The 118,265-nt window shown below is 48.2% G+C and overlaps 1 protein-coding gene across 2 annotated transcripts; it reads left to right on the forward strand.

Moving 5' to 3' along the window:
* Positions 1-246: 246 nt before the first annotated feature.
* Positions 247-62,639, forward strand: PLPP3 (phospholipid phosphatase 3). 2 transcript variants are annotated; one of them, XM_063343249.1, is made up of 6 exons: positions 247-361; positions 40,511-40,668; positions 45,858-46,141; positions 46,887-46,944; positions 55,185-55,361; positions 60,736-62,639. In XM_063343249.1, the coding sequence occupies exons 1-6, from the start codon at positions 346-348 to the stop codon at positions 60,859-60,861; spliced, it is 819 nt and encodes a 272-aa protein (XP_063199319.1). In that variant the 5' UTR covers positions 247-345; the 3' UTR covers positions 60,862-62,639. The 2 variants fall into 2 exon arrangements, with proteins under 2 accessions (XP_063199319.1, XP_063199318.1); XM_063343248.1 differs by lacking the exon at positions 247-361 and adding an exon at positions 14,535-15,227 and having other exon boundaries at positions 60,736-62,638.
* Positions 62,640-118,265: the final 55,626 nt, after the last annotated feature.

Raw genomic sequence — 118,265 nt, forward strand, 5'->3', positions numbered from 1 at the left:
GAGCTGGTTTGCTCCTGATGCACAGTGATTCATGAGCTGTCACGCAGCAGAGGCAGATCCAGCCTGGCTCTGACAACGTGCGTGACCTGAGCGGTCTGCCAACGCAGCGGTGCCACCAGGCAGGGTGACACAAAAAGGACCAGGAGGGGAAGCTGGACTGCAGCTCCAGGAGGGGTCAGCCCCTTGCATCACTGCGTAGCAGCGGCAGCAGGGACAAATCAAATGAGCTGAGGCTGCTGGCATGGGCTGACATGGGCGTCATTCCGTGCTGGCTCCCGCGTGGCCTCAGCCAGCACCCAAGGGAGAGAGGGCATCGCTTAGGGGTCTGCAGGCCGCCTTGGGACCATGCTCAAAGGGAGAGGTAAGTCTGGAGGGCAGCTCTAACAACCTTAAGCTCTTCTCCTGTGCCCTCAGGCTGGGGATTTCATCCATGCCCTTTGGAGACCGTGTTTACATTCAGATATAGCTGGTGAGACTGGCTCTGTCCTTGCCCTGTTATTCTCCTGCCCAGCATGGCTGTACAGCCCCACTTCTCAGAGTGCAAAGGGCAGCAAGCTGTGGTGTTTCTTTCTGACAGGTTTTGCTTCATTTTGTCGTAAAATAACACCTAATGAATTTAAGCCAACCTTTACTATGACAGGTCTAAACCAAAATGAAGTCCCGCTACCGTTCCGTACAGGTTCACCTTATGTTAAACTTTGGCAGTTGTCCCAAGCGCAGGCTCTGCTGTTCCTGATGTGTTCAATGAAGTTGGGCAACATCTACCAGCGTCTCCAGCTGGGCAGGAGCTCTTTTATCCCTCAGATGGGGGCTTATAAGAAAGAGGGGGAAGGACTTTTTGGCAGGGGCTGTAGTGACAGGACAAGGAGTAATGGTTTAAACTAAAAGAGGGTACCTTCAGACTGGATAGAAGGAAGAAATTTTTTACGGTGATGGTAGTAAAACGCTGGCCCAGGTGGCCCAGAGAGGTGGTAGATGCCCCATCCCTGGAAACATTCCAGGTCTGGTTGGACAGGGTTCTGAGCAACCTGTTCTAGTTGAAGATGTCCCTGCTCATTGCGGGGGGGTTGGACTAGATGGCCTTTAGATGTCGCTTCAGAACTAAGCTATTCTACGATAGCCATGTATTTTTGGGCCACGTTTAACTTCTTTCTGTCCTGCAGAATAGCAGTGGTGAAACGAGGGAGGAAAGGGTACGCATGGGACTATTTGTAGTATGTTGAAGAAGTCAGGTAGAGCGTAAATAGCATCTTTGATCAAACTTTGAGCTCAGGAAGCCCAACACAACACCCTCCTCTGGGTGGAAGGATGTGGCAGCCCCCTGCCTTGCGTCCTGCTGGCTGTTTGTCCATGCAGCACACTCTCCAGCTATTCTTTCTCACCTCAGGCCGGAGGTGATGGCAGTTGTTTCGCAGGCAGCACCATCCAATGGGTTTTTTTAAATACACGGCAGGGATGGGCCTCATCTGACTAAGATCAGTTGAGTAGGTATGTTCTTCCCACATTAAAGCCAATTAACTTTGGATGGGTATGAGTGAGAGCAACATTTAGCCCAGTTTGTCTTCTCTGTGAATGGGTTCATGTTGGCTGGGTTTGAGCCTCCCGTCTTTCCTCGAGGCAGAGGTTCCCGTACGCATGAAGGCCGGGCTTACACGGAGCCATTAGAGCAGGGGAAGGGCTTTGATCTCAAAATTGCACCATTTGAAATGGCAGATGAAAAAGGGGAATTAATAAAACAGCAAGCGAGCCTGCAAGTGAGTCATTTTAGCTTCTCCCAGAGCAGGCGCGGTCCCAGCCCCTCTGAAGTGGGAGCACGACTCCAGCAGGAGCCACGCATTACCCCCAGGGTACTGGGTGCAATGCTCCTCATGGCCTTGTTGCAGCAGGAGCAAGGACACGCCGCCTTTGGGAGGGGGAGATGCCAGTGGAGGCAGAGGAAAGCAGGATTAGCGGCGGATGGGAGCGCGGCACGGCCCTCGGAGAGCGGTGGCCGTGGGCAGCTGGGAGCCAGAGCAGGAGGCTTTGGAGGAGCAGCTCTGCACAGACTCCCCCGCTTTCGCCCCAAGCCGGGTGCGTGCTGTAGAGCCGCTTCACCGTGGCGCGGTGCCCAGGCAAATTCGGCTCGCTTCGCGCTGCAACCCTGCTCTGCAGCTTCCAAACCAGACCTGACTTGCACCCTGCCAGCTCCGAGCAGGAGCAGAGCAGCCGGAGCCTGGCGAATAGACGTGCCCTGAGGATATGTCTGCATTGCAGTGCGGAGGTGAGACCTGGGCTGGGTGAGACAGACCTGAGCTAGCCTCCTGGGAGCCGTGGGGCTGTGGGGGCAGGTGGGGTGTGTGTCCCTGGGCTCTGGGAAGGGGGTGTGGAGGAGGAGGGAGGTTTCCAGCCTCAGTGAGTCTCGTGATACTTTTGGGGACTGAGGCTGGGTGGTGGAAAGACCTTATGGGCTGGTGGGATGGCTGTTCCCTAGAGATCACGCGGGGAAATCATGACCAGCAGCACTGGGAAGTGGAAAAAGTGGTACCGCTGGAGTTTGGGTAAAATACATCGCCATCTTCCTTAGGATACACGAATCTTGGTGTTTGACTGAGGATCCTCAGCCCTGTACCCTGGCACTGGGACAAGCCCCAACCCTTCAATTGGGTGGTTCATCTCTTGGTGACCAAAACCATCCGTGCAGGGTGTGCGAGGAGACAAGGGGTGCGGCATTCACTGGGTGCCCAGCTGTGGGGCAGGGGTGCATGGGCATGTGTGGTGGGCCGATTCAAGCACCTGTGGCTGCAGGTTGTGCTAAATGCTCTCAGCTCCGTACGCATGAGGACATATAGCAAGAAAGGAGTAAACACAGTAGAAACAAGTAAAACTAGCTTCTGGTGAGAAGAATGCAAAGAGGTTGGTTGAAAGAAGTTGCAACGCATATGAAATTTTAGGGTTATTTTTCCTTTTGTATTCCTTATATTCTGGTTGCAAGTCATATTTCTGTATTTCTTAAGTGCCAGGCTCTTTTCTACCTGTTTTCCTTCTACCCGCTCTGCACCTCATGTAATCCATAAGGAAAGTTCTCGTGTTTGAATTCACCATGTTGGCTCATGAAAATCTACCCAAGCTTTCCCTCAAAAGCAGGAGGACAGCCCTGCATGGGGATCCATGCTGCCCACTGAAGAGGTGGCTGTCTCCTTATGAGCCATTTTGGTTCACTTTACAGTCAAAAGACGAGAAACAGGCACTTCCTACCTTTTGGTAGCCCTCTCATAAATCTGGTAGCCTGGCACTTCAAGGAAACATTTTCTTTCCACTGATTGGAAAAAGATTTTTAGATGGCTCCAGCAGATGTTGTCCTCTGAAGGAGCCCCACATCCTGAGTCTGCACGGCTGTATCTTTGCTTATTCCTGAGATTATACAGTATTACAGAGACAATAAAAAAGAGGTAGAGACGGAAATGGTCAGAAGAAGCTTTATCAACCCAAATCACAGGTGGTTTTCAGCAAGGTCTTGGGAAATACGGTCTGCTGTGAGCAAGCAGCTTAAAGCCAGAAGGGTGGCCGCAGCCCCTGGAAGAGGAGCGGAGGAGATCTCCCTCCCCAGCAGCTCCTGGCCCCGGCGAGGCTCCTCCGCTCTCGGCACTGAGCACTAGATGGCATCCAAGGGGGGAATTTGCGTTTCCAAATCCAGTCCTGGGCTCTGAAATGATAATTGCAACTGGATCCAAAAATGAAAATCCCATCTGGATGGGGGGGGGAAAAAAACCCAAAGGGCCAAGAAGGTGGACTTTTTCCAGCTCCTGTTGCCATCCCATTGGGGTACAGCTCACCCCAAGGTCTGCTCCACCGTCTCAGCTGAGTGCTGGGCCACAGGGGCAGGAAAATAGCGCAAAGGGATGAAGAGCAAAGGCATCGCGCACAAGTCGAGGTGTATTAAAGCCTGTGTGGCTGCGTTCACCCACATCCTCTTCTTTTTCCCTGAACGCCGCCGGCCTCGTGGGTGTTTGGATGCGCAGCACGCTGCATACGTTGCTGCCTGTTCACGTGCCATCCCTTCGTGTCCCCTAAGGTGTGCAGCCTGGGGACAACTACAGGTGACTGGAAATGCAGCTGCTCTGAGCTGGAAAGCATTTCCTAATGAGGGAATTACCTTTGCTTCATCCACCTTGTTTTCTAAATAAGCCAAGCTGTCCCTAGGTCATTAATGGTCTCTGGAAGAAAGCAGAAACACCAGAAGAGATGGCTCTTGCTCGGGTGATTTTTTTTTTTATTTTTTTTCCTCCTCTTTACCTTGAAGGTCTCTTTTTGCTGGCGTGGGATGAGGAGGGGGGAGTGTTCAGCATCTCTCCCTATCCCATGTCTGTGCCCTCCTGGGATGGGAGCGTTCAACTTCAGCCCCAGGCAGGGTTAGACCCCCAGCGTGGGTATCAAAATATTTGCTTTTATCTCCTCTCAAATAAGCAGTGACCATGAACGAGCTCCTCGGGAGATGTAGCCGCGCTTGGCGCCGTGGCTCAGCCCCAGTTTGGTACGTGGGGCCAGGAGCCAGCACCCAAGCTGGGGCTCGAAGGGGGTGATGTGTACGGCACGGAGGTGCGCGCAAAGGCACGAGGAGCCAGATGGGATGCCAAAAATGAGTAAGTGGCTGTGGGTGGCTGCCTGGGGCTGCAGGAGCCATGGGAGGGACACGATGCTCCCTCCCTGCCTTGTTTGCATGCTGCAGGTGACCTTGAGTTTAACAACTTAATGAGCGCTGTGCAATTACCGGCGTCGTTTGCATGTGCCCTGTCCCTGCTTAGGAGGATACCGAGTTCCAGGTCCCGGTGCGTGCTGGAGGTGACTCTCCTGAGCCTTTTCTCTCTCTCTCTCTCTAGATGAGCAAAGGGGTCTCGAGGCTGGAACATCCCCTCCGGCACCGCACGGGCTGCCCGCGGAGCCCCGCTGCCCTGCCCGCGCAGGCAGCCCGCAGCAGGCAGGAGCTGCCCTGACCTTATCAGAGAGCAAGTATCTGCAGCACCCCGCCTCGCCGCCCCCGCAGCCCCGCCAGGGAGAAAGGATGGGGGCAGGCGCTCGACTTCCCCGCTTGCTCAATCACAGGCATTCACTCCTGGCCGTAAATTTGTCTTTGCGGTTCGCGTGACAGGCGGGGAAGGAGCTCTCGGGGTTCGATGGTTGCTTCACTGCCTGGAGGTCCGGCACCAAAATGGGCTGGGTCTCATCACCACCCAGAAACCATTTTCCCTCTGAAACATGCTCTTTTTTTTTTTTTTTCTTTTCTCTCTGGTGTTTTTCTGGTCTGACTACAGCTTCAGGCAGGGATGCAGGAGAGCTTTATGGAGGTTTGGTTGGAGTTTGAAACAGCTTTCTTCCCAAAAGTGTATGTACTTACAAGAAATAGCTTCAACCCAAGCCCTGGGTAGCCCAGCGTTACTACAGACGGCTGTTTGTGTGCCCGTTTCTTTTACCTGCAATTATGGGGAAATTGCCATCGTGTAAGCAGCAGGCTGTATGAATAGCTTTATTATTTATTATTATTAGACCTAGATGTGTGTTTTTCTTGCGATCATATCTGCACAAGAAGGCACAGTAATAATAGCCTTTTGGACTGGCCAGGTTTAATTTCAATGGACTGTAAAACTTCTGAAGCAAGGTGCTGTTTATTGCTTTTTTTTTTTTCTTTTTAAAAAAATCAATGGTATTGAGCGGACAGACGCAGCAGAGAGACCTCTGCGTTGCCCAGGCTGAGTTCTTGTAAGGGCAGGCGGTCATGTTGTACTCGCTCTCCTTGCCTGGCATCGGCAAGAGGGTCTCTCGTTACAGCCCGGTACCGAGCTATTTCAGGAAGCAGGATTCCCCTTTTACGGAATTATTTTTCATGTAAGTTTAAGTACTGAGCTCATTTGCACTTTTTTTTTTCTGTTTTGGTCTGTTCTACCTCTTGCCTTTAGGTAGGGTGTGTAATACAGAGAGCACCAGCTTCTCCGCTTCCAACAGCAGGGCGCTGTCTCAGTGTGGGAAAACGTGACCAAGAATGGGTCAAGAAATAGGAAAATAACATGTTTTCTCTTTGAGGACCATTATCAGGAGCTTTTCATCAAAGTCCAGTAGGAAAGAGTAAAATCAAGGCTGGGTTCCTTAACGCACATTGTGACCTACAGGTATTTTTGGGGCCGATTATCGGGCGCTTGAGCCCATGCGGACACAGAGCCGCCCAGGTTGGCACCTCTGGAAAGAAGAGGAAAACAAAACCGAATCGAAACGGCGCCTTCTCAGACCTGTGCGATTTGTGCTCTTGGCATTGGGTTCGTCACCCCACGGTTGGAATTTTCCTTCGCTTTCCGAGCAGCTTGGCGGTGGCTTCGCCGAGAGCAGAGGGGCTGTAAACGTGGGTGTGTGGCTGGGGAAAGGCAGGCAGCAGAGGACAGCTAAAACGAGAACTCAAAACGCATCACTTTGTGGGGGGTTTTTTTTTTTCCTTTCGTTCTTGAATCTTGATATTTCAAAACAATCCCGAGGTTTTGAAACAGAAGGGGTTTGCTATTTACTGTTTGGGGTTGGCAGTACTGCGTAAGGGAGATAAAGGGGCCCGTGACGGAGCGCATGAGCTATTTGTGATCTGTTGTGCAACAGCTGTCAGTGAACCTGTCTCTTTGTGTGTTTAAAGTGTATTTCCTGACATTTACTGGCAATTTTAAAGGGATTGCTATTTCATAATCCCTGGTTCAGGGCAAACTTGCAGATTTTGAAGATCGGAAGAGCCCGTTAATGCCACGGTCTGAGTCTCTGGATAGCTCAAGCCACCGAACTTCATCCTCTCCTGTATCGAGCCCAATACTTTGTGTTCAGCTACAGCGTGTCTTCTATAAAAGCATGATATGAAGGTGGAAAGATCAACCGCTAACCCACTGATTTGTTCCAAGATCCAATCATTATCGCTATTTAAAATGAAACGGGTAATTTACTTCTCGCTTTTCTTCGGCTGCCTTTGGCTAGAAGAAGAATTTATGCCCAAACATTCGTATAAAAGCAAATATTTTTTATTTTTTTTTTAGCCTTTTCAAAATAAAGCAAAAGACAGGCTAGATATGTATTGCACTGAATCTGCATGGCTTTACAGAGGAAATAGCATCCTTCTAGTGGTTTGATGCAGTGGTTTGCAGGGCAGCTCGCATGCATTTGTAGAGTCATTTGGGCTGTATTAAGGTCAATATCATAACTCAGACATCGTTTCTTTCAGTGGCTTTTCTTCTTCATAGGCAATTCTTCAGCCTTTTGAAATCCAAAGTCCCAAGCAAAATTAAACTGGCACAGAAAAGCGAAGCGGGAAGGGAGGGTTGTGCGCTTAAGGGGGAAAACAAAAGGCATTTAACTGGAAATTTGTGTGTGACCAATGGGAGTGGGCCTGGCTTTGACCCCTTCTGGCTATTAAAAGGCTATATTGCAAGATAATTTGGGAAAATATTGCAGCTAAACAGAGGGTGTGAACCAAATGGTTCATACCGAGTCAGTAATTTAAGTGCTGCAGTTTTGTAATATGCTACTAACCCAAACCGTGGATCCCACCACTCCTGAGTTTTGGGGCCTGGCTCTTATCACAGTAGCAAACCGCCTGTGTGAAAGCAGACAAACAAGGGAGAAAAGCCTTTCCAGAGCTATAAACCCATCTTCTGTTGTAAGGAGCCGGATCGTTTTTGGCAAGACTCTCAAAGAAAACGGCATCGAGATCCTCCCGATGAATAGGAACGTTAATATATTAGGTACGTATTATGTAAATCCATACTTCAGTGGAGCGCTAGATCAGATAAAAGGGAGCAAAGAGCAGGCTGTGAAGGCTGTTGGTGAGATTTCTCTGGGGGTGCTGTGCCCCTTGAAGGCTGGGTGCAGGACTTGCAGCCCATGGGGACGTTGAGGTCCTGCAGCCTCCTCCTGCTCCTGTGCTGCTCGAGGGGCTGCTGCAGCATCACCATCTCAGTTTCGGAGATGGAGGTTGTGGAACAACCTTGCTCAGGCCACGGCACTGCAGCCTTATCCCTGAAAAACCTCTTTTCTCCCCGTTTTTGTTGCGAGGGGTTCCTTTGCAGCTTCAGTACAGGTGGAGGAAAGCTCCTCCATGGTAGAACTGGGCTGCACGGTCCCTCTGCTCCCCCCTGGGCATTGCACGACACAGAGGGATGGCCGCAAACCCAAATTGTGTGCTGAAGCAAATAACTGGGGAGGGGCCAGCTTGGCCCTTGCAAACACATTTTGAGTACTTCAGGATCGCTGACAATGAATTATCGAGAGAGAGACTTGAGAGCAGATAAGGCCGGGGACTTGTGCATTGTATACAAATACACGGCCTGACCCTCGCATCTCATGTGAGGTGGCAGCGGGAGGGATGTTGGAGCTCTTCCCCGGTGCATAGAATCACAGAATGGTTCGGGTTGGAAGGGACCTTAAAGATCATCTAGTTCCACCCCCCTGCCCTGGGCAGGGACACCTCCCACCAGACCAGGCTACTCCAAGCCCCGTCCTGCCTGGCCTTGAACCCCTCCAGGGATGGGGCAGCCACAGCTTCTCTGGGCATCCACAACTTCTCTGGGCATCTCCATTTCCATGTCGTATAACTGTGCAAGACAGGATTGACAGAGGGACCCCCACGTGTTGTGCCACGTGCTTCACTTTTTCCTTTGTGCTGCTTCATCTCTTGCCAAGCCCCCACCTTTGCCTCATATATATTTTCCTTAAGTTGCATTCCAGAAGCCTCTCCCCGCTCCCCCATTTAGGCACCCGGACCCCTCCAGTACCGACCCATCAGAGCAGTGTCTTGGCTCGTGTTCAGAAGATGCAAGCCCCCCCTTGCCGCCTTCAAGATGCTGCCCCAGGGTGTCGGTGGCCAGCCACGCACCTACCCCATCGTTACCTGTCGTTAGGGGCTTCACACTTTGTAGGCGATGCCAAAAGCTATCGGGCGGCCCACTAAATGGTTTGGTCTAGACATGGAAAAAGATTATTTTTTTTGGTGGTTCGTTCCCCCCCCACCCCGTCCCCCGACTTTTCATTTGGATGCTGAGCACTTTCAACCACGCTATTGAGATGGTTCGCAAAACCAATTCAGGCTGAAAAAATTTAGGTGTACCTGTTTACATTATAAACCACAAATGTTTGTATCCTGCAACAAACATCTGGGAAGTGTCCAGACCAGACATTACAAATGTGTTAACTACCCCGAGTTAACCGGTAATCAGTTCGGGGCTAAAAACTCGAGTGTGGACCTTTCCTCTGAGACTGCTGTTTATAACGGGGCTTTCATTTAGATCCTGACCTAGAAGCGTAATTAAACCATGGCACATTCTTGACTTTCAAACAAACTTCTGGGAGCTCGCCAGCGCAGAGCACAGACTCGGATTTTACCGAGGTTTGAACGAGCGGCCGTGTACCACCTCTTTCATTAACTGTTGTTGACGGTGAAAATGCCTGCCCGGTAGAAATTGTGAATTATACAGACAGCCCTTTAAGGCTCTGCTAATAAACACATGAAAGGATTTGAGGGAACTATATGAAAATACTGGTCTATTGAAATCCTTTTTAACGTCACCAGTTGGGGAGAAGGTGTATTATTCAGGGCTGGAATTTCTAATAATTAACGCGCGTCTTTTGTAGTTAAGGCGCTGGTTTTGATTTTTTTGCAATCCGAATTTGCTCCGATTTCTCCATCAGTACTGGGCTGTATCACCAGGCGATGGGAAACCATGGCCATGGTTGGAACTGCTTTGGTGGAGCTAAGGGTTTTGGTTTTTTTCCGAGCAAATGCTAAGGAAGGGCAGTAGATGGTGCTGTTATTCTCTTTTTTGAGGACAGGGACGGCAGACTGAAGACAGAAGCACGACTAAGACTATACACAAGGTGTTACCAGTCCCCAATGCCCCCAAATCATAAATCGGGTTCCTTCAAATCGTGGGATTTGGCCTTCAGAAAATCTTCAGATTAAATCAAAAGGCGTCTTTTTCTACAGCTTGTGTGTTTTGATCTTTCAGATGAGATTTGGAGGTCACACTTTCGAGCTTTTTGTCATAATCATGTCATTTGAAATTTATCTTTTTTTTTTTTTTTTTTTTGATCTTTGCAATAATGCGAAGTGGAATCCTCTAATCATGTCAGGAGCCAGCAAGATTTAGGGGAACTAAATTAAATTAAGGAGAAACACCAGGATTGTGAAACTTGGCAGTGGTCCAGAAGCTGGTTTCAAAACAGACTGAACTTGAAGGTTGTTGGCAAATCGAATGCATCTGACCCTGGAGTGATTTGGGACGCCAGGAACGGGCCTGTGACCACAGAGCTTCCTACCCCATGGGTCACCAAGGCGTGTGCTTGAGGGATGACCCTCTTGGCCTGCATCACTCTGGATACCCAATTTCCTGAACAGCGGCAGACGCTGTGTCAGGATGACATTTATCAGCTAATTTTTTTGAATTACCTTAAGATTTATGAGGCCAGGAATCTCGGAGAGGGCAGAATTGGGCCCCCTTCGCCCCACTTTTATTTGCCTCTCTCCACAATGACAGGTCTAAGTCCAGCCTTAGCAAATATTTCTTAACGGGGCAGCATGATAGCGCAGGTTGGACAACCCGGCGCCGGTGAAGGTGGCCGGGGCATGAAAGCAGGCAGGGGACATGGCAGCTCTCCTGCCCTTCACCTCCTCCTGCCTTGGGTGGGGTGGGCTTGGCAATGCCCGCAGCTCCCTCCTGCGACTCCCAGCCCCTCGCCTGGTGTTTTCTCCAGCAGCAGCTGATGGTGCTAAAAATAGGCTGGAAGAAGGTAGTGGTGGTTCAGCTTTGGACTTCCCAGCAGTTTACTGGTATTCTGGCCTCGTGACTCCAGTTTAGGCCACCTGATGCTCAGCACGTAACTTTGCTCCGATTTCCCCGTTCGGTGGGGAACGATCTCAGATAACATACGGATAACAATCAGCGGACTGAACACAGCTCACTTTCTTATTTTAGGATTGCTATGGACATGGTCATTAATGGCTCGAAGAAACACAATAGGCAGGGCCTGGTCCTTCCCCGCTGCATGTCCCCTCTCCAGAAGAGCTGCTGCCAAATCCTCCCTGTGATGGAAAAGCGAAGTTGTTCCTATCTAAAACCCCTCTGTAGGTCTGAGGGTGCAGCGGGGGTTTGGTGCCCGGGTGTGCATCGACGTGAGTGTGCAACCACGCAGTTGGTGTCTCTAAAGTGAGACATGAAACTGTTCTTCGATGTCAGTCACTTTTGCAGCGCATCGGGAAGAGCAGGAGAGATTCTCCAACTCTTGGAAGCAGAGCAGCCCGGAGCGCGGGGGCCACATCCAGCCCCGGGAGCGGGGGGGGGTCCGTGCCGACGAAGGGCAGTGCCGCTTGCCGGGCTGTCGCTGCGCCCCAGCGGTAATGCTGGACTAATGAAACACGTCGTAGGGACTAATTAAAGTTGTGCCGGGCCAAGGGGAGTGGGATGGGGTAAGCGGGAGTGTGAGGGCAGGCTACAGACCTGCTCCCCACGCCAACAAATAGTTATTTTACATTAAATAACGTGTGGGATAAACTACTTCCATGAGCCTCAGAGCAGAAACCGGAGCTGCCTCCCTTCCCTTCTCTCTCCCCAAGCCCACCCTGTGCACCAGATGGAAACACAAGCTCTTGAAAGACTCTTCTTTCCCCAAACCAGACCCTACTGTCCTCGTCGGACACACTCTTCTACGGATGAAGGAGAAAAAGTAAAAACAGGAACTATTTTACTTTCTTTTTTTTTTTTTTTTTGACAGAAGCCATCCCCTTTGGCCTGGTTCATGACACTGGTCATGCTGAGCGAGGAAGAGCTGCTCTCAGTTTTAAATGATTGCCATGTAACGAGCAGGTTTCCATCTAGCCGTGTCCCGCAGATAAGGAGCAAGGAGCAGCATCCAATTCCTGCCCCTTTTCCAATTCCAGGGGTAGTCTCAAAGAGCTTATTCTCTTCAAATGATGGAATGAATAAGCCACAATTCCTGTTTTAATATTGTTGGGTTCTGAAATATCCCTGTTAATGTTTAAATCTGGGCAAGAACAAGGGTTACTGCAAATGCTTTATCTTCCCATCAGTGCTGCATCCCGTGTGCACCAGGGGCCTGGTCCAGCTGGGGTGGGAAGGTGGTGAAAACGATGTGGGATCAGTCGGTCTGCAAAAATGCGGGGCAAAATTCCCTAGTAGAGTAAATTCAATGGGTTCAGTTAATCTATATAAAGAAAAACCTCAGTCCATAAGTGGGAATTTAGAGTCTGACTGAAAGGCAAAGCTGAGCCCTAAAAGGATAGCTGTTGCCTGGCGTATTCAATAATTGCATTTATGAATAAACAATTAATTATTACCAATGAATCTTTTGCATATTATTATTGACAAAGGCACAGAAGCTGCTTTTTGGTGCTGCTGACTTACCCATTGTCAAGTGTGAACTGAGCAATTGTAGTGCCTGCTCCCTTAAGAAATTGTCCAAGATTCAGACTTTTTTTTTGTGCCCCCATGGCTTGCATCAATTAACAGTACAATCTTTTTGTTATGAAAATGAAAACATTAGTAGCCTGAGGGGGGTCTTGTAAATGCAACTATCAAACTATAATTTCAATTTCCCTTTAAGTAGAAGAAAGCCTCTTTTTTTGTTGTTTGTTTGCTGTCACAGACAGGTCTCTCTTTTATTTTTTATTTTTATTTATTTTTATCTTTCCTCGCCTTAAACTCCAAATTGAATTTAACCCAGGGAATTTGAGTGAGGCTCATTTTCAATCAGCAGATTTGGGGATGCGGGGAGGCTGAAGGCAGCTGCCGAAAGCCCTGGGCTCCTCTCGGGAGAGCCAGGCTCCGCGGGGAAGGGTGGACGGAGGGTGGATGCTCGGCTCCGCAGCGGAGGGGTGAGCTGGGGCTGGGCATCATGCCCGCAGCTGCCACGGGGCTGGCCCCCAGGGCTGGGGGGGGGAATTCCCACGTGAGAATTCTTTCCACTCGCTTCAGGCATCCGAGGAGCCTAAATTAGGCACCCACACCTCTGCCACGGTCAGGGGAAAGAGAGAGAGACCTTGAGATGTGTCCTCCAGAGGCAACTTGGCCCCCCCGGTTGGGTGACCATAACCGTGGGGGACCATTGTGGGCCAAAACTGGTGGTTTTGTGCTCAGTGCCATGTGGCGATACGGGGCAAAAGAGGGCTGTGTCCTCAAAAGTAAGGTTGGAGATGGCACCTGAGTGCGCGTCACTGAGGCGTAATGGAAGAATTAGAGGAGAGTCCAAGGCCTGTTTTCCCCTTTCTTTTTACACCGCACATATAAAAGTAAAATATGAAAACAGCCACTTTGCTTTCTTCCTCCCAGGCTGGCCCCAATATGCCCAGGTATGTGTCTAAACAGATTCCTGGAAAACCTGCCCTTGCTGAGGCACAATCTCCAGCGCTCAGGTTGTAGTCTGCAGCTCCACGAAAAGCAGAAGGGAAACGTGTCCTTGCTGAGGGGGGTCCTGCCCGCCCACCCTGCCTCCGGAGGGCACCAAGGGAAACACCACCACGTTCCCTGCCAGGGAAACACCAAGGGATGCGGCAGGATATGTGCCTCGGCGCAGGAGTCGGCCTGGCGGTGGTTTGCCAGCACACAGACGGAAGGCTGAGGTCAGATACAAGACCAAAAAACCAGAAGAAAAGTGGTTAGATGCTGTCCCAAGCAGTTTCCTGGGGTAACACACACTCTTCCCACCACCCGCGCCCCTGGCCGCCCCGCTCGGAGCTGCAAGCATCGCCATCCTGCCAGCCTGGGTTCCTGGGAAACCTTTCGCTTAATTCCTTCGTGATTTTTAATTAGACCAAAGGGGTGATTAACCAACGTAATAATCCCTCATCCAACTCCGAACGCTCTCGTTACACTCATTTTAGGAAGGTGGCGTTGCTGGTGCAGGAGGGTGAAGGTGCGATGGTTTGGTGGCGGTACCCGGCGGGTGGCATGGCCAAACCCATCCTTTGGCCCCGAGCAGGCAGAGCGGGATCCGGCCCCGTTGGGGTCTGCCAGGCGCTGGGGTCTGTGGGTACCACACACACGCGTCCCCTCGAAAAGAGTCTGTCTCAGCACATGGAGCAGAGCTGGAGGGCAGGAAGAAAAACCAGGAGAAAAACGTTTAAAAGTTATTTGTTACTGGTTTGCTCCCCTTCACACCCTTACCACCCTTCGGGAGTCCTCCAGCCCTGCATGGGCTGGTTGTTTTCCTTCCCCCCATCCCTCTCCCGTTGCACTCCTCTCTTCGGTTTGCTAACGCTAGAGGCTCCCTCCTTCTGGTCTGCGAAAAAACTTTTAGTTCCTGACTCTTTTTTTTTTTTTTTTTAACTTCCCTCAGGAAAAAAATGTGGAGTTAATTATCTATGTAAAATGTCAGATGCAGGAAAGGGGCTGTGCTTACTTGGATATCCCATCCGAGGCGAAGTGACTGATTTTTCCCCCCTCCTTCTTTTTTTTTTTTTTTTTTTTTTTTTTTTTTTTTTTTTTTTTTCCTAAGGGGTGGAAAGGACCTCGCGAAATAAAAGTGCAGAAACAAGCCGGTGGCTCCCAGAGCGGCCGGGGCGGGCGCGGCGGGAGCCCCCAGCGCAGCGCGGAGCGGAGCGCGGAGCCCACCTGCCCTCGGGACTCAGCATCGCCCTGTTCCTCGCTCCGCACCTTTACTCCCCCCGCGTACTGAGATCTTGATATACGTATATATAAAATTTTTTTATTATTATTATTTTTTTTTTTAATATCGCTCCCCCCCGGCTTTTCCTCCAGGACTTTTCCACCGCCTTGGGACACCCGCAAAACTTCTCCCTCGCTCCCCCTTTCCCTCCCGCCCTTCCTTTGCTGGTGGTTTGGTTTTTTGTTTTGCTGTTGTTTTTTTTTTATATATATTTTTTATTTTTTGTTTTAAATTTTTGGGGGAAGACCCGCCCGCGTTTCGCCTCCCGTGCCCCACCGGAGAGGCCGGGAGCGGCTCCGGGCGGCGCGGGCAGCACCTCCCCGGCGCACCGCGTGTGTGCCCGGCGGCCCGGCTCGGCTCGGCTCGGCGCGGCACGGCCCGGCTCGGCTCGGCGCGGTTCGGGCGCTCCCCCCCGATAATGCAGAGCTACAAGTACGACAAGGCGATCCCGCCGGAGAGCAAGAATGGGGGCAGCCCGGCGCTGAACAACAACCCGGCCAAGAGCAGCAGCAAGAAAGCCCTGCTCATCTGCCTCGACTTCCTCTGCCTCGTCATGGGTGAGCAGCCGCGGGGCTCCGCGCCCCTTCCCCCCGCTCCCAGATCCCCCCCACCCCGAGCCCCTCCACAGCTTCCCCCCCCCGTTCCCCCCCGGCCCCCCTCCCGGGCTCCCGCTTTGGGAAAGTTTGGCGGAGGGAAGGCGGGCGGGCAGAGCTCGGCCGCGCCGCTTCCCGAACAAAAGCGGAGCGGGGCCGCCGGCCGGGCCGAGGCGAGGCGAGGCGAGCCGGGAAGCGGGGGCCACCGGCCGGGGCGCGTCGGGCTAGGGAGCGGGGCCACCGGCCGAGGCGGGGAGCGCGTCCCGCCGGGGTCACACAGCGGGGCTGGAGGTGTTGGGGGGAGCGGGGCAGCCGTCTCTCCGCACGGAGAGGTGGGCACAACACCCCCCCGATTTACCGATTGTTGTTATTGTTATAGTTAGTTATCGTTTCACCCCGCTGCCGTGCCCTGAGCCGGAGGATGGGGGGGTTTAGGAGGGAGGGGGGGTTAGAAGGGGGGGGGGGAGCAGCCAGGCCGCACGCAGGGGGCACTGTGGGCTCGGGGATGCGCCCCCGGGGGTGTCCCCCGGGCCGGCCCCGCACCCCGGTGACTCCCCGGTAGGGTCCGGGGCCAGCTCCAGGTGGAGGTAGTGCTCTACAAACCCCGCAGTTTGGGTCTGCTTCTGTTTGCGTTAATAACGGCAAAAAAAGAAACTCTTGCCACCCTCGTTACTTTGTGTTGCTCAGATGTCGCGTTTACCGGTGGTTCTGCCTTTCTTCCCTCTCCCCTTCTTGCACCCAGTGCAGGCATCTCGCTAAACTCTTATTTATTTCTTTTTTTTTTTTTTTTTTTTCCTTTTAAAAAGATTGCTTTGAAGTGCTCTCCAGCATCTCGGAGTCACTGGCAGAGGTTTTGGTTTGCCAGCCTGCTTGGCTTTTGGAAATGGTATGGCATGTAAGGAAACTGTCAACAGGCTGTCTCCAAAAGGGTTTTGCATGCCAAAACATCAACCGTTCAATTATGGCTGCGATGCTGAATATTTAATTGACAGACACAGGCAGGGGAAATCAACTGGCTTCCAACAAAGAGATTAATAACACAACAGCACGTGAGTTTAATACTCCAGACACCACAGTCTTTAAAACAATTGTTTCTGCTTAGAGCCCATTTTTTAAAGACTGTCAGTTTGGTTTAATTTTTATGTAGTTTATTGATCATCTGGTGTGTATTACGAGGCACTAATACATTAAGAAGAGAGGCATGGTTTTCTCTTTATATTCCCACAAGAATAGAGGCCAGTGCAGAAAGCTTCATCTTCTTGTATCTGGAAAAAATAAAAATACTTGATATCCCATATATGAAACTAGTATAAGTAGAAACATAACTAGCTTGACTTACCTCACTTATTTAAACAGAAGGTTGGATTCCTAGTAAAACAGCTCCTAGGAGTCAGAACTTTTAAACTTCTATTTACGCAAGTTTTTTTAACTTCAGGCATTCCTGGCATGAGTAAGTGCTCTTTCCACGGGTTAAAGGGTTCTTCTTCCCCTTCTCTAGACTAAGGGTCCTAACTGCAAAAGCAGTTAGTTGACATGTGTTATTCTACTTGCGATAGTTTGGGTAAACAGAACTTATCAAGCGTCACTGGGAGGGTATTGTTAGCGGGGAATAATGTGATACAGCAAAAACTCTGATTGTTGCTTTGTTTCACATTTACTACAGGTGGAAATCAGAAAGTAAACACCAGAGTTGGAGTTGTGTGGGTTGGGTTGTGTTTTGGGGTTTTTTTTTTATTATTATTTAGTGTGAGGAGCATTTAAAAGTAGGAGTGTTTAAAAGTAAGAGCAGGAATTCAACAGCTGAAGGGAAGTTTAGATCTGGCTGATCACCGGCAGGTGAAGAGCGCAGGTGGGATGTGGCAAGGGAGGTGATTACATGATGGATAGCCCACGATGGGTGTTTGGGGATGGGCTTCTCAAATACACCCAGACCAGTAGCGTCGGACCTGCTGGGGGCTGACTGGGCATGGGTTGCTGTGGAAGCCGGCTGCCCCACTCGCAGGAAGCTTGGCTTGCCCTTCTCGCTGCCTTTTGCTGCGGAAGACTAAGAGCTTCTAATTTGCAAGCACTTGATTCCCGATTTTTCCTGACCTTGTCAAAATAAAACCACTCTGAAGGTGAAAAAAAGGTGCTCTAGCTGTAAGCCTGTAAGAGAAAGTTGGACAGATAAAGGTTGATGAGTATTTACACATTCAGAAAAAAAAAGAGTCCTATGTGAGATAATGAGAAGTGGAATTGGGTGAAGTGACTTGTTTCAAGGTGGAGGTACTCAGTAGAGGTCTTCTGCTGGTGCATGTAGGCACATGGCCAATGGCCTCCAGTGCAGTTAAACTGAGTTACGCCTCTTGAGCGGCTGCCCAAAGCCATTCAGAGTAGCAGGGAAACAGAAGGCTTTTTTCTCATTTGAGGACCGCGTTAGGAAATATGAAAACCGGTCATTTGATTTGCAGAGGTCTGTGACGCTGCCTTGGCTTCTGCTGCAGGTACTGCCATAATTCTGACCTGAATCGCTTTTCTATGGGGGGGAAAAATGAAAAGAATGGCTGAAACGTCTTTCAGAAATGACACACATCAGCTCTCTGTGAGGTGGTAGATGTGTACAAACCCTTCTTTGTTTACATACAAATTTAAACAAATTACCCAGAAGACAATTATCTTAAACATCTAAGAAAGTCAGAATACGTAAAGTAGAGCTATCAGGAGTTTCCTTCAGCTTTGATTTGGTGCGAGTCGTTAGAAAGATCCACATTGTCTTTCATCGTTAAGTACAATGGTTATCTTGATAGTAAATGCATACGGGGAAGATTTGTATCTTCATTCCTTGGGCATCATGGGGAGCAAAGCTGTTGAGCTGTTGGCAGAAGTTTGTTGCTGGTGGAGTAGGTTGGATGAAGATCCGCTGAACCAGACCCCCCATTTCTCCTGCATTTCCAACTTGTGCCGGGTTGGCAGGGAGCTGAGTATTTCGGAATACCCCGCTCCTCTGACGAGCGCGCTTGGCACTGACAAATCCCTGGTTTCTTGCATGAGCAAGCGGTTTCATCACCGACACTGTGAACTTCCCCGAAATTTCATGGTGGTGCTTAACTCGGTAAAAGAGGCAGAAAAGAACTGAGCGTGCATTTATTAAAGCAGGTCATCCGAGGGGGGAAAATAACTTTCTCCATCTGCTTCCTCCTCTCGGGAGGGCTCTGTTTAGAGAATTAGGAGATGCTTCCTGAAATTGTTAGGGCCGCAGGCGAGCTTGGTGGTGTGGAAGAGTCTCTGCTGCCCTGTCCTTGTGTCACTGGTCACTGCGACACATCTGAAAATGTGATTGAGGAGATCAGCTGGGGGGGCCTGAAGTTGCCCCCGCTAAGGCGATCGGTGGCCTCACATTGGAGAGCTGCGGGGAACTCTTGAGCAGCAAAATCAGAGGTGTGATGGGAGGACCTCGCTCCCCTTTCATCTGATCATGAGCCCAATCTCAGCCCCATCCCTTTGCCAGGAGTTCCTTGTACCTCCTCCCCGGAGCATAGAGCCATTACTGGGAAGGGGGGGGATCTGGTGTCACCTTGGCTGGGTAAGGTCCCGCTGGGCAGCTTTCCTTGGTGCCGTGGTGTTTTGGTGCCCAGATGCAGCACTGCGTGGAGCTGCTGCAACCAGCCACCGCCTTTCTGTAGGAGGCACAGGCCAGGTGGGGAAAAAACCTCCTGCCCTGACCCTCGAGGCGGCATATTTTGAAGGCTGGCCCCACAGATGTAGCATCTAGGGTTAAATTTACTCCTCTTGGACCTCCTGGTTTTTCCCTTGGCAGGGACTCCTGGTGTTCAGTGAACTCTGAGCAGCCACCTGCGCTTTGCTGATGGGCATTTAGTCGCGCGTTTAATCTCAGCAGAGGGGAAGGCTGTGTCAGCAAGGTCCATAGGGCAGACGAGGGTCTTCGGTAGCTTCTATTTGTGCAGCTTGCGCGAGTGGAACAGTTTCCAAAAAAGTTCTGCTTGCGCTATAAAATAGAGGGATTTCATCTGGCATACCTGCTTCCGAGGCTCGGGGAAATCGGGTTTACGGGAGCACGTGTTTCAGGCTGGTGAGATGTAAACTGCACATAATTTACTGCCCTTCTTACTTTCTGTCTCTAATTTAATTTTCTCTCTTCTGTCAATCCCAGTTAATCTGTACAACACAAGTTTTACTGCCTTTGGGAGGTTTTGAAGCAACAGATGGATAGGCCTCTTACGACCTTAGTATCGCTTCAGCTTTCTCACAAATTTACCATCTCCTCTTATGTAGCCAGCCTGATGCTAAAACGAACTTTGAAAGTAAATATTTACGCTAGCAGGACCTTGACATGTTTATGTAAGTGGGGATATAATCTTATAATTTGGGCTAACAGTTTAGATTACTCTTGACTTTCCTCTTCTGCGTAGAAAACTGTGTCGTCCTCCAGCTTTCAGAAGCAAAAAGGGCTTGAGTTCTGCCAGGGGCCCTGTCGCTCCACCACGAAAATCGGCGCAAACAGGCCTGGGATTGTCATTTAAGTGTAAGGAGTGGGAGGAATTAAAGATGAGGGATGAGGTTAGAGTTATTTGGATGCTGTAAAGTTGAATTTGATGAGCTAAGCATCTTTGCTTTGTTTGGGTTGGGGTTGTTTTTTATTTTTAAGACTATCCTGCCGTGCAGGGCTCACTTGTCGTGTAGGTAACATCTTTCTATGCGCTCCTGAAGAAACTGCTGACCCAACCATTTCTTATTTTCGGCAAAGGACAACGAGATCTGACTGTACTAAACCAGCCAGGCAGTCCCAACGCCTTGGCGTTGTCTTCTCCATGCTGTGTCCTCTCCGTGTTGGGGAGGACTGAGTCCATACCACACGCAAGAAGCTGCGTGGGTGGAGAGTCGTCATCGTGTTTTGAGCATCCCTAGACGGGGTTTGGTCGTTAATGTTTATTTATCGCTTATTTTAATACCTGTAGGATCTCTTGGCGGCAGCGAGCTCTCTGTGAGGTGTCAGGGTCTGTCTTGGGGATGGAAGTGCTTTGGCGAAGGCAGGTTTGCAGAGGTGGCATCTTGGCATGGGGTTGTGTGGTTGTACCCCACCATAACTTGAGAGTAAAGGAGCTTTTTTGAGCCTTGAAAAGTTTCTTATTAAACCAACAGTCAGCATCTAAGCATGATACCCATCCTTAGTTTTGCCCCCTCTCTTGAAAGATCTAAGGAGCCAAAGATGACTGGAAGACAAGACAAGAGGGAAATATTTTGGAGGTGTTTAAAATACAATATTTTTTTTTTGTGTTGGCTTTATGAAAACCAAAAAAGCCTATCAAGAGCAGGTTATTAGTGACAATTATACTCGAGGTGTTAATTGCAGAACAAGGAAATGCTGTACCTATGGCAGACTGAGTCCTCGGGGTTATAAATCTGCTGGCTTTCCTGAGCTGGTGGAATTTGGCCAGCCTGAAGATGTGTCTCCAGGAAAGCAGAATTACGTGCAACTCCTTCATGGCCAGAAGTGCTTTGAATCCTGTGTACCTGCTGCTGAGACAGGCAGGAGATGGGATCACAATTACAGTAGATGACACTCTTTTTTTTTTTTTTTTTTTTAATTGTCTGTTTGTAGTCAGCACAGAAAATAATATAAACATCACTCCCAGATCAAACAGATTATTTTTGTACTCTTTAAATCTCAATTTAATATGCATGCCTTTCTCAGGCTGTTTTGGGCTGACTTTGTTTGTCTAGATACAGGCTGACGGTGTATCCTCCAGATGCGTGTGCCTCCGTATATCGCCCCGAGATGGTTTGCATACCGCAGTTGGGGAACCCGCGCCGCCCGGGCACGGTCTTGCAAACCGGGGCTCCTCTCTAGTGCCTGCGTCTGAGATGGGAAGGATGTTTGCACGCCTCCATCTCTGTCTGAAATGACTTAAAAGGCGGAGTCGGGGGGGGAAAAAGCCCCAGCTCTGCTCCGTAGCTTGCTCTGGCGGAGCAGACCCCATCCTCTCCGTTTCGTTCGTACAATGCTCCCGCTTCATCCACGGTAATCCAGAAGGGACCGTTGTGGTCGCCCAGTCTGCCTGCGCCTGGAACAAGGGCATGACTGTTGAAGGCAGCGTGGGGAAAGGGAGCAGCCTTCAAACCCTCCCATCCCGGCGTCCACGCAGCCGGCGCTGAGAACGGCGGCTTCCCCCGGCCCTGTGCATCCCCCGGGGGGCTGTGTCCTGGGGGAGGGAGCCGCAGGGAACCCCCCATCCCCGGATGCGGCTTTCCCTCCTGTGCAGCAGGGTGCCAGCTGGGGTTTTAGTATCAGTGCTGTCATATTTTTATTTTATTTTTTTTTTTTTTTTGTTTTTCTGTCTTAGGGCCTTGGCTTCTGCAGTTGTGTTGAGGTTTTTTTGATAGGCCAGGTTTCACATTTCAAAAAAAAAAAAAAAAATGACTTGAAAATGAGAATCAAGTGAATGACAAAGCCTCAAAAAAAAAAAGGTAAATTAAAATAATCCAGCACTTATTACTTTGGACTTCATTATTACAAAATTTTTCTGAATACACTTAATGATTATTCTTTTTTTTTTTTAATTTTTTTTCCCACCGGCTGGTGTGGCAGAGCTGGGGGACCCCTGGTAGAGCAGAGGCTGAAGCGCGGCCCTCTGTGCTTCCCCCCCGTGCTAACGTGGCCCTGCCTGCGTGGAGGTCCTGCCTGCCCAGCCTTCGGGTGGGCTTTGCAGATACCTCTGCTGGGGGGAGGTGTCTCACCAAAAGCTGGGAAGAGGCTGCCCCATCTGTCACATCTCCTCGTGGACCAGCGTGGCCCCTTTCTCAGCAGGGCATTCGTATCCCTTTCAAAGCCACCCCATCTATCCATGTTTTTTTGCTTTCTCCCATGGCATCTGCCTTGGAGGAGCCCTACCTGCTCCACAATTTTAGTAGGTGGAAATCTCCTTAGCGCAGATCGGGTGTCTGTGTACGGAGTTGTCTCGGAGCAGCTGTTGGGAAGTTATGCTCGAGAATCCCTTCTTGCCATTTAGCTGCACGCGATGGCTTAGCTGGAACGGTGGGATCATGATCAGCAGAAGCTGCTCCTCAAGTTAGATCTGAGGAGGCAGAATGTCACCAAAAATGAGGAATTTGAAGTGTCTTCCTATAGCTTTTGACGCAAACCATTGGAAAACTTGCCTTAAGCGTAAGTTTATTACCAAGACAAAGTATTAATGAATATGAAACCTTGGTTTGTCCTGGTGGATTTCTAAGTATCAGAAATTCCTATAAACTCCATCCTTTCAAGTTGGTCACGTAAGTGGGCTTGTTTTTCACATGCATTGGATGTTTTGAAGACAGAGAGTTGAAAATCGACTCTCCGCATCAAGTAAACGTTATAAGCGGAACATGTAATTTAACTCTGGAGCTTCTGATGCGCTGAAAATGCCTGTGCTCTTTATGCCCCGTGTTCTTGTTCCAGCGTTGCCTGTAGCTCGCACCCATATATGAGCTTGTCTTATCTGAGCGTGTGGTGCTCTCAGTCAGGAGCTACAGGGCTCGGCCGGGGCTGCCAGCCAAAGCCCAAATGAAGCTGTGGTGACACTGAATCAGTGGAGAATGTTCATAATCCTCTATTACTTCCCCATAATTATTCATCCCTTGCCCAAAAAGACATGAAAGTTGTGTTGACCATAGCGCAGAGAAGCCTGGGAGATGCCTCCAGCCTTTCTGATAAAACATACCAGTGGGCTTAGCCTATGGTGCCTGAGAGACACAGCAAATTGGGGCTGGGTTGGCGTTGCTGGGCTAACCCAGACCTTGCCCTGAACCCTGACGGTCGCTGTGGCATGGAGGTGTCCTTCACCGCTTTGGGAGTTTGCAGATGGCAGGCTGTACCTCTCAGAACTGCTTCAGCTTTGCCGGTTGGAGTAGCTGAGAACAGCGTGGTTCTTCCTTCCGTGGGGTTAAACGGAAAAAGTGAAAGTTACTGGTTAGTGGTTTTGGGCAGCCACCCGTCTTGAAAGAAATGATGCTCCCTCTGAGAGCGCGCTTCTCCCAGCAGCGTCAGGGCTGTGGCCCACTGCTGTGCTATGGAGGTGACAAGCTGCATGGCATCCTGCGATTAGCTTTCACCTGGTCTTACCATAAATGAGTGAGAACGACAGCTTGTTTTTGAAAGCTTTTACAGCAGTGCCCCCGCATCTGAACATGCGTGCACTGGAGACAGGCACTGCGTGTGGATATTAATTGTGTCGCTGTTAATTCAGCGTGTGCTTATGCATAGCTGAGACATCACCGCACGTCTCCAAAAGTCCAACCACTGAATTTGAAAGCCAACGTGCCAAATGGGGCCTGGGCTTCCTGTTTTCTCGGCCCGTTATTTATGACCTCCGTTTTGGGCTGGTGTGATGGACCTTTCTCTAAGCAAGGCTCAGCTGGAGGCTGGCTGGGGCGAGAGCCAGCCCAGCCCCGGTTATCGTTCCCACCGCTGTTCTGACACCGAGGTCTTTGCTCTGGTCTTTGTAGCAGCGCAGTGGCTGTGGCAACCGGTCACACACCCCAAGTATTTTGAGGGCTTCCAAGGCTTTTCTGCGTAGCCCACCGCTCCTTAAAATGTTAGTTTCCAAAGGGAGAATCGAAAATAGAGTGGCAAAATGCCGGTAAGCAGGTCTGGTCAGTGGACACCGGCCGCATTTATGTTCTGAGTGATGCTCACAGGGTAATTTTGGAAGGATGGTGGCAGGCAGCAAAACTCCTTTGAAGTCGATAGCCGTGAATCAGTTTGGTGTTAGCAGGTTTCTGAAGCTGCTCTTTGATCACTGATCTGATGGCCCTTGCTTTTTTGGGGAGCTGCTTCTCCTTTCCATTCCTGGCTTGTAGCCCAGCCGAAGCCCCGGAGGAGTCCTGCGCCGGCATCTGAGCCCTCCTGCCCGGGCACATCGCAGGGGAGGTTTGTGCCTCTGGGAATGTCTAATCTAAGGAGACAGGGAGCACGGAGGAGCATCACCTCCACGCGTGGGCAGGGAGCTGGAGCCCGGGGAGGACACACTCTGAAGGCGGTATTTCCAGTACAGATGTGCCCAGCGCGGGTTTCAGAGCTGCTGAGGTACCCCTAATTCCTGACAATTTCAGTGAAGCTGCAAACTTCAGTGCGTCTGCCAGTCCTGCCAGCCTCCCAAGGTATCCTTTTGAAATCGGACCATCAGTGATGCGCAACCACGGAGGGGAAGTTTGCTGGTCCCTGGGCTCCGGCCAAAGCGTATCCCTGGGACGTGTGCGCACCTGTCCTGGAGCTTTCACCTCGATTCCTGTGAAAGCTTCCCCGGGTGGCTCCGTTCCCATGCTTCTGTGTCCTGCAGAAAAAGGAAATGACCTCGGATCACCCGTTGCAGTGCGAATTGGCTCGTCTGTTCCCAAAATAAGAGCTGAAGTTTTTCTGGTTAAGGATATCGGGGTGGGGAAGGTGCACGGAGACATCTGCCCGTTGATAATACATAACACAAACGGCTCATTCTCAAAGGAAGGGCTTGGAGGGGGCTTTACCCTACTCACACTTACTCATACTACTCACGAAAAAATTCCCTTTGCTGCCTGATGACAAGAGGCTGTGTTTTCAGTAGAGGCCTAGGGCTTTTTTTTCTGTTTTTGGGGGTGTTTTTTTTTTTTAATATATATTCTTGTCAAAGTTTGCAGTATCAATGGCTCTCTCATCAAATAATTCCACATTTTTTCCCCACCCCTAATCCGGGATGGAGGTTTTTTTTCATCTAACGCTCCTCGTTTCTTGACCATCCCCGCCACTTTAGCATGCAGCTGTCATTCCGCCGCAGCCTCCCACAAAGCGGCGGAAAACCAAGGTAACAGCAACATTTTGAGTGAAGGGGATGAAATGTGGAATAGGTTCAGCGTATTTCTTTGTCATTGTTGGAGTCCTATTCAGCCTGGAGCTGAATAGGAGCCTGATTAGCATGTGGAAGCATTTCTAAAGCATTGGGCTGGGAGGGTTGGGTGGTTGGGGCTTTTTTTTATCCCCCCCCCCCCCCCGGCTTTTTTTTTTTTTTTTTTCTCCTTAAAGGAGAAGTTTCGTGGCATTTATTTTTCTGACTGAGCTGGTGTGGGTCTTTATCAAATGTAAAACCCATGGAAAAGTCAAATAGTGTTTGAGAGAAAGCTTGCTTTGATAAATCACTGCATGCATGGGCACGAAGAAGTTTTCCGGTGCCTAAAACTCTGAAGAGCTACTGCAGAATCTAGGGATGCGGCGTGTTTAAAAGAGCCGGACAAGAGGGGTAGCGTTTGGGATGTGGCTATACCATAAGGGCCTATTGCTTTTGCTCTCGCTGAAGTGGTCTGCGACGGTGGGTATTGCTTTACGAACGCAGGATCGGCTCCACAGTCTGAAAATCCACCTGCTTAAATGCTCGGCGTTTTGCTGTCACGGGGAAAGATATAACGCTGAGGTCGATTTTTAAAAAAAAAAAAAAAAAAAAGGCAAAAAAAAAAAGCTAACTGCAAGTGAAAAAACAACCTTTCCCCCCAATGAAATTGCTTTAAGTCCTGGGCCTGAGGCTGGTTTGGGAGAAGAGGGTTGATTTTTTTTTTTTATTTTATTTTATTTTTTTTTTTAATTCCCCTTGATGTTGGTGCACGGTGTGGGGCTGGTGTTCCCACTGGAGTCCCTTGCTGCAAGGTCTGCCGGGTTTTGCTCCGACTAGTAACTGAAATTATTGCCTTGGTGCTATTTGTGCGTCTCGGGTGCTAGGCCAGACCTCCTGCCGTGGGAGCACCGTATCTCCTGCCCTCTCTGTGGGATTTTGGGGTGTTTGCAAACCCCGAGGGAGACAGGGGACCCCGTTGCATGCCGGGGGCTGTATGGATGTAGCACGCTCGTCCCCCTGAGCTTGCGGACGGAGTGGGGAGTGCAGGAAAACGAATTTAATTTCTGGGTGCAGTGAGTGATGGACGTGCCGTTGCGTGGAAAGCTGTGGCAGCAGTTGGAGTCGAACCCTCCTGGTGGTGCATGGGGCCACCAGACCCGGTGCCTGGGTTTCTCTGAGGAGCAGTCATGCCTTGTCTAGTTTTCTTTCAATTAGTCCAATTTAAGAGGGGGGGGGGGGGGGGGGGGGAAAAGTGCCTCTCCAGCTCACTGGTGTGCCTTAATGTAGGCTATTGAAGGCTGATTAAAGCTATTGTTTAATTAAGGAGAACTTAGCTCCTCTGGTCGCAATTCACGATTAAAGGATGGTTTGAAGTAATTCTGCAATACTTTCTGTTCTTTTTTTTCCCCCCTCCATCTCTCCTTTAACGTGAAGAAAGTTCCTAGCGCTGTACGTGCCCCAGCACCGCGGGTTTGAACGCTGTTACGGGACCGCAAACCTGCTGGCGAATCTGGCCGCTGCCAAGGCATCTGAACATTAAAAAGCCCTGCAGAGGGGTGGGAGGGAGTTCAATCTCAGGATACGCTGATTTGGAAAGGGAATCCAAACAAAGAGGCTTTTGAGCAGAGGCTGAGGCTTGGCTTCTCTCAAGGGCAGTTTGGGCTTGGGGAAGCATCCGGGAGGCGGTGAGCGGAGCAGGAGTACATGAGCTGGATGCCGCGCGGTGTAAGGTTTCCCAGCACAGCGCGGTTTTGTGTTACAGGCCGGGGAACTGGCTGCAAGCGCTCCTCTCCTCTCTCTTTCTTTCTTTTTTTTTTTTTTCCTCCTTCTTCTCCTTTTATTTCTGTTGGAAACAAAGGGGAGGTTCAGGCTTTTTATTTTTAATAAAGGAAAAATAGAGGTTCCCATCCCCACCTTCGCTGCAGGTTTGGCGATGCTTCTGGCTGTTGATGCTGGAGGGGGACCCGTCCATGTCTCCGACCTTGAGCAACCCTTTGCTGGGTCCCAAGCTGGCCTTGTAGGGACATTTTATTTTGCTCGGAAAGCGCAGCCTGCTCACAGGCTCTCTCTGGCTGGAGCCTGGGGTGCTGGGCGGTCAGGCACCTCCTAAAGAAGGGTTTGGCTCAGATAAGGAGAAGTGAAATAAGGTGGATGCCGGAGCGTCTCCTTCACAGCGGGAGGGCTGCAGAATGGGGCGTGCATCTGCCGGGAACCCTGTTCCCACAGTAGCCCTTGTGGTGGCACCTCTGAGTGCCACCACGCTCTCGAGAAGGACCAGGAAGCGCCGCGCAGGGAGGAGGTGCTACCAACCATCCATCCCAACCAACCAGTTGGGTTTTTTTATAGGCACCAGATGGTTTTAATAGAGGAAAGCTGAACTTCTTATGACCCTTCCCCACAGACGTTGTTTGTTGTTTTGTAATTGTGGCCAGGACAAAACCATGTCCCAGAACCTGCAGTGAGTGTGAGAGCTTGGTGCCTGGTGCCTTCTTCTCCCACCCCACCATGAGCCCCCCCCGCTTCCCGCTGCCCCCACGCTCCTCTGCCTGCAAATTATCTGGGGGATGCTGCTGGGCATGAAAGACTTGAGGTTTTCCACCGATCCCCGGTTAAAGAGATTAGCAGGAGTACAAATTGGAAGAAACCGAAACATTTAAAAGCAAAGCGCAAGGAAGCAATAAAATGTCAGGCCATGTTTTCCCTTCTGGTTGATTAAAAATTCTCCTGATAAGCAAGAAAGCTTTCATGGCTGGACAAGACCTGTGTCGTGTCAAACACAGTGAAAGGTTTATTAGAAGGATAAAGTGGTGCGAGCGTTGGGTTGTGCTCGCAGCCCTTCTGGCGTTGAGTTATCCCTCAGGCCCGAAGGCGTTTTGCAATGGCGTGGGAGCAAGAAGCATGATGGGGGGAAACCGCATCTCCTATGAAGAGAGGAAAATGTACGGCAATGGGGGTGTTTGGAGGGGAGAGTGGAAGATGTGAGTATCTGCGTGCTAAAAACTGTCAGAAAAATTAATATAGAAACTGTTAGGAAAAGGTGCGCGACAAAGGTAAAGAAAGAAGAGCTAAACCTGTCAAATTACTGCTAGTGAGAGTCTCTGGGTGTTAAATGTATATCCTTAATGCACCTGTGATTTTTGAGGGCATAGTTGTCCCGTGGCTGGTACCTTTGGGAGCAGCGTTACATCAAGGCTGATCATTTCTGTAAATTCCCTCTTCTGCCCCTGTTTACAGTCTCGTTTCTGCCCAGGAGCATCAAACCTCCAGTCAATCTGAAGTGACGGCCATCTCGCGTGCCACTTGTTTCGTGCTGGCTCTGGGGACAGGAGGACGCTGAGGTGGTGCAGACTGGGGAGAGGAGAACTTCAGTGGACTCACCTTAGCTTTTGGAAAGTAGAAAGTCAAGCAGAAGGAGGAAATGAAAGCTGGGTCTCCTGCCTTCCACGGGAAAACCAACAGTGGTGGCAAACCAGCGTGCTTGGAGATCTGTTCCAAGTCAGTGCCAGGATGCTCCACTGGGCCCATGGTTTTCCCCTCAGCTTGAGAAATCCGATTGGGGATCAAACACAAGATGAGAACGAAAAAGCAGGAAAACAAAAGGTTCGCTTCCGTGCTGTTGTGTTTGACTTCCCAAGGTTTCAATTGCCAAGGGCTGCATCGGGAGCCAGCTGGCTGCAAAGGGATGCAGATATCAAGTAAGAGAAGAAGGGCTTGCTTAATTTATTTATTTATTTAGTCTGGGGATCCAATAACTGCTATAGTTCCCTGCAGAAGATGCAGCTATTTGTACATTTTCCCCACCCAAAAGTGAATTATCATTTTTAGGTACCTGCTGCCTCCGCTTCTCCAGCTGCCGTTAAAGCTCTTGCTGTTAATCTTTTACTGCTTATAGGAGTGAGAGAGTGCAAGCACCAGGAAAGGCAAGTATAGAGTGCAAACTGTACCTCAATTTTAGAGGTTTTTCCTCCTTGGAGCAGCAAAGTATGCTTTATACAAAGGGAAAATGCAGTAGGTGGTTCAACTTGCAAGCCCCTGGCCCGTGCGCTGAGGGATACACGTGTCCCTGCAGATGCTGGTGCACAGTGATAGCAGGATCAGGCCCATTGGTGTGTGGCCTGGGAACAGGCTGAACAATCCCAATTTTGCTGCCAAAACCTTACTTATACAATAACGTGAAAAAAGGGGAAAAAAAGGTCAGCTGAAAAAAAGAAAAAATAACATAAATAATAATAATAATAAAGCATAGGATATTTGGCACGCCCGTTGTATAAATCTCGACATTAGCTACCTGTGAATCATCCAGCAGCACGTTAATTGGTACCCCTCGGTAGATGAGGATTTGGCATCGGGTCTGCATGTAATTACGAGCCACACACAGAAGGACACAGGCAGCTAATGAACTCCTGCCAAACTCCAGCTCCGCTTCTGCGGCTTTTGAAGTTCGCTGGTCTTTCAGCGTTTTGTGTAGTAAGCACTGAAAGGCATCAAATCACTCCTTTGACAGCGTTTAGAAAGGGTTGGTTTGTTGAATAACTGAGTCCCTCCAAACTCCCATCGGAGAACTAGAGCATCTATAGGCGCCTTTCTCAGCGGAGCAGTAAATAGGCTGGAAATAGAGGACACCCCCGACGAGCTGCTGAGCTCCTGCCTTGCTGATGGGAGCCAGCGGACTCCGGTTGCCACGATGGGCTGTAAGAATAGAAACTATTTCCATTTAAAAAAAAAAAAAAAAAAAAAAAATCCTTCAAAACAACCCCACTTGATGGTGCAGGCTTTTTCCCAAGCCTCAAAGCATTTAAAAACGGAGGCTGTGCAGCGCGTCGCACGGGTCTGCGGTCGCATCGGTGCGACCAGGGAGGTGATAAAAGGGTTTTTGGAGGGTTTCTGCCCCCTTGGGTTTTCACGATGCCGGATTGGGAAGGTTGTGGTGCTTTTCCGTGGATGCTTTGTTGCTGGGATCGGATTGGAGCCTGAGTCCTTCTCCTCCTCTTTTTGTGTCTGAGGTGACAAAGGGAGTTGTTGTTGAGATTAAAAACAATTTCCATGAAAACCTGCGATTTTCAGGCAAACATACCAGGCAGGTTTCATGGCAGTACCATGGTGAAGAGGAATAATGCAACTTGGCACGAAGCCCTTCCAATAAAAAAAAAAAGGGGGGGGGGGGGAAACGGGACAGTGGAGGAAACAGAAGAGTCTTTGTCAAAATTAACCGCAATAAAGAAAAAGGGACTGCTATTCCCTTGGGCTTCTTTAACCTTTTTTTCCCCAATTTATTCACACGTTCCTTGACAGCAGGGCACAGCATTGTTACAGGGGGGCTGGGAAGGGAAATTGGGAGTTATCCATTTTATTTTTTTTTTGTTTTGTTTTAAAAAGCATGGTACACGTTGTGTCCCTTGAGTTGGCGCGAATAGAGGTTTGGCCATTGCCTGTGCCATTGGGATCCGGTCCGGTTTATACCCTCCCGTTGGGAAACAGGGCTACGAAATGTCACCTGGCTGCAAAACGCAGCCGTCGCAGGGAGGTTTGGGGCTGTGCATGGGAAAGGGGCTGTTGTGACATCAGGTGTCACAAGGTGGATGTGCTTGTGGTGGCTGGCCCCCGTGCCAGCAGAAGAGGGTTGGGGACGTTTTAGGTGTCGCTGCGACACTGCTGCGTCACCTGTATTTGCAGAATAAACAGTTTCTCGGGGGGATAAAAAGCAGCCAGACGTCCGAGGCGGTGTGCAGTGTGGAACTACGCCGTCCCAAAAAAAAATCTCCATTTAGCTTTTGGGGACCCAGATAATCCATAGGGTCTCATCCAGGCACGGATGGGACAGGGTAGGTAAGTCCTTGGGAGCAGCGTGGGGTGGGCATCTCTGTCGCTGCGGGTGATGGATTGCCACCGAAATATCCCACGCTCAGCTGCTTTCCACCAAAGTCACTCAAATTTCTGCGGGCAGCGTGGTGGCAGCACGGCCAAGACAGCAGCCGTCGCGCCTCCGCCTTACCCTGCAAAGTCTCCCCTCCCTGTAATACAAAGCTATTTTAATGAGGAGCATGATTTTCATTTATTTATTATTAATATTACCTGTGTATCGGGTTATATCTCACTTATGTCACGTATTGTTATACATTAGGATGCCACTCTCTAACTTACAATACAGAGGAGGGGGAAAAGAGATGATATTATACCTTTTTAACCCATCGGTGAATAGGCAAAGCCTTGCCGAGCTCTGCTCTAGGGACCACTGAGATCAAACCCCCATCGCTTGAAGGGCCTTTGGATCATTTCCACCTCTGCTCACGTTTTTTTGCCTTTCAGCACTGTGTACCGTGCATTATATCCTGGAAACTCTACCAAATCTCGACTACCGAGGGGGAAAAGTTTCATTTCCAGTTAATCAAGGGAGTTGTGTAATACCATTTTCTCCTGGGGAACTTCCAGAAAAAAGAAAAAGTGGGGGGGAGGGGGAAGGGGGGTATTATATAAAGCAAGTATATTAAGAGGAAATAAATTATGAATTAAAAGTGATTAGTGAACTTTTAAGGAAGAGGTCAGAAGTGCCTTTTGGACTACAAACTTTTTAAGCTTTCAGTGCTTGTATTCGGTTACAGAGTTATAACCCGGCCTTATTTGTGCAGGTGGCTGCTGCTTCAAATCCGAAGAAGGATTTGGCATTTACAATAGGTACATTGACAGAACTGGGTCAGAAAGCTACTCGCGGCAGGCTCCAGAGCTGCGGACACGGGCTTTGCCGCCTCCTGCGCGGGGGCAGTTGCTCCCAGAAATGTGCTTAATTACGGCTGCAATGCCTGGCCGGGATGCTCCGGGAAGGGGGAAAGGAAGCTTGGGAAGTTCAGCAGATGAATTATATATTTATTTATTATTTTTTTTAAGGGACCTGATGTTGACCAGGTGAACTGGCTTTATTTTTGCTTCAAAAGCTTTGCGCCTTTATTGATTTTAAAAATCATAGACTTACAGAATGGTTTGGGTTGGAAGGGACCTTAAAGATCAGGTGATTTAACCCCCCTGCCCTGGGCAGGGACACCTCCCACCAGCCCAGGCTGCTCACAGCCCCGTCCAGCCTGGCCTTGAACCCCTCCAGGGATGGGGCAGCCACAGCTTCTCTGGGCAACCTGGGCCAGGGTCTCACCACCCTCAGAGTGAAAAATTTCTTCCTGATATCTCATCTAAATCTCCCCTCTTCCAGTTTGAAGCCATCACCCCTCATCGTATCCCTGCATGCGGTTGTAAGAAGTCCCTCTCCAGCTTTCTTGTGGACCCCCTTCAGATACTGGAAGGCCGTTATAAGGTCTCCCTAGAGCCTTCTCTTCTCCAGGCTGGCTGAACAACCCCGGCTCCCTCAGCCTGTCCTAACAGGAGATGAGCTCCAGCCCTCTGAGCATCTTTGTTGCCTCCTCTTGACTCGCTCCAACAGGTCCATGTCCTTCTTATGTTGGTGGCCCCAAAGCTGGATGCAGTACTTCAGGTGGGGTTTCACCAGTGTGGAGTAGAGGGGGAAAATAATCAAGAGAACTTTGGCTGCATCACGGTGGCTGCGGTTTTGTATTTCCACTCGGTCGTCTTAGGGTCCGGTGTAACTGCGCAAAGAGAAGGGGCCAAGGCTTGTACTTGATGGTGTTTGGGGGCAGTACGCTGAGATAAGGAGTCTCTGCTTGATATTTTATATATTAAAACAATACCTACAGCCTACAAAAGTCTCCTCTTGAATAGAGGTTGATGGAGTGGGGCAGCTTTGTTATTGTATGGGGAAATATTAGCGTTCCTGCAGCCAATGGGCCAGTGGGATGACATGGAGGAAGGGGAGCTGCAGCTCTGCTCACCCTTACGTTGGTTTGGAAGAAAGCTTCTAGATTTTGCCCAAAGAAATGGAATGTTGGGCCCCCTTCCCACAGCATGAGCGTTGCTGGGGCCGGGCAATGGTCTGAGCCCTTCCTCGAAGGCAGAGCTGGAGGAGTCGTGGCAAGGCAGAGCTCGTTCCAAACCCCACTGACCGGCAGAATAAACCCTGTTCGCTTCGTTTGTAATTGAAAACATAATAGTCGCCACAGTGTGTTTTTCACACGATCCATTTGCCTTGAGTATTGCAGAGTTCACAGGCAGATTTTTAATTTTTTTTTTTTTTTCCCCCCTCCCTCTATTCATCCTAAGTCATCCTAGGTCAGACTTGTCATACCTGTGAGATCTTCCGGAGCGCTTGGATGTATACAGGTGGCTCAAAAGATGCTGACACGTTGGGGTTTTCCTGGTTTAGCGCATTTTATTCCTTGCTTTAGACAATGTGAAATTATGGCTTTGTTTCCCTCGTGTTTGACTGGAGCTGGCTCTGGGTTCCCATTGATAATGTCTCTTATGTTTGCCCTCTCCAACTTTTTCTGGTCGGCCGGTCTGGCTGAAATCCGTTTTACCCCACAAATGCAGAATTTTATATGCATCTAGGTATCGTGGCTTGCATAAGACCTTTTGTTCTTAATAATGCATTTTTTAGGTATTAAAAATATATGTGCATTTAATATAAAGCTCTTTTAATACATCAGCTCATGCCAGACTCCCAGGAGGAACAACTTAACACCCTTCTTGGAATTCCTTTCTCCTCTTTCTTTCTTTGTACGTGGTGTTTACCTCTGGAAATAGGTAACAGGTACCCTCTAAAAGAGCAGTATTTCTCCCAGCAAAGCCAATGGCAGCGTTCCCATTCATCTGGAGCTCTTGGAGCGCGGGGCAGGCACGTTGTGCTCCAGCCGCATGAGGAAGCCTTTCTACCGAGGTTTCGAATCCAGAGGAATTTGCCGTCCGTGAGAATAATTGGACATTTAGTTTAAAGTGTCTGTGACCAAGAGCTTTTTCTCTAATCTTCCCCCGGGATGGTTGGGTCGTTAAACATGCGCCAGGTTGCACGGGGCTGTATTTACCGCAAAGGACGGGTATGTCTCTGGATGATGGCTTTGGGCAGCAGATAGAGATACCTGTCATTCCTGCTGCCTTCTAGAGGTTCCTTTTAGAGGAAGGATTCTCAAATCCTCCTCATATCCTTCTCAAATACCTCTGCAACTTGGGGTCATCGATGTCACAAGGCTGTCCGTGTAGAAAATGAATATTCTTGGCTTTCTTCTTGTTTGCTATTGTGCTAGCAGGCATGTGAAGGCATTTTGCCCAGCGTTCCTGAATAATCAGTTCTTCTTTAAAAAAAAAAAAAAAAAAAAAAAAAAAAATTAAAAAAACCCCAAAAGTAAGAACCCAGAAAACATTATCTATGTCAAAATGAACCTGTGCCTGCTCACTAGGAAGTCTCCTGGACTCTGTAGCAGCTGGTGGGCCTAAAAATGGTGAGGTTTATGTTGAAGTTCATATAATTTGGCTGAAAATATAACTAATAATAATGAAGTGGACTGAAGTGTCAGCCTCTTGAAAGGAAGGACACCGGGCGGATTGACGTAGATAGGCACAAAGGTTAGTGTGAGTTATATGGAAGAACCTACAGAAGTAGAAAATGAACTAATATCTTGAGTTTTGTGGAAATTAACCCATTTCGTCCTAGAACTTTTCCGAACAGGTCAAATCGGAGAAATGCAATATATGCTGATCCTTGTTTATAGATTCTTTAGGGCTCTAAAGCAGGTGCCTGTTCTACAGTAAAGTCTAGGGTTTGTTTGTGTGTTTAGAGAATTGTCTATCCCTATGCGTCTGTGTAGCTGGGAGTAGTGGAACTGTAATAGAGTTGAATGGGAATGTATTTTGCAAACACAGACATTAGATGTGTTGCCAAAATACAGGCAGATGCACAGAGCAGCCTTCTGGACTGCTGGAACCAAAGGGAAGAACCATCAAGGGTGAGCAGGTAATAAAATGCAGAGTTGAAGGTACCTTGTATTTCTGATGTTAGCCTAGTTGTCTCTTGTGACTGTATGGACAACGAGTATCCAGATTCAGTCAGAAACCATTGGGAAGGAGGCCCAACACTGACGCTTTCAAGACCTTTGAAAATCCAAACATAATGGGTTTGGCTACCGCTGGGCTGCGGATCAGATCCCTTGAGATTATTTTTTTTGGTTGCCCAAGTTCCTCCCCCTCCTCCCCCCACCTATTTTTGGTGTTGCTGGTGCGGAATCAGGCCCTGTTGTGATTGTCAGCATATGCCTGATATGATGGAAATATGGAAATACTTCCATTCTTTGTGTTATTAAATGTTATCTATGTGTGTATGTAACATCAAGTAGCTTCAAGAGTTGTTCACTCTTGCAGCCGCTGCCAAGGCTGATCTGCAGTGCTGCGTTTCTTCTCTAAAAGTTGTGAAGCCCACTTTTAAAGCCCAAATAAAAGCCTGCTGTAGGCTAATCTAGTTTTTGTGCCTTTTAAAACATGTACAAATGTTGTAAACCAAATAAGGTTTATGTGTACCCAAGATCAGCTACTAAGTACTTCAAATAGAAAGCCCACCACTTGTAGGTACCCAAATATTTACGGAGTGTGTCTTGAATGAGGAGTTAGATGCCCTGCTCAGCCCTGCCAAATTATTTTATGATCTTTTTCACTTATTAAGATAGATGTCTAATCTACCGAAACCTTTTAAACACGCCCAGGGCCTGGACATTGGCAGCCAAAAGCCGAAGCGCTTGCTAGAAATTACCATTGCTTTGTTGAGATAGCCAGCAACATCGCACTGACCTGCAGGGCTGAAAGAAGAAAGATTCAGTGGGGAAAAAAAACTCAACCTCCATCAAAACCAAACATTTAAAAGGGGGGGGGGGGGGGAAGAAAAAAAAAAAAAGAGAGACCGAGGTGGTGTTTAATTTAGTGCAAAGGTGAAGGTTGGGCTGAGAAGATGAGCGCTGCATGGGTGGGTCACTGCAGAAACACCTCTTCCCCTCCCGCTCCCTCCATGGCTTTTCCGATGGGTGGCCAACGAAAGCTTATGCCCCATTTTAAATTATTATTTTATTCCCCCTGCCACCCCCCTCCATTAAATCCGCACAAGCGTTAGCTTTTCAAAGACTCGGAGATTCAAAGTGCTGTACCCAACACAGAGCCCTTTTTTTCTTCCGCCTTTGATTTATTTTATGCACATTTCAAGCTGGTCAGAGAGGGTTTTGCAAGGGTTTTTGTTTAGGCTTGGTGGTGGGGTTTTAGCTTTCATGCTGCCAGCCTTCCCAGGATTATTGCCTATTAATTGCCGCTTCATAAAGATGCTAACCAAGGAAAGGAATATTTTTACCTTGGTGCTAGATTTCCAAACTTGATCGGCTTTATTAAATAGAAAGACAAATAAATTTAAACCCTGCGCTGAGATATCTTAGTGTAGGACACCAGCGGCTACAGGTCACCGAGTCACTTGGACTTCCTCCCAACAAAAGCAACATCATTTTTCAGTGTCCAGCTCCATGGTGTCCCGCTGTGTCTCGCACAATTCCTTAGTGTCCACACCTGCTCCGTGCCGCTCGGAGAGTGGGGCCGAGCCTGTTTGGATGGGGCAGGATCAGTCCCCAAGAGCTTTCTGTTATGCTCATGGTTTGGAGCCCTGTTTGATCTCCTACAGCATAGTGTAGATAAAAGCATGTGGTTGGGATTTCCTTGTTCTGTTATGAAAGCAAAAAATCCCCTTTATATAAGAAAAAAAAAAAAAACCAACAAAAAAACACCTTTCCCTCACCTTGTGGAGGATATTACAATTCATAAGATAATCTTGGCTCCGTTTACCTTTTTTGCATTGGAATAAGCAAATCCCTTTGTTCTGTTCTTTAGTTTCCGCCGTCTGTGAGCTGGGGATAACGGCATTTCTCTGGTTGCACGGCCCTGTACGGATGTGCCAGGGTTGCCTCCGCGCCTTAGGGTATGGTCCATAGGTTCCCGTGTAATTTCTCAGCACGGAGATACCAGCGTTAAGGAGGACGTGAGGTCCTTCTATGGTGTTACTTAAGATTTTGCGGTAGATCTGTACACGTAGGTGAGGCGTAGCCACAGAGAGAATGGTCAAATATCTCCGTTTTTGGAGAAGACTGACCATGCCCCAAAATCAGTATAATTTTTTTTGCCTGCCGTGTACGTCTATCGCTCACTTCAGTGCAAGTGACTACTCGTTGCTGTTTTCTGCAATATACCTCTTCTATTCTCAATAGTTTTGTAATGCCGTGGGTAGGGATGGGATGCGGTGGAGGGCAAAAAAAACTTAGCACCTGCATGGGGTTCAGCTGTTGAATTTGGAGATGCAAATTAGGGCACAAGCTGAATTTCCTATTAAAATGCTGAATCGGAGAGGCAGACTGGGGCAGAGGAGGCGATGAGGCCGGAGGTACCATCTTCATGGTACAACCCTACGCTCCTTGCCTTCCATTTCCAAGGGTGTGTGGGCTGGAGCCACGCTTCTGGATACCTTTGCCTCCGGCAGATCTCCTAGCGTGAATAACATCTCTGTGGTGTTTTGCTGAGGGATTCCAACGGCATCTCCCTCCGCATTTAACTTTCTGTCTTCTTCCAGACTTCCCTCTGTAGTGTTTTTCTGCAAAAGCCATTCTCTGGCTGCCTTTTGGCACCACTACAGGCTTCTCCGTGCTGGAACCCCCTTGCCAAAAAAAGTGGTGGGTGGTGACCTAGTCACTTTAGACAACCCATCCTCCAAGAAATAACCTGGTGGAAGAAGAACCTTCTTGAGCGTGATTTACCATTTGCCATGGGCTGGGATCTTCTTTTCCTTGAGTAATTACAGCTGAAAGAGCAGCCTCTCACCCAGCCCTCAAAATCAAAGGCATGTTGTGTCTTCTAAGTAATATCCGTTCAGCTATGGAGAGTGTGTTTATGTTTCTCATGTTAAAAAAAAAAAAAAAAAAAGAAGAAGGGGGGGAAAAAAGGGAATCTGAGGTTACTGTTTTGCTGGAAAAATGTCAAGACTTGATTGGCAATATCCCGCTAAACCACAAGTTTGTAGGAGAGAAAACAAAACCATTGGATTTTCTAAACTCTGCGTATGCGCACTTTAAGAAAATGTATACCATATAGGTCAGTTATGCTCTTATTATAGCTGTGGCAAGCGTACATATAATTGAAACGCGGAAATACTACCCCATGCTGTTCAATGAATGAAGGGAAAACAAATCTTTGTTATTCCTGGGTTCACATAGTATATAGGAACACTATTGTCTTTCTCTTTTTTTAGGTTTTTTTTTTTTTTTCAGGCCAGTTTTAGCTTTCAGATGTATTTTATTGTCTGTGGGAACATGTGTTTTACAGACCTGTCATGTGAAAGCTATTAACAGGAGGAACTGGAGAAATAACAATAAGCCACGTAACCGTGGCATGTCTACTCCCCGAGTTCAACTGTTACGCCGCTGCTTCAAGTGCATGTGAAATTGGATCGCGCCGGGCGACGTTAGCTCTTCTCCTGCAATTTTTCATTGGGAAACTTAAGGATTTTTTTTTTTTTTTTTTTTAAGTGGCCTATTAATACTGGAGTGCTGGCATCAGATGTGTGTTTTGGGGCCAAAGCTGGCTAGGCATCAAAATGGTTAAATAGCGGAATGAAGATCGACTGGATTCACACGAGATGTCCGATTTTTATTTACCGAATCTGAGCTGGGCGGCTGGTTCTGAAACCTTTCCTCGCTGGTTCACACATGCAGTGCAAACCATCCTGCCTTGCCAAGCACCGTGGGGCCCAGCGCTTGCGAGTAACCCCTTTCCGGAGTTTTTTTAGAGAGGATCTGAAAAGGGTCCTGAGCGGTGGCCCTGGCCGCCCTTGGGTACCTGAGAGGCTTCGGGCCTGTGTGTGATTGTCCCTGCTGACAGATGATGAAGATTTTCCTATTTCTTAAGACTAACAAAACCCCCTGATAGTCCTGGATTAGGCAAACCTATTAACATATGGGAAGAGGAGCCAAAATGGGTCGTGCAAAGTGAAATAGAGAAGGTGGTTCACGTGGAGATGGGGAACGTTATTTTGATGACGCTTTTTAACTCCCTGGATGGTACCTTTGCTAATCGCATCTAGCAGATTGTCATGTCCATGTACCATGGGCAAATTTCGGTCAAACCCAGCAGCACTTTATTTTTTTATTATATTTTATTTTTGTAATTTTAGAGGGAAAAAACCCTCTGATGTCTTAGACTTCTCGCTGTGCAAACAAACCCACAGATACTTAAGCAAGTTAGTGGTCGACAAATATTCCTTTGTGCTTTCTGTAGGATCTGGGTGCGAGATCAGTTTTCTTGGCCCAAGGACAGCTTGAACCGCTGCGCGTTTGTTTTCCCCTTACCTGGGTTTCGCTCTGCAAGTGGGAGGAGGGTTTCCTCTACCTTGTGGTTTGTGATTTACCCTGAACGCGGGTTTCAGGGAATTTGGGGCCTGTTCTGGTAGGGATGTGCTGCTCTTCTCCGTGATGGGCTTGATAGCAAAGGTGAATGGGGAAACTGAGGCAAAGTGAAGGAGGGTGTCCTCCCAAGGTAAAGTTGTGGCTAAGAAATACCCCAGGTCTCTCCATCCAGGTTTGAGGCAATGCTGTATTTCTCTGAAATACATAGAAGAATATGGAGTTACACACATGTGGCAATTTCTAGGTGTCCCCTCCATAGCGTGTGTCCCAACCCATCACCCTGTGGTTTGGAGCACGTCTGCTCCATGCCTGGTGCAAAGGTCCAGCCGAGCTGTGCAGACACAGATCTCCTGCACAGAACGTTCACAAAGAGCGTTTAAAAACAGATTTGACGTGGCTTTAATGCGGTTGAAGGTGACCAGGCTCTGATGGGAGTTCGGCAGCTCTTGTGGATGGGCTGGTGGGGTGCGTGCTCAGCTTCCCCTTGCATGGATGGGTCAAGGATGAGTGTCCCACAGCTGCTCAAAGCACGTAGTCTTATGGCATTAGTAGGTACAAACATACACATACCTTGTAAATAGAGAGAGGAGGCAACCAAGGAAGGCCTCGGAGGCTTAAAAGTAATGGGGATGGAGTGGAGCTGGGCTGACCAGGTAGGAGAAGCTGTGCTGATACTCGATCCTCCCGTGTTTGTTTGCACAGCTCCGGGCTGCCCAGCCGTGGGGCACTCGGCAGAGCATCGGGCTCTCCCCGGAGAAAAGTGCCAGATTCATTTTCGTGGCTTTTTGCGGAGGGATTGCTTTAGGGGTCCGTTCCTGTAAGTTAATATTTGCAATGCACAAGGCTTAACTGAAACCAGGCAGCGCAGACATCTGATAACCATAACAGAGGAGATGCTTTTTTTTCCCGCAAGAGCAACTTGGAAAAACAAATCCCAATGCTATTCCCTTTGGAAAGATAGCAATAGGAAAAGAAAAGCATTCGGGAACAATGCTGGGTGGTTGGTGAGGGGGTTTCTAGTTGGGTCTCCCTTCTTTTGGTGGGTTAGTTGTATTTGCCTGTATTGCTGATGGGTTTGGTTATTGTCTCCCCTTCTTTCTAGCTGGGTTGCCCTTCCTCATCATCGAAACGAGCACAATCCAGCCCTACCAGCGGGGCTTCTACTGCGACGACGACAGCATCAGGTACCCGCTGAAGACGATGGAGACGATCAATGACGCAGTGCTGTGTGCTGCGGGCATCCTCATCGCCATCCTCGCCGTAAGTACCACCTCCGAAACCTCCTCTCCTGTCCCTTGAGCATCTCCGATGGCTTTTTGTCACCTCTTTAGCCGACGGCACTGACATCCCATCGGCATTGGCGGTTTAATGCTGTCTTGCTGGTATGTCCATGCTGTCTACCGCGGTGCACATCTCCTCTGCGATTACCTGACTTCCGCGTGAGCGTGGAGCAGTAAACATTTGCAAATGAAAGCTTGTAATGAGAGGAATGAGATTACTCTTGAAGCCCGTAAACAGGCCCAAAGCTGTTTGGGCAAGTCTGTGAGCTCCACAAGAGCTTTTTCATCCTCTGGTGTGAGTTTAGAGCAGAAGCAAAAAGACTTGAGTGTCAATAAGGACTTGGCATGGTTTGTCCCTATTCAAATAACTCTTGGTATTTGCCTATTTTATAAGGTTTTTTTAAAAAAAGGATACATCTTTTCAGCTAACCACTGCCTGGAAAAGTTTCACAGGTTAGTATTAGGTTTTTAAGAGATTGTATATTGCAGCCGTGTTAAAAAGACAATTAAAATCTTCCATGGGGAGCTTATTCCCGGAGTTCTCACTGTAAAAAGTAGCTAATGCACCACCTTCCCAATGCCGCCTCATTTCTCTTTTCCTGCCAGCTTTCCTAGAGCTGTGCTAGGAAACAATTGCACGGCGAGAGCTTTATACGTCGGCCAAAAAGCTGAATCCAGCCCATGGAGCTGAACCTCCTTATGCCAGCACGTATCTGGTGCTGGGGCAGAAGGCAAGAGCTTCTTCTGGCTGTTGGTTACACACTCCCAGCTGAAGATGAAATTCCCCTATGAAAAGTACCTATGTTTTCCTTCTCACCTGCTGGCAGCACAGCTCAGGTGCTTTCCCAGAGGTTCTGCCTTCCTCTTGGTCCTTCAGCTGGGAGGGATGGAGATGGAGAGGTCAGGAGTACTTGTTCCCCTCTTGGCTTTCATCTTTCCTCGAAGGAGCAATGTTACGGGCAATAGGTATTTTAGCATGGCATGGTGCCTGCTTTGGTTATACCCCGTCCCCAGCCTTGCTGCTTCCTGCTGTGAATATCTCCATCGTTTCCTCATCTCTCCATCATGTCCTGACCACGTATACTCGCTTTAGCAAAGCAGGTCCCCAAAACTGCCTTGTTCCTCTCCCCGGCTCCCTCCTCAAAATAAGCCCGAAAGGTGCCAGACCCCCAGTTCTATAAACGCGGCAGAATTTTTACCCTGCAGGTGAATAACCCCCGAGTGTGGAAAAGCCATAAAAATGAAATGAAAAAGCCTCTCATTTTCACATTACTGCCTGAGCTATCGGCACGCCGGCTCCATGCGGAGTGGGCTTCTGATCGGTAATGAGGCGGTGGCAAATACAGGAGTTGGAACAGAAACTGGAAACATAATCGGCTGCCGATGTGATCCATCAGCTCTCTACCACGAAATAGCAGGTCAATTAAAAGAGAAAGAAAATCCCCAAAGAATTAGATGTTTCTGCCCTGGTTTCGCTGTGCCCACAACAAATGTAACTTAATAAGGTAAATTCAAAAGCTGGGTTATTTGCTGTCGAGTGAAACAAATGGCTAACGAGGAATTGCAGCAACAGATTTCTTTGCTATGGCAGCGTGCATGGAAAATTCAAGTCAGCCTGACCTCTTTTTTTTTCAGATGTAACCCAGATACCAGAATTACTGTAGCATAATAGGAATTCCTTCCGAATCCACAAAGCACTGACTCCGCTCCTTTCGCTCCCAAGGTTTGCCTTCGGAAGGCAGGACGGCGGTTATGAGGACTTCCAGGGAGCTGGCGGTTTGGGTGGCGTGGCCAAAATTTCACGCCCTTGCTTTACGTGGTGTCACGGGCAATCTAGCCCCGGGTAAAAGGTCCAGGTCATGTTTTAAATGGCTTGAGGACACCCAGAGTGCTTGTTAAGTAAACGGCAGAGGCGAAAAACTTTGCTTCGATCAGGATGTGAGAGGATATGCATTTGGCTTTAATGCCTATATATTTACGGACTTTAGGCAAATTTCTGTGCAGGTGACCCTGGAGAGGTTCGTGTCCCTGGGGTGTGCGCTCTCGCATCTCTCCTGACTGCTCTTCCTGCTGCAAGACAGTTAATTTGATCATCTGGGGCACAGAAGCGTGTTGATGGTCCCCAGGGTGGACAGGGGGAGGTGACACTTTCCTCTTCCTGAGCCTCGTACGGGTACTGCTGCTGTGGTGTCCTGTGTCCTCGCACCCAACGGGTCTTGAAAGCCTATGAAAAATACCTAAGAAAACTGATTTCCTAGATGATCTGAGTTATGTGGCCGGGTTAGGTGGTTGGTTTACAGTTGAAGGTGATGCGCTGCAATGTGATTAGACGCAGAGAACGTTACACAAGAGACATAAGCGATTAGAAAAGCTCTAAAAGCAATTACAGGCTAATTGGATCGCTGGTGATACTTTATGATCATGATAAAATGGGCAGGACAACCAAACGCCTGCAAAAGGCGTCCACAGACAGAAAAGTTTGATGTTGACTTCTCTAGTGACCATCTTTGGTACATGCGTGTGGCAGTCCCCCGGGAGCTGTGCCCACCGTGTAGGTATGGACATGTCCTACATGGATGGCTCACCAGACATGCAAGGCCTTAATATCTTTAAATCTTAATGTCTTTAAAGACTTGCTGTTTGCTTGTTTTTTGTTTTTTTTTTTTTTTCAGGATGTCCTTTCAGCTCGTGCACATCTGTGCTGCATTAGTTTTTCACCGTCCTGCTTTATCTGGGACAGTACTGCCAAAAAACCCAAGTTTACCCGAGTTTTAGCTTCTCATTAAGGTTGAGCCATGGCTTTAACGAAGCGGCGAGGGTTCATGGCTGCCCAGCAGCGTGTTAGTGAGGGAATGAAGTCTCCAATTTACAATCTGCTACATGTGTGCAATTACCCAGACCACCAATGGTGAGAGAAAAATATTAATCCCCAGACTTTTGTTGGTCCCTGTTTAAAACGGTCACATGCCTTTCCCAGGCCAAGAGCCTCGGGTTTACGTGGATTTGTTTGCGAGTTTGGAGTAAGGGCACATCCGCCAGTATCAGATGTCATCCTTAATTCGGCCTGTCTCCCCTCTGCAAAAGCCATGAGTTTTCAGCCTTGTGGCTCCACCTCTTCCAAATTCAGGCTTTTGGAGTTGCAGGTGGTGGCTTTGCCCTCGTGCAGGAGCCCCCGTGACCATCTGGGACACCCTGGAGTTGCCTCCTGCCAGAGGAGCAGGAGGTGCTCCAACCACGCTCTGCTGTTCTCATGCCAGTTGATTTCCTGGCTGCCAGCTTGTGCTGGAAGGTGGTCCAAAAGGGAGATAAACCATAGTCTTTGGAGTTTGAGAGGATTAAAATGATGCTGGAGCCGGTTAGCTGCAGCTCCCTGGACGTCTCTTGGTCACGACCAGACTTCCAAGAGTAAATCTCAGCAGTGACGTGTGAACCCTGAGTGACGGTGCAGCCACCCAAAGTATTTCTGTGCATGATAGCAGAGCGCTTGGCCTTTATTTTTTATTATTATAGTTGTATCTCTTTGATAAAGCCTGCCTAGCTGCAATTCCAGCTGCCTTGGGTCAACCTTTGTTTTTTCAAGCCACGGTACGAGAGAGTTCAAACAATGATACAGCTTCATCTCCTCTTAGTCTAATTGCCATACTTTTCCAGTTTATTAGTTTCCAAAGGTTGTGCCAAGCTTTTAAAAAAGGTAGGCAGGGGAGCCTTGTCTCCTGCAGGCCGCTGGCAGGCTGCCACGCCGGGAGGAATATTGCTGGCTGCTCCAGAAAGGGATTAACATGAAGGCATTTTTCCTGACAGTTAATTTTACATATCACAGCCCTTGTGACTAGAGAGGGGCAGGGACGAGGGGGCGGCTGAAAAAAAAACCAACCCCCAAACCCGCCTCGATTTATTACTCGGGTATAAAAACATTGAGAGTAATGAATAAAATCCTAAAGCTGTAAATCTGGAGCTCAAAACCAAGGTGTGTAACGTGACGGCGAACAATTTAAGCCTTTGCCTCTTTGGGAAAGGTGAGATATTTGGACTTCATTTCACAGCCTGATTTTCATTAACCCGCCTTTTAAGAGTCGGGATTATGAGAAGCCGGGTTCTCGGCTCCCTGACGGTGATTTATGGCGACATTGTCAAACCCCAGCACCCCCGGCACAAGACATACATAATTTGCTGCCACGCAATGGCAAGACCCCTTGAAATGCCCAGAAATAGCTGGTGTTTACGGAGGCTTTGAGCAGCTTGAACTGGGTAGGGTGGTGGCAAATTTTGGGCCAGAATCTGGAAAGTTTGGGGCTTTCTGAGTGTTCCTCCGCTGTGTTCGTGTGTGGTTTTTTTCTTTTAGAGAAGAAGATAAGCAGGCAGTTCGTTTGTTTTCCTCCAAAATCAGTTTGATAAGAGGGTACTGGTTCTGGCCTCTCCTTCCCAAACACACACTAATTCTTTATCTGTTTTATGTTAATTTATTTTTTTCCCCTACTACTCCAGTATAGATCCAGGGCACTATTTCACTTCTGTAAAGATATGCCAACATGCTAAATTTTTCAAGGCCAGGCTTGACGAGGCTCTGAGCAACCTGATCGAGTTGAAGCTGTCCCTGCTTACTGCGGGGGGGTTGGACTAGATGGCCTTTAAAGGTCCCTTCCAACCCAACACATTCTATGATTCTAAAGCAAAATATAGCTTTTTTTTTTTCCTTCTTTCCTTCTTTCCTTCTTTCCTTCTTTCCTTCTTTCCTTCTTTCCTTCTTTCCTTCTTTCCTTCTTTCCTTCTTTCCTTCTTTCCTTCTTTCCTTCTTTCCTTCTTTCCTTCTTTCCTTCTTTCCTTCTTTCCTTCTTTCCTTCTTTCCTTCTTTCCTTCTTTCCTTCTTTCCTTCTTTCCTTCTTTCCTTCTTTCCTTCTTTCCTTCTTTCCTTCTTTCCTTCTTTCCTTCTTTCCTTCTTTCCTTCTTTCCTTCTTTCCTTCTTCCCTTCTTCCCACTTTTCCATAAGCAACATTTTGAGCACTGCAATCTCTTCCTGAGAGGGAGGATGGAGAGATGCTGGGCTGTGGGCTCTCCTCCCATTGCTGTGGAAGCAGGTTCCTTGGTCTCAACCCTGCATTTGCCACCCATCGCTGGTCTTGCACAGCGTCGTTCCTACTCTCTAACCCCTCCGTTGCATTTCCCCCACAGATCATCACGGGAGAGCTCTACCGCATCCACTACCTGAAGGAGAAGTCGCACTCCTTTATCCAGAACCCCTACGTGGCTGCTCTCTACAAGCAGGTGGGCTGCTTCGTTTTCGGCTGCGCCATCAGCCAGTCCTTCACAGACATTGCCAAAGTGTCCGTCGGGCGCTTGCGGCCGCATTTCCTGGAAGTTTGCGATTTGGATTTCTCCACCATCAACTGCGGGAAGGGAGTTTACATCCAAAACTACACCTGCAGGGGAAGCGACAGCAAGGTGCAGGAAGCCAGGTGAGAGCCCGTGGTGTCAAAGCGATGGCTTGCCGCCACCAAAACTGTGTCTTGGGGTTTCTCTGCCAGCAATAGATGATTCAAACGCTGCTTTCTCTGTCGCTCCATCTGCCAGCGACGGGCAGTTTCCCTTGGGAATTGCGGGACTTGGCTGAATAAGATTTCTTTTCCTTTCTCTTTAGTCCTACACTATTGTTTTCCCGAGCGGTTGCTCAATGTGGGAATTCACCCTAAAGCCGAACTCACGGTGAGCGGCTCGGGCCGTCCCATGCGGCGGAGCAGAAGGCTTCTCCTCCAAGGAGGGTCCATGCAGGCAGGGCTCCCGGTGCCTCCTCTCCGAGCTCCATCAAATCCCATCCGATGCTCAATTTCTGACATTTCCGAGGGCACATTTCACGTGCCACAATTAAGCGACCGGAGAAGTTGCTCGCTTCTTATTTCTTTACGGTTTCCTGGTTATTTAAGGCGAGACGATGAGTTATCGGGCTATCCTGGAAATAACTGCTGTCCCACGAGTAGACCAGGAAGGGACGAACAATGCGAGCATCCTGCCCATCCGTTCGCTTTCTGCCTCGCGGGCGAGCGGGGCGGATAACGGGGGTTTTATAACACGAAAGACTGGGGGTTGTGGGTCCCTCTGCTTTGGCACCCTCTCAGTAGCCGCAGGCGAGTCACCATATTACATGTAAAATTATAACACTGAAGATCGTGGTGGCCGGTTCTTAACACCTGCTTTGTTTTGCAGGAAATCCTTCTTCTCCGGGCACGCGTCCTTCTCCCTCTACACCATGCTGTATTTGGTGGTAAGTAACCTCAGCCTTGCTTGAGATGGAGCTGATTTATCCCCTGTCCCCCTTTCCCAAGGCACTTGCCCACATTCGGTAGCAATAACGGCACGATGAGTGTCAGAAATAAAGGGTCGGTTGACAAAAAAGAGCCTGAATAAGTTGATGGTGGAAAGATCCCCTCTCAGCCCCTGCGGTGTTATTTGGGATGGAGACTCCTGGGGTGATAGCTGAGCTGTGCCGCTTTGGGATATAGCCGAGGCTGCGATTAAATCTGAATCCCGCTAAACCTGGGGAGGACCTGTGCGATTTTGTTCGTTGTGGTTTCCGTTGGAGAGAGTTTGGGGCGAGCCAAAATATCGCACGGATGGAGAGGGAAGATGCGCCGTCGCGGCTCCGTCGGGGGGTGAAGGCTGGTTCCCAAATGCGCCAGCGGAGCAGGTGGAGCAGCCTCTGCCCGCCGGGATCCGGAGCGAAGGGCTGGGACTTGTTTTTCTTTTGTCGGTGAGAAATGGCTCTACCCTTCCTGCGCCGGGGCTGGGGCCGGGGGGGCGGCTGCCAAGGTGCTTCCTGCCGGGGGCTGGACCCGCACCCAGCCTTTTGGGGAGGATCCGGATAGTGATTTATGTTTGAGGGTTGGTTCTTTTAAAATTATTAATTTTAAAAAACAAATCGGGAGAAAGGTTTCTGATTCCTTTCAAGGTTTGTGTCCCCCCTCGCCATCTCCTGTAAGCTCAGACTAGCAAGCAAAGAAACAGCCTGGCACTAATCGAAACATTAAACACAAACTTATTTATCTGTGAGCACTGTTTCCCCCATCCCTTTACCCTCTGAAAAGATAAGTTGCTGCTGCTCCCTCCTGCCTTTTCATCCCTGCATTTCCCCTCCCTGTGAGCATTTTCTGTAATTTAATTACTAAGCTTTCCAGGCTGCTGGGGGCAGCATATTAAATTCTTTCCTTGCTTCCCTCCTGTCCCCCCCCCCCCTTTTTTTTTTTTTTTTTTCTCTTGGAAAACTTTTGGATTTATGTAAAGAAGAAGAAAAGAAACGAAAACTTTCTTCTTCTCAGTAAACATTTTGGCCGTTTCCTCCCAGCTGCGTTACAATACAGAGCTGCCCCGGTGACGCTTCGCAGGAGGCTCGGCCATTCCAAAACTTTCTGAGCTGCGTTTGGAAACCATCGCTCCGGCATTTATTTATTTCCAACTTCAGATAAGTCAGACCGGAGATGCTTTCAAGCCTGGCATCTGGAGTCAGTGAAGATGCCAGTGCCTATTAAGTCGGTGGTGGTTTCTCTCCAAATTCTCAGCAAGATTCGGGTTATCCTTCTAGGTATATATTTTTTCTTATTTTTTTATTTTTTTTAGATATGGTGCTCCAGGGCCTTTTTGGAAGCCAAGCCTCATCCTTTACCTCTTTCACAGGATCATGCCCTGGAGCATCCTTCAGGGTAGGGGACCAGCCCGGGGGGCCGTGCCCAGCTGGGCGAGCGCTCGCCCCCTCCCCGTGTTCCCGCCGCACTTACTTTGGCAGTGGCTGCCCAAAGTTGCCAGGGCTTGACCCTGTTTCCAGGTGTTGCTTTGCCAGGTTTTTTCCACGTTTTGCTGGAAAGCCAGCAGTTACGGAGCAAGCGAGAAACGAAACGGTCTGTGGCAACGCAGCAGGAACGCCGGTGGCCGGGGCGGGGGGGGCAGTGGCAGGAGATGCACTGGAGACCCTAAAACTGCTTTGCACCAATTCCTGCCGCCTGATTTTCTTTTTAGCTTTGCAGCAGGCTTCAAAAGTGGTGTTTAGCTCCTGCGTAATGCTTTGGAGCAGAAAGCTCTCTCGGATCTTCTCTTTGCCTGTCCACATATGGGAGCACTCGGGCTATCAGCAGCCTCTGCCTTTCTCCCTGCCTGATCCGGGACAACAGGCTGCTCCGCTTATCCCTCTCCCTGGAGAGGTTTTGACCCCCAGTCCCTTAAGAATTATTTTATTTTTTTCCTTGTCCCAAAACTGGGATAATGTTGGTAGCAAGCTCCATCTGACCGGCTGTTCCAGCTGCCTTGCGCCTTAAAAAGTGAGGGGAAAAATTACCCCAAGTCTTCGGTCATAAATTGAAGGGAGGAAAAAGCAACTTGAGACAAGACAGTGTGACGTGGTGCATATCGGAGGCAAGGAAATGATGATCTTAAGGGCCTTTTCCAACCTAAATCACTTTGCGATTCTAACTTGTCTCGCAGCACCCCGTTCTCCATCACTCCGGCTCCCTGGCCACTGCTAGAGCCTGAACAAGAAATCTCAGAGAAAAAGGGAGACAGAAAATCTGTCATGTTGGAGAGGCTGATAATACCCCAAAAGAATTTAAAAAAAAAAAAAAAAAAGAGGTTATACTAACCCGGAGGGATTTTATTTAATGCAAAAAAAAAAACCCCTACTGTCTTGTCCAACGTGGTGATTGAGTAGATTTTTGGAAGGCTGGTTAAACATGTGGCATCCACCATGCCAACGTCTGCAGGAGGTGGGTTAGGATGGATTTAATCGTTAAATCATCTCAGTCAAAAAAAAAACCCGGTTGTTCTCCGGTTCCTGGGAAGTGCGGGCTGTGCCGCAGCAGGTTGCTGCCCGCGCTTTGGGTGCCGGGAGTTTGCCGGGAGCCTTTGCAGAGTTGGGGTATTTGCGGGGCTGAGCGAGTGCTGCAGAAGCTTGGCTCATCAGCCCACGTCCTGAGTGCGTTCCCTGTTGAACAATACTTCATATTTCGAGGATAAGTCACTTCCCGTCTCTCCTGGCGTTCCCTGGCTTCACTCTTAGAGCCCGTTCTCAATTATAATGTTTTCAAGTTTGTCTCACCTGATGGAGACGGGTGCCAGAAAGCTTTAGTCGGTCTATTAGAAGATACCTGGATTCCCACGCATCCCACGGGGCTTCGCCTGCACCGTGGGCCTGGATTTTCTTGGGCGTTTGGTGGCCAGTGGATAGGTGACCATGGCTTCCCCATCACCTGTAGTATCCCTGTTCCCTGCACAGCATCCATCAAGAATTTGGCCATGCGCACCCAGTAGGAAAATAAGGATAGATGCCAAGCCCCAGAGGGCTTTGGAGGAAAAGTTCCAGGGAAAGGCACTTGCAACACAGTAAAATCTCCTGGGATTTAGTTCTAAACACTGAGACTTCAGGGCTAAGTTTCTCGCAGCCTTCTTGTCACCAAGAATACCCAATTAGCATCAGGCCTTTGTATAAAAAAAAAATTTAAAAGGGGAAATTACGCTTGGGTAATCCTCTTTGTCTTAATTTTCCTTGCTTTGTTACTGCTTGGCTGAGCGAGTCCGTAATACATATTTATAGCAGGCTGAGGAAAGAGGAGGTATGTAACAGCTTATTCCACACAGCGTTCTGCACCTGACCCATACCTCTTGGGTTTGCTTTGCTGGACAAGGGGCGTCCTTGCAGAGAGCGATGGGGGCTTTCCAATCCCCTCTAGCACATGAGACCATAATTCTAATTTTAAATTTTTTTATTTTTTTTTTTTTAATGGCACAAAGTCGCCTGAAACTACACAGACGATGCAGAAAAACCTAAATTAATATCTCTCAGCGATGTTAGCCGATTCTGGATAAAAGAGGAGTAAAACAGGGTAGCTTGCACCAGTGCGTGTTGGTGGATGAGGCTGAAGACATCAGATCAGGTTGGGTTTTAGTGCGTTCTACTCATTTATATGAAAAACTAGAGATGTTTCTGGTTTTTCTTATCTTTGCACTGGGGTTTCTCGCTGAAGGGTGGAGAAGGTCCCAGTGCCCTGGTGCTGCTGAGCGATGATGTGCCTGTGTGAAGGAAACTCTGTGGTGGTTGTGGACTTGGAGTCAAGTTTAGCAGTGACCTAAGTAAGCGAATAAACTGGAATTACATGAGAGGCCAGGGCCGAGGTGTGAACCGCGTTGCAGAGCTGATGGGGATATGGGATGGGGATATTCCCGACGGGGTGGGAGGATGCTGTATGCTCAGCGAAGGCAGGGAAGAAGCAAACAGCACATCCCTTCGGTGCTGGGAGGTCTTTGCCCTTCTGCTGGCCTTGTCTTCTGGCCAGCTTGATGCTAAAAACTGAATTCTGCAGTTCCCCTCCCTCCAGCTGGCTTTGCCCAGTGTGCTATGTTGGGGTGAGTTTGGGTTTGAGGCGTTTTGGCCCCATACCGCTTTGGGTACCGCTCTGTTTGCAGATGGGGCTGGAGATGGAGGTGACTTCAGGTCAGACAGTCGGCAACAGGACCGGCCATTTCCCAGAAGGAAACCTTAGCTGTGACTAAGGGACGTGGTTGATGGAATTCAGCGTCGCGGTGGGGTTAGTGTGAACAGGACGGGATTTCTGCATGGCAGAAAGCCCCCGGAGGCTGGAGGTGATGCTTTTAGCCCATGTCTCCTGCCAGCTCCTCCTTGATGGGTTTGCTCAGAGGTTGTGTGTGGCCACGGGCTGTCCCCACCAACACTGTGGAAGTCCCCTGGCAGAAGAAGAGCAATGTGACGTCCTTCAAGCCATCTGCTTTGTGGTAATTCGGCCTCTGCCAGGAGACAGTGGATGGGAGTTCCAAATAACTCCTTCTCTGTGTGATCCCGTTTCATTCCATCCGCCCTTGCTCCTGTTGATGCTCCTCCTGACTATCGCTGCCCCGTGATGGTCTGTGGTGGAAATAACCACCCTGGTTGCGGTCTTGCTGCTCCACCACCTCCCAGGAAGGGCTCCATCCAGCCCCAATGTTCCTGTCCAAATCTGTCGGGCCTTAGCAGGCAGCGCTTCGGATTTGCTCCCAGGTTTCAAAAAAAAAAAAACAAAAACAAAAAAAAAAAAAAGCCTTCAAAAGCAGGCTTTCAGATAAATTTCCAGGAACTTCCCATTTCTTAGTAATAGCACTAAATCCCGGTTTAGGGAAATTCTGATTCTTTCAGCCCCCACGCTCTCCTTTCGCTTTTTGACCTTCTCTTATTAACTCGGTTTTTCTTTCATACTGAGGGCAGAGGCAAAGTTTGGAGCACCCCAAGGCTCACCTTTAACGTACTTATGGGATCTCAGCACCCTGCTGTTTGAGCACGGTCTCTGGTGTACTGCACGCTCACAAATTGCCCGTGAAATATGAAAAGTGCCGTTATCCTCTTTTTTTTTTTTCTCCTTCTCTTTTTTTTCCCTTTTTTTTTTTTTTTTTTCCCCTTATGAATGGGGAACTAACGAGCAACTTCTCCAAGAATCTTATTGCGGCAGTAAAAGGAGCTCAGTCGAGATCCTCACACTGGTGGTGCGGCGTTTGAGGCGCGTCTGTTCGGGTGGGTTTTACTCCTCCAAGATGTGCAGGTGTGGGTGCGAGATGGGTGCTGGGGACCTGGGGGGCACCCGGCACACCCCCGAAGGTGCCACGCTGCGTTTGCCTACCTTTTCCAGGGCTGAAGCCTGTCGATTAGGCACCCAGTTCACAGCTGTGCTTTTGAAGGAGTGGTATGCAGTATACAAACAAGTGTGTTTTTTAAATGGCTTCAGCCCCAGACGTGTCTGCTTGATTACGTGTTCAAACTCGGTTTTAGCTTTTTATTGCTAATTTTTAATTGATACTTTGCCTCCTCACCTGTAGAGGACCTGTTTTTAGCCCAAGCTTGTGGGATGGAATGATCTGAGGGGATGTCAAGGCTGTGCAAAAAGGAAAAAAATGTCAAATTATCCAGCAGCAAATTTCTTTCTTAAGGGGTTTGAGGCGATAGAGCCTCAAGACTAAAGAAAGACGTTAGGTTTCAAGTCTTCCTGGTAGAACTAAGAGTAATAGTCCGTAAGATGTAATACTTGAAGATAATTTTGCTCTGTAACAGCATACTGGAACCTGAGTTTTGCATTGTTACCTGGGCTGGGCTGAGACTCTTAGACCTGAAAATAATCCTGACCCTAAACCATGTCAGTAGAAGCATATTTTATACTTTTTTTTTTATATAAATATATATATATATATATATACACATTAAAAATGCTATTCTCCGTAAATGCTGGTTGTTTTTTTTTTTTCAAGGGACGTTGTCTCTACACTGAGAAGTTGTATTCAAAGATAACCTCAGCTCCCCGTCTCCATCTTCCCTGAATAGTTCCCAGGAGTATCCTGCCTGCACAGTTTACTCTGTGGCAGGTCACCGGGTGCACAAATACTATGGCAATGAAAATTCAGCCAGCCTAAGCGTTGCAAACTAAAAATGCCGTTTCCCGGCTAATGAACCGCGTAGATATTTGCTTGCAGGGTGAAGTGCCTGCTGTTAAATCACTGCAAGTGACTGCGCAGGATGGAGTTGTGCTATTTCACAGCTCCGGCGTTCCAGCTCAGCGATGGCTGCATTTCAACTGGAGGGAAATCACCTCCTCGTCGGTGCTGAGATTTTTGTTGGGTGTGTTGGGTTTTGTTGTTTTTTGTTGGTTTTTTTTTTTTAATTATTATTTTTTTAGATCTTTCTGGACAGAACGTGCCTCTTAGTTTTGATACATTGATAGCTGACTTTTCTTTCTCCTGAGATGACATAAATTATCCTCACAAACTAAAGAACCAGCCCAGTGGTCCGTTAGCTGGGCTACACCAGTATGGGTTTGCTGGGGGGATCTGGGGAGCTGTAACTCGTCCCGTAGCGTCGCGTGCAGGAATTTTCATGGTGTGGGGTGTGTGCCGTGGTGATGTGGCTCCGTTCCCAGCCTCGGGCTGGTTTGCAGATATATTCCCTAGAATCATAATGTGCATTTAGCCAGCACCGAGCTGCTTTGGTACTGCTCTCTTCCATGTTAATTGGCTAACAATTTGGATAATTTGGAGCATCTGCTCCATTCAAATGGCGTGATGTTTCATTTCCTCTAAAGAGCCCAGTGTGTGTTCTTTCCAAAAAGGGGTAAATATCATGTTTATGCAGCAGCCAAACATAGTAAATTGGCTAAAGCGATGCTTCCCCCTTATCAGCTTTCCGATTAATTCTGCTTTTATAGGTAAATGGTGTCATTAAGTTATTTGTGGTTTCAGGGAACCCAGCAAGAGCTTCGTTCCCTTTTATATCAAGGCAGTGTAAACTGCTCTGGGTGTGTAAAAGGGATCGTAAATGGGTATTAAACCCCTTTCCAGACCTCTGATGTTACAGAGTCCCACCAAGCACGCTGGGTCTGGCTTCCAACGCTTCATTTAGGAGCAGGCAGAAAAATACCTGCCGTGGCTGAGCCCATGGGTCCCAGCTGCAGGAGCCGAGCAGCGTTTTCCAGGCACTTTTACACTCTTCTGGCCATCGAGTGCCTCCCTCCTCCCTGAGCCCCAAGGTTGCTGCGACGTCCCTCCCTTCCCGCAGCTTTCCTCCCCGCGCTGCACCCGGCCCCGCTCATCCGTGGGCAGCGGGTGGCCGTTTTCCTGTCCTCTCTTCCCGCCCGGCTTCCCGGTTCCCACAGGAACCGGCCGTGCCCGCCGGCCGAAGCGGAAACGGACCCGAGATAGTCACAAGGAGGGGTCAATGTCCATTTGACGTCACGTCACCTTCGCCTTTTCGGGTCGAGCCGGCACCTCGCTTTTTCCCTCGCTGGGTAGGAGTGACTTCCCCTCCCGTGCGGCGGGGCGGCTGCGCGCTGTGCCCCTGCAAACCCCAGGGCTCGGGCTGGGAAACGTGGTGGCAATGTTAGAGGATTGCCTTTTGCATCCACAAAATTGTATTCCGCGGCTGTGCCCGGAAATCTTCGGAGCGGGCTCTGGAGGTGCGTCATGCTGCGTTGAATCCTGGTTTTCCTCCGAGAGATGCTGTGGGTCCTGAGTGTCCCAAGTTTGGGAACTTGCTTCCGTTATGCACTAAGTGGGGAGGAATTTCCTTACTCGGCCCGATGGGATGTTGCGTGTGACCGTGATGGACTTGGAGGCTGAAGTGGGGCTGGAGGGTGAGCTGGGATGCAGGAGGTCCCGAGGTCCCAAGCTTCTGACCCTGGCTCAGCAAGGAAAGGCTGTACCCCTCCACCTCTGCCCGCATCCACTCCACGGGTTAAAAATCCCTTCATCTCTGCTCCCCTCTGCATGATGGAGGCCACAATTTTGTAAAGAGCATCCTCCCTCTTTGTCAACTCCCCCCTCCTTGAGCCACGGGGATGAAGGTACCCCACGGCCAGCCCCACAGAGCGGTTGCTGCCATGTGCGCACATTTTGGGCACGGCTTCTCCTTTGCTGCCCTCAAATTAATGCAACCTTTTTCTTTTTTTTTTTTTTTTTTTTTGTTTGTTTGCTTGTTTTTCCTTTTCCCTGCAGTTTTATCTGCAGGCCAGATTCACGTGGAAGGGAGCCCGTCTGCTCCGTCCCCTCCTCCAGTTCACCCTCATCATGATGGCGTTTTACACCGGCCTGTCCCGTGTGTCGGACCACAAGCATCACCCCACCGACGTGCTGGCTGGCTTTGCACAGGGAGCCCTGGTGGCTTACTGCGTGGTGAGTATGGCAAACCATGCAAGGAGGGGCAGCGGGGATGCTGGTGGGGGTCCCAGGGGAATAGCGGGCACCCACGCTGCTGCGAGCTCACGTAACCCCCTGTTGCAGCTGGGGAAGTGGCAGGAGGCACAATGCTCCAGGGGCTCAGGCCGGTGTCATCCCTGTGTGAGAATCCTCATTCGCAGCTGGACCATGGTTTGAGCGCAGAGCATCCCACCAGCCCAATGATGGGTGCTCCGATGGGCACTTTCCCCTCCCTGCAAGCAGCAGAGCTGCTGTGCTGGAGGGCTGAAGCAATTCTTCTTGTCCCCCACTGAAAAAAACAACACATTCAGCCAAAAATACAACATTTAAGGTTTCTACCCCATCAGCCTTGAGGCTCCTGAGCAAAGGGCCTGTTGCGTGGGCAGCTCGGGGCACTGAAAAGGCGTTCAGACAAGGAAGAGTATCTCCCTCTCGCTTAGAATCACTGAATGGTTGGGGTTGGAAGGGACCATGAAGACCATCTAGTTCCAACCCCCTGCCCTGGGCAGGGACACCTCCCACCAGCCCAGGTTGCTCCAAGCCCTGTCCACCCTGGCCTTGAACCCCTCCAGGGATGGGGCAGCCACAGCTTCTCTGGGCAGCCTCTTCCAGTGTCTCACCACCCTTAGAGTAAAGAATTTCTTCCTAATATCTAATCTATATCTCCCCTCTTCCAGTTTGAAGCCATTTCCCCTCGTCCTATCACTACGTGCCCTTGTAAAAAGTCCCTCTCCAGCTTTCTTGTGGACCCCCTCCAGATACTGGAAAGGGCTCTCAGGTCTCCCCGGAGCCTTCTCTTCTCCAGGCTGATCACCCCCAACTCTCTCGGCCTGTCTCCATATGAGAGCTGCTCTAACCCCCTGATCATCTTGATAGCCCTTCTCCAGCTGCTCTCGGTAACGAGCACCAGCTCGTTTGCAAGGCTTTCCGCCAGGACCCAAATGGGGAGTCTGGGGTAGTTGGGATTAAGACGGCTCTTCCCTGCACAAGCCAGCCAAAAGCCGTCCCCTGGGAGCGGGAGCCGGTGTCTGCCCGGCGAGGGGAGGCTGGGCGCCTCGTTTGTTGGGCGCCTCGTTTGCTGCTGGTGGGTTTTTAATGTAGCGAAAGGGCTCGTGAGAAAAAGGCGAACAAAAGCCGTGCCCGCTTGTCTGCGGCTGCCGGGCTTGTTCTCATGCAATTTGCTTTCCAAAGAGCGACCTGATTGCGCAGCCCTCTAACTCGACGTGACACATGGAAATGTTTAAAGTAGGCAGGATGGGGGGCACCGGGTCGGGCGGCTGCCGCGCATGGGAACAAAGAGGCCGGGGGTTATGGACGTTCCTGTGTCTGTACAAACTCCTGAAACCAAGATTTTTAACAGCTTACCACTTTCTTGGATTGGGGTTTTTTTTTGTGTGTTTTGTTTTGTTTTGTTTTGTTTTTTTTTTTTATGACTGATCTAAAAGTAAAGCAGCCCTGGAGGCAAGGAATTAAGTTCGCTAATGTTATATTTTGCAAGGAGAGAAAATAGGTTATTTATGTACTTTCCACTCACTGATAATATTCCAAAGCCAAGACAAAAAATCTCATTGTCGGGAAGTTTTTTGGGTTTGTTTTTTTTTTTTTTTATGAAGTATTATTAACTCTCTGAGCGGTAGCTGTTGGGTTTTGCTCTTGCCTGATGCCGATGTCCCATGCAGGGCCGGCAGATTTAGAGAGGGGAAACTTAGAGAAGCCTCTGCAACAGCGTTACAGGTCTCGTGTCCTTCATACCGATATTGTCAGGGTTTTTTTTTTTTCCAAACCCTGGCAAAGACCCTGAGCGATGTGGGGAGCAATGGAGGAGCTTGTTGCAGTCCAGGTGCCTGAATTTGGATCGTGTGGGTTTGTCGGGACACCAAGCGCACATCGCCAGGTAGTTTGACGGGGGGGGTATTTACCTCTCCGTGTGCCTTTCTGCTTGAGAGGTGGGATAACAACAATATATAGGGGGAGCAGGGACCAAGCGATCCATTCCTGGATCCCAGCAGCGGTTTCAGAAAGACAATAGCTCTCCGGATGCTCGGGATGGGCGTCCGGATGCTTCCCGGCTGGGACAAGCAGGCAGGGCTGGCCGTCCCCTCCCGGCCCTCCGGCAGCTGGGAGCTGGACTGGGAAGGGGAGGCTGCGGCGGTGCTGGGCTGGTTTTCCTGTGGCGAGGTAAACCGACATAGGAAGCAGCTGCCTGGAATTTTACAGGCAGGCTCGGGTTTGCCTGCGAGCCCAGGGCAACCTGCGCTGCTCTTCCCAGCCGGCTCGTGGAGGGGGCTCCAAACCCTTTGCAGACATGGCTTGGTGGCTGGGGACATCTCAGGCAGCAGTTTAGGACTTGGGCAGGGTTTAAACCCAGTCCTCGTCCCGTTTCATCAGCTTGTGAAGAACCAGCAATATGTTGTTCTCCCAAACCTACCGTTGTTGCCCAGGAGGGGCCGGCAGACTTTCCTCCCTTTTGGAAGGTGGCAGCAAGGGACAAGGGAAAGAGCTGCCCTGAGACTCCCTGGAGTAAACGTAGAGCTTAGCAGCTTTTTGCTAACATTGCTGGTACGTCAGAGCAGTTACTGGTATGTCCTATGTCTGGGATCCGGCTCTCGTCCTTGGGATGCTGTGAAGCAGGAGGAGGGACCTGAAGACTCATCACCCCCAACCCACCCTGGGTGCTCCCAGACACCCCTTCCACCAGCAAAACCTCCAGGAGCCCGCTTCGATGGTAGTCAAGGCCCGTTAAAATCCCATAGTTATCAGGCTGTAATTTTCAGTAGAAACCAATTGTGGGTTTCATCTCTGAGGGCTGCCGGAGTTTAAATCCAGGTTGTGCTGCTGCAGACACGTTTGTCCTTCAGTGCCTGAAATAACAAGCAGAAGACATTAGTGTCAAGCGCTTCCAGCTGATGAAACATTCAGACTTGGATCCAGGGTGAAATACGATGAGGATTTCTTAAATGGAAATAGTTTTTACGCGTGTTGTAGGCAGCCTGCTATGTGTCCTGTAGTTTATGCCTCATCCGAGGGAGAGAGAAAAGGGGAGACGCTGGAAGGACGCGCTCCTGGTGTTGCTCTGGGTAGCTTAGATGAGTTGTTTTAACCTCTCTGTGATTAAGAATTTCTTCAATATAATGAAAAGGAATAGGAATTGTGAAGCGGCAGTGTAAGATACAGGCTTACTGCGTATAATACGCGCTCAGTCTTCTGCTGTCAAGTTTTCTTTATGGGTGGAGAGCACCTTCTACAGGAAATGGAGCTAATCCAAGTGAAAAACTTTGCACGTTTATTAGTCCTTTTTTGTGTTAAACTGTTCAAGCATTAGAAGGATTTAACGCACTGTTTTAACCCCCAAAGATCACGTTTCATGATTCCTATAAGTGTTTATATAACCTCCAGCCATGTTACAGTGAAATACGGTTTAAGGAGAAATGAAACCTCTTACCCAGTCTCTGAATTAAAACCTGAAAAAGCGGCGCAGTAAAAGCTAAAATACCCAGGATGACCCTCCGCCATAACTCATTCCTGTCCAAAATAAGGACCAGGCTCGGTGTAATCCCTGTGCGCTTCTTGCGCTCGGCAATCTCCTCCCATAAATTGATTTGTCACGGCTATCGTGGTGCAGAAATCGGACATCTTTTTGATTGAATCCAGCTCGCCGAGGTGGGCAAGAGAGCGAGATGGCATCAGAAATGCGCCGGACCGGGAGTTTTACGGTTATTAACGACCCAAAAGCAAACCATTGCCAGCGCAGTTCAACGCGCTTTCACACTGCGACGCCGCAGCAAGAAGCCAGACTCCAGCTCGGGATCCTCGGCGGCTTCGGCTGGATCCTGTTATTTAACCAAATGCTGCCACTTGGATGCCCTGTAAACAACTTTATCAGCTCGGTTATACAACTAGGTGGCCAGACGGCAACACGTACGCTGAAACAAGAGCTGGGTTATATGTCAGCTCCTTCCCTGCTTTTCCACGAAGCAATAAAAGCCGAGCAACAACGGCTCAGCTTCCTGCATCCCCGCTTGTAGTTGTAGGAGTAAACTGCCGCGGACAGCAGGTCCGCTGGCTGTTCGGCCCAGCTCCTTATCTGCAAAAGTTGTTTCCAAGGGAAAAACTAGACCTGCTGCGTAGGGCTCTGGGTAGCTAGAAAATGTGGAGATGCCGATGGGGAAAACCTTTCCTCCCTCCCTGTTTACCCAGCCTGGGTGTATTAACCTACGATTACTCCTTTGAGCACCTTGGACGTTTTTCCCCTGATTTATCTTGTTGCTTAAATCTTGCGTCCGAGTACCGGGGGAGCAAAATAAAATGTGCCGCTAATTCCCGCAAGCGCGGCGTGCTGCTCCGCCTGGGGCCGCGGCTCAGCAAACCCACAGCTGGGTGTGAATTATCGGTGCTTCGGGATGTCCGAGATGAGACGGCAAATTTTGGGCTGGCCGAGGCAGTCGGCTGCAGGACCAAAGTTCGGGGCTTTGGTGCCAGCTGACAAAATGATGAATCCCCACCATTTTTTGCCCTGTCCAGAGCATCCGCGCTGTCTGACTCTTTTCCCTTCTGGCGTGAGGCTGAGGTTTGGCAAGGGAGAAAGTGCCCCGGTCCGGCAGGACCGATAAGCTTTGTGCAGCGGCTGCCAAGGGAGGATGTGGAAGTTTCCTCCCAGCACTTTGTTTCTTATTGTGTTTCTGCCTCCCGAAATTGCCAAGCAGTGGCTTTTTCACATCCGGGAGAGGGGTTACATCACGGGATATTTAGGAAGAAGTAGTCAGGAATAGCTCCTCCTCTCCTTAGGCTTTGGCTTTAGGACCAGACCCCGGCTCTGTACCGGTGCCTTGGTGGGGCAAGAGGAGGGAGCATCACTCGCTGTTGACTCATTGCTGATCACTTTTAACGCAGCTTGGATTTGAAAGCTTTTAATTGCCTACCTGATGTCTGTCTGAATGAATTGTTTCACGCCGACTCCGTCCCTAAAACCACTCACCATGAGTCAGGCCTGCCCTTTGGAGACCTTTGTTATTTTATTGGAGTGTGGGCCGTGTATCTGTTTCCTGGCTTTTCAACCCCATCAGCAAAGGTTTGGGTGTTTGCCCTCGGTGATTATGCAGCGAGAAATAAAACTGTTCTGTAATGTTTTTAGGCTGTGTTTTGTGAGGTCTGAGCCTTTTTCCGTGTTGTACAGAAAGGTGGGAGCAGGCGCTTGGGATTTCACAGCCATCAGTGTTACGGGCAGGCATTCAATAGCACAAAAAGTGCTATTTTTGCAGCTTAAAGATATGTATATAGTCTGTAAACCAAACTTTTGAACAAAGTATCACCTGGTGTGGCTAAGTTTTGCCTTTTCTGCTTATTCCTACAGGTGTTTTACGTCTCAGATCTCTTCAAGCCCAAGACAAAGACTTGCCTGCCTCCACCGCCCATCCGGAAGGAGATCCTTTCACCTGTGGACATCATTGAGCGGAATAACCATCACAACATGGTGTAGACCTTTGAGAAATTGGATGGGTGTTGTATTTTATTTTAATTTTTTTTTTTTTTATTTTTTTTTTTGCGAAAAAATGACTGCTGACAGCAACTACCTGCTGCTCTCAAATCTCATCAGACAGTAGAATGTAGGGAGAGACTTTCTTGCCCGACCAGTAAAGTCTTACTCTGTGGTCTTTTCAACTTGCGACATTTGGATGAAAGGGGTGGTGGTCAACTAAGTCAAAAGCGACGATGAGAAAGGAAAAAACGCAAAACGCAAAAGCCGAACAAACAAAGAGAGGTGCCGGAGTTCTGGATGTGCAATTGGTTTGAGTGTTCATGTTGTAGTGAACGCCAAATTGTTCATAGCCTAATGAACACTAAGGGATTTTTGGAAAGCTGGCCATCTTAGGTTTTTTTGTTTTTTTTACTATGAAGATTTCCAATGCCTGCGAGGAAAAAAACAAACAACTCACGACTAAATTGTATAGCACTATATACGAGAAACAGCACTGAGTCAAGATCTGGGATGGTTTGTAAGAGTTGCTTTTTTTTCTCTTTTTGATACTAGTTTATTTTTTTGCCTCCTCTATTCCATACTGTGACTTAGTTTAGAAGAAGCTTGCCCGGTCAAAGATCTCCGAAGGGTCTCTGATCACACTACACACGCCTTTAACGAGCAGTCCTGAGACGCGCAGTGAGGCTGAATAACTCCATCCTCCGCGCAGAGAAGCCACATTTCTTCCTCTCCGCTCGCACCCTGGCGAGGGTTCGTCCTGCCTGAGCCCCCGGGGCGTGCGCAGCCCCCACAAATGGCCCTTCATGGAAAGAGCATCCTCCGCTTCCTGGCCATCCTCCATCCCCTTCCCCCCCGCTTCCCAAAAAAAAAAAAAAAATAAATCACAGCAGATTTTCTGTGCGCCCACAGGAGCTGGCGGTTCGCAAGTGGGTAGCGGCGGCTCTGCCGAAGACGCGTTGGCACTACGACCCCGGGGCTGAGTCCTGGGGAAACTTTTATTCTGCAGTTTCGGGACGGGCTGCTGGGCGGCACGTCCCAGCCTGGGTGTCAGTCGGTTTGTGCATCATCATCCTCCTCCTCCTCCTCCTCCTCCCTTGGGCACCCCGGTGCACGCCACGGCAGGTACCAGGTCCTGTGCTCCGCTCGGTGACACCGGCGGTAAATCAGTCGTGCCTATATCCAGTGTGATGACGATGATGATTATTATTTTTTATTTTTTTTATTATTTTTATTTTTTTTTTGCCCGGAAACCACAGGTTCTCAGTTTGCAGCCCTTTCACAGAGCGCGTTTGCAAAGGGATCCCGCAAAGCATGCAGAACGGCCATTTGCACATCCTTCTTACAGAATCCGTCCTATCATTTCAACTATAGCAAGCTATGATGTTTTTTTTTTATATATAAATATTATATAAATAATGTATAAAACCTTAAAAATTAACTATGTAAAATATTATTTCTGAAACAATTTTAGATATATCCACTATGACTATAAACTGTGTCCTGACCTGTGTTTATTTACATTTTGCTGCTTAAAAAAGCATTGAATTAATTTTTTTTATAGTCGACTAAAATATTGTAGTTCTGTGGTAGTAATATTTTAATGAAAATAACTACAATTAGAGACATTTGTATAAAAAAAAAAAACATATTAAATTGTCTGTATTTTTGTAATGTTCCATTTTGTAAAGAGAAGAATATTCAAAGACTTTTGTAGAATACAAAATTGAAGTTTGTATCTGCGAAATTATTGCTGTATAAATGTGCTTTTTAAATAAAAGCTCATAACACAACTAAACCTCCTGGTGCGGGTTGCCTTCTGCCTTTGGGTTGACCTTCTCCTGCTGGAAGGGGTGACTGCGGATGACCCTTTGGGATTTGATGCATGAGGATGAACATCTGGATAAAAAGGGACCTGATGCCACTTTTGATGGGCATCCCACCAGCTCCTGGCTGGGGAGGGTGTGATGGGGACACGCTCGTGGGTTTTCATTGAACTGCTCTTGGCTCTGCCCGGTCTTTGAGCAAATCCCTTTTTCTTGAGGGCATCCCTTTCTCTTTAGCGATATTATGAGCTTTAAAGAAATATTGAAATAAAATAGAGTCCGAAGAGCTACGTTCCCGCTGGTGGGTGTCCTGGACAGCCCCTGCCTGGGAACGCTCCCAACTACGCTCTGCGCCAACACCTTTTCCATGAAAAACAGACACTTTGCAGCTGAACGAAAAACTTGCAGCTCACTGGCTTGCAAAGATGTGGGTGGAAGGGGAAAAGAAGGGGAGGAGGAAAAAAAAAAAAAAAGCCCACAAAAACATGTGCTCCGATACGCACGTGTGCACACTTACGAGGCAGCCTTGATTTTTTTTATCACTATTATTTTTTTCTTCCTCCTACAGAAGAAAATGAAGTTCTCGGTGGTGACACACGGTCAGAGCTGCGTTTCGGCCACTCCTTGGGTGAACCGCATCGGCGAGATAACGCGGCAGGGAGATGATTTGCAAGAATGCACGACAGGAAGCGAATACCACATCAAACTGCAAACGAGTAGCAGGTGGAAATTAAGCAGGCAGAACTCAGCTAGCACTTGCTATTATTATCCTAATTAGCAGTAATATTTTATTACGCGTGGAAAAACTTTGTAAACCCGCACCTGTCCTAAATGCGAAGGGAGTTTTCGTGGTGCCGCCTGTGATTTGAAAGCGTTTGGGGGTTGAGTGCGTCGTCGAGGCGAGACTTTAGCTTCGGGGCAATGTCCGGGAGGGCGAATCCTCAGTTTATCTCCGTAAATATGGTGCCTGGGTGTAAGTAAGCCGGATGGGAGGAGAAAACCCTGCGTCTGCCCGGGCACCCCGTCGTCACGTGCGGGGCTGGCTGGCGTGCAGCAAAGGGCTGAGAAAAGTGTTTGCTTTGCATCTTAACCCCCGGCGACTCAGAAGAAAACAGGAATACAGATGTCTGGGTGAAAGAGGAGGGCTTGGAGAAGCGTCAAGAGGGGAAACGGCACGGGAGGCGATAAGAGCCGGTGGCTGCGGGGCCGGCGAGTGGTGGGACCTTGCTCAGGATGTGCAGGTCAGGTGGGGGAGAGGGAGAAAAGGCCGCGGAGAAATTCGTGGAAGGCAACAGGCTTGAACGTCGCAGCGCGGGGCTGAGCATCGGCAGCGCCAAGTCCTATTTCTGGCTGAGCGATGGTTTTAGCGCTGGCGTTTCCTCCTCCGCTTCCCGTCCGCCTCCCCTGTGCTGTCCGGTCCCATCCGTGCCCCCCGGGGTCGGGGGGTAAGGGCAGCTTCGCACGGCAGCCCGTGCCCACCCATGGCAGGGGGGCAGCTTTGCCGGGGGTCCCCCCTGCCCACTGCTTGGGAAGTAAGTTATAGGGGAGGGATAATTGCTGGAGCCACGGAGAGGAGAAGGCGATAGGTGGTGGCATGGACTGCAGAGACCTTTCTAGGTTAGCAGAGGGTGGCGTAAATGTTTAGACGCTACAGGAGGGAAGAGCACGGATATTAAATGAGCCTTTCGATGAAAGCCCATAAAGAAGTGAAAGCCAAAGGAGCGGGGGTGTAGGTACCGCAAGCCGTGAGCACGGTGGCGGGGCTTATCAATTGCCATCTCTTCCTGCAGGGCAGGAAGGAAGTGAGAGAGAAATGGGTGAAATGGAAAAAAAGCCAAACCCAAGCCCGTACGAACGCTACAATCCCGATGCAACCGCTTCGGTCCCCGAGCAGCATCTGCATGTGCCAGCCGGAGCTTGCACCTTGCGCCGCTGTGACGTTGATCCTTCACGCAAGCGCCCATCAGCGGGGATGCTGGTCAGCCAGGAGACTTTGGGGCTCTCTGCAGCTATCCCAGCAAGGGAGACGGGTGAAGAAACTCAGGCGCGTACATGCAAACAAGGCGCGTTGCTGGAGCCCGAGGCTGGATGCTGGTTGTGGCCTTTAGTGCTGCAAAATTTGGGCTCTGCTCCTGCCGATGCTAATCGGAGGCTGTGGAGCACCCAGTGCAGCATCTGCCTTTGATGCTGGGGCCTGGCTGGCAGAGCCTTTCTGCAGAAGGGGCAGAACCTGGTCAAACCTGTCTTTTTTTGCACAGAGACCGGTTCGGCGTGTTTTCGCAGGCAGGGATTCGTGCGTGCACCTGACTGCCATGGGAGCAGGTCTTTTGTTCCAGGGTAAGAAAGGTTTACGCAAGCCCCAGGTTCGGCCGTGTTTCGGTGTACCTAAAGAGCTTCACTCAGCAAGAATGCTTGGCAGCCTTCAGAGGCTGAAGCTGTTGTACTTCTGCTCAATGATTTTCAGATATGAAGTTCTCAATCGAGGGAGGGGGAGGGAGGAGATCCAGCCCGCAAGCTGAGACCTGTTTTTCTCATGCTCCGAGCTCTGCCTTGTTTTGGGTGTCCGAAGTTTTCATCCAGCTGTTTGTAAAGATAAAACTAGTATTCAGCCCTGGAGCCAGAGGACATCTCGGGCTGAGGTCCTGCAGTGCTGGAGGGCTGATGTCAAGCCCATGTCCATGGTTGGGGTGCAGCACGGCCGTCCCTGGAGCCAGCACCCCATATCAGCTGCATTTCTCCCCCCACCCCCCCAGGTCTCCCCTTTCTCTTGACACACCCTCAGCCTTCGTCCACGGCTCTCCTCCCAAAAGGCAAGTGATTCCGACCTTCTGTTTAGCTTTACCTCTGGAGACCAGATCAGAGGTTCAGATTTTATGAATGAAGTGAATCACTTGGCTCCTGGCTTCTGTAAACACGGTCCGTAGACTGCCCGCAGCCGCGGGCCACTGCCTGTCTCCTCCACACTTTCCTACCCTTGTCCCCTGGGTGCTGGGTGATGGTCCTGGCACAACCCCGATGGCCAACTGCTTGCCTTACCAAGCTACATCAAGGTTGAACAGAAGCCGTCACCTTCACCGAAGGCAGCAGGAGGTAGAAAACAACCTCCTGTTGACTCAGCGGAGGGAAAACAACACACAAACCAACTCCAAAACCCAACAACTTTCAATTATCACCTTTGCACGCCACCCCCACTGGCACCAGCCGGCGCGGGAGTGCCTGCGTTAGCTCGTCTTGAGTTTCCTCGGGGCACAGACTACACCTATATATATATATTTGTGTGTTCAGATAATAGTCATCAGACTGGTTGTGATGAATCCCCGCCCCATCCTATCTGTAGCTAGAAGGGAGCGAAGTCACCGGGAAAATCTCCCGGTTTCCTTAGAAAGTCTCGTTCTGCAGGTTCCTGCCCTGCTCCAGAGCCGCCGACTGCCGCCGCGGCGGTAGCTCGCAGGCAACGCTGCTTTTAATATATAGTGGCGTAGCCTCGCGCAGCATTTAATTTTTGTCTTTAACCCAGAAAATAACCATCTTGGCTCTTCTTTTTCTTTTTGTTGTTGTTGTTTATCTCTCATCAGGTGACTCTCGGCGCTGTGTTTCGGGCCACGTGAGGCGCGAGGCTGCCAGCTAATTCACCACTGGTGGCAAAGGCATCGGCATCTGCGGGGTTTAAAGGCATGAACTCCACAGGGTTTGATCTCGCTTTGTGCGAAGGGTTCATAACCAGCAGGAACAACGGGCTGTTATTTAACAAAAACACCTTTTAGTGTTTCCACGTGTCAGCAGAAAGTTGAGAAAAAGAACCACCAAAATACGCATATACGCACACACACACACACATCTACGGATGGGAGAAATGGGAATTGAGGGGGATTCAGCCTGCTCCTGAACTCCTTGAAGTGATCAAAACTATAGCAAAACGTGAAATAAGGTGACTTCTCCTTCCCACCTGAAAAATGAATAAAATGCAACAAAGCCATCACCTGGTTTGTACAGGAACTGGTGTGAAAAGCTTGGCTTTCCAGCCGCGCTTTGACATCTCCATTTCCAGGTGTGTGGTGTGAGTGTGCGCTAGCTGAGGTCAGCCGGAGATATAAATTAAATAAAGCAGCATTTAATTCATGCTGGGCTGAGCTTTCCCCTGAAGAAAGGTCATGAACGGAGCAGGAAGATCGGTGCTGTTTTAATAAGGAACTCAGAAATAAAATCTAAAAAATAAAAATAACATAGAATAAAATAAAATATAGAATAGAATAGAATGGAATAGAACGGAATAAAATAAAATAAAATAAAATAAAATAAAATAAAATAAAATAAAATAAAATAAAATAAAATAAAATAAAATAAAATAAAATAAAATAAAATAAAATAAAATAAAATAAAATAAATAAAACAAAACAAACAAGACAAACCGAAACAACACAAACCAAAACAAAACAAAACAAAATAAAATAGTGAAATGAAATAAGAAAATAAAATAAAGAAATGAAATCTAAAAAAGAAAACAAACCCTCTTTTTATCCGAAGCAGGAATGGAGCCAGATCTCCCGTGAGCACCACCATTTCCAAGGGAGCTGCCTTCTGCACAAGTGCGTAATTTGCTTATTTTCAAAGAAATTTTAGTGATGTTGAAGGCAAACGAGCAACATTGCTCCAGCCTCCCAGGGCTTGTCTGAACAAGAAAAGTTGTTAATGATTAATATGAGGTAAAATTTTAATCCATTTCATTAAACTGTGTAGATATTCTTAGCTGTTTTAAGCAGGATTAGTCCTGTTTACCTCAAGTCAAGTGAGCACAAGTATAACTTCAACCGATATAAGCCTTGCTTAAATTAAAGGAGGAATAGCTACCAAGGCTTGGGGGGGGAAAAAACCCCTTGAAGCTTTTTTCAAAAACAAAAATTGGGGTTTGCTTTGATTTTTTTTCTTTACGAAGTATTGCTTTCCCTGGGAAAATAATAAAAACTAGAAAAAAGTCTATGAAAGTCTTGCTTGTAAACGATGAGAGGATTGCAGCTGGAAAAACACTGCTGAATTCAAGAGAGGTAACTCTTTTCAGCAGAGTCAGTCTTAAGCGTCCCCTTGAAGGGCTGCGGAGCGCGGCCGGGCCGGTTAGACACGGCCCTGTCAACGCACCCATTTCTAAGAGTCACCAACACCGACCGTAAACGAATCAATGCCGAGGCCAGCGGGATGCTCCGTCCCTCGCTCAGAAAACGTCCAGCAGCTCTCGCGTTTCACCTTGTAGCCCACGACTAAGGTACTGCATGTCCTTTAGAAAGACAGCCAGGCTTGATGTAAAGGTGCCAAATTATATCGGATTTACCACATCCCTTGGCCAGTTGTCCCACCGGCTCGTTGGCCTCGCTGTTAAAAGTGTGTTGTTAATACTTCCCTTGTTTTCCATTACTAACTGCTTCTGTGTTCTCATGCCCCACATCCCTTTGCTTTTATTATCGAAAAAAAGCTCGCTCTTATTAAATCATGTGGTTTTCCCATAGATGAATCCCCTGGTTAACTTTTCGTGGGATTTGCTCATAAAAAATTGCTTCTAAATTTAAAGCTTTCTCACTTTTTGCTCAGGTTTTTGCTTCCCCTACCAGAACGCAAGGCTGCAAGTTAACACAAAATTCAGCGGGGAAGGGACTAGCTGGGGACCCATTTTTCTTTGTACGAGCAATTAGGTAGGAGCACCTTCTGCTTGTAGGTCAGATTTAATCTGATGATCTCCAAGAAGAGAGATTCCTTATCAGCTCTTAACCCCTCCACCTTCCAGGCCCTGGGAGAATAGCGACTTGACACCATTCGTCCTCTTTCATACCTTCATCAGTCAGGCACCTTATCTGCTAGACCTCAGGGTACTTCTGAAAAACAGATAACCCTCTCTCGTGGGGTTGTCCGTAGCGGCAGAAGAGGCTTCCTTTCAAAGTGAGCATTAAGGATTTCCGTGCCAATGTGTAAGATGCGTTTCTTCAAGCAACGTTGATGGGTAGGCAGCATTTCTGAGCTTGGAGGGTAAGTCACTTCTTACTCACTTTATACTTGGTGTAAATCAGGTGAGATGCTGTTAGGCATGTGAACTGGGACACCATGAGCTAAGGTACATATGACAAAAGTCTTAGAGTTTTGGAGATGACTCCTTGGGGTGAAGTGGAGCCTGGAGGGTTAAGAAGTCTCGGGAAGACGGTTTTGTCATGGATCGACAATCCATGTCCATGCTGATGACAACCCATGACAATCATGTCAATCCATGTGTCTTAAATTCACACAGCACAACTATCTAGAATCGTTTCAGCTTTCCAAAGGAGCTACGAAGGAACCAGAAGTGACCTCTCTGCTAAATTCTGGCTCTGCCGCTGACATACCGGCAGAGAGCCAGGGCAAAGCCGAATGCAGATTTGACCTTGCAGAAAGCCAACACCGGTGCAGTGGGTTGATAACGGATAACTGCAGAGACACCAGCGAATGTGAGCTGAACAAAAGGCTGCAGAAGACTTTCCACCCACCGTATGCTAATAAGCCGGAGGGGCGAGGGGAGGGACGCTAGGCAGAGGGTTACATCTCCAGTCTTATTTATTAAGGACAAAATATTCAAATAACTGGGTGCCTGCTCCTTGTCTGAACCGGCACTGAAAACAGGAAGGCAATTGCCATTCTAAGCTCTTGCAGGAAGATTTGAATAAAGAAGGCAAGCTTACTGGAGGCGTTAAGCCATGCGTGTCTTATCTTGCAATGAAGGGAGCAGTTGCCCGCGGAAGTGGGCCAGGCGAGGCACCCAGCAGGTGGATTAACTGTTCAGAGGACAGAGCACGGAAAGTAGCTTTCTTGCAGAGCAGGTCTCCATACAACTAAATACGAGGCAGCACGGATTAGTGCTTTAAGCTAATGAACCACCCGTCAGACCTCTCTGGGAGAAGATATTAGCACATAGCGGTACAGCCTTCGACAGGCTGGCACCTCTGCAAGGAGCCAGAGGGTTCGGTAGAGAACAGGCTGCCCGTAGCCAACCTCCCAAAATACACATTGTGCTTTAATGGAAACCGAACACAAGCACTTCCAGCACAGGATCTGTAATGAGCTTCCAGTTTGCCTCAGGAGGTTTTTCTCCCAATTTGGTTATATTTATGAGCAGCTATTTTTGCTCGAGTACAGAAGGGAAAAAGTCGCACGGATCGAGCTCCTCGTGCCCCACCGCTACCCACCGCTGCAACGGGGAAGGGGGGACCTTTCGGGGTGGTTCATGTCGCATCAGCGGCTGTGCTTTATTTTTTGTTATGGGGGAAAATAACGCACATTTTTTGCAGAAGAAAAAAGCCAGGCAATCAAGGGTTTTATTAAACAGAAAATGAGCTTAAGAGCACAGAGAGGCAAAACCAGTGGTGTGGTACCCAGGTGGACAGGAGTGGGATGGGGTGGGGGCATGGAGATGGCTTTGGCTCTAAAGCAGTCACCCTTCTCTGCCCATGGAAAACCTTCCATGGTTGGGTTTAGGTCCTCCAGGAAACTGAGGTGGGTGTCAGGAGTCAGAAGGGAAGTGTATCCTTAAGGGACATCGGTGTGGTATTTCCCCCTACCTACCCTATCAGCCAAGGTAGGTCACCTTACGCAGAGGAAGCCGATCTGCTGGTATTTCTAGTTACCAAAAACGTTTGGGTTTTCTCCTAGCCATTCCTCATTTTATTGAGGCAGTTTTGAGTTTGGGGTTTCCCTTGAGAAGTTCCAGTATTTTACTGTGTATTTTCCTTCTGAATTGAGACAGAAAATCAAAATATTAATTTTATTTTTTTTTTTCATGGAATGGGAAATTCCAAACAATCCCCGTTAGGAAATATTACACATTTTCGTACAAGTCTATTTGCCCGTCTACAGTGCAGCCCCACAGAGTTGCAGTCATCAAGCACAAAAGAAGCGTCCTTGACTCCAATATCACTTACAACCTCAAAGCATTCAAGGCGTGTGTTTTTCTTTTCTTTAGTACTTCAAGAAATGGTACAAGCAGCAAAAGAAGATTCATTATTTTTAAGTCAGCGTAGTGGAAATGCTTGCTCATGGCCAGCCCACCGGCTGGGGTAGAAGAAGGGTGGTGAGATAAGCTCTTGTTCACCGAGGCAGCACCTGTGCAAGTGCATTTGCTTACCAACCTGCGGGAAATTGCCTGGAGCCTTGCTCCTGAGCTCAGTAAAACTCAGTCCTCCTGGCATAGCTGCCGGGTTTGTTAGAGGTTCCCTGTCTCCATCCCCTGGAGGTGTACAGGCACCCTGAGGTAATCACTCCTGAGGGCTTAGCAGATGCTAGAAATGATTGTAGAATCATAGGATGGTTTGGGTTAGAAGGAACCTTAAAGACCACCTAGTTCCACTCCCTGCCCTGGGCAGGGACACCTCCCACCAGACCAGGTTGCTCCAAGCCCCGTCCAACCTGGCCTTGAACCCCTCCAGGGATGGGGCAGCCACAGCTTCTCTGGGCAACCTGGGCCAGGGGCTCACCACCCTCACAGCAAAGAATTTCTTCCTGATATCTCATCTAAATCTCCCCTCTTTCAATTTGGTCCTGTTGCTCCACTCCCTGTGCTAAACCCTCCCGGGCAGGTGATATTTGTTGTAACGACCCATTTCCTCTCTCTAGAGCGACGCTGGGGGGTAAAGCGGGAGTTAAGGTGGCAGCGATAAGGAAGCGATGGGGATTAAAGTGACTCCAGCGATACAAGTCGCCCAGCCGCGGTTTCCCGTGCAGTTTGCCATGCGGCACCTGCCAAGCACCTAAAGGTCTCTGCGAATCTCGGCGTTGCTCTGGGAGGTTATTTCGCTGCTCTGCTCCTGCAGATTTTAGCAGGAGCTGGTGCTAACCGGGAGGCAGGGGTCTAAATAACCTTTTAGGTAAGGGCCCCGAGTCCTGAGCATGAGCCCTGCACGCTGCGCCCACGCTCCGCTACCGACACACCGCGCCTGCCATAAATAGCACGACTGATATAACGCTTAATCTGCATAAGCCCATCATAATTAGATAAAAGTCAAGCAAAACGTCCTTCGCCTCCTGTAAATAACTCAGGCCAGAGTCAAAATAAGTGCCAGCAGACAGAGCGTGTTCTTACGGCGGCGGGATTTCCAGGAATGCTGCTTTTCTTACCGAAAAATCTCTGTTGTCCGAACGCGCTCGGCATTTGAGCAAACAGGGGCTAAGCCGAAGTGAGAACTAACTGCAGGGCTCGGCAGCACATGTTTCACATTAAGGAGCTGTTTGAGGGGCCTATCTGGCTTAGTGGATAAATCATCGGGTTTGTCCCCTTGCAGCTCGCAAGTCCAGAATAGCCCCTGGTCCTCAAGGAGAAAAAAAAAACTCAGCCTAAGCTCAATAGTTTCCATCGCAGAGGAAAACCTCGCAGAGGGAAACAGCCCGTGCACAGGCCAGGTCTGTGGGCTTGGCCCACGGGAAACCCCAACCCCGCCTTCGGTGGGACCTTGGGAGGAGCTGCGGGATGTGACAGTCCCAGTCCTGCCACGCACAGCCCATCCACGGGTCTCCTCCGACCTCAGGAGCAAGCACTCTCTATTGCTGCAACGTGGGAGAAGCGACGAAAACGGTGATGAAACACCAGCCCGAGGATCTAGCACACAAATAGCAAAGGAAGGAGAGATAAATACTACGATAGCCTTTAAATATCTGCGGAGGAAACCAGCCAGGAGCCAGTTTGGTTACAGGGGGGTGGGCTGGAAGCTAATGACAGATGATCCCAATATTCCCGAGTGGCGAAGTGGATTTCTAACCACCGTTTTCACAAAAAAGAAGCCGAATGTCACATCCTAGAGATCGGGCTCGTTTTCTTGGGCGGAAAAGGGCTGTTAAAAGCCTTTAATAGCTCCTATTCAGGCAATCGTGATTATAAGAAGCTGGGAGGAAGCCGGGCCTGATGTATGGGATGCCAAAGACTTGAACGTGGTAAACAAGGGGAATATTTGTTTTGACAGCACGCTCAGTACACAGGAAACATCAAGCAATAAGAGGGACGACTCTGCACAGGAGTTCCCAGTCCTATATTTAAGAGCAAATCAAACGAAGGGAGGACCCTGCAAATTATAGACATCTACAAATAACCCCAGACCTTTTGTCTCGGTTGTGGGAAGATCCTGAGGACACCGATAACAGAGCCGTCATTGCGCAACGCTGGGAAACAAGGGGCCTGGTGGTGCGTCCACTCTGCCCGGGATCTTGGCTCTAACTCCGGCTGCAGGCTGCAGGGGAAGGTGGGGAGAGCCAGGGAGAGGATAATTATGGAATAACCTGTTGATGGAGGAAGTGGCTTCCCAACCTCTCTTTACTTAGGGCTCGAGTTCTGCTCAAAAGCAGGAAGATTTATAGCCCTCCCCACGGTTGTGTTGTTTTCTCCTTCTAGCCAGATTAGTTTAATAAATGAGAGGTAGGAAAAAACCTGCTGAAAAGCAAAGCCCCTACAGCGATGCTGTGTCACATCATTAAATAAGGGGACTTTTTACTTAAGAGGAGTTGTCTGACCCATAATTACAGCTAAACTCCCATTTGGAAAATGGCTTTCAGTCTATAGGGGCTTCTCCTGTAATTTTAACAGGATGCAGCATTCGAATCCTCACCTTCTATTTTCGAGGGCAGCGTGAAGTGATAATATAATATTAAATAGCAGCTGTTTTTCAGGCTGGAAGGGACTCTTCATTGCTCTGTTATTCTACTATACACACAGGCTCTTTCTGAAATTAAATACTCTCTCTAAACGTCAAACAGTATTTGGTTCTCATTCCTGAGGTCTGCACACAACTCGTTGTAGCAAAACACAGGCTGAAAACTAACCCGACTTGTATGACAGAATGAGTATTGACTGGGAATTTCCAAATCCCAGCGTCACTGGGGCAGCTGGAGCTCAGAAGATTATCAAAGGCGAAGCTATCGCAGTGCCCTGAAACATGGGTTAACCACGCTTGCAATATTTACTGTCCCCCAAGACTGGATCGGGTATACTGAGAATGCATGTTTAAACATGTTGCCTCATCGCCATTGCGATCTAAACCAATTATGAATCTATAAACCAGCTCCGAGGTCACCAGGCAGCTTCTTTGGTGATAATAATAACTACGTTCCTTGCCTTTAGACTGCATTTTTCACTTCTAGATCACAGGAGACCTCATCAAAGCAGGCAGCAATCATCGCTTCCCATTATTACCAGCAGAGAAAATGAGGTGCAGGGAAGGTAAACACCTTGTTTGTCCCAAACTAGAGGTCAGGTGAGGGGGGGTGGCAGGAATTAGGAGCCTCATGAGACCTTATTCCAAGGACAAGCCATAGCTACCGACCTGCTCCCCCAAATGGAGTAGCAAGAGATTGCCCAAAATCTAACGGCGAGGAGATAGCTGGGAAGTTTCGGATGAACCACTTCCGCTTTCTTCTTTATTTTTTTCTTTGCTTTCTTCAAAAAGAAACATTTCATGGGAAGCAGCTAACAAAACTTTCCTGAAGAAAGGTTTCTTGACCTCATAGGGTACTCTGTGGTGCAAAAATGTGTGGTTTTAGCCACAAAGGCCCTCGACAGATGTGTGGGAACCCCAGCCCTGTGTCAGACCTTCATGGCCAAATCTCCCCACCCCCGATGAGCTTCTGCTCACGGTCTCACCAGCATGGTGGACCTGGTCCGGGCCGCTCACAAACACGTGCTTCATCCAGCCAAAATACATATCAGCTAGCCATCTTGCGCACCGGCAGACTTGTACTTCAACTATTTTTCAACGAAGTATTTAAAATGCTTATATCCCCCAATGTCTGGATTGTGACCAGTTGTGGGACAAGACACGAGCTCTCTCTTCCTATCTGAAAGCTTTGAAAGGTGTTGGTCTCACATCCACTTCCCGGAGAGCAGGGCTAAGTTTCGATGCCTCAGCAAATTTTTCTGCCTGTCCTCATGTGGGAAATTTCCTGCCCATATTTAAGCCTTGCGCAGGCTCTTTCTGCTGTCACTCCCTCTAACAAGAGAGTTGCAAAAAAGAGAGAGTAAAACCAAAAAAAGACGAGCCCCTAACGATGTCCTCTGCTTTATACGCTTAAGAAAGCCATTGATATTGCATTATCCAATTGCACATTTTCATCTCACGTCACTTTTAATCTCCGCTTTCACTCCAAAACTGAGGTCTGGGAAAAACAGCATTATTTTTTTTTTAATACAAAACGTTGCCTTCTTGAAAAGAAAAAAACAACCAAACCCAAAAAAACTCCCGCGGATTTTTTCTAAGCATTTCTTCAATACTCGAGCTGGAGTGGTTTATGGTGCATAAAGTCATTTGTGTTTTGCATTCAGCAAGGCTTTGGGCTGTTGCCTGCAGTTGTGCGAAGTTTCAGCAAAAATAACCCAGTGAGAGTTATTTCAGTTTTTGATTCACATTTTGGTGTCAGCAAGGAACTGAGATCTCAAAGATGGAAAGAAGTTATTTCTCATAATTTTGCAAGTCTACACTTCATTTGATAGTTGCCTGAATCAACTCCACAAAAGCTTTTATTGCTATTATTGTCCTGGCCTCCTTCACTAGAACAGGCGTATTCCCTAAAAAAAGGAGGAGTTTGCAAATTAGGGACAAAAGAAAGACTGGCGTGCCAGACTCTTTTGTATACAAAGGTGCACTTTGCAACTTTAATTTTTTTTTAGGTTGGTTTCTATTCATCGAATTTTGCATTTGAGGAGAGGCTGGTTCACAAGAAAAGCCAAATTATCAGCTCTGTTGAGCTCTGTGCTTTGCACTGCTTTGATTTTCTTCCCCCTCCCCTCCCCAAAACAGCCGGCCCACTGCAAGGCAAACGGTTGCAGACTCACAAACTCAAACCAAAATCCCAAACTGGAGGCTAAACCCCCTCGTGTCCTGCAGAAGCAACAGAGCATTTTATTGAGGGGCGGAACAGCAGTTGTTCGGGGGGCCAGGGCTGTGCTTGCTGGCGGCTCCCAGGACAGATTTGTGTCTCCACCGAGTTTTGTGCCAGACTCGCCAAGTTTCATGTCCCCAGCGAACCCGAAATGTGTGTTGTTTTCTGGTTTACACAGCTCCCAAAGGCAGAGAGAGGAATTAAATCCCATCCCGAGCGGGGCCGCTCGCCCTCAGCGAAGGAGGATTCGGCATGGAGGTGTTAATGTGCCTAATAAAACCATCACGGCGGGAAAGTGTCGGGAGTCTCTTTTCCGATGGAGCCCATCTAAATACCAGTCCACCATGACAGCACATGTTTTAGGCTATAAAAAACTAGCAAAGAAAAGGATCTTTGCATTGACTTCACTTCCCAAAATGAATTCCCTCCATGGCCGAATTCCGGGATGGCTCAGGAGCTGGGGCGGGAGCATCAGCAGCGCCCAGGGAGCCAGTGTCAAAGCCGGAGGAGAGCGCACTATCATGCAAAGTAACCGCCAAGTACTTTCGGATCTGATATGGAGGGAGAAAATGGAAGAGGAGACAGATTTCCTTGGGAGATAGGGATGGCAGGCCTGGGAGGCGAAGGCTCTCTGACCTGGCAGGTGGCTGCCATCCCCAGAGGATGCGGCAAAGCGAAGTCCCCCGATAGCCGCCTGCCGTCAAGCGGCACCGCAAACCCTCCTCTGCTTCCAAGGAGATAAAACCAGTCTGCGGACGTCGTGCGTTTAAGCTGATTTAGATACAGCTGGCGTGCTGGGAGCTGAAGGTAATTTATTTCTCTTGGCTGATGACCCGCTCCCTTCGAGGGCTGCGTTTTCCAAGCGCTCTCTCCTTGGCCGCAACATTTGTACCTCTGACAATTATTGTTATTTTAATATTAGGCTAAGAGCTAATGTATTAGGCTAATATATTAAGCTGGTAGCCTGTAGACTCTTTTGTGAGCCTGTTTTGGTGACACACGAAGGAGATTTTATAGATCGGCTGCTCAAACCCAGCTCAACCCCAGTCTGGCATTTAACTGCGGCTTGCAGAATATAATGGCTGAATGCATTTAGCCCATGCCCACAATAACTCTCTTTGACTGCAAAAGAAGTTCCAATAAACATGTCATTCCGATGCGAATGTATTCCAGTAAAAATTAGTGAGCTGATGCTATGAATAACCTGCAGAGCCGTAGTGTAGTTTCAATTGCCCTCCCATCAGACGGGACCGAGCTGATTAACACCAGATCAGCCATGATATTTATATTGCTCGGATCATGGTGTGTCATAAGCAAATGCAAAATTGCATACTGTATTGTAACAGCAGGGATGGGAAGAGCCACGTAATGAGCTGGTTTTATAGTGAGAAACAAATGGGATTGTAACACAACCCTGGAAACAAGGGATCGCTTCCAAGCGGGGCGAGGGAACGGGACAGTGGCATGTGAGAGCAGCGCCGAGATTGACTCTTGGGTTAAATCAAGTAATTTATGTAAACAGAGGTGTTGGGTGGGGGTTTGTTTGGTTGGTTTTTTTGTTTTGTTTTGTTTTTTCTTGCAGAAGCTTTGTATGATATAGCAAGGATTTGAATAAATGCCGTGAACAACGTATTCCCAAACCTGGCCAGCTTGGGAGAGCATTTTACAAAGTTAATTATTTTTGTCTGTTTCTGCTAAAATTTAAGCACTTCGCAAGTTTTTCTGTTATCCCCTCTCCGTTCCCCCCTTAGTTTATTAATAGGGGGGTTCCCTCCTGTGAATCTGCCCTTCTAACCAGCGAGTCCCTCCCCGACCTGCGGCCCCTTTCCACCCAGTGCTGTTTTGTAAGATCTCTTGTCACCAGGGCTCTGCGAAGACTTAGGCGTGTAATGGGAAACATGTGTCTATCCCTGGCGCTCGCAATCTTACCCCGAGGAGCTCCGGCGAGGGCTGAAATGGGAGCTCTCTCGGTGGAGACAGGGAGCTGACGGGGGGAAAAGCTCGGAGCCAGAGACGGCAACTTGGGTGTTTTTCGCTTGCTCTCCGAAGTGCGGGATCTCACACAATAACGACAGCGGCAAACGGCGGTTTCTGCCGCGGAGGTGGGGGGAGGTTGGGCAATAGCGCTCGCGACAAGCAGCCCAGACAAAAGGCAGCAAGGGGGAAATAAATGGCTTTTTAGAAGATGGCAGAAGCAAAATGATGGGAAAACAAACCCCGGATGGGAGGCTCGGCCCATTTTCCTCCACCACATTTTCCTGAGCAAGAGAAAAAAGAGGAAGAAGCTGAAGAAGATGCAGAGAAGTTGGGGAATCATTATGATTTTAAAACTATTTTTCGTGGTTCATCACCATCAAAAAGAAAAGCGGTCATTGCAATACTGCATGCATGATATATGATATATAATATACCTAATATATGAGAGAACATTGTTATTCCTTCTGGATGTTGTAATCTGCAGTCTTCTGGACAAAGGAGGTGCCGTAAAGAAATCTGTGCACTGCACAGGGACACCAGGCCACCAATAAAACCTGCTCACCTCTTTACTTTTTCTGTAAATATGCAATCTGATCTAGTCAAAGATGTCCCTGCTCACTGCAGGGGGGTTGGACTAGATGACCTTTACAGGTCCCTTCCAACCCAACACGTTCTATGATTCTGTGATTCTGGGGTACCGGGTGGTCAGAGCTTCTCGAGCTGCTGATCAGCCAAAAATACAGTCCAGAGCAATGAGGACCCAGACCCAACTGCCATGTCTAAACTCTGAGTGTGACTTGGACTCATCTGGGATTAAACACTGGAATAACAAAGCTTGCAGGATCTGGCTGGTGTCTGACAGCCAGTGCTTCTGGGTTTCCAACAGCCAATTTCATTCTGAGGGGGAAAAAAAAAAAAAAGCCAACATTAAAAAAGTCAGGCTAAGGCTGAGGCACGTTGTTGTTTCCTCGCGAGTTCACTTGCAAAGGTCACTGCTCCTCTCCCCCTACCCCAGTGTCTCTCTCTCTGCAGCTCTTTTGTTTGTGCAAGACTTCAGGAATTAAAACCTCATTTCGAGGGTTATGAGTAGACCACAGCAGCGATACATTGCGCTGATTATCAGCAGCAGGCGAGCTTTTCCCCGTCAGCTCTTTAGCCGCAGTAGTGTGCAAGATCTATATGGCTTACGCTGATTTTTCCTGCCTGTAAAATTTTTTTCGTTTTTTTTTCCTAGCTAACAGGGACTCTATTGCATTAGCGGAACAGACTTATCATGATAAATTACATAGGATTACATTGTTACAGGGAATTGCCGGCACCTCAGCAGTAATAGAAAGAGAAGAACAACAAAAAAAAAGATAAATAGATAAATAACTGCAAGATAGCTGGGAGTGCAGTGAGAAGAGAAAGGGCCCTGGTAGGGAAGCAGATGGATGTCTTCCTCGAGTGAAAAGATTCATTTATGGAGACAGCACTCTGGGAAATCTTTGTATGAAAGAGCCAAGCTATTGGAAAGTAGCTGTCTTCATGGAAAAGGTGGGGGTTTAGGGGTTCCTAGGGGGTTCAGTTTTCTAGCTATAGAGTCCATTTGTCGGTGCAGTGATGGCAACACCCTTTTCAGAAGCGAAAGGCAATTTTCCTTGGCCTAATTTCTGGGTAGATAGATGGAGGAACCTTGGAAGATGCTGGATTTCCCAGACGCAGCTGGTAGCTCTCCGGGGAAAGTCAGGCGTCTTGCAGCAGAACCCCTGAAAACTGAGGGAGCCCCAAATCGCTCAGTGCTTTTGCAAACAGGCACATCATTGATGAAAGGCCTGGCAGGAATGTTATCTTCTCTGCCCTCTTGCATAACAGAAGCCGGATAATTAAGTTTTATAATCTTTGCGTCAAGCCTGTAATTCTCTGATTGCGTTAGAGTATGTCTTTGAGAAAAAGCCCCAATCTAAACGCCCCTGAGAAGCATCTTGCCTCCCTGAGCAGTCTTCACAGTCGCCCATTAGAAGGGCTTACGACCAGAAATGGCTGAACATTTCCACCTCCCGTTCAGCCTGATCTTATCTGGGTTGAGCTTCCAGCCCTGGCACCGTCTCCGCTGGCTCAATGGAAGACTGCTTTGCCGCCAGCAGCCCTTTCCCTGGGATCACCTTTCCAGCTGCGATGGAGCCACCTCTTACCCTCCTCCTTGGGGAGCTCAATGGGTCGAACTTCTGAGATGCTCACCCCAGCCAGGTTTTCAAACGTCATTTTTCCAGCGTGCTTTCCTAAACCCTCAATAATTTGCCGATATCCCCTCCAAAGTCTGGCCCCCGTGCCAAGCCCGAGCTAGGCACGTTCCCAGCCGTGTTACACACAGTAGCAGTGTGCAGCAGCAGTAATGCCAGCCTCTGCCTCTCTTTTATTTCTCTATATCATTATGTTGATGTAATAAATATGCAGAGGAGCTCCGGGCACCAGCCGTTTCCTTTGTTTGAAACACTCTACCACATTCTCCCAACTGGATATTACCGTATGATTATATACATGCCAGAGAAATAGCTCCCGATGTCAGCGCTGCTTTTATACTGCATCTCTGCCTCCTCGTATTCCCCTTTGCCTTTCCCATCCCACATTCACACGCTCCCACTCCAGGGCTAGCCTATATTTTACTCCCTCTGTTCTTGCTGCAGCTTCTCTCGGTCAGGGAAGTCTTGATTATACGTTACGGCCAAATGACTTAAATCACAGAAAAAAAAAAAAAAAAATGAACACAGAGGAGGTCAAAATGAAGTCAGAGCCCTCTGGTCGGGAGGCAGGTCCTTGCCGAGAGCCAGCGGGCACCTCCTCTCGCTCTGCACGCCCGTAAGGGCTTAACCTCCCTCCAAGGAAGCTCCAACCCCTCCAAGCCAGCCCAGGGTGAACTGGGCACAGGGCAAAATCTTATACGCAGGCTGCAAACTTCAGGCGCGGGGAAGATTCCTGCCTATTTCCAGCAGTGGGAAAATGTATGAGCGGGGAAGTCATATTTACATAAGTCAAGGAAAACACTGTTTCCTTCTTCGGCAGGAAACAGAAGTTATTCTCAGAGCTTCAGCAAAAGAACAAGAAATTAAATAAAGTGCTGGCAGCCTAAACTTGTTTTAATCCTGTGGTTTTACAATCTCTGAGTCAAAATAAACACATTTTCAATCTCAGGAGAATTATTAGGGTAATAATAGAGGTGGGGGACCGGGGGGGGGGAGTTATTTACAGGCTCCAATGGAATCGTTCAATGAATCATGCGAACTGAAACAACAGATTCAGGGCAAAAAAAAAATTTCACATTTATGCAACTGTCTGGTTTGATTCTTCTGTTACCGGGCGCTCTGATGTAGCAATACAAGATTGGGCAAACCCTTGGGTGCTCCCAGCAGGAGTTTTGCCTGAGAGAAGGGCAACGATCAATGTTACAACACCCAATTTCTTTCAGTTAAGGGGTCTAATGGATTTTAATGGTGTTGCCCCTCCTTAAGCCTCGGGTGGACTCTCATGGGTGGGTGCCAAAGCAGAGCTCCTGGGTGAGGGCTCCCATCCCAGGCATAGTATGGTGTTAATTTACATTTCCCTGTGATATCCAAAGGATAAATGCCAACGAGAAATTTGAATCCTCATGCCTTGATGTGCTTCCATCTCAGCTCTTAAAAAATAACTCAACTTGGCATTGTTTTTCCTCGGGACAAGAGGCCAACAGCCCACACCTAATTATGGTCCTTCACCTTCTCTTCTGACCAGAGCTGTGGTGTTTGCCCACAACATCACAAGGACAGCCCTGTGGGCAGCACCTTACGTTAGCTCCCTCCCTCTTCTGCTTTATGCTTTTCCTGGGAAATTCAATGGTATTGCAAAGGCAGTTCTTTTGGGGTTGAATTCCTCCATGCCACCGTGTACGTCTACATGCCTAAACCACACAGTGTAAATGAGTGGAAGGGTTAGGTGTTTATCTAATGTATATATATTCTACTTCTATGTGTATTATGAATAATATGCATATTTTATATGTATATTAGAGCCTATCCCAGGCTTAAGTGGGGACAGCACCATCAAAATCCATATATATACACACATATGTATCTAATATATATATATTATATATACACCTAATCCTTCCACTGCATGGTTTAGGCACTTAGACATATATATATATATGTTTATCGCAGGCATCGCATAGTCCTTGGGAGCTGTGCCTACAGCCAGCAAGAGCTGCAGGTACAAGGACAACCAAATGTAATTATGAGGAATAACTACAGGCGGTAGTTACAAGGGTAAGTACAGGCGGTAGTTACAAGAAAGAGGTCCAAGAGGTAGCTGCAAGGGAAACTACAAGAGGTAGCTCCAAGAGTAAGCACCAGAGGCAGCTACAAGGCTCCTGGCACTGGGAAGGTGAAGGGGGCAGGAAGAGGAGCCGGTGTGGGGATGCCAGGATGGGAATGATGCAATCACAGCAAGTCCTGAAGCTCTTTGCAAAGCTCTTGCCTTTCCCCGGGATCCTGGGAGACAAAAGCAGATGGCAGATAAGTGAGAAAATCTTGAATTGCTTACTCCTTTCAAACCCAAATTGGGCCAGAGGAACAATTTGCCCTGCACAAAGCAATTCCTCGGCTTAGGCTGCTGTTTAAAGCGTAGAGGTTAAACTGAGAAGCAAGCCTGTAATTTTTATAAACAAGGCTCCTATTTCCCTTCTGGAAATATATATATGGAAACCCACGTATACATGGAGTCTAAGACACGCACGAGAAGACCATTGAAGCCTTGTTATCTTTGCTTTTGTTCTGCTTTCCTGGTGCTTTTTTATTCCCGGTACAGGTACTGCCTTGGGATTGACTCCCTTTTCCAGGACAAGCTTTTCACAGGGCTGAAGGGCTCTTTGTTCTGGTCCCGCCGCCCCTCGGCGTTGTTTGTTGTGCTGTCCCTGGGGTGTGCTTCTGCTCTTCCAGGGGGCCAGCGGCAGAGAGGAAGAGGCAGAGGATGTGAACTCCCATGTTTGAACACAAAGAGAGAAAGAGGAGGACCTGTTTACTCTTCTGCTAAATGCTCCCTGGCAGACAGAGCGATTTCTATGTGTTCATGAGTAAAACACTAAAAAAAAGGGATAGGGGAAAAGGGGACATAAGCTGTTGGGGTGCCGTGGTGCAGGGTTTCTCCCCACGGTGGCAGTGCTTGCAGGCCTTGCTGCTGCGACCACCATCTCGGTGCTCAGGTGAATTCTTCAGATGTGCGTGTGAGTCGCTTATGGGACTTCCAGGTATAAAACCTGTTGGCTCCAGTGAAGCTGCTTCGCATACCATGGCAAGGAACGTAAATACATTAGTGCCGATGGCGCTTGGGAGAGAGCCACGGCCATTCCCCGGCACGTAGGGCTGGAAGGGACCACCTACATCACGGGGCAGTCACCAGCTCCTCACAAACACCTTCCACAAGCTGGTCAAGCACCGGCTACTCAGTTATTTCCTGGTTAGTCTTGCAGCTGCTACCCCTCACTTATTAAAAGCTTGGCATAAATACTGGAGTAATTCAGTTTGCTTCAACGTTTTTCTCAACTAAAGATTGATCCTTTTTGAGGAGGACTCAGTCCACTTTATGCACGTGCCATCGCGATTCCCTTTTTGCTACAAGACCAGTAAAAAAAGCAGCTAAGATGCACACTTGTTGCACCATTTTCCCAAAACGCTGTTTGTTTTTTCTTTTTGCTTGCACTCTTGATAACATACATATACGTGGAGAGGATTTTGTGTGTGGTTGTCCAGCATGGGGAGGAAAGTTGGCAATCATTTCACAGCCCTTCTCTCTGTGTCTTATGGCCCTGGTGGTCCACAGCTGAAGCCTGAGGGCCATTGGGTTGGGGCTTAGCAAGACCAGACAAGGGCTCTTGCCTTCTGCGCTCTCCCCAGTGGGTTGTCATGAATGATTGAATCATTAAAGTAAATAATTTGTTATAATACAAGATCAGCTTAAACACCTTCTGCATCTTCACAACAGTGTTGCCTCCGCCATCCCTCTTGCCCAAATTATACAGCCGAAGTGTGAGACAGATCTTGGAGATGATCTGGGCTATAAACAATATGTTTAGGGGTAGAAAGAGAGGATTAATTTCAATTAGGGTAATTTCTTTGCAGCCCATCATACAGTTGTGAGGAACAGGCAAGTCCCAGGCTTTGGGAAAGGGCAGGAGAGAGTTGCTTTTTTTTTTTTTCCTTTTTGTAAGCAGAGCCGCCATGAAACCATACTCAAAAATAGGTATTTAAGAGGCATGTTGTGAGGCTACCGTGGTTGCAGGATTGAGTTCAAGGGGCTTTCCAATGTGGCAACCCTGCACCAGTGATGGTCCCGGGGTGGCGGCGATGGGACCTGGGGGGTCCTCATGACTCAGTGAAACTGGAGAGAGTTAACTTGCATTTATTGTGGATTAAGGCGAGGACGTGGACAACTACTGCAGAGCAGCCACCGGTCAAGTGATGTCTTTGCCTGGTGGGAACCTGCTCGAAAGGCTGTACTCATAGTGAGAGTGGACGGCGGTTATCTCAAGGTCAAACATGCAGGAAGCAACCAGGACAACGCGAATATTGTGTGAGTGGGAGCTGCTGGCGGGGCTATCAGCGCTTCCCAGGTCAGTCAGGACATGCAGGGAGTTACCCGGCCACAGAACGAAGCAGGAAGAAGTGAAGATGGCGCCAAAAATCCTGGCGAGAAGGTTCAAAGTCTGGCCAGAGCAACCAACCCTTGTCAACAGAGGGAGACCTGGGCTGCAGCAATGCCCATCTGGGGCTGGCCCTTGCACAAATCTTAAAACCCCACTGCTTCCTCTTAACAGTACACACAGGCTCACCCCCCCTACACTTACACCCCTCCTAGACCTTTAGCTGCCAAGGTTAGAATTAACTTTACTTTTTCATGTGAAAGAGCCTAAGGACAGGTATATAACTAATGGTCTACAGATGGTTTTTTGACAACATTTTGCAGGGACATCCCTGCCTTTAGAACCTGCCCTGCTGAGGTCAGGTCAATCACAAAAGCATTTGGTGTCTTTTTGCTGGATGTTTATGTATTTCTTCATCTGAGAGCATCCTGGTCCATGGAGGAGCTCACAAGCGAATAACAGCAGCAACTGTAATAAAATCACCACCAGCATCTGGATCTTCTTGAGGGTGAAAGCAAATGATGATGTGGCTGCACAGCCATAAAATCAACAGCAGCTTTCCAACAAAAGCCAGAGGACAATGACTTTGTTGGAGCACCAGCTATGAGTAATGTCTTCAAGGGTTAAAGTAGCAAGCTGACAAAAGCCTTAACGTTTCTACAGCACACAGACATGTAACATACAATACAGGACAATTTGTTCTATTGATGTCTAAAAATGCTTAATGGAGAAACAGGCTGTTAAAATAGAGGATACTTTATAGGTTAGCTCTTCTCCATACTTCATCCTCAGGTATTTGCCAAGTTAGCAGAGCATCAGACTTCAAGTCACATTTAGGCTTCTTTAGGGCAGTTTTTCCACTAAAACTTAGCTAAAGACATGGACATTAATGAAAAGGAGTCATTCATTCTGGTCACACATTTTGTCCTCAGAACAGTTGCAAATCCTGCATATCATTTTTTTTTTCAAATCGAGGGGAAATAAAACAGCTTTTATATAGTTATACAATTGTCCACAGTCTTTCCCAAGAATGGAAAAATGCCCTAAAAATGGAAAGCAGGTGGGTTTTTCTCCACATCAAGTTTCTTCTTCTGCACAAGAACAAATAGGGTACATTCCTGTTTTCTGATTAAAAAAAAAACCAAACAAAACATAATCAGTGTGTCTTCTAAAAGAGTCCTGTGAGCTGGAGATCTGTTGGAAGTGGTTTTGGTGCCTGTACCAGCTGTATGTGTCTACTTTCTTCCTTTCCTACCATACCACAGCAACTTTGGCATCCCACCTTTCCTTTCCATCGCTGCTAACTTGGGGAGTTCTGCAGATTTCTTTGATGTTGCTGTTGGCTTGGGAGTGTCAAAGCTGAAGAAGAAGACAGAGGACATCTTCAGAGATGTTGATGGCGATGGGGGAGAAGTAGTGGAGTTTGTTGTTTGCCTAAAAGGGGCACCTGAGGACTGCACAACATAAGAGGAGAGGAGAAATGCTCAACAAAATAATCACTGCTGCAGGACTCTGGGTCTAAAGTCCCCTGGGATTTCGCTGAGGATTTGCTTCGTTACTCCTGAATGTCTTCATTAGCTCAGAAGCCTCGCTGGTGGGAATATAGTTGGCAAAAATGCACCACTCTGGCATGTACTTTTTTTACGTGCAGGTGGATCCCAGCCAAGCACATGGTCACGCCATTATTTCAGACACGGGTTATCAGCAACGTACACAAAAATGCAGGGTTAGAGGAGCAACTTTCAGGAGAAATGTTGCTGATAAACCTGGAAATACTCTCAGACCTCCCATGGCAGAGGAACAGCCAGGAACAGTTAAGCGAGTGCCAGAGCAAAACCCTTGACGCGAACAACTGCAATTTTCAGACACATTTAAAACAAAATCTCCAACTGAACTCAGAGGCATGAGAACAGGGTAGAAAATTGGGCTTGATGCTAATGAGGCACCAAGTGGGTCCGAGTTTTCTTCAGGGTCAAATTTTGGGAGCTTCCTGGCTTCTTTTCTGGACCTTTTTTTTTTTTTTTTTTGGGAAGTGCTCTAACTCAGTGAGAAATACTCGGTGGACACCTTCAGCTTGTTCTCCACTCGGCAGCGTAGCATCCCTCCCAGATAAACCAGTCCGCACCACCCTTCTTTACAGTGTCAGCTAATGGAGGGATAAAAGCAGACGGGAGGGTTCCATTTTGCTGTTTTTCCTCCCACCTTTCTTCTTCACGGCCTGTCACCGATTGCCTTTCCTCCCCCTCTCCTTTCCCCCATTAAAGCAAAACATCTGCCGCAGTTTTAAGATGCTGTGGCCTTTTGCAGGCTGTTACCGGCAAAGATAGCACTTGGCGGGGAGGGAAGCTGAGCGAGAGCCACAGCAGGTGAAGGGTTTTAATTCCCCCGTTACCGTAATCAGCTGCCACGACCACGGAGCCGTCCGCGGGAGGCAGGCAGTAATGATTTCCAAACCAAAAAGCGAGCTCTGGCAGGCTGGACTGGGGCTTGGCCCCCATCCGTCAAGAGCTCTGCAGAGCTCAGCTGGTGACTAGTCGCTGCGTCACTCCTTTCTGATTAAATTCCCATTAAGTTTAAAATAATAATACGTCCTTAGTGGAATAAGAAACTCTGCAAGAAGAAAGAAAAAAAAAGTCTTTGTGGGGTTTTTTTGGCCAGCGGTGGACTAAGGGCCAGCCCTGAACAAGCATATGGGGAAAATGGCTCCAGGACCATGCTTTTCTTCTGTTAAAGTGCGGGGCTTATCCTCGCATTTGCTATGACCACAAAATCCAGATTCACCAGTGAACTAAGACCCTTTATGCGATTATGACAATGAAAAATGCTGGACAACGTACATAAATTATTATGTGTGAACCATAAGGTACAGAAGCGCCCAAGTCTTTCAGCAGATAATTTCTCAAAGGGGGTTGATCAGAACAACCTGTACATTTGTGTCCAAGATCTGTGCTCTGACATGTTGCTCTCCCAGCTATCTCACCCTTTTTATTATTATCTCTCTGCTCGCCGCCCTGTGCGGGAGCCAACCAAACTAAGAAAAAGGGCATTTTGGCATCCCCAGTCAGACCAGCCTTGAAGAAAAAGGTAGAAATAGGTCCATGCCACCGGCCCCAGAACAGGGAGGTATGTACCCACCAAGATTTGCCCGTACATCCAAAGACCAATGGTTACTACAGCAACAATATTAATAATTACACTAATAATACATCTTCTCAGCTTACGTTTCTTCTCCTTTAGTTCTCACAGTCCACTGACCGCTAGGGAGGGAATACCAGTTTGTGTCTAGTCCAACGATCACATCCTTCTTCTTTTAGCACTGAAACGGAGGAGGCGACCCTAGAAACTTCCATTAGAGGAGGAGTCTGAAACATTTGGCTAAACATGAGATGCCATGTTTTACTTCATTTGAGGGCTACATAATCTCTTTGGATAACCTTTGCCTTTGGTTCAGGTTAATTTTCGAAACCGAAGCACTATGAAAGGCAGATCTGAAACACATGAATATTCAGAAAATGACAAAATGAAGCATTGCAGGTTTTCCACGGCCCATCTTTGCATTTAAGACACAGAAGAGCAGGGATATTTTTCAAGGGCCAGCGTTCCCTCTTTACACCGAAAATTTTCAACAGGTTGCAATCCATTCACCGTCTTTCTCTCCCTAAAGTCCCATTTTGAGGGATGAACTTATAGTAGAAAGTCCCCCGAACCTCTGTAGTTATCACTGCCCCAGACAGGGAGCAGACATGGCTGAGACACTTGGGTCTGCCCCACTTCCCCTCCATGAACCAGCACCTCACCCAGACCCACCCCACCCTTTAAGCAGTGGGTAACCGTGGGCAGCACATCATGGTCCTGGGGGAAAGTGGAGGAGCTGCTGAAATTATGGAGGTCATATGAATAATAACAAGACGCCCAGCTAATAACACCAGGCTACATGATGCTTGGGTCCAAGGTGTGCAAATAGGTGGTGGAAATGTGAGGCTTTTGGCAAATGCCCACTTTTGCTTGTGGTTGCTCATTCAGCTTCCCTACTCAAAGCTAATCCCCATCAAAGTCAGGTTACCTGGGAAAAGATTAAGAAAAAGCAAAAGAGGAGGCTGTAAATCATCTGGAGATCAGGTTGAATTCCTCAGGACCACAAGGTTGGGGCCAATGCTGGGAATGCAGCGTGTAATGGCCTTGGTTATTGCCCTGGTGCTGCATCCCAGAGTTATTAATGGCCTCTGGTGTGCAGTGACAATAACAACAGCTTGAAGGGCAACCTAATAAAAAGAGGCTCCCTGCTCCAGGCAGAGCAGCCAGGTCACTTGTAGGCATCACAGCCACAACCGTGCCTCCCAAAGACGCTAGTCATCTGCTCTTCCTACCATATGTTTCCTCCATCGGCGTGCCTAGAAGGACCCTAATGGCTCCCCTGATGATTCGACTCTGATTATTAAGGTATTAGAGAGTAAAAGAAAGCTCCTCAAAGTCCTGGGAAACTCTACCTGGTGCACAACGTGGGGCTGATAACACCACCCTCTGTGACACGCTGGTGGTGGGTAGGAGGAGCTGAACTATTGATCTTTTGTAATCTAGCTGGCATTAAGTGACAGTGATGGAGTATTTTGTAATGGACTTCCTGAACCCTCATACAAACGGAGGAAGTGACCACCCTTGACCAGATTTCTGCTCATGTTGCCTGTTTCCCTGCCTGAGTTACACATTTTTCTCTTTTGTAATCAGCTCCGACCCCGCTTTAGCAGAGATAACGAATTAATACTCAGCCAACCTGTGAGAACGGCAGTCTGGAGGGGCCGGGGGGCTCCCTGGGCAGTGGTTTGCAGAGTATCATCATGCTGAAATCCTCAGTGCAGAAAGGTCTCCGATGTACCAAGAAGGCCGCTCTGGGGTGGCCAGCCCCACGTCCCCATGGCCTGAGGAAATGTGGCCAGTGGTCCCCCAAAGCACCGGGCTTTCCCGGGCACACCAAGAACTGCTGTCCTTGGGCTGTCCCTATGACATGGAGAGTGTCCAGCATTCCCGGTGGCTTTGATTCCTCCTCAGCAGCACAGACATGGTGTTCAACAGAGCCAGCAGCTGCACAGGAGGCACCGGAGCCTTTCACGTCTTGCATCCTTCAGGCCACGCTGAGGAGAGGATGCCTTTATTTTTGGAAGGCGTCAGTTGAGCTCTATTGTCTCAGCATATGCATGTTACAAAACCGTGTTGGGGACCCATCCCTGCCTCGTGACGGGCTTGCATAATCTTCCAGCAGCATTTGTGTTGAAAGGGGACCATGGACTTCCCTTTGTGGAGCAGCATTGCATTGCCAGCCAGGAGCTCTGGCAGACAAGCTTATGAACTCCCTGTTTCCCACCCAACAAGCTGGCCATGAACATACCCCGAAGGCTCGTGTTGAAGAGCCAGTGTGAAACAAAAAAGAGACCACAGATTACAGCCCGTGGGAGCTTCAAACCACGCCACAGGCAAGACCCAATGGACACTATAGCCATAGAAGGGCATGTTGAGAGTCAGTTCCCAGCATCCCGACCTTGGTTTCAGGCGCTGGCTTTGGAAACGCAGTCAGTCTGGCAGCCTGTGTGGGCTCTGCCTCTGGCATCAGGGCTGATGGCAGGAGGAGGGAACTGCAGGAGAAATGGAGCTCAGAGAAATCCCTTTGTTAATCTGCCCCTGGGAGTCTCGCAAGCGCAGGGACAAAGCCCTGGGCTGCAATGAGGCGGCTGCAGAGAGGGAGCAGAGGTGACCCGGCAAGGACGTTGAGCAGCGTAGGGAGAGCTGTCTCACTGACACCAGCTCTGGATTGGGCTACTTGGCCCTGACATCTTTTAAAACAAAAATCACGTTATCAGTGGCCTTTCGTCCCTGTTCCTGCATCCTGGAGCCCGTCACTCAGCAAAGAGCCACCTCTGATCTTCACAAATGTGGATTCACTCACGCCACAGGGGAGGGTCAAAACCCGGCACTACTCGAGTTTGTGCCACCCGATAGTCCTTTGCTATCTTTTTTTCCTTTTATCTTCTTTTGGTCTTCCCTCAGCGGGTTAAACTCCTACTTGCTTGCTGCCTGAATCAGGAAGGTCTAAAAACTTAGTAAAGAGTTCAGGCTACGGTCCAGTGTTTTTTTGTCACTTACTTGTCTAAATAATGCAGGAAAAGCTCCTGCATTTCAGGCCAGGCTCTCCACGAAACGTGTAGAACAGGAGAGGTGCGAACGGAAACCTTGGTGGCATTAGGTGTTGTTTTTCTAAACATTCCCCATCAGTAAGCAGGCAGTCTCTCAGCGCTGCACGGTCCCACCGAGGTCTTTAAATCGTATTTCTAGGATTTCTCTAAAACAGGGGCCTCAAGCTTTTAAACACAAAGGGAGCTGGGGAACGGTTTCTTTAGCAAGAGATTTGAGCAAATCAGTGCTTTTTGTCTCACTTGTTTTTTTTTTTTTTCCTTTGTGGACATCTGCTGGGGTTCGTATTTTTTGAGTCATGGGGGTGAAGGGGGTTGAGGGGGAAAGAGAGGTTTGCAGACGGGGTGAGCACAACATATACTGGAAAAAATCCCGGATGCTATAAATGGGAGCCCCCTAACAGTGCAGCTCATCTGAAGCAAAATGAAAATATCAGGCATCCAAGAAACATATGTGCAGATGGCTTAGAGCCCAGTCTCCTTACTAGGGCTCTGCATTAAATAAAATGCACCGGGTCATGTTGCTACAGATATAAGAGATTACTAGGTGCAATGTGCACTTCTCTGTGAAACTGCAGGTTTTTAAACAATTGGAAATACAGACCTTGTTTATGGATCAAGCAAATGGCTTCAGTCAAGCAGAACAGCCCTTTTTTTTTTCTTTTTTCTATTTTTTTTTTTGCCGGGCCCTGGGTCAGGAGGCTCATACCCTGTGACATTTCGCTGCAGACACTGCTCAGAAGGAGAGCAGTCTCAACACCGACGCGAGAAGCCGCATCCAGGAGGGCTATTGACTATGACCTGTGTTTCTGAAGGATGATATGAATCAATCCAGAGCCTTGGCAAGACCTCGCGGTTGGGGCTTGTGCTTTCAGCCAATGTCAATTATGTCATTACTGAGCCTGCAGAAGCTATTACTAATGTTACTTTTACAGTTCACTGCCGACCAGAGAAAAGAGTTTTTCACACTGTTGTCGTTTTGTTGGAGCAAGACTATACGAATCGCAGATGGCTTCCTTGCCAGATGTAGCCTCGCAGGACGGCAGTTTGGGGTTTACAAGAGGTTTAATGAAAACTTGGCCTTTTCCCAACTTTTGGCAAATACTCCTGGGCTGTCAACTCACGCAAGCAAGTCAAGATCCTAAAAATGTCTAATGACTTGTTCTCACCGAACGAGGAGGTGAAAAGTTTTACCTGGGAAACAAAACCCAAATGAGCAGACCAATACCCTCTCACACTGGGCCTGAGCTCACGATCACCGCGGTTATTGAAAGGCTCTCGCTGCACGCTGGATCTCTTCCCAAGTCTTTGCTATTGCTCTTGAGGGGTCCAACGTATTTCTGCTGACATGGAACATTGATGGTGAGTAGGGGGGGGGAAGTGACATCCAGGTGTGTCGAAAATCACATCATCTTTACTTTGATGTCTACTGCTCTTTTTTGTTTTGTTTTGGTTTTTTTTTCAGTTAAGACTTGGCTGCTTTGTCCTGGGCTAAGATTTTGTTTGCTAGCCTTTGTCGCTTGGTTTGTTTCTTCCTCGGTGATGTGAGTAGTTCATTGAAATTGTGCTAAAAAAAAATTTCTCAGGTATGTGCCTTCGGATGTAGGACATCTCCTGTACTCAACATGCCTAAAGGGTGCAGAAATAATCAGCATCTCCAGCTGCAAACGGGAAACTCGTCACATTATTTGAGGGTTTAGGTATATTATTTCTTTTTCTCTATTCATGAATATTTGTGCTCAGTGAGACTTGACATAGCACAGTGTTATTTTAAGTTAGTTCTTAGTTTATCAGTCTCCCCGTTTTCCATTCTCACCACCCTGGACTAATATTCATCCCGGTCTAAACTGTCGAGTGGGTCAACTGCAGTGATTTGGTGGCAAAGTTTCTTCAGTTATGGTTTGGATAAGAAATGAGTTCCTAAGTCCCAGTAGCTCCAAAATGCTGTCTTATGGGTGCAGTGTGTGCACCAGTGGGATGGAGCGCTGGATCACATCCAGTGGGACGCCTGTAGATATAAAAAATGCATTTGAGCCATTCAAAAAATCAGCTCCAACAAACAAACCCTGAAATTTTATTCACACCACGTCTCAAGGCAATAAGCCTGTCTCATCTGTGGGCCTTTAGCAGTCTCCCATAAACAACTGCCCTTGCCTCAGCTTGTCTGCCTGTCTTTAAATATCTTCATCCCGACCCTAACTTGAATGGTACATACTTTATCACATGGCTGGTGCACAAACCAGATGACTGAGTTCTCCGGAGGAAGGAGGAAGTAGCACTTTACATCCATGTGGCAAAGGGATTAACAAAACGGCTGGAGACACATAATCATGGAGATGTTATCCTTTTTCCACTGGCTGAGGTTTGGATGCAAACCTGATATCTAACCCTCCTTAGCACTCCTGTGGATCCGTCTGCTTCAGAATCACTCTTAAAGTGGGTTGTTCTGACTTTTTTTGTGTGTTAGGAGCTCAGAGACTTCACAGAAATGAAGGTCATTTACCAAGATGCAGAACGAATCCACATCCCAGAGACAAAGCACACCAAGCACCATGGGCTCCTCCTTTTACTTTGGTGATTGCACGATGGAGTTGCAGATCATGTTAGGGAAGATATAATGGATTGCAAATCTTCCTCCCTCTCCCCCGAAAAGGAGAAACCATAAGTGTCAGGCTTTCTTAAATAGAAAGACTTTGGGTAGGATCAGAAGAAATCGAGTGGTTTGTGATGACTAGCCTTTAAAAAGTGTGATGTGTCTTTTCATAAAACACTGGCTTGCTGGCCTGGGAGGGCTATTGCTCATGACAGACTCCAAAGCTGCATAATATTTCCTACTTTATGCAACAGAAGGGATTTATCTTAGTATAGCAGTGGCCCTAATAATAATCATCCCCAAAAATATATTCGGCTTGAAAATATTTTTTCTTGGATAGCTGTTCTTTTTTTCCAGTGAAATCTTGAGCACCATTATTCCCACGATGTGTAATATCTCAATCTCTGTTCTGCAAATGTAGATGACCCAGAGATCTGGTCTTTACTGAATTTTGGCTAGGGCCGAGCTCACAGAGAAGTGCTGGGACTCTGAAGAAGTGACCATGAAGCTCAGAGGTGTGGGAGAGGAAGATCTAATTCCTTTTTTCTCCATAAACTTTTGATGTGGGCCCTCACCTAAGCCAGCTGGGGCGGATGTCATCTCACTGCTCCCCAGTACTCAGTGAAGAGAGGGAGAAGTCTCCAAAGCGCATTGTGGACATCTATCATCTACATCTTGGAGGTGGCAGTATCTCTTCATTGACTAAAATGGGTAGCTACGGGTAGGTGAGGGGACCCCTATCCCTATGGCAAATTGTGCTGTTTTCCTTCCTTCTGTAAAATAGAAATGGATGTATCTCCACTTGACAGAGCTGCTGTAAGCGCCCAGGCCTTACAGAGAAGGAAGTGCTTAAATGAGCCAGCAAGGCGGTCATGGTAAATACCTACATTCAAGAGTGCAGGGTTGGTAATGTATAACATTCCCCAGTAAAATCACAGCATTATTAATTTTGCTGCCTTATATACCTCTGGAATGGTAACGGCAAGAGGAGAAATCTGGCCCAGTGATCCATCATCCAAGGCTTTGAAATCGAGCCAACTTCACTGAAATTTGAGTGAGTCCTTAGAAACGCACGGAGGGCTAAAGCAACAAGTGCATTTCACTGAGCTATGATATCACCCTCTGTTCCTTTCCAGAGGGGAAGCTGTTTATCGGATGTGTAGGAGAGGAGAAAGAAGAAGAAGAAAAGCACACACATATATTTAAATATTCAAAGCTGCCCCGGGAAAGAACTTAAAATCTGAGGTCATTTCCTCGATGAGCTTAAAACATTATTTGTCATCCACACTGAACCAGAAGAAAAAGGGAAATAAAAGAAGGATAGGAAAAGTCTGTGGCGCCCTTGCCATTTGTGGTTTGAATGGGAAGGTGCTTAGTTACGACGGCCGGCAGACAGCCTGCGAGGGTGCCCCTTTGATCCGCTCCTGGCTGGCTCTGAGCACCACGGCGGCAAAATTCGCGGAGGGGAACAGAGGAGGCTTGGCAAGGCCGTGGTGCCACCTGGGACTGTTTTACGTTTCCTTACCATCACAGGCATTTTTCAGAGCCTCCAGCCAAGTGGCCTCAAAGGAATGAGCTTTTCTCTTCTCTGCTCCATCTAGGCTGGGTGTATTTGGAGGGAAGCATTAAATTTACTTCTGAGAAGCTAGAAAGAGCAGATACAGCCATCACCTCCAGGAGACTGCCTACGCCGCTTTAGTAGTGTATTAAGTGTCATCTTATTGGGTTTTTGGCTTGATTTAATAGATTTCCCTGCGTATCAGTGCAAAGTGGGGCTAATAAGGTGTCATTATACACTGTAAGTAAGTGGAAAGTGCAAAAGTGCCCCTGTGATTGTGATCCTCGTCCTGGTGTTGATCAGGAAGGGCACAGGCTGGGGAGCCCAGGAGACAGAGCTGGGACAATTCAGGGTGAAGCTGCACTTTGTGCTCAAATTGAGTGGCGATGCCTGAGTGACTGGAAGAGAATATATTAATTCATTAGGAGCTGCGTAAATAATTTCTGGACCATGACCTGCCTGACGACAGCAGCCCTTCATATGTCAGTCACCCTTGTTGCTGGTGGGGGACGTGGGGACTTCACAGTGTTCACTGACCTGGCTGAGACCCCCCAGGGCATTCGTGCACAAGAAAAAAGACGAGAAAGGAGACCTGCATGTGCATCATACAGAAGTCCCCCCTGTCCCAAAGTGCAACTATTCTTTTATAAAGCCATACAAGGTACAAAAGTCCCTCCAGGGGCTTTGCCACAACCAGAGGAACCGTGTGACATGCTGCGATGGCATCCCTCACCTCCTGGAAGGCAGCTGGGCACGAGGACAATATGGACCACAGGACAGAGGAAAACAGCAGCTCTCACCAGCAGCCTTGGCCCCAGCTCAGCCACTGACAATCCTTAGTCTCAGAAGTTCTGCTGCCAGCAGGACTCAAATCAGGGACCAGTCTGTAGGCAGACAGGGACCTGCCCTCTCCATGATTCGTGTTTTCTTCTGCTCCTGCTGAACTCCCTGGAGGAGCACTGGGCAGCCCATGCGAATGTAGAACATCAGCATGTGAGCAATTGAAAAGTACAGGCTGGTGCAGGTATCTCTGGGATGCTCAGCTCTGGTCCTGTTTCATTTATTTGGATGCAGCTGAGATGTCCTGGAGATGATGAAGCCACGGAGAAGGCATCTTCCTCTGAGCATCCCTCCATCCATTCTAGAGTCGCTCCCTGCAAGCTTATTGCTTCCATTTGAGCTGGCCCCTGAACAACACGATGAGAATTGCTCTGCAATGAGCTTGTGGTCTGCCCAGGAGCACTGAACTGGCCTTTGGTCTGCAGCTGCTGTTTAGCCTCTGGATTACGCAGCTCCAAACATATCATCGGTTCCCTGTTATCAAGGGCTCTGATTCAGAGCTCAGGGAAACATTGCCATTCCAGGCTGTGGAAGCCGTACATTTTTTCCCCCAGCCAATGTGACTAGGGCCACACCAGTCTAGTGAAAAAGGAGAATGTCTAAGAAAAGACAAGACTGACAAATTTTGCGTATTTTCCTATTAAAAAAGCTGCACTTCCAGCATCTTGTGTTCCAGCTGAGGGAAGCTTTGGTGTTTGTTTTGACTCTATAAGAGAAAATTATAATGATGATAATAACCAGTATGTGAGGTATTTCTCTTTGCTGAAACTTGGACCAAGAACCAAAAGATGCTGCACACAAATTGATGAAGCCCGATGTTAGGTGGCACAGCATTTTAGCAGGGTTTTGTGACAGCCTGACCCTAAGTAAGAGCTGCTCTGCCAGGGACCCTTCCTGCATTGCTGGTGCCACACAAATGGGGGGGGGTATCCTTGCTAAAATACAGCAGAGATGGTTTTGAGCAGCTCCACGGCGCCTCTGCACCACGGGAATAGCACACAGCCATCGGTCCTTGCTGGCGAGTGAGCTGAGAGTGGGCAACTTCTCTTTGTCTGACCACCACGTGCAGCAGATGGGAAAACAGCAGGGAAGCACTGGCCAGCAAGGCAGGAAGTGGTCTATAGCACGTCAGCACCAGGAGGTCTACGGACCTTGCCGTAAACCAATAAATGCTGCCAGTTTAATACTGGCAGTGAGACGAACCGGCTGCACAAAGCCACGGGGGTGCGAATGCTCCCCAGGTACTCCCCGAGTTCATTTTGGCTCATTGCAGCTTTCTCTAAGATGCAGAAAAAAAAAAAAATTATTTTTTAAAAGGGCTATTAATCCATTTTAGGGCCAGAAGGACCCTCCAGCGCCACCACCTGCCTTACACAGACCATCCAGCTTCACTGGGCAGCATTGGCACCACGACTAACTGCTGGTAGAGCAAGCATCTCATTTTTATCAAATGTGGAAAAGATTGGCTCCTTCCCAGCTCTAAAAAATCATGCCTAATGCCTTTTTTTTTTTTTTTTTTTTTTTTTTTTTTGTGTGTGTGTATCATAACTTTAAAATAACAAAGTGGAATTGCTCAGCAGGGCAAACTTCAGCACTAAGCACAAGCTCAGGCCTGGCTGCAGCAAACTGGGAGGCATTACCAGGTTGTTTGTGCTAAAAGCAAGAAATGGCAAGGAAAATCCGTTCCCCGCTCCTTCCCAGTGTGCCGGTCCCTGGTCAACCTTCCCAGCCTGATCATTCCACCGGCAGTGTGAAAATCAGCGATGCCCAGCCAGCCATTGCAGTGTAAAGAGATAAGGGTGGTGGCGGGGGGGGGAGGAATTTTCCACAGCCCACCACTAGTCCTGATGGCCTTGCCATAATCAAAACCTGCTGAGCCATCTATCCGCGTTCAAAGCCAAATGAAGATTGATTGAGGCAGACGTGACGGGGTCATGCCGTAGACTCGTCACGACAGCCGAGCGTACGTTTGCGTGTCTGAACGGCGGGATCCCCTGCGCACGCCGCCTCGCTGCCTCCCCGGCACCACGAGGAAGGTGTTAAGAGTCATTCGGGGTGTGATGTACCGCAGGGGACGGCTGTGCTGCATCCCCTGCCACTTCTAAAGGACACAAGGACTCAGCTCATCCAAGTCTTGCCTGGCACCATGGCAAGATGCTTTGCTGCATGAGCATCCATGGGGGAAGTAATCCTCCAAAGATAATAAAGCCCGCTCAGTAGCTTCCACTTAAGGTTTCCATTTGCCTCCCTTTGCCTCCCTTTATTAAATATACCATGTTGTTATTAATATTTTTGTTTCTTGGCTACCTCTTTGCTTCTGCAAAGGGCAACAGGCTAAATCACCTGTCTATTAGTCCAGCAGCCTTTCACTCAAAGTAAGTGACACTCTCTCCAAAACGTCTCAGTCTCCTGCCCTGGAGCTGAGCGGGTTTGTCACAGTCTAAAGGAAGCAATTCCAGCTGCCGTCTTAAATTAAGACTTGCAGCCCTGGTAGATGGAGGGTGAGAGCCGCATGGCTTTCTCTGTCACCCAGAGCACGGAGCCTGAGGGAACGAACAGGATTTCCGAGACACAATTTCTGCCTCCAGATTTCCCCCGTGCCTCTTCTTTCTCTCTTTCACCCTTATCTCCCTTTCTCACCAGATATTACGTTCTGATGCCACGCAGACATGTGCCTTCCTTGACCCCAGCAGACCTTTAGCAAGGCGGTGCTTTTGCAAGAGGCTTTTTCCCCATTTATTGTTTCTGAGACCTGGAGGCAAACTCAATTTTTGAAATTAACTTTCAGTTTTTCTCCTCTTGTTCCTTCTGTGAGGAGGACAGGTTCCCTGGTTACCCGCTGCCGGGCCGTTCCGCAGCCAGCCCACGGCCACCAAGGCCCTTGGGGACGCCACGAGGCCCCATCTTATCTCTCCTCCCCTCACTGAGCCCCATAGTGTTTTACTGTGGCTGAGACGGCCCCATGCAACACTGTCCACACTTTGGTTTGACTTCCCTGTCAATAACCTTGCCAGGCTGGTTCTGGGATTTGTCAGGAGAAGGACATTTTCTTCGTACGCCGCTTAATGCTCTGCCTGGAACATTCACGATTCATCTCAGCCTGATATTTTAGGCACTTTGAGAAACCCACAAGTCCCCGAGTGGAATTAGATAACCCTGGTGTGGGCAGAAACGTAATGGGGTCGGGGCGAAAAACGTCAAAAGCCAATTTAAACAATAAAAATAGCTGCTTTGAACAAACCCGGGACCTTATACCATAGCACAAGGTTCATCCAGGTTAGGTGTGGTGGAGGATGGAGGACCACAGCCTTCCTCAGCTCAACAGCAGGGAAAATTTTATGCATTCTTCAGATACACCCTTGGACCCAGTCATCCATTGCTCCCAAGAGGAGAGACTCTCCGGACTATGTCAGATTTCAGAAAAACACAATGACTGTGCTTCCCAGATACTAATATTTCAGAAATGATAGTGCATTTTTCAAGGCAGAAGGCAGCAGTCTGGAGTTCAGTTACATTGTCCGGGTGATTAATGTGTTATTTAGGGAGCAGACAGAAGCAAGGAGCCTGAGAGAGGTCTCCTCCTCTCTGTGCCTGCCTTCTAGTGCTGCAGAAAAAAAAAAAGGAAAAAAAAGGGAAAAAAAAAAAAAAAAGGCAGGCAAATTTAGCTTGTGTGGACGCTGTGTGTTTTCTGGCTATCTAAGGAGCACGATGAAAATGATCCAAACATTGACTTGTGCATGCTGAAGGCAAGTGAAGTCATGTTTAACTGCTTCACGGACACAGCTTATCAGAGTAAGCAGTCCAACCACGAGCGAAATAACAATGCAAACAAAAAATCCCAATCTTCCCTATCTCCTCCCCTTTGTATGACAGAGGTGGCCGAAAGGAGAAGGAATTTATCCCAAATATGAGGGGCTTTTGAAGGCAGAGACTCAGCAAAGCTGCCCAGCTTTGGCGTCACAGGGGAGAGAGCTTTGTGCAGCCCAGCGTGGGTGCCCTGAGTGATGGTGGTGGGTCCAGGAGGGAGCCTGGTGGTCCCCGTCCGCATCCAGCACCAGGGATGGGAAGACCATGTAAGGAAATCCAAGAGCTCATTTCCCCCCTGGGTACCAGATGTAATAAATGCTATATGCACCCTCAGTGATATCATCCGCTGATTCCTAAGCGGGAGGTAGGGACCGCTGGGTGTCCCTTGGGAGATTTTCTCCCAGGAAATCAGTGTCCAGGTCTCAGATGTGCAGCCCTAGCATTTACAGAGTATATTTTTTACCACATGGGTCCCCCTTGCTCCTTCTACCAGCTCCTTGCCTCCGAAAATATAGCACAGCGCACGCATTCGGGATACGCTGAAATGTATAAATAAACTAACATTTTGCTGGGTCAGCTCTCTGTTGGCAGCCTCCTCATACTTTGTCACTGGAGGCCACAACTCCACTTAAAGTGACCATTTTGTCTTGGCAGGACGTGTTCGCTTATTCACTCGCTCCTCAGCTCCGCTGCTTGGTGCCAAAGCACAACAAGAGCTCCTCAATTGCCCTTGGCTTCCCCTCCGCAAATGAATGCCGAGCTGTGGGGACAGTCCATGCCATAGAAAAGGAAAAGAGAAGAAAATACTGCTTGCCAGCATCCAAGAAAAGAGAGAAGATATACACTGTCGGGTCCTGCTCAACTGTGGCCCATAGGAAGAACTGCAGGGGGTGTTTATAGCTCCCACCATTGGCTTCCATATTGGTTTTAAGATACCCTGACACAGTAATAGAGACAAATATCTGTTGGCCTCGATGACGAGAGGCGTTTCACGGGACAGCCATGGCTGCTCACAACATTTCCCAGACTGGCGACATTCCTCTCTGTGCGTACAGAAACTGAACGGGCTGATCCACTCCCCTGCATTCAGAAGTAGAATCGCTTTTTCCCATCCTAACTTTACAGCAGGTATGTGGGCTTGATCTTTTTCAGCGCTGCGTTGTTTTTAAATCGCAAAGCATCCGCAAATGCAAAAGAAAGAAATCATGGGTCTACCTATGTAAAGGGCCGCCTCCCAGGGGAGGGCAATGGGCTCCCCATCACTGGAAGGGTGCTCCCACGGGCACAGGCTCAACATCCCTAAACATGAGGTCTCCGTGTTTAACGAGGCTAAGATTTGGGAAAAAGACTGGTGATTTCAGATGTACAGCCTCAAAGAAGTCTCATTCTCTGTGGGCAGCGCTCTCAAAAAATTATGCCGATCCCAAGCCGGACACTGCTCTGGAAAGAATCAAAAATCTTGCGTGACATTTCAGAGCAATGTCCAAAAACGTCTGTATTTTGTAAACAGGAAGTTACATTGTCTGGAGAGGATATTTTCCCCCTTCAATAGCTGCATGCAGCTTTTTTACATAACCCCTTTTTACAGTATTTCAGGACTGAAAAGTTCATTTCCCTCTCACAAGCACATAGGAGAATGCAGCTGCCACCCAGACATCCTTTAAATGGGACCACATGTAAGCCACTTAGTCTCCAAAAATGAAAGCAAAACACGGCGCTGTCATCACTGCACGGCACCGTCAATCAGGGCCGTTCATAATATGCTGCACTGTGTATATCTCAGACCATGTTCATTATAAGCTTAGGCTAATGCAGAATAATAAAGCAGAGTATTACAAATGTTAGAAACTCCGGATTAGTAAGTGACGGATAGGTGGAAACAAAAACGTTCAGGTCATCTCTTTTCTGGCCGTGAGGATGGTGAAACCAAATTGCTCTAATCCTTAACCGAGCTGTTTTTCCCAACTTCACCCTGCCCCTGACTGTGTTGTGTGCAACCGCCTGAAAAGAACTTGTGGGCCTTTTTGCTCATGGTCTATGTTACTCCACTGAACAACCACAATCAAATTATTTTACTTGCAAGTTCAGGAAAATGAGTTTGCCAGAGATACAGCCCCACAGTGTGGATGGGAGACACCAAGGTGGGTCATGCCCAGATACTTTCACCTCCCCCCTTGCCCTGTTGGTCCCATTTTATGATGTGGAAAGGCCACAATGGGATGTGCTGCGAGGGCAGATGATGCCTGTCACATCGAGGACCAAGCAGAGAAGGAGTGTCCACAGACAGACCTGGGGCTTCAGCCTGCTGCTGGGATTGCCAGAAAAAAATCATCAGAAGGACACATCCCGTGCAGCAAAATAGTTGGTCCAGGTCAAATCCCCAGATCTCGCAACTGCTGTAAGCCACCAAGGAAAAGTGGTCTCTATCAGCAGACTGAAAAAAGAGCGTGGAATCAAGGCTCTTCCCTTGTTTAGAGGCATGAAAGACTGAGAAGGAAGAAGGATGCGTCCTCCCACATGTAGAGAACGCAAAGCGGTAAAGTGTTGATGCACAAAGGGGTTGACAAAAGTAATAGCTACCGAGAATCGTACTTTTCCCTTGCTCCCTTCAAACCTGTAAATCTTCTCAAAGGCCAAGTATTAAAAGCCATTATCTTTCCAGCATAGCATCGTCGCTAGAGTCCAGGGCTTGGCATTGGAAAAGAAAGATCTGGGGAGGACGGGTGATGGGATGGTGCTATACTGGGAGAAACGCAGAGCACAGGAGGAAGAGAATGAGGAGGTGGGTTCACCTGAATGCTTGATGCAGTGGAAAAAGTGTTAAAGGAAGGCGAAAAACCCTGGGAAAACCCCAGTTCAGTTCATACCACGGTAGATCTATTGAGAGTATCATTTAAAAAGCACAAGGAAATGATGAAAATACATCTGGTTATTTGTGTAAACCTCTTTCAGTACCTTGACATCATCTCTAGAGCGCTTATAAGAGAGGAGAGAGTTCATTAAGAAATGAGATTAGGGTAGGAGAGGCCAAGGCTCTCCGGTGGTGTTGGTTTCATCGTGGGAAGACGTCTCCATGCCTTTCGACATGCCCTGGGTGTAAAAGTAGTTAGAATCTTAAACAAACCAGCTGGCACAGGCTTCAAATTTTGTTGTTACTCATACGCATCCAGGTATAAAACAAGGACTGTATAAGCTGAGTAAATAAACAGACTCCCTGGTCTCTGGTGAGGAGGTCTGTGTCGTTTTATTCACACTTTTTACCGTATACTCTGGGGTCATTTGCCAGACTGGGAATAAATGGCATCTGGTTCTTTAACCCAGGCTTGATCTCCTCTCTCTAATAAAGATGTTTTGTCTCCTGGCTTCTGGGGTGCAAAAACCAGAAGTGAGAAGAAAATCTAGCTATAAAATGTCTTAAATGTATCAGAAAGCTCTGGGCCTGATTCTGACTATGTTTATTTCCTTTCCCTGCCACCAGGACGGGGCAGAGAATCTGACACTCTTGGTTTCATTTACATTCGACAAGAAAGTACTGAGATATTTGTTATAAATTTGCCACATCTCAGGAGAACTAATTTAATTAAATCAGATGCTTTTAAACATGCAATACATCTATTATTAAACACCAAGGACATTTTGGCGGGAGGATTTAACGAAGGGGATTTCAGAGAAGGAAAAATGCCATTTGTGGGAAGAAGAAAACCACCCATTTCAAAAGTCAATTTGTTCGACAGTCGCACAGAATTCACACCAATTTACCACAATTTGACTTTGCTCAAGTTCCTCTGTGTCAATGCCGCTGAGAAAGGCAAGTCGGCCCTAACGAGCTGCCTTCGCGGAGATTGTTGGACTCTATTCTTTCAACAAACACATTTTATTATTTCATGATGGTGCGTCAAATGAAAGAACAATTTGGATCTTGCTGCAGCCACGCAAACCGCCCCCCCATTGCCTCCAGTGGAAGACCGGAATTACGAAAATGAATGGTTTCGCTCATTAAACCCAATCCTACAAATATTTATAAAAATTGGAATAAAAAACCTAAGAGAAGACTGTAAACGGATATACCAGGGCAAAGTGGCTTGGATTTGGGACTGACACGTGAGTGCCTGAAGAGCACGGTCAAGGCTTTGACCACCTTCCCTTGCTGCCACAAGCACACTTGCTGCCACCCGAAGCCAGTGAGATCCCTCAAAATAGGTAACTGGGAGAAGTAAAGGGGGGATCGATGAATTCTACTGCTCGGTAGTGCTGGGTTGCCCTGGTAAATGTGCAGCAGTACTTGGGCAGGAGGGAGGAATTGTGGGCACACCAACCATCCACATCAAAGCAGAGGCGGCAAAGTTTGGGCTCGGGCTGGTTTTCTGCAGCGTATGGGAGGCGCATCACTGGAAAATGTGGCCATTCTGGGTCCATGCAAAACCCTTCCCATGTTATTAATTTTGGAAACCCCTGATTATACTTTCATTAAATGATACCTCTCTTAAAATTGCCCTTTATGCACTTCTCATGCTGAGGGCTACGCACGGCATACGCAGCAGCTCTTGGTGGCATTGCAGGTGCAACCTTTTTGGCCTCCTACAGCTTCTGGCAGGGGAAGGAGAAGAACGAAACCAGAGACAGGGAAGCTTTAACTCCACCGCATGCTGAAAGGCAGGTGAAGGCGGCTATTTGTGGCCCAATCCTGATGTTATTGAAATAAGTGGCAGGTTTGCCATCGATGTATGTGGGAGTAGGCTTAGGCTCGGACTGCGATGCAGGCATGGAATTAGAGTAGTGCCTAACGGCATTAATTAGGGGTTGGTTAGCAGAAAAGCGAATCCCCAGCGGTACAGGAGATTATTTAGTGGTGGAGCAATGTGGGTTCGTGCCTTCTGTTATTGGACTGCTCTCATCCGACGTTCAGTCCTGGGCTGTGCTCCTGGCCTCCCAAAAATGCTTTTCTCCCGTGTAAGAAGACGGCACGCAAACACATTCCTGGTGAATGCATCGTGGCTGGCTTCATACAGCAGCATGAGTGGGGATTTTTCAAGCATGGCAACAGAGGAAAAAAGGCTCGTGCACTCCACAGATGTATCTTTGAAGACAAAACATGGGTCATGTCTAGGAATTTAGGGACTGTCATATGGGAACAGTTCAATGGGCATTTAGGGTTTCTTTGCTACAGCATTTCACAGCAAGATGGATCCTCATCTGCTACCTATCACACATACCTAATTGCACAATAATATACCACAGGGAGGTATTTTTTCCCTTGATCTTGGCTCTTTGCCTTGAATTTTTCTCCTACCTGATATAATCGCAGGTGTAATCGCTGCTCTTATGCATGCTTCCATGCACAGATCAGTTTTTCACATCGCCCTAAAAGCATCTCACCTCGATGAAACCCAAAACACAGCTTCACCCTTAGCATTTGCATTTACTTCGGCTGTCTGCTTGGCCGTGCAGAGAAGCCCAGGCGGGGCTGAGGCAGCTGAGGACCCAGCACTTGTGCATTCGAGTGGGTCGGCAGGGATTTCCCTCCCACGTACATGTTTCCAGAACTCAGGGTCTCCTTTCTCCTAGCTGTGACATGCCCCAGCAGCAACTACGGGGTCTAAGGCACGGGGAGCATCCAGGAGAAAGCCCAGCCCAGAAGGCTGTGCCAGCTGTGATGGGAGTAGGTCTCACTGAGCTGCACATCCATTAGCTGCTGAGATGAATGTCCTTTTAGATACGCACACGGAATTGATTAATTCAATGAAGGCTTTTTTGTTGTTGTTGTTGTTGTTTCCTGGAAACAAACATCGCTTTTAGCTCTGGGGTATACTCTTCTTGCACAAAGGGAGAAAAAACAAAATCACAAGGCTGATTTTTTTTGGGTGGTAAAGACTGAAGCTTTCAAAGTGGATTAGTGTTATTGCTGGGTGGTGGGAAACAGGAGACTCATCCCAGTCCAGCTCGGAGTTCACTCAGCTTTGCAAACCAGGCAGACCTGGGTTGTGGCTGTACATCAAAACCGTGGCGAGCGCTTGTTAAGCTTTGGCTGGTTCTCATACGTAGCCAGGAAAGCAGGGCAGTTCGGCTGGGATCCGCTCGGGTTTGGGTTAGTAACACACACGACAGATGCCGAGGTGTATATGCTGCGACGCAGCGCTGCGGAGACAGAGGACACAGCTCTGTGAAGCTCAGCTGTAACCCCCCCCGTCTCCGAGGTGGCTTTTGCTTCGGAAGAGTTTATTTCTTTTGACTGCAGTATTGGTTCTGCCTCTCTACTGATTCTGCTCCTCAACTCCGCTCTCGTGAGACCCCACCTGGAGTATGGGGTCCAGCTCTGGCACCCACAACATAAGAAGGACATGGACCTGTTGGAGCGAGTCCAGAGGAGGCCACAAAGATCATCAGAGGGCTGGAGCCCCTCTCCTACAAAGACAGGCTGAGAGAGTTGGGGCTGTTCAGCCTGGAGATGAGAAGGCTCCGGGGAGACCTTATAGCGGCCTACCAGCACCTGAAGGGGGCCCACAAGAAAGCTGGGGAGGGACTCTTTATAGGATGAGGAGTGATAGTTTTAAACTGAAAGAGGGGAGATTTTGATTATTAGGAAGAAATTCTTTACTCTGGTGTCAAGACACTGGCCCAGGTTGCCCAGAGAAGCTGTGTCTGCCCCATCCCTGAAGGGGTTCAAGGCCAGGTTGGACGGGGCTTTGAGCAGCCTGGGCTGGTGGGAGGTGTCCCTGCCCAGGGCAGGGGGTTGGAATGAGATGATCTTTAAGGTCCCTTCCAACGCAAACCATTCTATGATTGTGTAATATGTGTATTTGCTCTTCTGTGTATTTACCCCCACAGTGTAGCAGTGATTCGCAAGTGTAGTATTATATTATTTACCTTTTTCCTTACTTTTCTCTTTTTCTCTTAGCAGATGCTGCTTCGGTGTTGCTTCTGCATGGTGGATGGATCGCAAGGCTGAAACACCCAACACATGCTGGCACTGCATGTGATCCCTTTCAAAAACAGATCCAGTTTTACTTTAAAAGCAGGGTCAGAAATGATTGCCCTTGCTGTGAGGCTCTTCTCAATCTTAGTGCCCTCACGGCTGCAGGAAAGCTGGAGAAAATTGATTCGAGCCCCAGATGGTTTGAGATGTTCTTTGGCAGTCCACGTGAGGTGTTTGATCGGGATTTGGAAACTCTCAGGGTTTTGGGTGGGTTTTGCTGTGTTAGCCAGGTCTATTGTCTTTCTATGTACACGCGGGGTCTGTTTCTCTCAGTGGTGAAGTCTTCCTTCATCCTGATGCTCACCAAGGGAGAATGGGGCCCTGTTGCAACAGCCCTAAACCCTCAGGGTCAGTCCGGGTTTGAAATAAGGCACATTTTCCTATCGTCAGAACTAATCATTCAGAGAGCAAAGCACCGCAATTGTTTTTAAAGATCTCATTCTCCAAACACTTACTCCCTGGTTGTGTTTCTAATGTCATAGTTGGCTCTATTTTCTTGCGCTTGCAAACTCTCCTGCTCTCCCTCTGTGCTCCAAATTCATCCTAACTCCTGCAAAACAGATTTAAAGGACAGGGCTGTGTAGAGGTACCCATGCTACGGTGTTCAGCAATAGCCCAGGTCATGAATTTTAGCAATTCATCTGAGCTAAAACACTATTTCTTGTTCCTAAACTGCTCCTGTACTTGAGGTAGCTCCAAAAGCAGCAGAGAAAACCTTTAGGTCTGGCCAGCTCCATGCTGCTAAGCTGTTTAAATTAAAATTAAAAATGTGTACGCAGGCATTGCCACTGATTTTAAGGTTTATCCTAGTTTCACGCTACACCAGCATTAAGTTTAGATCAACACAGCACTTAAATAATAGCAAACAAACAGTTCAGTAAAATAAAAACTAGGTTGGAGTTGTCTCCCAAATAATGTGTCCAAAACTTTTCAGAGTGTGTAAAAGTTGGGAAAGAAAGTGGAAATAATGAACTACTATAAATAAATCCCATTTCTTCCAGTGTTTCCATCAGAGGAAGCCAAAGCCTGGAGGTGCTGGATAAGTTTTGAGAAAATCTACCCTTGCCATTGGTATGTCGACATTCCACACTCGGGGTGGTTTGGAAAGGCAAAAGGTGTTTGTTTGGGTTTTGTCTTTGTTGGTTTATTGAAAAACAACAATCACAACAAAACAAAATAAATTTCCCTTGTACCTAGAATAATTTCAAACAGCATTGCTTGGGTGATGACAAGGCAAGAGGTGTTGGAAGCCCTTTCATGGACAAGACTAGACCCCCAAACGATCTGGACAAAGTGAGGTTCCACCTGAAATAAAACTGATGCTATTTAGTGTGGAAAAAGGCAAACCTTGGCACTTCCCTAGGACAGGTGGGGAGAGTGAGCAAGGAACTGGGAGCCGGCTGCAGAAAAGGGCTGAACTGGGCCATGGACTGGGATGACTGTCCCAGAAATGCCACACAGACAGTCCAATATGCCGAACGACTTGTATAAAATGCAGAAAGGGCTCCGAAGTGGGTGAACCAGAGTGCGATATACCATAAACGTGTCTATCCATCACCCGCACACCCCTTCTGCTCTGCTCGGGGCTGGCCAAGCCTCCGCCGCAGTGAATGGTCCAGCTTTTCCGATCCAGACTTCAAGGAAGATCTGGAGCGAGTTCAGCAAAGAATGATGAGAGGTCTAGAAAATGTGATTGCTGCAGGAAGATGGCAAGAACCGAGCTTGTGCTATCCTCGGCAGGGAGGACGGAGAGGGAAGACATGATATTATAACTCAAATATTTAAATAGAGAGGAAATGAATAAACTGGTTTTGTGTCCACTAAGGAACGAGGAAAGAAATCGCAGGCTTAATCTGCAGCAAAAGAGAATTAGGTTAAAGGTAGGGATGCTCCAGCGTGGATTTTTGGGGCAGGCTGTGGGTTTGCCACTGCTGTTTGGTGTGAAGGCAGCCGCGCGGGGCACCTCCGCCTCGCGGGGATGGTTCGGAGAGCTTTTGGCACCCGGTCACACCATGTGACCTTGGGAGCTCCCTTCCAGCTCCATTTTCCGTGATTTCGAAATAATGGCAAAATTACACGCTGACAACATAAGAGCTGGGATTATTTGTTTTAGGATTAACATAATTAGGCTAAGTATGAATCAGATGTTTTAGCTATTTGCAATTGAAGCACAGAGGGGAGATGCGAAGCTGTCTCTGTGTCAGTGAAAAACCCATGCGAGCGCAGAAAGCAGGCGCTGACAGACACCTTCCTTTCACCCCGATTCAGACACGGGAGGTAGGAGGACATGGAGGATTAGGCATCATGCCTTTTAAGCCTGTTGGATAGTGCCAGGCTGATTTTTGCTTGTAGAACCATAGCATTTCCTCAGTCATACATTCAGTGTCTTAATTAACGTCAATAAACGTTAACACTTGGTGGATTTACTAGGAAGATTTGAACGCCAGCTTAATTCAATGCTGACGTATCAACACATGAACTCTGGGACGTGATCCCCCCAGAGCTGTCTATTTTAAGATCACAAGGGATTGCTCTTCACCATCTACGTCTCCTGCAGCGCTGTGTCGAGCACACGTGCAGGACGGTAACGATGCTGGGGGACTGACACCCAACCTTGGTCGGAAATCTTCAAGTGATGAAGAGGCAGCCACATCCCTTGGGAGAGCCCCAGTGGATAATTACACTCACGGCTCAGAACACGTCTAGTTTCTGGCTGCGAGTGTTTTAATTCCAGCTCCTGGATGTACCTGGGTTTCTCTTTATCTGATAGAAGACTATATCAGCTAGCCGGTCAGGAAGAAGCTGCTTACTCCCCGTGGGTGCACGCAGCATGCAGCTATCAAGCCAGGAAATTTCAGATGGGCAGATATCTGTCACAGAGATTATTCCAGCCTTGGCCACAACTGCTTTTGACCCTTGCTTCCAGCCTGTTTATTACAGACAAACCACAGAGGCTTCTCTGGTTTTCCCCAATTTTCCTTCTGGTAGCAAGCTGTTTGCTCACCCACCTTGACACTGGCAGAGAGTTTAGCACAGGGAAATTCCAGCCTTGCCAATGCGGTGGTCCTGGCACAAGCAACGAAATAACCTTTCGTTCCGACCACCGCTGAGGGTTTTATTTCATTTTTGTGGCTGTTTGAGTACAATGTGAACGAGCAGCGCACCGCCAAGTGTTGGGAGAGCTGCTGGTGCTCTTCAAACATGCGGTGTGATGGCTCTGGTGGGACCCGCATGGGAAATTGGTTAAAGCCCCAGAAATGAGGCTGTTGTTGCTTTGCCCCTTGTTTTGATATCAGCGTCGCCCTTCATGTCTGTGGTAGTGGATATGTGAGATCATACAACAGTACAGGTTCAGAAGAGGGGAAGACCAACACCATGCCATGGATGTATTTTAAAGGCAGCTTGCTCTAGTCACCCCCCCCAAGCCAGGTGCACACCTGTCCTGGATCAGAGGCAGATGATACAGTAGGCATTTCGTCTTTCTTAGAATCATAGAATCATAGAATGTTTTGGGTTGGAAAGGACCTTAAAGATCATCCAGGCCCACCCCCCTGCCCTGGGCAGGGACACCTCCCACCAGACCAGGTTGCTCCAAGCCCCGTCCAGCCTGGCCTTGAACCCCTCCAGGGATGGGGCAGTCACAGCCTCCCTGGGCAACCTGGGCCAGTGCCTCACCACCCTCACAGTAAAGAATTTCTTCCTGATATCCAATCTAAATCTCCCCACTTCCAGTTTGAAACCATTACCCCGTGTCCTATCATTACGCTCCCTGATAAAGAGTTCTTCCCCATCCTTCCTGTAGGCCCCCTTTAGGTACTGGAAGGCTGCTATAAGGTCTCCTCGGAGCCTTCTCTTCTCCAGGCTTCTCAGAATCTTCTGAGATTCTTCCCCTGAATCTCAGCACTAAGAGTTCAGAGGGCTCAGTTTTATCCCTTCCCTTCCACTGCTGCCACAATTCCCTCTCAGGAGGGGATGCCATGCTACAGCCCCCCATAACAAGCGCCAGGGCAGGTTTTTTTAGGACCGTATTGGAATGTGCCAGCCTCCAGCTCAACAACATCACCGGTTTACTGGAAAACTATCCCAGTATGGCTCAAACTTTGATCGGTGGCTGGTTCAAACAGAGATGTAGTCAGAGATGCATTTTCTCTGACAAATGCTTCATTTCTTTAAAGAAGAAGAGCCTACAGAAGTTTTAAATTCAGACTGGATTCTGCAAGTCCCTAAAGTAGGAAAAAAAAAAAAAAAAGGAGAAAGAAGAAAGAAGTGGCCAGGCTTTGCTCCCAACATCAGACTCCTCTGAAAATCCCGGCTGGAGACAAGGACATGCGACCCCAGCGTCCAGGTTGCTGCTTGCAGAGCAATTTAGCAGCACGGCTGCTCGACCCCTGGTTGCAGTGGTATCATCTGTGGTCTATTATCGGGGATTTCATACCAGCTGGGCAACAGGAGCTCGCCTGAAATCCACCCCAGCTCGGGAGCTGATGAGCTATTTAGCTACCGCTTGTATTTGTCTTATAAAGGTAATAATACCGTGTTCTGTTGCCATTAAGGTCTGACATTAAATACATTAATTTCCTAATAGATCTAAAGCAACAGCTAGGAAGGCCTTTTATTTTTAATGAACTGAAGACTGTTGTGATCTCATTCATCCACCCATGAAATCCACTGACTGACAGGGTCCCATTTCTGGGCAGCGGGGTTAAACGTGCTTCAGACAAAAGCCAGATTTTCCTTTCTTCTGCATGCCATGGGCAGGATCAAAGGAGGAGGGAAACGGACATTAAAGCCCGTGTAATCAGGGACACAGACTCCGTCCCAGCATGGGCCAGCCCCCTTGCAGGCTTATGGAAATGCCACTGCGCGTTATTGCATGGGAAGCCGGGGAGCAAACTGGGCAAGTAAATAAGGCTGAGGGGCAAGTGCTGCATGGACCAGGCTTATCTGTCATCACCAGGAGCTTCTCCTTGGAGAGCATGTGGGAGCAAATTCCCCCACACCTTTGGTGGTGCTGCTTCTCTCAGTTTAGGACTTTCTCAACAGGCCTGTAATATCTCTGGGGCTCACCAGATGGTGCTAGTATCGATCACCCTAGAAAGAGAGCATGGCTGAACGGATGGGAAAGCAGATCTTGGGGGAAAAGGGGAGGCCAGAACACCAATTTGATTACATTTCTTTATAGAAATGGCGGTAATGCTCCAGGAAAGCGCTTCTTATTAATCACACTTCTCTGCAACTGGAACAACGCTCCAACAACTGGAACCACGGCGGCGCAGTTGGGAATCCACATAATGTGTGCGACAGAGACGCCGATGGGTGGCAAGGCCATTTCCCTTGGCTTGCTATGCAAACCACAGGACCTGGTTTGGAGGTGAGGATGAAGGTGACCTTCAGAGAAACCGATGAGTCATTTTCCTTCTTGCATTTTCATTGGGTCTTTTGTTTTAAAATATTTTATTCAGGTACCCCTCTCAAGTGGTCTTGAAAGAGACGGGGAAGAAAGACTGCTGAAGTCTCCCAAAAGACAGCAAACTGAGAATGGTTTGTTTTCCAAGCATGTATGAATTCGTTTGCTTTTCAAAATTTGCATTTATTTTTAACTGGATTAACATCCAGCTAATGTGGATGTCAACCAGTTGGAATGCAATTTTGGGAATTATGGAGGAATTTAGCACTGCTGATACAAACCAAATGTGATGGAGCTGGAAAGCATATGATATTTATCTACATGGGCTTGGTGTCATCAGTATGCTCCGTCTTTCTCCTAGGTTAACTCTTAGGCAATCCAAATGGAAAGAAATACTTCTACTATCGCTCCCATATGACTAATATGATACAGAGTATTACTTGGCTTGGGATTTAAAAGAAATAACAGGGAGTTTATTACTTAGCCCTTCCTTCTGATAGGAATGGCCAATGACACTATATATACGAAGGGGTTTTTTTAACTTGGTATGCTATTTTGTTTCATTTGTCCCTGTTTGAATTACAAAGGTTGTTGTAGTGCCTAATGTTTGGTAAGCAGAGACATGCTGGCAAAAACATATTGTCCTTATTCTGCATCTATTTGGAACATATTCAGTGTCGCTATTGTGGCATGTGCTGAGACCTTATGGTGATAAGATAGGAAAGGACTTAAACATCCCTAAGTCTGTACCAAGAAAGGAAAGCATTTAAATACCTCCTTCATACTTTGCTTTCAGGGTGTTTTTCTGAATTCAGGCCACGAAGAAGAAGCATCATCCCTTTAAATGGAGAAGGTCCAACGGCCTTCTCAGTGCTGAAATCCTGCCTCCAGGAAACACAGTCAGGGAAGCATCAAAGCAGAGAGGACGAGTTGTTCCTTAATCAAAATATTGTGAAACTGTGGTTCTGTCAATGGTTTGCTGTTCGGGTTTTGTAGATACGTAGGATGATTGGGAAGCTTCAAAGAAAGATGTCAACCAAATGTTTTTCAGAATCACATGCAAGGCAGAAGGAAATGTGCTTCCTAAAGGTCCTACTGGCAGATGAATACCCTTCTGCAATCATTAAAGTTGTAAAGTCATCCTCCCCCCGCCCCCCCACACACATGAAAGATGATGGGATTTGCATGCCAGCCAAAACCAGATTGGGGAATCAGACATTTCCCTTCGAAGCAGCAGCATGCTGATCTTGCAGCACTGGGGAAAAGCGCAGCACGGACCCGCTCCTGTTGGGCGGCCCCTTGTCCTCTGCCATTGTGCTGCTGTGTCCTAGCATCAGCTGGCACGTCTGCGCAGAGTCCCCACCACAGTGGCAGGGCTGCCCTGGGAGCCGGCTCATTGCTCACGGCCACTGCTGCCGCTTTGCTGCCTCTTCCCACACGAGCCTTAGAAAATAAATAGAATAGAGGTTTGTTTGCAACCGTGTCCAAAGGTCTGCATTTCCTGTGTAGAAATACATTTCCTGACCTGTCCCTCCTGCACAAAAGGCTCATTACAGTACAGAACTGCTGGTATCAGGCACGTTGCAAGAGCCCTTCTTCTAGATGCTCAAGTAGCTGAGCAGAGGAGGCTCCCCGCTGGCTAAATGTGGGAGGATTACTCTGTGCTCGCATTGCTCCCGATGCTCCCGGAGCGCAGCCTCTCCCAGAGGACATGATCCTGAATCCCACTGCAGCAAAGGACAGCTGCCTGCTTTACTGCTCCATCGTCCATCTATAGCCTACATGGAGGAAAATTCATTTGGGAATGGTGAGGCTGACAGAGGCTTTTCACACCTCTGCTCCCAGAGTTGTGTTCCTCCAACTGTATTTTCTCCTCCACAGAAATGCCTGACTTTACAAGTGGGGAACCCCTTTCACCAGAGGACAGCAATGTGAAATGATGAGTTCGGGTCCCTCCAGTAACAAGTTAAAGGGATGATAAAATAATAACGGTGGTCTTTGGACTCATACCTCTCAGAAGGAGGGTTTATAGTAACTATAGCAGGTTGCTTTGTCTGACAAAGGAAGAGCTTTGATGAATATGGATTTGAGCATGACTCCCAGTTTCTCAGTTCAGAGCAAATTTAAGTTCACGTTCCTTAGGAATGCAGAGGGGTGATCTATGGATCTATGGGTAAACGGCTTAAATTCATCCTTCTCCTTCCGATAACTCCTTCACTCCTTGTATTTGCTGGAATCTTGAGTCATTATGGTATTACAACATCTGTAGCGTAAGGTTAAATTCAAGGTTACTATTATTTCGTTATTTATGTCTAGCCATCTCCTTGGAATTGCAAACCCTTGGAGATATGTTGCTTCTGCAACACGGATCAGCTGAGCTGCGGTGGTGGCACCCTCCATGCACAAGATCTGACATGGACTGTCTTGCAATTAACTGAGCCATTCCCTATTAAGTCCCATGAATGGCTAGAGGGCATTAAAAAGTCTCTTATCACTGGCTAATTCCATAATTTTTGGAAACAGAAACCCCATGTGTTTTTTCAATAAGCACTTCTCCTTCTGACAGCGCTACATCTTTCACAAACACAGCAAGAATAACCTCTGGACTTTGCCTGCAGCAGTGAAGTATGAAATTTTGAATTCCATGGGTCACTGTTTTTGCTGCAGCCAGATGTGGATAAAAGGCAAAGGGTGTTTTATTGTTGTTTTTTCAAGAAACAGAGAAAGGTTTGTACTAAGGTACACCCTCTATCCTAAAAACAAGTGGCTAACATGTGGCTTGAATATCGCCAATTGCCATTTCAAAAGATGGGACTTTAAAAAAAATATTTTGAATTTAAATATTCTGTCTGCAGCTAGTAAAGTACACTCCAACTTTAAATTGGACTTGGGAAAACGTACAGGAGAGCTACAACCTTGATGCCGATCTGTGCATTAGCGACACGACTGTTGGTGGAGTTGGTTCTGTCTTGGTGGTTTCGTTGGCATCGCGGGTACCAGTGAGTTGTGGTGGATGTAAAGGGGAAATAATGGCTGAGAAAAACAGCGTAGTGAGTCCTTCTTTTTGTTCTGAACGGATTGGGTTATTCATTGGAAATAAATTAACAGATGAATTCAATCCCTGTTTGCAATGATGGATGAGTCTATGAAAGCATTCATTATTGGCATGCATTTTATGCACGCTCTTTTGGTGACTGAGGCGTGTTAAAAAACTGCTTAGCTTAATTTCTCTGAAGTCCCAGTGTGGCACTGATGATTTAAACCCCCTGGTTCTTGCTTGGGGAACTGGATATTGGGTAGTAACCAGGAATGAATATCTCGCTTCTGGAATTTTATGAGGAAAGTCATCTTCATGGTAAACTTCTGTGGACCTCATCAATTAGAAACACTGCCAGAGAACAGCTGAATCTATGAAATGCATAAATAACAAATTGAGAACTACACTGTTTATTTTTGGGGAAAAATAACCAAACATTTTTTTTTTTAATTACTTAATCCATCTGCTGTCTGTTGCACACACACTGGACAAAATTTGGGTTCATAGCCACCATCTGTGCAGCCCAGCACTGCAACATGATTTTGGCTTCCAGCAGTTTCCCCGCTGTCTCCTTAAACGTTCTGTTACAAAACCAAAGATAAAAAGGGTCATCACAATGAAACGCACAACAGAAATTATTTGATCATCCTGTAGCCTTGATTGCTGCTGCTTTTAGCCTGGTGCTTGACAGCACACTTGCCGGATGCACTAGTGGCCAGGTCGTGACAACCCACAGAGTTTACTGCTTCAGCAGGGATCACTACACTTTAACAATGAGGGACTCTAAATATGAGTCATATATAGTCAGGGTTTTTTGCTGTGGCAAGGGAATATTCTGTAGGAAGTTTGATTTTTTCTTTTTCTTGCCGTTGCTGCCCAAGTTCCCCTCGTCAATAAGATCACCAGCACTGCGAAAACGCACAGCAGAAAAACACTTGCTGGTCCTCAGACACCAACAGCCAGACTCCTGGAGGTACAGGGCAGTCCCTCACGACTTTATCTAAAATTCCTTAAAGTGTCTTTGGGACCACTTACAGGTCAGTACCACGTTACTTTTATAATGCAGCCAACTACTGCATTGGAAAAGATGAATTGGAGAAGGGAAAGAAAAATGTTCAACTGTCCCTTTGTAAGTGTTGAGAGCACCCGTCTCCTCCAAAATTTACATGATTCCTTTGCTTGTGCCTTCACAAGACCTTCCACCTCTGTGTATTGCATATTGCACACAGAGCTGCAGTGCTTCAGGAGCCAGTTTGACCCACCGATTTCGCAGGAAATACCCGTTTGGGAAAGGACGGAAAGCAGAGTATGGCCACGCGTGGGCTATTGCACATGGGGGCATGGGAAAGGGAAGGAGGAAAAATGATTTGGAGAGAGGAGCAATGGGGGAAGGAGACCTTCCCCTTTCAATGGCAGCGGGAGAGGGGACCACCACAGGCATCTGTGGGGACACAGATGGGCTAGTGCGTGTCTCTGCTCCCTGAGTGCCAGCGGCAGGGAAAGGAGTCTCATCATTCCCCTCCTCCCTCCTGAACCAGAATCGTCCCTTTGGACTCATCTCCACGTGTGCTGCACAGGCTGGTCCTGCTCCAAGCAAAGCCTTCGGAGCAGGAACTGTACCACAAAGGATCATGGAAACTCAGACGCAGCCCTGGTAGTTTAATGATCTCAATAATTGAAGCCCTTTGAGGAGCAGAATATTTTCATCCCTTTCTAATTTGCAGTTGAGACCTAGGGCAATTTGTGTTCCTAAAACTTTGGAGGTACTTCAACATTTTAAGCCACACAACTGCTCATGTTCTCGCTCCAGTCATTTGAAGTCTCCCTGTGAAACAGCTGGCCTCTGATGTACAAGATACCTGCTTCCCACTATTTGGCTTCCAACAGCAAGAAGATGACTTACGGCCATGAACTATCCCTTAATTTAACACATCAAAACCGAGCGAAAATAAACAAAGCAGAGTGAAGAACACATGTAGATCATGAACTCACATTCTGCACCTTGCACTTTTGCCCAGAGCACATGTTTTTGCAGCTTATCTCCCTAGGTATCTGTGATGGTGCCTTCTCCTGTGTTTGTTTTCTTTGTGTGGGGATACTTGGCAAGAAACTGCTTCTCTCGGAGAAAAAGCAGTTTTTGCTTCTCTGGGGCCATGGACCAAACAAAGACCATAACTGGACGCTTAACCAGAAGCTTGCTGCGAAACCTGTCCCGATAAGTGAAATGGCTTGCACTGATTTCAGTATGCCTTGAGGAAGGTTATGTCCAGACGGTTTTGTCCTTTTGAGATGCATTTCCCACCTTCTTTTAAATCAGAGTTTGCTTTCATTTGTCTCTCTCTAGTCTTAAAAGGTCGTCCTGCAGCCCCAAAATGCAATTTAATGTCACAGCAACAACATAGCCTGAGTCTTGCCTCTGTATCTGGGATGGGGGAAAAACCCATCCATGGGTGAAGCCTTTGGCAGTTGGGATCGATCCTGCAGTGTGACAGGCAGTGATCTTCACCTCTCTCTGCTGAGTGAGAGTAAAAGGCTAATAAGATGCTTCCTACCAAAACTGATCTGTTAATTCTTTTTTTTATTTCCATGGAGTGCTTTTTTTCTGCTGCTTTTAGGTGAAGGGTTGCTGAGGTCTGTCATTCATGGGGACCCTACAAGGTATGGTAATATCAGTACTTCCCTCTTGGAAAAAATATGGTGTTATTTGTCAAGGAATAGCTCAGAAATGTTTTAGACCAGAGATTCCTGCTATGGACTTCAAGTCCTGCTGCATCCAGTGGCTCCCTGATTTTGCAGTTCCGCTTCAAGTTAACTGAAAGAGCCTATGACATCTCCTGAAAACATTTGTCACTGATTTCTAAATTTATACTCTTCTTCATACTGGAATAAATGGCATTTAAAAAGGATAGTAAGGAAATCAGTCCCAATTTCTGCTGGCCAGAGAATAGGCAGAGTCCTTCCCATCAACGCTGGGCTTGCTTTGCAGCTGGCAGATGTCTGAGCGGCCGCGTCCCTCACCAAGCACAAGCACCCCAGCCTTCAGCTCGTTTCGCAGAGCCGCAAAACCCGCTCAGAAACTCATCCATTGTCAGCAGAGATCTGCCCACATGGATCTTGCGGCTATAAAACGATACACGTAGAGCCAAGGCGGTGTTGCAGCCAGTACATTCCCACTGGTGATAATGAGTGAAAATACAACCTCTTCTGTGTTACTCCCGATGAATGCAGAATGAAAGGGTCAAATCCAAAAGCTAATGGCTGCTCAGAGCTCCAGTTTGGTGAGGGTTAAGATCAAGTCTTGCGGAGTCAGGAAAGAGAAAGGCCCCAAGCGTCCTTGAAATTTCCATATGACATTTAGGTATCAATAACAGCATTGTTTGGGAGCAGGAGCTCATTTCCTAAGAAAGGCAGCTTGCTCCTTGCGGACTGCACTCCCTGCAGCTGAGGGTGCCAGGCTGCTCCTTGGCAAGAAGCGTGTCAGTTCATTTAAAAAATGCCCAAGTTAAATGGGATATAAATCAACACCATTCCACTCACGTGAAGACACATCAGTTTAATCCTGCCGAGGACAGTCACCTGAAAATATTTAAAGATGGCAACATTTCTAGGGAAAATTTGTCTTATGTGGAATTTCCAAAGGCTTTTGGTGGTTTTGTAGTTTATTTTTCTTTTAAAAAAAGCCATTTGCCAT

The sequence above is a fragment of the Chroicocephalus ridibundus genome, chromosome 8, assembly GCF_963924245.1.
Source record: "Chroicocephalus ridibundus chromosome 8, bChrRid1.1, whole genome shotgun sequence".
Classification (NCBI taxonomy): domain Eukaryota; kingdom Metazoa; phylum Chordata; class Aves; order Charadriiformes; family Laridae; genus Chroicocephalus; species Chroicocephalus ridibundus.

Bases quoted from the DNA above. Each gene is read 5' to 3' on its own strand.
- PLPP3 (XM_063343248.1), top strand. From the start codon at position 15,089: ATGCAGAGCTACAAGTACGACAAGGCGATCCCGCCGGAGAGCAAGAAT. The intron at 15,228-40,510 runs GTGAGCAGCCGC...CCTTCTTTCTAG, and splicing joins CTTCCTCTGCCTCGTCATGG to CTGGGTTGCCCTTCCTCATC. The intron at 46,142-46,886 runs GTGAGAGCCCGT...TTTGTTTTGCAG, and splicing joins AGCAAGGTGCAGGAAGCCAG to GAAATCCTTCTTCTCCGGGC.